The 127,742-nt window shown below is 38.2% G+C and overlaps 4 protein-coding genes across 8 annotated transcripts; 2 read left to right on the top strand and 2 right to left on the bottom strand.

The window, feature by feature from the left end:
• Nucleotides 1-9,171: 9,171 nt before the first annotated feature.
• ugcg (UDP-glucose ceramide glucosyltransferase) lies at nt 9,172-36,787 on the bottom strand. The gene is made up of 9 exons (XM_079598841.1): nt 36,526-36,787; nt 29,430-29,571; nt 18,737-18,839; nt 17,127-17,228; nt 16,778-16,890; nt 16,085-16,263; nt 15,296-15,382; nt 13,393-13,579; nt 9,172-13,021 (listed from the first exon to the last, which is right to left on the bottom strand). The coding sequence occupies exons 1-9, from the start codon at nt 36,621-36,623 to the stop codon at nt 12,851-12,853; spliced, it is 1,182 nt and encodes a 393-aa protein (XP_079454967.1). The 5' UTR covers nt 36,624-36,787; the 3' UTR covers nt 9,172-12,850.
• An 11,260-nt stretch (nt 36,788-48,047) lies between these two features.
• Nucleotides 48,048-59,666, top strand: ak3 (adenylate kinase 3). 2 transcript variants are annotated; one of them, XM_079598840.1, is made up of 6 exons: nt 48,048-48,219; nt 50,027-50,181; nt 52,731-52,850; nt 52,937-53,109; nt 56,650-56,768; nt 58,227-59,246. In XM_079598840.1, exons 2-6 carry the CDS (start codon nt 50,031-50,033, stop codon nt 58,342-58,344), a joined length of 681 nt encoding a protein of 226 aa, XP_079454966.1. In that variant the 5' UTR covers nt 48,048-48,219; nt 50,027-50,030; the 3' UTR covers nt 58,345-59,246. The 2 variants fall into 2 exon arrangements, with proteins under 2 accessions (XP_079454966.1, XP_079454965.1); XM_079598839.1 differs by lacking the exon at nt 48,048-48,219 and having other exon boundaries at nt 49,820-50,181; nt 58,227-59,666.
• Nucleotides 59,667-59,669: 3 nt separating this feature from the next.
• Nucleotides 59,670-70,427, bottom strand: cdc37l1 (cell division cycle 37-like 1). 2 transcript variants are annotated; one of them, XM_079598837.1, is made up of 8 exons: nt 70,124-70,427; nt 66,738-67,007; nt 66,136-66,232; nt 65,926-66,041; nt 65,683-65,805; nt 64,273-64,446; nt 62,858-62,929; nt 59,670-61,082 (listed from the first exon to the last, which is right to left on the bottom strand). In XM_079598837.1, exons 1-8 carry the CDS (start codon nt 70,199-70,201, stop codon nt 60,969-60,971), a joined length of 1,044 nt encoding a protein of 347 aa, XP_079454963.1. In that variant the 5' UTR covers nt 70,202-70,427; the 3' UTR covers nt 59,670-60,968. The 2 variants fall into 2 exon arrangements, with proteins under 2 accessions (XP_079454963.1, XP_079454964.1); XM_079598838.1 differs by lacking the exon at nt 62,858-62,929 and having other exon boundaries at nt 70,124-70,408.
• A 1,255-nt stretch (nt 70,428-71,682) lies between these two features.
• On the top strand, nt 71,683-121,004 carry exd3 (exonuclease 3'-5' domain containing 3). 3 transcript variants are annotated; one of them, XM_079599346.1, is made up of 20 exons: nt 71,683-71,745; nt 77,506-77,575; nt 84,905-84,969; nt 86,367-86,717; nt 87,413-87,466; nt 87,544-87,683; nt 88,610-88,716; nt 88,797-88,870; nt 90,027-90,065; nt 90,438-90,604; nt 90,804-90,954; nt 91,121-91,319; nt 91,471-91,580; nt 91,732-91,909; nt 91,982-92,145; nt 93,814-94,014; nt 94,579-94,632; nt 94,830-94,961; nt 119,394-119,460; nt 119,667-121,004. In XM_079599346.1, the coding sequence occupies exons 2-20, from the start codon at nt 77,551-77,553 to the stop codon at nt 119,993-119,995; spliced, it is 2,607 nt and encodes an 868-aa protein (XP_079455472.1). In that variant the 5' UTR covers nt 71,683-71,745; nt 77,506-77,550; the 3' UTR covers nt 119,996-121,004. The 3 variants fall into 3 exon arrangements, with proteins under 3 accessions (XP_079455472.1, XP_079455471.1, XP_079455470.1); XM_079599345.1 differs by having other exon boundaries at nt 71,735-71,822; XM_079599344.1 differs by having other exon boundaries at nt 71,742-72,026; nt 119,667-121,003.
• The last annotated feature ends 6,738 nt before the right edge of the window (nt 121,005-127,742 follow it).

Raw genomic sequence — 127,742 nt, 5'->3', positions numbered from 1 at the left:
TGCGTTACGCAACAGTAATAGTAGCAAAAGTATGCCACATTTTTGTCCCATGACTTCATTACGTTGCATGTTTTATTCAGCAAGTGGCATAATGGTTATTATATATTTTTAATCCAAATTTGAATGATTGTGAATCCCATCAGAAAGGAAGGAAAAATCACAGTGCTGATATTACGTTAGTTTATCCCTCACACTGGAAGGTGAACTTTAGCACAACATATTGTGTATGTATACTGCACATGCCGTAGGCCATCCGTCTATTCCAACCATAACGAAAATTTGCATGCTTTGCAAAGTACAGGTATACATACTGTATATTACAAAGTAAGAGTAGCATGGAAGCAAGCTATTCCAAACTTAGCCATTGCTTTACCTTGCAAAAACAGGGTTAATCCTCATACCAATGTAGCTAAGGCGGCATGTGAGCTCGAGGTCTGGATTCCTTACATTTTTTTTCTGGTAACAGGCAGGGGAAAACTTCTAGTACTATACGTCCCATGATCTCCATAAGCTCTAAGACATCATGTGAAAGTCATCCCTCTGGACTTGTAACAGCAGCGGCCAAGACCCCAAACCACATTCATTCACATTACACAAGTACTCCAAAGCATTTGTGGCATACTTTCGCATCAGTGGAAACCACACATGCATATTTACATCCATAAATGAGAGGAGTGAATGACTCTATGTGTTCTGCTACAGATTTTAGAGCTTCCTTTGAAAGCTTAGAATAGATCAAGTTTTGGCACATTAATATGCGTTTGCATAAAATATCACAAATCATTGAAGCGTCAATGGAGAGTGAAACATGCCAGAAATGCTTTTTAACACATTAATGCTATAAATCAACGCTTCTCCCTGTAACTCACAAGAAGCCCTTGAATGTGGAGTGTTTCTGCTGGAGGTGACGTTGCACTAGTGTGCCACTGATATGCCGCTGTTAATTAACTGGTCTGTATTTCAAGGGTGTGTGGGTAAGGAGAAATGGGTCTGAAATGAGACCTACCCCTGCACGCGGGGTCCAAACACTCAGTGTCTGTGAAAACTGATCCAACCTTCTGGAATGTAATTTAACCCACCGACTCAAGAGCAGCTAATGATGGGGGTTTATGCTTTGGCACACATGTCTGTCATTGAACACGAGTGAATCTTTGGTCACATTAATACTTGTGACACATACTCAATTGAAGACCTGACAATATTTCTGAATTGCTGACAGGCAGGCAAGCAGAGATTTCTTTCTGTATGACAGACAGTCATGGTAAGACAGACTGGATGGATGGATGGATCAATCGATCTTTCTTTTTGTATGATAGATAGTTAGATAGATAAGACAGACTAGACAGACGGATAGATCTAGATTTCTTTCTGTATATCCCCTTTTACCGATCCCGGGAAATTGACCATTCGCAAAGACCCGCCCCCCTTAGTTACTGTCGCTATGTCCGACAAGCTACGCCCCTCTCACGCCACACCATGTTCTCACGCAGTGAAAACTACATCGCGGAGCAGAGAGGACACTGACAACACGCAGACAGACAGAACAGACCAGCTTACTTTTCAGTTACTTTTGATATTTAACGTATTAAACAAAGTCTCACCTTTCAAATTTGGTCATTAAAAAAAAAGAAATTTAAACAATAAATACCGTTTTGTGGCTCTTTAATGTGTCTGACAGATCGCTGTAGAGCCTCAGTTAAAGCTGCTCGTGAACCGATAATCTCTTCCATCTAGTTCATTTATAGCATCAAATAAACATGAATGAACATCAGAAGGAATGTTGTTTTAACCGCGGAAAGCCGTCAGTACACTCCGCTTCTCAAGTTAAAATCATCACCTGTTAATCTACTAACTCTCCTGACTGATTTGTCGGACAAAACGGCGGATGGAGAAGTATGATTGGTCAGATCACCTGTCAATCAAGCTCCCTGCGAAGGGTCAATTGCTGGGAAATTGCCAGAACGCCTTCTGTGTGAACGCAAACACGACCTGGGATTGATGCCGGGTTGGGGACTTAGTAACATTGCCGGTATCAGTCCCGGAACGTGCGCTGTGTGAACAAAAGCCGTAATCAATGCTGTGTTGTAGTGATGAAACTGAAGCTAAGATCGTTCTCCAGCGAGTGAAACGGTACGTAATGCGCTAGTTTATGATCGAATCAGAGAAAAAAAATGCACAAGCGTGGTTTCTCGAGAGAGAAATCGCAGTTCATAAGCAAACTTAAGACGCTGCTGAGATATTATGTCACATCGATGTCACGTGTCTTTACGGGATTTTTACGGGTTGTGACTCACTGATACCGGAAAATCACTGGCAGTGTGAATGAACCAAAATCAAAGAATCCGGGTCAAACCCCGGGTCACTTTATCCGTATATTTTCCGGAATCTCTGTGTGAAAGCGGCTTATGACAGACAGACAGTAAGACAGACTGAATGGATGGACGGATGGATCAATCGATGGATCTTTCTTTTTGTATGATAGATAGTTAGATAGATAAGACAGACTAGACAGACGGATAGATAGATATTTATTTTTGTAAGATAGATAGATCTTTCTTTTTGTATGATTGATTGATTGATTGATTGATTGATTGATTGATTGATTGATTGATTACTATAGTACATTGCTACATTATAATGTGATATCATGAATAATTCAAATGTAGGGGGTTAGATGGGATAAATGTTGCAGAACTCCTCTTCCGCTCGGAGTTAGACAGTAGATCTCTTAGCCAGAGAGCAGCTGGGCTTTTCTGGATCATGTCCCTTAATCTTAAGAGTGTGTTGATTGGATGATGGGACGGGTCCAACAAAGAGAAGCATTGATGGGGAGAGGAAGCTTTCGAGCAGCGGCAGAGCTGTACTCAAGCACTTCAGTTTGACCAGCGCCTCTCTGAGCCCTGGCACCGACCCAGAGACTCGGGACACTTACAGACGCCAGTGCCTCTGCAATACTGTAACAACTCATGTATCCGTAATCACGTATACTGATAGAGAGTCTGTGATTCGTCACAAAACCGCTTTCTTTCAACAATCAGTCAAGACCGGGTGTGTTTATCTACTGTACCAATCCTAAGAGAGTTGTTCTGTCTTTACGTTTGCCAGCTCACAGTAAATTATGCAATAACCTGTTTAGTGAACAATTACACACCCTCAGCTGTATTTAGAGACAAATTACATGGACAAAGCCCTTGAGATAACGTGTAGTTTTATTTTTAGTCCTAGTTAGCAATTGGGTTAGGTGCATTCTGGAGATACACTGGAGTTTGGACCTAGTGCAAAGCATAGTGGACAGCTTTCCGCAGAATCATCTTTTGAGTTATTTATAGAAATCGTCTAGATGGTTAGTGAATAACTGAGGGTGGCCATTGTGATTGTTGGCTTTCTGTCAGTGATCTGAAGTGTTTATTCATGGGGGCAAACACAACTGCCTTGACACCACAATGAGTAAGCCTATCATTCACTGTTAATGGAGAAGATAAATATGTAGGAAAGAATGTTGTACAACTGAAACACTACACGCCTACCAGCCGACAATGGTTGAAGGAGGACTCGAGCCATTTCTGGAGACCAGATTTCACAGAAACTAAGGGCGGGACTCTTTTGGGCTTGGAAACAGCCACCCAGAACACCCTACTACCTCATAAGTGCTAAGCAACATCTTAATAATGCAATAACAGCCATTCAGAACAACAACTGCATAGCAATGGCCTACCATTCAAAACACCTTAACAACTACATAGTCCAGCAATGCAATTCAGAACAAATTGTCTGCATAGCTTGACTGGCAACCACCTAAAAAACACCCTACGAATGTGGTAACAACCAATCAGAATGAATTTTTTTTTTCTACAGTAAAACAATCAATACTGTAAATACAACTAAAATCACAGTGTTTAATTGTTTTATTTTACAGTGAATACACAAAATACTGTAAATGGAAGTACAGTACCCTTACTGTAAAACGTATTCACAGTAACTTACTGGCTAATCGTTGCCAGTAAGTTACTGTAAATTTTACAGTACATTTTTTACAGTGAATCATTCAGAACAAATTGTCTGCATAGCTTGACTGGCAACCACCTAAAACACCCTACGAATGTGGTAACAACCAATCAGAATGCCTAAAAAATGGATAGCAACACAATGTTAATCACCTACAACACAACTATCAACCTTTTAAAACAACTAAGCAATTTCCCACCAACACCTTGGCAACCACCCAAAACTCCCTACCAATTACACCATGGTAACAGTGTAACAATTATTTATCTGATGAAGAACAACATGGTTTGAAACCACATTTGGCAAGAACATGCAATAAATAAGTTTTCTATTTTGGAGCCGTGATGTGCCAACTTTAAATTTTTTTGCGATTGCGGTTTCAATAACAGATTCAAAACAAAGATTGTCTTTTTTAATGTTGCGCACTGACTAAATGATTAAGGAGAATGTGTCTGTCTCAAAACAATAAAAGCCATTCAAAATGAACTTGTTGCATAAGTTTAAATAAATCCCAAGACAAGCAACATGGCGTCGGCCCAGATCCGGCCCACGTCTGGTACACGGGATTTCACTCGTACCGGATCTGGGCCGACCGTATGTTGCTGTCTGGGTTGCTTATTAGTTCACCATTTACTGTATAACTTCCAGGCCAATAGTTTTACTAAAAATAAATGATAAACAATTAATTCTCTCTAGACCACTCAGTGTTTTATTGGACTCATTTGTGAATTGTATGTGCTTGCCTGGGGCTTTATTAGTGTTCATATTACTATTCATATTTACATTTGGTTGGGAGTTTTTCAAATCCCCTAATGCTAATTTTTACACTTCAATGTAAAATAATAAATACTAATCAACTCTCTATAAACCTTGATTTCTATTTAAATCTTTACAGCTGTAGTACAATGCCATATATAATGCACCTATTTGCATAATTTGAACAGAGAAAACTCTCTACAGACAATCTTTAAATGAGCCGTACATATTAAAATTGTGTTAGCAATGCCTACAGGGAATAGCATTGAGTTTTCAGCAAGATGGCATTTTCTTCTTGTGGCGCCAGATCTCCATTCATGCCCTGTTCCCCTAATAATGGGCTGCTATCCAACAGAGAGCTGAGATAAGCACTGACAGGCCTCCTGCAGACAAGAACACACACCAGATAATACAGCAGATAACACAAAGAGACACAACAGTAGGACATGAACTACATAAACACAGCTCTGGCCGCAGGACACGGGAATATTGTGCTTTTGGGTCAGTAAAACACACTGACACAGGACTGGGAGACCAGATGGTTGGTAATGATAGAGTTAGTAGTGCTGAGCGAGAGTAGTGCACATAATCTGGAGTGAATCACACAGCTCAGCAAACACACAGCACTGATGTACAGCGCACTGTCATGCCTGCTGTAATGCCATTATTTAAAGAGATATGCGCCGAAACTACTGGTCTGAACAGCTGACTGAAATCAAATAGTGATGGGATCAACAGGAAATGATGTAATTGAAAATACCAACCAAATTCCAAGTATTATCTACTAAAACACAACAGTTTGTACTTTCCAAACCTGCTTTCTTAGATGGTATCCGGGCAAACTATGGCACACATGGCTCAGTTCGGCAAAGGTCACATGGGCCGTATCTGGCCCACACATAGGGTTGCCGACTTATGGAAAGGAAAATAAGGGACAATCGTGGTTCTTTATAGGAAAATAAGGGACCGAATAAGGGACAGACAAAATATTTGTACAGTGCATATCATTTTAGCACCTGCAGTTAAATATGTGTACAAAAGATGTATAAAAGGTTCTCAGATAAACACATTTGGGTCATTTCATGGAAAAATCAACCAAACTACAGACACTTTCCCGGCTCAAATTTATGATTTAGTTAAAAAAATATATATTCTGAAGAAAGACAAACGTAAATAAGGAAGAAAGCCAAAATATTAGGCTATATGTGATGGATGTATATTTACTGAGTAATTTACAGTTTTGTAAAATGGGTCAAAATGACAATTTTCACCTGAGATTTGGGGTCAGATTACAGGGGGGTTATAATGACTTGATACTGCATCATTATTTTACTTTTACACAGAGATGGTTAGGTCTATTAGTTAAATCAGTTCACTTTAGCCATCTTTGTTTTATTATAGCTATGCCAACGGTGACATTTAAAAAATGGAAAAAGCACTTGGCCTACTACTTTGCCCAAAGTCATATTAAAAATATCTTAATATCATTTTAACAAAGACAACTTTGGTTTCTTAATTGTTAAGGCTGGATATGGTTAATTTTAAGTCCCAATAGGGATGTTAATGTGGCTCCATGAGTAAATTAGTAGACATTTTCAATCGTCGCACATTTTCTGAAGAACAAATAATGTTGAAACTAGAAATGTATCTTGTTTTTGTTTTTTCTATCGACACATTGAACATTATAAATAGAACATGAGTGCCATAAATAGTATTTTTTCCAAAGTTTGTGAGCCTGTAACTCTAAAAGTATTTAAGATATCTTAATATCCTTCTATATCCTCATTCTTAATAAACTTATATCTCAAATTTTTTCCAGGAAGACACATAGATGGCATAGCAGCATGCCAGTCTCCATATTTACAATTCTTTGCTGCCACTGCCTTAAATGCGCTGGAAACCAAAAGCTGAACGTTTATTTTTTTAATTCCTGCACCGGGGAACAATACAAGTCGACACCATTATGACTAAAAGTTTGCTTAGAGTATTTCCTACTAAAGCAAGGCGGTATTTGACTCTGGTAAGTGTATCCATAGCAGACTAGTGGGAGTGGCCTTGGATGACAATATGCCCAGTGCATTATGGGTGCATTTTCTGTAATCAGGTAGCAGACTTCAATAAAAAATGTTTTTGCCTTTCTACTTTATAGGCAGCCAAGTTTTATTGAAAGCCCATTTTGCCACAGTGAAGTACCCCTTCAATTCTGGTGTCACCATTACTGTGTGTGAGGGAGAAGAACCAAGTCCACCCTTGATGTACCAAATACAGCATTCTGATGAGCACTACTTTTTGTAAACTGTTTGCCATATGTGCTACAAGTAATAATTAGGAAAACACCATTTTGATTACTTTGCAGGCTTTGTTCAAAGTTTAATGAGAGTATCGCTCATCAAACCAAATCATGACATGAGTGTATTGTTACACCCCTAATGTTTATCATTGCTAATGCTAAGCTGTTCTGAGTGGGTTTTAGCACATTGCTAGCTGGTTGCTTAATCAACCCTAAAGTCTCTCTGATATTCTGGTCTCGGGTCCCTCCTTCAATCTAACTCAGGTAACAGAGGACATCTTAAAAGGAACACACCACTTTTTTTTGGAAATAGGCAAATTTTCCAACTCCCCTAGAGTTAAACAGTTTTACCGTTTTCGAACCCATTCAGCCGATCTCCGGGTCTGGCGGTAGCACTTTTAGCATAGCTTAGCATAATAATCAAGGAACTGTGCTGCCGTACCAGCAGCGCAATGATATTACAAACTTAGTGTCGGTCACGTTGGAAGTTACCGAGCGGGGGACTATTTTCAGGCGCTGCATAATATCATTGCGCTGCTGGTACGGCAGCAGTTCCTTGATTATTACGCAGGAATGAGAGGATAGTTCCTGGTCATATTGGTCTAGAAAGCTGCAACTTTTCATTTTCTGTCGGTCTTAGTACACGATGTAACTACAGAAGAGTCAAGTTTTAAATAGGAAAAATATCGAAACTCTTTGGTAATTTTGAGAGAGATGCTAACGGTCTAATCAGATTCAATGATATATGCTAAGCTATGCTAAAAGTGCTGTTCGGGTTTTTTCGACCCCAAATGACGTTTGCTGAAATAAATAAAACATTATATTTGTCCAAATGATGTGAGACTTTGCACGGTTGACAACACTTTCTACATCTACAAAAAAAAAAAAAAAAAAATTGAATAATATCTGTTTTTTATGTTAGTGTGGGGGGAAAAAGTCACACTTGTGTTGTTTCAACAAAATGTCATTTTGAAACATAATAGTTTTTTTTTTATTAATAAAATAAAATATAATATATTTATTATATATTTTTTTTCTTTAGGCTATATAAATAAATATTTTTTAAACAAAAACAGTAAAAAAAAAAAAAGTTAAATTCACTTTATAAAAGACCCACATTTCTAACGTTCATGGATATAGATAATTTGACATGGTTTATTGTAAGATTTTTGCCCATCTTTTGGAAAATGCTGTTTTAAAAGTAAAGAAATTATCACTTTAGTAGATGGCTGCAGAGCTACACCATTTATGATTTGACTAAAATACATATTTTCAATAGCTTTTAGTTGGATTCATATCTACATATTATGAAATCACAATTATAACAATAAAAATTACTTTGTCAAAGTTGAGCATTGGGGGGGGGGGGGGGAGGAGGTGGGGGGGGGGGTGTGAATGGGTGTCCCTTATTTTGCCACACTGAAGGTGGCAACCCTAACTGAATGCCTCATTTTTAAGGTCAGGAGTTTTAGGAAGCACAGCTCAGTGTCTATAAAATGAAAAAAATTTTTCAACTTCAAATGATATACCAAGAATTAGAGTCATGCCTAGATCCTGTGAGTGATATTGCATTTTACAGTTTTAAACATGTGATATGGTGCATGAATGGTGGCACACAAACTCAAACACACAGGAAGTCAGAACGAGGGCAAGGAACCAACTTGCATCTGCTTGAAAAGAACTATTGTATTTCTAATGCAGCTAAAGGCCCGTTCACAACAAGCTCTAAACACCGTTCTAAATATAAAAGAAAAGCAGAGTTCACACCCCAACTAGAATGATAACCCCACAGCAAAACAGTTTAATTTGAATCAGTTTCAGAACAAGTTTTTCCAGCTGATGAATAATAAAAACATTGGGAGCCAATCAGAATCCAGCTTGCTGTAATGAGCTCGAGTATTTAAAGCGGCAGACAACAAAACTGCAGCACGCTTAAAATAAACCGGACGCTAATATAATTACGGTTATCTTTATAGTTATGGTTCTTGCTATGAACAGGCCTTAAACTAGATTCCCCACGGCTCGGATCTGGGCCGACACTATGTTGCTGTCTGCGAAAACTCCTCTGAAGGTAAAAATGAGGATCACACAGGAATAAAAACGGAGGAAACATGCACTTTTTATATTGCTTGATAAAGCTTTAATTTATCTGTAATGACACAGTTTCCAGCTGTGGATTACGCATTCAGCATCAAGAGTACAGTACACGACATCTACAAAATAACACAAAATATTCAAAAACTGAAGTCTGTCCAGCCATACCTTTACACTGCCAGAAAAAAAAAAGAACAAACTCATAGAGAAAAACAAATGTACAACTTGATGATAAATTAAGCCTCAAGAAGCAGTGTATGCAATGGATATCAACCAAACTTCATAAATAAACTGTACATACTCTTTAAAAAAAAAAAAAAGTTAAAAGCTTCTTCCTTTGCTCTTTTGTCAACTTACAGCACGTAAAATAAAAGCGGTGGATCACAACTAGACTTTTTTTTTTGCACTCTGATTGATGACCGTAGATGGTAGACATGTAGCAGTAGTTTTGCTTGGTCGCTTTGTTCAACCATGAGTCCAGGGCTGTAGTAAAGATTGATCATGAGTGAATTGTAGTAATGTTTCTATCATACCACAGGATGAGCCACAAATTGTTTTCAAAAGGCAACCCAGTAAGTCCTGAAACATTGCCATATCGTTTCATATCCTGTAATTCCGACCCCAATACAGTTTATGTACTGTCACACTTTTTTACTTTAGTTGTGAGTAAACAGCTGCTGGTACTCAGGTTGACAAGTGCAGAACACACACACACACATTTTTTTCATGTCCACATACGGGTCACCAGTCTTCTACAAAACATGTTAATCCAAAAAACATACAACTGTACACTTATGAAAAAAAAAAAAAAAAAAAAAGTCCAGTTCCCCACAGAACTTTACGATAATACAATCCTTTCAGAATTGACATATCAAAAAAAGGCCATAAACAGCATTTTTCCGCAAACACACTCAGCATTCTCACAGCCAGAAAAAAAAAAAAAAAGTCTAAACAAGAAAATTTACAGTGCATTGTAGACTTTTCGTAAATGAGGTGAATTTACAAGTTACTTTTTTGACACAATATTTCACATACATAAAATAAGAGCCAGCAGATATGGTTTAAAGTAAAGAGCAGAAGTTGGATAGTTGCAGAAAGACAGATTTCCCCTTCCCTAAATAAAAGTTACGTTTTCTACAGTGGAATTTTAAGTGTTACTGATAGAAAACGGAAAAAAAAAATAACATGTTAAGTCACATGTTTATGCAAACGTACATTCAATTTGACCAATTCTGCAGATCAACAACTCATTGGGCCTTATTCAAGAGCAGAATTCATTTTTGTTAATCATAAAACCATTAAATTGTAGCACAGAATTTAATTCATGCAAAAATTGTTTTAACTACGATTTCAATTTAATGCGTCCAATTACACAAGAATTGTTTCGCAAAATTATTAAATGCATGGAATAGATTGTAAAACCTTTCTTGCTTAAATTAGAAATAATTCCTAAAACCGCTCGTGTAAATGGTCACCTTCAAGTGAATAATTTGTTAAACCAATTCCAATTTACAGAAGAATGGTTTCGCAAATTATTAAATTCAACGCAACAATTTACACCAGAATGGTTTAACAAATTAATTCAATGTAACAATTTAACGCTTTTTTTTTTTCAACAATTTTGCAAAACTTGTTCATGTTTCATGAATGATGCCCATTATTTGTATGAGGAACAATTCATGTGAAACGGTCGACAAAATCTGAAATGTTTATTATACCACAACTGGACAAAGAAATGGGTTTGGAAGCTTGCTTTTGTTTCACAGCCTGAATACAGTATAACAGTTTATAATGTATATAGTTATTGCTAACTGTTAATACTTTAACTGCAATGTTACGAACAAATGGCATTCATTTTGTGGCCTCATGCACAAAACACAAGTTTAAGTATATTTCCATTAGTCAGCCCAAGTGTTCAGTAGAACAAACTCAAATGCATTCAAATTAGAAATAATAAACCAACACCAAAAACTCAAACAATGGAGGGTTTGGCATTGGGCTAAAACAGTGTTAATCACTTCCTAAATGGCAGCTGATGGACAATGAAGACGCATGGCTCACGCCAACGCGCTTTCCTGAATCACATAGTACGGGTTTTATAATAACAAGAAGGGTTGGACTGTCCAGGTAAAGGAGTAGATCATCTGTTAAACAATACTGCCAGTGCTGGCATGTGCATGTCACAATCAGCGCCATGATTCATGAACACACAGCAGCGCATGAAGACGGGCAAGACGGTTAAGAAATGAGGAAAATGCAGAAAGAGCGGTTTAACAGCAAAGTGCTGGCAGTACGAAACACACAAGCAGTGCCTTAAGACACAAGGAAAAAGGCGGAGAAGAATGTCAATTGTTTCGTGAATACTGTTTGACTTGTGGAAGATAAGGGGCTTTACGTTGTTGGGGGAATTAAACAAGCCAAAAGGCACACTGTGCGACTGCTAAATTTTGAAATGTCTTAGAGCGTAAATGCAGATTTTTGCCAAAAATTTGCACGATAACTCAAAAAACAAACAGTGTATATAAACTTGAACTTTTCAAATTCTTAAAAATGACAACTGAATCTGGTTTAATTGGAAACCTGAAATGCCGTCGGATGAAATGTTCGGACAGTTTTAGGAGGTAAATCTGAGCATTTGTATCCAGTCAAACATTTGCAGGAAAATACTGACAGAGCTTCTCAAGCAAACAGCGGCACGGGGAGGAATCGTTTTTAGCAAAAACCCTGATTCTGGTGCGAGAGAGTGAATGAAGTGCGGGAAGGTAAAGTCCTTGGAGAAAGACCCATAGTGTTGGCTTTAAAGAAACCGAAAATGATAACGTTAAAAACGTTTGCTCTTCAAATGGCACTACATTTCATAAGATATGCAATTAAATCGGCAGATATCACGTTGAAGATAACTTGGGCTCAAACTAGGCCTTTATACCTCTTGTTTGAATACTGCAGGGTGGCTGCAAAGACTGTACAAGCGGTGCGTTGTTTCAGGATAGTTCGACAGTACACGAACCTCTGCCACAATTTCCTATGTATAACCTCTACAGAAGATATTGCTCTGTCCAGTAAACATAAAATGGACCTGAGTGGATCCGTTTTGAGCATTCAAAAGTCCAAAAATGTATAAAATATGGCAAGAGTGCTGTATGTTGGGAGCAACACTATGAGAAGCAAGTGATCCATTCATGCGCCAGTGCCATTTTTAAAAGGCTTCAGTCATTCTCTACCCCACTTCCGTGCCGATATAATGTTTAAAAACCGCACCGTCCATCCAAACACATGATAAAACGGATATGTCGCAATACACAGAGTTGTTCAACCACCACTAAACAAGTTGCAAGGACTTTAAAAAAAACGTTGAATTCAGATGTGATTTCATCAGGGTTCTGATGCCTGCTGAAGTGCCGCCAGACATCGTTTCCTCGTAAGTTTTCTTCTTCTTCACCTCTTCATAACTTTTGGCTCATCTAGAACGAGGTCTTAAATTGTCAAGGGACCTCACAGGAAAAACAAAAAAAAGCACCAAGGACATAAATAATCTATTCAAGCTTGCTAAAGTCACAGGATAAAAACTATCAGAAGTTGGAATAAAACCCAGAACAAAACAAAAACAAAACGAGTTTCAGTTCATTTGTCCATCTGCGCCCGCGTCTTCTCGCAGTTCTGTTTCCTTGTTCACACCAGTGCATAGTCCTTGGCACACGGTGCCGTTTAAACATCCAAGATTTCCTCTGCTGTACCTCCGCAACGCAACCGGTAGCGTCCCGCCCTCCAGCTGATGGTGGGGTCCCAAAGAGCGGAGAGGAAAATCTGAATGGTCATGGACTCCCTGATGAACCAGGCCACCGCATAGTCCAGCTTAGAGAAGGATGGAGGGCCGCCCTTTGAGGAAAGAGTGCAGAAAGACGATTACACAAAGGACTGGCAATTTAATATCAAATGGCTACGAGGAACGACTTATGATTTAGCTTGTAAGGGTTGTTAAAAATTGAAACCGTGTCGGTTTATAAACTTTCCTAGGAAAGTCGAGAAAAATCCAATGAAGAAACAATTAATGTCTCCTCAGTAATGTGACGTTTCTGAGTGGAATGAGGTTAGCGATAGGATTTAAACCCAGAGAAGAAAAAAAGGCCAGGACTTGATTTCATCCAATTGGAATTGATTGGATCATCAAACATGGTTTTATACCAGAATAGAGCCAGAGCTGAAATGCAGATTTGCTGTGTTGTTTTTTGCATAACTTCGTGTCTTACCTGGACTCCTCTGAGCTGGATGTAATCAGAAATGAACCAGGCCAGACAATGGCACAGGAAAAACACCATGATGTCCCAGCGGAACACGTGGTGCGCGGCCCAGCCGATGATGAGGCTCGCCACGAAGCACTCCGAGATGGGCTCGATGATGGTGGCCGGCAGCATGTTGATTCTGAGCTTGGCCCATCTATAAAGAGTGGACAACAATGAAATGTTTATGAGAAGCTCAGCAGGTTTTATACACCATAAAATGGGAAATGATACCATCTAAACTAAAGCCATAACAAAACATCATGAATGATACTGGATCGCATATAACAAAAAAAAATCTATAGATATGATCCTAATCAGGGCTTGACATAAACAGTCGCCATTGGATGTCAGCAGTGGTGTGTAACGCAGTCACTCCGACTAGCCACTTTGGCAGGTTGAATTTAATATATATCCTGAGGGCTTTTCACACTTGACAAAGTTAACCCTGGGTCATTCTAAACCGCAGGTAAACTGAATCCTGGGTTATCTTGCTTGGTTAACAATTAATAAGCTGAGGTTTCACATTGTACACTCCTAAACACTGGGTTAACGTTCCTATTTGCCGGGTCAGTGTCATTGATTGGATGAACGCTGCACATGACCAGTTTACATAAAAGCTCTAGAACTGCACTATCGAGTTTATACTGAATGGATACTTCGGACTATAAAGATATTGAAACTGTCTCTTCTTCACTCAAATGGTCACGTTTTCTGTCTGCATTTGACGTTTTCCCTCTCAAACGTTGAATTTACAGGTTATATTTATGTGTAATGGGTCTACTTTTAACATTCGAGCACTGCTGTACCAAACTTGTACAGTGTGAAACGATGCAATGCGGGGTTGACACTGCAAAAGCGGGCTTTCATAACCCAAGGTAAAAAGCGGTTGCTAAACCGCTTCTGAATTACAAGTGTGAAACACTCCTTTACCCAGGGTTAAGAGCTGGGTTTAGAAAGATGATAAACCAGGGTTAAGCGCAGTGTGAAAAACATCTATACATTTTTTAATTGTAAAAAGGCATCTGAAATAAAGTGCAATGTAGTGTTGTTGACAAAACATTGATTTTTCGATACTGAAATATCTGAAACGCTTCCAATAAAACATGTTCCCAGAATAGATACACGATACCAGCTGTGCTTTCTCTCTCTCATCTCTCCGACAGCGAGTTACACACAAACCCTTACTCACTCGTTTCATTTGCTCCGGGTGAATATTGTTGGTGTTACAGGGCTTGAATTTCGCTGTGGGATTGCGTGTATATAGCGCATAATTTCACTTATTCACACAGATTTTGTGCTCATACTCAAAGTGCGGCACATAAAGCTGCCTCTCAGTACTAAATTTAGTTATTTTTAGCTGTTTAAACAGTCAAGTACACACAAATAATGTCAAAATGGCAGTCTTGGCGAGTATTCACATAAACACAGTCATGTTTTAAGTGAAAGTAAACCGTTGAGAAAGAAAATTAATGTGTAACATTATAATGGATCTGTTCGTCAGGACTTAAAGTGACAGGACAGCAGCCTAATATATTTGCAGCAAAATTATGAGATAATGTTAAAAAGATCTATGGCAGTTTCCCCCTATGGTATCCATGTCAAAATTGTGGCCTGTGAAAATGTTGAGTAGCTGGCAACTTTGGAAAACCACTAGTCACGGTGGCTGGTGAGGAGAAAAGATGTCAAGCCCTGATCCTAACAATGCCGTGATATAAATAGTGATGCAGGGATCCATCAGCAACTCTATCAGAAAATTGCAAAACAACAACAAAAATAACCCAGTCTCATCACTACTCTGGAGGTGGTCCCATCAGGAAAACGGATTGGGTTCACTACCGAACATAAAAAGCTGATTGAACAACTGCCGTACCTGATCATGCGAGACTGGAATTGTGCGATGGAGTATGAGCCAGAATTCTGCATGGCTACCTGCGTTGCCATGGAAAATTTCCATCCTCTGCAAGAGAAACACCACATCAGTGAACTAGCAAATAAAGGGCATTTTTTCTGAGACTGATGGTAAAAACACACTATGAGAGATATAGTTCTGAACACGCATTACAGGAATATAGCATTCAACGCTAAACATTTTGTCATCATTTACTCGCCCTCATGTTGTTCCACACCCATATGACCTTGAGATGTTTTTCCCACACATTAAAGCATATGGAGACCAGACTCTCAAGCTATAAAAAGCCCTATTAAAGCACCATAAAATTGTGCATACAATTAATGAAAAAAGATAAAAACTGAAACCATTATAGAGTAAAAACCTAAATCTTATAACTGAATATATGGACTAAACGAGGCTTTAGTCACACAAAGCTATCGTATGGCTTCAGAAGATTTGGTATGGATGTTTTATCATACATTTATGATGTTTGACAGCCTCGACCCCATTCACTTTCATTGTATGGGAAAGAGCAGCGTGAACATTCTGCTAAACATCTTTTGCGTGTCATGGAAGAAATAAAGTCAATGTTTTGTAACTACATGAGGGTGAATTACTTAGATTTTTTATTTATTTAATTCCTTTAAAGAAAATGTAATTCTTTATCAGCATGATTCAGGAATATCTCAAAATAAATGATGGCCTGACAGAATGTGATATGGCACGCCATTATTAGCACTGTACGGATGTTTAAACGGTCTGACAAACCTGTCTGCGATGGCCTTGGCCATGAAGTAATCTTCAGCGATGTACTGAGCGAACGCTATCAGCCCGCCGGCCTGGTCCAGGACGTCCTTCCTCATGAGGCACGACATCCCGGTGACGCACTTGATCCCCGTTACATTGGCTGAGATGTAGGAACGAGGATGTGACGTTCCAAAATAAACCTGCAGGATTTCACATGGGACACACGTTTAATAGTTTATATTGCACATAATTCATCTCTAAAGATTTGAAGCATTAATAATCGCATTACGCATGTAAACACGTTTGCCAATTATTCATTTGTAGCCAATTTAACTTGATCAAATATTGACTTCAAGCCTGTTTTTTTAAATAAGCGACAGATATTTAGTAAGGAGAAATTACTTCTGAGCTTAAAAAAACATCATAAATAAAGCAATAATGAATTTAAATATTGCATGAATTTGGCAAAAGAGCTTTAAAGTCCAGAGGCACAGATGAGCTCCACCATACGGTGTCCCATTTCAAGTTTGGTGTCTCTACTAGCAACACAGCCACAACTCAGCAGTTTTATTGCAGTGTGACAGGACAGAACACAGCCCTTCCTCACACACACACACACACACACAACGGTACAATAAGCAGTGATGTCGGTTCACAAGCAGTCTAATAAAACCAAGGCAAGAATTTGGAAGGTCGGTTGTGAAGGCTTCTGACCTGCTCCAATGTGGCGGCGAATCCTTGTCTGTCTGCCACGTAAGGAAGGCCGTGAACCAGTCCCACCTTCTCCGTCATCTGATTAGCCATATCAGTGAGAGTGTCCGGCTTCACTGTGGGATATCAGTTCATGATCAGCACTGTCTCAAGGGTGCATCTCTTCAAAACATGTCCTGCTCATTTTTCACCATTATTCTTTTCAAGTAATAGTAAAGAATTGTATCGTTGTGCAATATACACCATTAAGGCCAACTTTACAAAAGACAGTTAATGTACTATTCACTGAAACACTGTGAAGAGGTTTTGTTTTTTAATAATCTGAATAATCTTAGATCATAGGCAAACTTACCTCGAATGCCACTGTCACAGATCCAGACGAGCTCGTACCTTGCTCCTTCATAAGCTGGCATGAGGTTATTTATTTTCGGGTTGATGCCAACTTTCTTTCCTCCTAAAAGAAGATAAAGAGATATAGTGTCAATAATAACGACCTCCATTAGGGCTATAGATGACTACATTTGGACGTGGCAATTTGAAAATATATTATTATTATTGTGGTTCTCATTTTTTTGTTTCTTTTTCCTGTCAGTTACAGATGTGATCTTGGTAGAAAGGCATTAATAATAATATTCTAGATACAGACATATATTAGAAAACATAAAAAAAGAAGAAAGTTGGACCAGTTAAGATTCCCAGTCCAGCTGAATATTAGATTATAGTGAAAAAAAAAAAACATTTTTGTAACATTATTCCACCGTTTTGTAACAATCCCCATCCCAGGTCAAGATAAATTATCAGTAGTGTTTTAGTATTTATAGCTTTATTTTTATATGATTTCATATATATATATATATATATATATATAAAATGTTAATTTCTCATATATATATATATATATATATATATATATATATATATATATATATATATATATATATATATATATATATAATTTTCATTTCTCATATATATATATATATATAATTTTCATTTCTCATATATATATATATTTTTTTTTCACATATATATACACATGAGAAATAAAAAAATATATAGCCTATATATATATAAAAATAAAGCTATAAATACTAAAACACCAATGATGTTTGTACTTATAGTATATTTATACAGCATTTCTATTTCTTTAAGTTTTTCAGCTAATATTTACATTTATTTCAAAAAGCAAAAATAGTTGTTAATAGTGAATTATGGTGTGAGTTATGATCATACTATTTGAATTTAATTACAATGATATATACAATTAAAATCTATGACTGGAAACCAAATTGCACATTGATAACAGTTATATTTAAAGACAATTATATAATAATAAAAGAAGAAATTAGCTTAAAAAACATGATCAAGCAATTACGTAATGAAGCACAACAGGCCTATTGTCCATCAATAAGTCCGAAAGATGTTCTTTTGTGGGTCGAACACCTGAAGGTCGTTAGGCAGCGAGGCCTCTGAGAGCATTAATGCACTTCACACCGCACGCTTTCCTGCCGTCTGATTGGCTGGTTCGGTAAACAACTTGGAGATGTTTAAACCAACACAACCTGGCAGGCGTCACATGTTTTCTAACATGGCTTCAGGTTAGTGCAAAGCAGCGGATGCCATCTCCGGGACAGCCCACGTCCCCTGACTGGCTGGAGGCAGCGGGCCGGATAACAGCACCCCGGAGAGACACCAGCTGTTCCTAATGAGCAAGAATCAATATCCACTCCAAGAGCCGCATTTGCATATACACAGCTGAGTTGCGGCGCACACGCGGGTGGCCTTCGCTCCTCTGGAGAGACTCCTCAGAGACCCTGCCTTTTCCCTGCACGCGACTGCACAAAACTGACAGACAACCCGATCCACGAGGGACGAGATGTAGCTCCGCATCAAACTGCCGGATGTGTCTCCATTACTGGCTTCATTTGACATAAAAAGAGATTATTAAAGTCAAAGACTTACCTATAAATAGCCTGGCATCAACATTCGGATATTTGCCCAGAAGCTTTTTACAAACATCGATGGCTGGATCGTCATGGTCTTGGACACAGAGCAGAATCTCATACTGGGGAGGAGAAGAAGAGAAAAAAAAACTATTTTGAGCAACTCAGTCCATTTGTCAAAGAGAACATTTTATCACATTAATGTTATTATGGCGCAATAAGACACTTAGAGGCTGGGGCGAATTGAAACGCGCAGTTCAGACACGCTGGTGGTTTTTAAGGAGCTATTAAATTCCCTACAACACAGCACAAGCACTATTGGTTTATAATGGTGTGTAAAAGATTAAAAATGGCCAAAAATGGACTGCCGATATGCCCGTCTGTCACTACAGTTGAAGTAGCTTTATCATGGGAAAACATTATTATAGTATTTCACAAAGAGGTTAGCCAGACGTTCATAATTTTGGGGTCGAGAAAAGAAATCTCTTCTATTCACCAAGGCGAAAATACAGTAAAAACTATAATATTGTAAAATATTATTATAATTTCAAAAGAACTGTTTTCTATTGTAATATGTTAAAATGTCATTTATTTCCTGTGATCAAAGCTGTATTTTCAGCATCATTACTCCAGTCTTCAGTGTCACATGATCCTTCAGAAATTTATATTTGATGATTTAATGCTCAAGAAACACTTGTTATTATTATCATCAATGTTGAAAACGGTTGTGCTGCTCCATATTTTGTGGAAACTGATACATTTTTGTAGGATTGTTTGATGAATAGAAGAGTTAAAAAGAACAGCAAATATTAATAATCATCATCATCATCAGTGACTATTGTCACCTAGATTGAATTAGCACTGGCCACAAATAGCAGATTGACAGAAGTGCTTTTAGGAAAATCAAATCGCACATGAAGATTTATCCAGAGACTTATTTAACCAAATGTATTTCAGCTTACTAATTAACTTCTTTGTGAATTAATAAACTAACGGTTTCAGTTTAACTGACACTAAATGCATGACACTGAATAGGTAAGACATTTTGGTGATGATTATTTGGCAAAATACAGTTTTTGTTTTGAATGTCAAAGAAATGTTTCAACATGACAGGTACATTTAGTTTGGTCAAAAACAGAATTAAAATGAATGTAAATAATATGCAGCAAAATAAAAATGTAATATTGTGACGTTTCCCAGATGTTAGAATTTCATAAGCAATAACTTGATTGCACCTTTTGTATGAGGAATATGCTTTTAATTTCTAAATTAATCCATTCTGATATTTTTTGGGGGCATAAACCATCCTGATATTATAAAAACAGAGAGGACTCATTAAAACCATTATTTTTTTTGAAAGGGAAACCTTAAATGGTTTGGCATACTTATAATATAATATATAAAATCAAAGTCATGTGGTGCATGAAGTAATTGCATAAAAGTCTCTTAAAATATATGATAAATTGACATTGGTATGACAAAGTTAGTTCAGGTCGTCATAAAAACATAATATGGAGCAACTTTTATATAACTCATTGGAGGAAAAAAAAGACATTGAAACATGAATTTAATTTTTTTTTCACACTCATATGCATGCGACAAGCGACATAAAATGTAGCCCATTTGTCATTGAATCATTCAGTCATGAGATTCGTTAAAAAAAATGCTGATTTATCCAGTAATGAAACAAGTGAAGCGTCTATGAGTGAGTCATTGAATTATTCATTTGAACCGATTTTTTTAATAATTCATTGAGGTCCATTAAACATTTTAAATCGACTGCAGCAACTAACATTTAGCCAGAACCTCTAGTGAATTACAAGCTATTCTGGTTTAGTTGTCTGCTCAATCATTGGAGAATGGTGAGAAAAAAAAAAAAAAAAAAAAAAATCATGATTCTCAATTTATCCAGAATCGAGCAGCTCTACGGCACAGCTTACCCCTCTGTCCCCTACGCTCACCATTCACACCGTAGTGTAAAAACCCCGAAATAATGATACACCCAAAACAGCAATAAACAAGGGCGCAAACAGTATCTGCCAAAAACATAATGAAAAAAGAAGTAGTGTAAAAGTCGAATCTGTCCCCTACAAAGCTCATACATTTCTAAGGAGCCACGAGCCAGTTCTGAAACCGCCACTCGATTTCCTATTGATCTTGCTCTCTGCGTCTGAGCGGACAACGCTGAACTTCCAGCACTCTGTTGAATGTACCAGTAAAGAGAGCCCGGCGGGCCGCAGAACAAAGGCTTTCATGAAAAGCTGTTTGAGGCTTGGAGTCGCACCAGGGCCGAAGTGAGAAAGAGCAGGCCTGCGCTCCGACAAGAGACACCAGTCGCCCTCGCAACCCGCGCAGCGACCCTGTTGCCATGGCTACGGCGGAGCAGAAAGACAAAGGGACTTTTCTGTGCGTCCAGAGATGCGGATACACGACAGTAACCCCCGAGCGCTGCGCTGAAAGAGTGGGAGGCTTTTATTCAATCATTTATAGACCCGTCCGGGAGCAGCCCCTCCAACTTAGATGCAGTGCAAGGAAATCTGATGAACTGCGCCGGGATCAGCTGACCCGCTCTGTTCTGGCTGAATGAGGGAGCTTGTCAAACTAAACAACAGGTTGCGAAACAAAGCAGAAGAAGAGAGAGAGATGGCAGAGAGTCAGAGAGATGGAAGACACGGGGAAATCCAAGTGTGCAATACATGCGTCATCCTCTTAGATCTCAGCACATGTGTCGAAAACAGCTAAGGGCTTGTGTTTAGGGATGTTACATTATTATATTAAGTATATAAATACCATTAAAGGGATAGTTCACTCAAAAATGACATTTCTGTCATGAATTGCGCAGCCTCATGTGGTTCCAAACCCGTGAGACTTTCATTCATCTTCAGAACACAAACGAAGATATTTTTGATGAAATCCGAGAGATTTCGTTCCCTCCATTGACAGAAAGGTTGTAAAGAGATAATTAAAGTAATCATGTGACTCGATTGTCAATGGAGGGAACGAAATCTCTGAGATTTCTTAAAAAAGATCTTCATTTGTGTTCTGAAGATGAATGAAAGTCTCACGGGTTTGGTACGACATGAGGGCGTGCAATTAATTACAGAAATTTATTTTGGGTGAGCTATCCCTTTAAATATAATACAAATGCAATTCATATGATTAATGACATCTTTTGTGTGATGAGCATGTTTTTAATTTCTGAATTATAATTTAGATTTTTTTGGAGGAACAATGTCAGGGTGATGGGATTTTTAATGCAATTTAAATTAGGTTATTTTAGTGGAAACAAAAGAAAGACATTAATTACACCTCTGTATGTCCATGTTTAGGCAAGACAGACTGATGGCGGCGCTCGACGTACAGTAAAAGATAAGAACGAGTGCATGCTGAACAACTACAAGAAATGTGCATATCTGACATGTTCAGAGTTCTGACAGATACAATCTCCACCACAATTCACAACATGTGCCTTGAGCATCGAATGCTGAAAACTGTGTCCTGAAAATCACTTTAATGGCTTCGAAGCTCACTGTAGAATCATAAATCTCGCAAGGCTCGTAAACAGAAATAATGACCATCGATGATCCACAGAAGGGTAAAAAAAAAAAAGTAAATTGTCGTTCTGTTGAAATGCCTGCATACAACATGCTGGACAGAAAGACACATTTTTACACTTATATGCATGGAAGGTTTCAATTCAAATGTCATGTGGTATAATTAACAATTAAGTAAAGGGACATTAATACATTTACATTTTGTTACCAAAAAAAAAAAAAATCTTGATATTTGTTCAAACGTGCATTTTAAACTAATTTTAAAGAGATCTTTCACTTTTTTTTACCTTACCTAACTTATATTACCATTTATATTAAAACACCTACATATTAAAATAGTAGTGTGTTCATTAGCAAATTAGTATCAAAATTGTTGCAGCGAATAAAACAGCTTGAACCCGTTTGGGCTCTTTTTAAATTGCCAATAAAAGAACAGAAGTCTTACAAACCTCAGTCGAAACACAGAAGTGGTCATAAAGAAAAGGAAAGGATGACCAAGTTCTCTAAATGTAATGGAGTAATTACACTAGAAAAGGCACAGGTCACCGAGGGCCATTATCCTGACCTCCACTGTCTGTTATAATCAGCCTTTAAACGCCCAGAGCCGATGTCCCTCCAGGCATTATTCATTTAGAGGTCTAGGTGTCCATTCCAGGAAACTAAATTGCCAAAAGAACACTGTTATTATTTCCTGCTCTCGGATGAAGCTGAATGCAAAACAGGGATTGGATTGGAAGGGTGGACATCAGGCAACTATATACTGTAGGTTAGGTGTGTCCTTCAGGAGAACACAGAGACCAAACAAACATACAGCCAGGCAAACCACCATGACACACAGTAACCCTGGCTTCTGCCATGCAAAATGAAAGCGTCGCTCAAACCGGCAGATAACGAAACTCACAGCAAACATCGTGTTCTTACTTTCACTGACAGTCATATTGTAAGAGAAGCATGTTCCTGAATTCAGAAAAGTAAAGCATTTACAACGCATTTTGAGCAGCTCTATGAGCATTAGCATGGGGATGGCTTGCGTTTGTTTGCTTAAGAACAAGTACGTGTGCTAAAGTAGACTGTGTTCATCAGCACACATCGCATGACCAAGTTTTCAGAAACAATTTGATCAGAGATTAACCGAACAACTGGCGCTCCATGGACAAATTAGCAGGAACACATGATGAACTGACTGTTTAAAGAAAGTTGCACATTGACCATTGTTTGTTACTTAGTTGTAAGTGTGAGTCCATTAAGTGATCGCTCTGAAGAGAGAGAGAGATTTTAAATTTGATACATTTTAACAGCTGAACATCTGGTCCTCATGACATCCAGATCCAGATCTCCTTCCACTGGGTTGTGCGAGTCATTTACCACATTCATGGGAGCCTGGGCTGATCGGCACATTTACTAATAACACAACTGATTTTTCTCAAACTTTCACACTCATTCAGAAGTTGATTTTGACTGACCCGAAGATGCAATTTGTGGACTCCTGCAGTAACTGGTGAAAAATTGGCTAAACTCAACTGGATTTAAAAATGTCTAACTCAACTGAAAGTAATAGACTCATATTGGTAGCTGAAAGTATAATAAATCATAATCAAAATCTACCGTTTTGGCGCTCTTTAATGTGGTGAGTGACAGGTCGCTGTTGCTACCAGATCATCTCTTCCGCTTTACTACTTAAGGCACGAAATAAACGAATGAACATCAGAAGGTATGTTAGAAGGTACAGAAATCCAAAAATATCCATAGCGACTGGCATGCACACGTTTCAGAAAAACATTACAGAAGTGCATCGAAGTTTATATATAGATTCTCTATACGTTGCTTGCCATGCGTTGAAAATGCCAATAGTAGTCAAATCCAATAAATCATTACCAAAATAAGGCATGGACTGCATTTCTTCTACTTGTTTAAAAAAAAAAAAAAAAAACATTTAACAAGTTATTAACAACATTATCGTTATCCTACTTAATTTTCCCATATGTACACCGGTCATAACATATCGTTCAGTGGTGTATGAGATGAGGGAGGTGCCGGATCCGGATCAGCACAAATTATGCATGGGAATCGCAAAATTGCAATAAATTATTATTAATAATGATCTTTTCATACCTTACATGCCAAAACACAGATTAAATGAGAAAGATTGAACAATTACTCAAACAAAAATTATTTTTTAATTTTAAATGAAATGTTTCTAGACATTGCCTGGTACATGATGGTTTTTTTTTAATGCACAAGTTAAATCAGGTTATCTTAGAAGGAACAAAAGACATTAATTATACCTCTGTATGCCCGTGTTTAGCCAAGACAGACTGATGGCGGCGCTCGACGTACAGTAAAAGATAAGAACGAGTGCATGCTGAAAAACTCTGCAACAAAAAAAGAAAACAACTGCTCAAGAAATCCGCATATCTGACATGTTCAGAGTTCTGACAGATACAATCTCCACCACAATTCACAACATGTGCCTTGAGCATCGAAATGCTAAAAACTGTCCTGAATATTACTTTAAGGGCTTTGTAGTAGCCTGGATGCCAGCCGAATTTAGCCCCGCCCACAACATTTGAGGTCGGGAAGTTCAGTCTGGACTTGATCCGCTGTGGAGCAACTATGCTCGAACCAGAGCTGTTCGGACCAATCAAATTGTCAGGGCGGGCTTTATATGATGATGGACAGATGATCAACAGTAACGTAATCCAAAGAGCGCTTGGGTTGAATTCGCTTACAACAAAGATGGCTGCCTCTGGAGAACTGAGATGAGTATATTCCGCCATCGCGTCTGTTATAGAAGATATCGACAGCGCATTACTTTTAAAAGAGGAACAGAGAACCGCGATCAAGGCATTCAACATGCGTCACTTACTCCGCTGCTCTGATTGGTTGTAGGTCTATCCAATTGAGCGCAGAGGCATGGTTCGGTTGAAACGCGGCCCATAATCCAAGCCCAATGGAGCAGTATCAGACTGACTGGTATCTGAGTATGACGACGTCAGGCTAGCTTTGAAGCTCACTGTAGAATCACAAATCTTGCAAGGCTCGTAAACAAAAGATGATCATCCATGATTCACAGAAGGGTAAAGCAAATGTAAACTGTCGTTCTGTGAAAAGCCTGCATTCCGAGGAATTAAGCCAAGAACGAACATGTTGGGAAGAAAGAGACTTACTGGCAATCTCTGTTTAAGGCCATTCCCCTTTTTTCCCCTTTTTTTTCTCAATGCACTTGAAATTGAGTCTTAGAATGATTTAATTGGACATGAAGCTTTTTTTTTTTTTTTTTTTGAATACTGGCTGAAAATGTTAACTCGTCCAGTAATTGCACAAGGCAAGAGCTTCATGCCATTTGCTAAAGAGGGAAGCTATTTAATGTCTCAGAAGAGAAATTAAAGATGCATTTGCACTGGTTTTGATTCAATTAGGCCTGAATTAAAGAACTGGAGAAATCTTCTGTCTTTATATGGACTCATCCAGTAACGTTGATGCCGAATTGGCTTGTGTGGCCTTGAAGAGATACTTCACTTTACAAGTAGATGCACCAATATTATCACACTATAAAAAACTACTTCAATTATTGAGGCCAGCAAACCTTTAGTATTTTTAATACCGATAATGAAATTTTTCATGTTAAAACCTATCCTGGAAATATATCATAGTTTGCATAAATAACTTAAAACTAAATATAAAACACTAAAATCTACTGTTTAAAATGCTACTAATTAATTTAGGCATCACAACATTATAATGTAAGGTACAGTATGAAAAATAACACTGTTCTGTTATCTTTAGCAAATGATTGAACATCTATGTTTTACAGATCACTTCTGCCATAATCTAAGATAGGAGAAATCAGCAAGCGCATAATGTGACGCCAATAAACTCATGCATAAATATCAGCTGATAATATATATGGTACCAATTAATATGCTTCCATAACAATAAGGAAAAAAAGTTTCAAACAGCAGGATTAATCGTCGAGTGACTTGTCAGGAACACAATGAACACAGATAAGGGAGAAGTTCACAACATTGCTCGTCCAATCAGATCAATGGACTGAAACTAAGACAAGGAAACCGCTTGTTTTGGAATGCGTTTAAGAGGAAACTAGAGAGATTTTCAAGATGTTTTGAACATTTAGATGACTACTTGATATCCTTTGTTCACGGTAAGTGCTTTATAAGTATTTTCACCTCATGTTGTTCACTTGAAAAAACACAAGGAATGCACTTCTCCAACCCAACAAGCGGCAGCAGGAGGACTCGGCATCTGCGCTGCTCAAACAGCTGTGTGATGGGAAATAGAGCAGAATACCCCCATCTGCAGAGTCTGAGCGCACCACTGCAGAAATAACACACCCCGGCATCTCCGTTCATACTCGTCGCCCCCCAAATCCCTCGAGTGGAGCGCACGGAGAGCAGCGAAGCTTTATCCTCCTCCATTAACACTAGAGTCGGCATTAAACTTTAATCAGCAGAACGCACTAAACAAACAGTCTCGGTCTTCACTCACATGACTCGATCGCTATGCTTCCATTCAAAATTGCCAATTTAACACTTGCGAATTAAGCATCATTTCCATCCCATGTGTTCAAAACGTCATGGGAAATTGGAGCAAAAGATCTAATAAAAATGGAAGTTTCTGCATTCAGGAAAGTCACTAGGGCTCCATTTTCCCTCCATCATAATTGAGTCACATGGCGCGCAGACGAAACTCAATAAACGCTGTCATGTTCTGGTGTTCCGATGCTGGTGTTTGGGAACACAATCACGCGAGGCGCTTCTGTGAGGGAATTAAACCAAATCGTTCTGATGAGAGACTTAGGCATTTCAGAGCGACCAAACCAACATTTGAGATGCTGCGATGCGATTGGCTCGCTGGGTTATCGCAGTTACCCGATAACATCCACTGTTGAGGCAAAATCCGTTTTTTCGATAAATGTGTTTGCATTGTAGTTTATGCGCATTTTTTCTTAGTAGTAAAAGATTTGACTACTATATCAAACCCTGCTCTCATCAAAAGTGATTGACGGGACTGGAGTTTCTGGTCAGGGCTGGTCCATTATACACCAGATCAATTTCATTTTTAATTTAGAAGCACTGACAGATGGCTTACAACAGAGCACGATCGTCCAACGGGGAATCGGTTGTTTCTCGGAGCCGCCCCGCCTGGAAAAGCTCCTCATTAGAAAAGCATCAGTGATTTATCCTAAGCTTCGTGCTCAAGTCAGGATGCAGAAGAGAAACACTGTAATTAGATGGTGCGCGCCGCGGTGCTCAGCAACAAAAGATATGCATTATCAGGGGACGCACCCTGCACGCTTCCATCAGGTCTGCGGTTACCTCTTCATTACTGAAGCACACAGTCACCGCCTTCAGCCAAACCAGAGTCAACTTCCTAGATGGGGAACCTCACGAAATCTAACAAGAATACAACCGGAGCATATATCCGGACCAAAAAGTAATGTCAGAATTATTTCTAAAGGATCATGTGACTGAAGACTGGAGTAATGATGCTGAAAATTCAGCTTTGATCACAGGAATAAATTAGTTTAAAATAGAAATAATGTTTTAAATTGTAACAATATTTTACTGTTTTTTTTACGGCAATAATGCTAAAAGTAAGCTTTAGTTTCTTTATGCAAAATACAATGTCTTATTTTTGCATAACTATGGAGTAAAAAATGTGACCTGGACATGTTTTTGTGAGATTCATTAAAGTTTATATTTGCCTCTGAAGTGATTTTTGGGATGAGCTTCGGATACATAAATTTGCCAGGAAAAATCAATTCAAAAGTGCCTTAAGAATGCAAGACAGGAATATGGTGTAAACGGAGAACATAAACTTTATCTACATAAATGCAAAGCAGAGGGAATTTAGTTGAGTAGTGTTTCAACTTCGTATCATCTCCTACTTTCTATGTAGGTGGCTTGGGGTGTAATTCAAGCTTCTTGTTCAAAAACATACACTTTCTGACTGTGGCCACAAGAAAAAGAAAGTATTATAGCAGGATAACAACATTGTTGTTTACGTTAAGATAATGAGAATTTAAAGAATTTTTTCCATCTGGTTTTGTTTTGCGATAACGTATGACTGAGTGTACATTATCCCATTCGTGGGAATAAACAACTGTATTTATCTACATACATTTGCACTAAAACATTTGAGAGATGAAGCCGAACAAATCACAGCCCTGAATTCATTCATTGAAAAAGAGTCTGAACTCAGAAATGAGCTTGTAGCGCGTTTGATTCAACAATGGAAAGACTTACAAATTTGAACTACTCGGATTGTGTTTCGTTAATTAAGTGACAGGAAGTGTTTGCAACATTCTTAAAAAGGTCTCAACGTCATGAGTGGTTTTCACAGGATGTGTGCAAGAACAAATGTGTAAAAATATATGAAAGACAGAAATAGTATAAATGTGACCGATCAACAAGCAACATCAAGGAGTTGTTGAAAATGAGTCACTTGACATCTTTTAACACAATCTAAAGCAATCTAAAGTATGAGATATTTGCTTAAATTAAATAATTAATCTTTAAAAGGTATGAACATCTATTCTTTCATTGTCTTTTGGTTTTAAAACTCTATTCAATTTGGAATCGGATCATCCGATCATGACTACACGAAAACAATAATGCCTAATCCTCAACAAGTCACGCAATTTTAGGCATCATCGTCTATAGCAAATATATACAGAATCTGCATGATCATATGTAATGATCTGGACATGTAAAATAACACGATCGCCAAACATTAAACAGCATATAAATCAAATCTGTCTTGATGTTACCGAATGAACGAGCTATAGGACTGCAAAAACACGCTTTTTGTTGAAATGTTGCTTTTTTAAATGAAACTAGAACTCAAGAGTTAATAAAAAAAGAATGAATGAAGCAAAAAAGGGGATGGTCTATCTTTCTTTTGATATTTTGCATGCTCAGATGCTCAACATCAAGTATACTGATGAAGGTTTTGTGAAAAATCAAAAATGCTGCCGGTGGCTGGAAACTCTTAAGAAAAGCACTGGCGGGGAGATTGAGGGTTTTTTCCAAACACATAACAGCAAACGCATATATAATAATAACTTGAACTTGACTGTCAGCAACTCGAAACAGCAGCGCGAACAACATCAAGGTCAAAGAGCTTAGAGGATGGTACCTTGGGATAGTCCAGCTCAAAAAAGGTCTCGAGATTGTTTATTAGATTGGGGTCCACCCCCTTCAGGGGCTTCAGCAGCGAGACGCCGGCCAGTTTGCTGTACGGCACCTTGTCTGGGGTCTTCTTGTTGAGATGCAGACGGCTGAGAAGAGAGAGAGAAAGAAATACAAGTCAGCTTTTAATAATAACATTGTGTGCATTTCATAAATCCATCAGGTGTTCAAAGATGTTATGCTCCTTCCTTTACGGATGGTGAATTTCATGCGGAGGATTTCTGGGATCCCAGGGAAGCTGGTGTGTGAACAACATCAGCAGTAGAAAATACTTCTTAGCATTTATTCTTTCTTTATTATTATTTTCCCAAGTGGTAAAGCAACTGGTGACATTAAATTGTTTATTGATTTTTTTATTTATTGGGTGCATCAACAAATGAGAATATTTGGTGCATCTCTAGAAAAGGACCCAAAGACCGTATCAATTACAGGGAAATCAACTTATTTCACGCATTGTTTGGATAATTTTTGGAGAAAAAAGAGAGAGAGAGAGAGAGAGAGAGAGAGAGATAGATATATATATATATACAAAAAATTTAATTTTAGTCTTAATTCAATTGTATTGGTTCCTACGGATTCATATGCAATTATGATCAAAATCAACCTTTGTAATAATTTACAGAGAAACAACTTTTGGCTGTGAAATAATAAGGGAAATAAACAGGTGACTGTTGTACATATTGATTCTGGTTACTCGGCTGCAGCACATGCACACATGAACGCATTAGGAACGGTGTATTATTTCAACCTGATCTATTGTTTGTTTGCAGTTTGACAGGCAGCTGAAAGTTCATCTATGTACCAAAGCTAATCCAACTGGTTTAGTTTCCAAGTTACTGCGGATATTTGTTTGTTTAACACAATTGTCATACTTTGAGAAGAAGAAGAAAAAAAAGCACCCACACAGCGCTCAAGATCTGGGGTCAAGTGGCCATCTTCCATTATAATTATTTAGTCTAGAAGTTCACTGAACACAGATATGACTTCATGAACACATCCCTGGCCCAGTTTCAGGAAGCAAATCACACAAAGCTTTCCTGGAAGACCGTTTTCTTTCTAGAACTGTTCATGTTCTGGTCTTGCTTTGATGGAACAATTCGCAGGTAATGTTGAGTTAACAGTGTCAGTGTATATAGAGGCGTTTCAATGTTGGGCAATTTGAATAGCCATCCCGGCTCCCTCTGCCTCTCATCCATTTGTGCACTTCCTATCTGCTCCCGTCTGAAGGGTGTGGAGTCTTTCCTGACACGCTTGCCAGCCGCTCCACAGAACCAGCGGACAAGCTTCCAAGACCGACACAGCCATTAAAAGCTGGAAGAAAGGTTTAGCTGTCTGAGCGCGTTTGCTTCTGAGAGATAAGTTTGTCTATCTTGACTGCCAAAACATCACTGTTGGCACTTTCTTGTGAATGTCAAACAACATGTCAAGCTCCATCTAATAGAAAGACGGAGCGATAGGGAAAAAGAAAAGATAATGGGAGATAAACCACCATATTATATATATATAGGCCAGGCTTTTTAATCAGCATATTTGAAAATATCTCCATCAACTGATGACTAATTGATTAACAAGTGGAAATCCCAGTTGACTCAATACATTTTGACTGGAAGTATAAAATTCTATTATACATAGATGTAAATTATAGAGACCGATAATCGGTTTAACCGATATTGGTTACATCCATTCAATTTTCTTCTTAATCGGTTATCGGTTTATACCAGTCGCTTAATGGTAAAGTAGCAAACAGTGAGAAATAAACAGCATTCCTTCCTTTAAATCTGTTTGCCATCAATAAAAAAGGCAAAAACATTACTAGCACTTTCTTGATGACCTACAAAATCATGTGATACACATTAGTAAAAGAAAGGCATCTTATTCATGCATGTGTAATGCGTTTACTCAGCTCCGCACACGAGGGGATTTCTAAAAGCTCTGGGAGCAGCTCTTCCTCATAGTTGATGTGAGAGACTGGAGGTGTTGGCCTCTCTTACGCTCTATTAAATATGGGGGGGGGGGAACACCACCTCATCTCACTGCCTCAGACCATTAGTGGAATGGGAATGCAACACAGTCCAGTGGGCAGGCCCAGTGCGCCAAACCTCCAGTAAAAAGACCAGGTTCTTAAAATAACGATGACGAAATTAATTACCATTAGGAATTCATCTCCTTTGATTACTCATGGTACACGCATGCCCCAAAGGCTGAAACTCGCCTTTATCAAGTTTGTGTTGAGGCGAAAGGCTTCCCCGAGCGTGCAGATTTTCACAACTGATTTGACACATTGAAAGCTATCACTGCACTATTGACAGAAGACAATGGACCTTATTGCCAGCAAAATGTCATCCTATTCCTAATTCCTATTCCCACATCCTAAATTTCACCGCATCTTTACTTCAAGAGATAAAAATGAACTCAGATTCAGATGAGTGAAAATCTGGAACTGAAAAACCACAACACACGGTATATACCGCGGTACTCATGACGTACCGAACCCGCCCCGCCCCGCCCCAGCCTATTGTTGAGGTTATCTCACATTACGGTATTGTTTGTCACACAACTAACTTTTCTTCCTTGACATTTGATTAAATAGTAATGAGGGGTGTACTGTAAAGGTACATATATTTCCCCCGCAAAAATTCAGAACGAGTCTTGTGTACAAGACGAATACAGCGCTGTAAAAACTGAATTAAAATGACTGAAAAGCATTATGTCCATTGTCGCTCAATCACGGTTTCAACGGGGGAAGGGCATCAGTAGAACAGCTGGTTAACAATATCCCACGTAGCATTACATTTACCTCAGGAAATTCATTCAGTGTCCACAGCTTTTAGTCAGCTAGAGAAATTAACTCTTTCGCTAATTATGTGCACTATATTAGCCCATTCATTCATTATATTTTACTTAACCTGTTAGTGATGTCTTGATTATTTAATGTACGTTTAAAATATCTGTCATGAAAATGAGACACTAATATGATTGTAATTCAACAACGAATTGGCAGTAAAAACTTTATTTATTTATTTATATAATTAGAAGTTAAAGGTAGGGTTAGGTAAGAATTGTCTAAAAAACTTTTTTTCAAATTGGCTTAAACTGTCTTTATATACCAATACATAATTAAAATGTAAGTACTTTGAAAAAGAGAGTATAAAAATTGAGTGACTCTAGTGTATTTAATCTTCAAAAAACACAGCTCATTAATTCCTACCGGGACGAAACAAGTGATTGGCTTGCGCGACTGTTACTCTCCGTTGCCATGACTACCGCTGCTATTACTGGCTCTGCCCACGTGCGCGCAGTCGCGCACCCGTTTTTAGGTGGGACTGAATGGAATTAATGAGCTGTGTTTATTGAAGATTAAATACACTAGAGTCACTCAGTTTTTTATACTCTCTATTTCAGAGTACTTGCATTTTAATTATGTATTGGTATATAAAGACAGTTTAAGCAAATTTGAAATTTTTCAAATATCTAAAAATAAATAGCAACTACATTTAGGCTAATAGTTTAGGCTAGTTCATATCATTAGCAGTTTTTTTTATCCTTAAACTTAATTATAACTTAATTGATGCAAAGACAGAGACATAATTTGATTCTGTGCACCGTTATACCCCTGCTAGGAAGCTATCAGTAATTCCTCTCTGTGGCAACCCTATGAGCACATGACATGCACAACTTTCCTACTTTATGCAAAGAGGAAAGGATTACATAAAACAAAGATTTTACTAAACAGATGCTATCACACTGGGCCAAACGTCACATGCCACATGAGAAGCGCTGGAGCTGAGGAATCAGGAAATGCATCACATGAAGGAGGAGGACGCCACTTGGGCGGATCCCCACACCTGACCTGACGACTGAAACTCAGTGTCCTCAGCTCTCACACACACTCGGTTACATCACTGAACCTGTATTTCTTCACGCTAACGTCTCTCTGGTGCTGCCTTGAAGAATTACTCAACCAGATAAACAATATAAAAGAATGTTAAGGCGTTTTCTCTCTGCACCCCATTTCATCTCTGTGTACTTTCCATGTATACATTTTTTTTTAAAGGGTTGTAAATACATTCCTTGTGATCCGATTCATTCAAATATCTATGAATCCAACTATATAAAGGAAAATACTAAAACTACTGACCACTTATTAAAATAAATCATATTTAGGGATGGGTACTGAAACCGGTATTAAAAAAGCCACACATGGATATATAATTATGAAAAACGGCAGTAATATCAATAAGCGTCAATGATGCATTCGGTTTTGCTTTTGGTAGTGGAGAAATTAAAGTCCTTTCTTCCCTATTGTGCCGTATATCCGTCCGAGTGAAACGGCTTCCGGAATGAGAAAAACAAATGTGGGGCGGGACTTGATGTTGTCCATGGGGAGTTGATTGAATGGTTGTGGTTTGCTATTGGTGGATCTCATGTGAGTGACAGGTTTCCCCGCCCTCATCGTCAGAGAAGTGATGTCGCCGCATGAAGTTATTTTGATCACAAGGTACATGAATTTAAATAAATAAAAAGATGTGCATGGATAAATCATTTATAAAAAACACCGCAATATTCCATACAAAATGTGTTATTTTAAGGTGACTTCAAAAAAATTTTTTTTTGCTATTTATTATTACTACAAAAACATCATCTCGCTAATGTTACCTCACCAACCGTTTCTAATTTGCGGTAACATTAAGACATTTGTCGATGGCGCACTTTCACGATTTGCTATGCAGAAGAGAGATCTCTCTGGCACAGAGTCTGTATCTATCACACACACACACACACACACACTTATCCGGTAAGAGACAAAGAAAAAGAGAACTACATGCATGACAAAAGTGTGATTACACTTCACTAGAGTCGATTCAGACAAAGCTCTGCCACAAATGCAACAAGACTATTGCTTGCAAGAGAAGAAACATACACAATCTGACCAAACATCTCTCTGCGTAGTTCACCTCTGGTTGCCCGATGAGTGCATGAGGCATGTATGCATGCAGTCTTCCCAGATAACAGTGGCATATAATCATCACTAATCAAGGTTTCTCACGGCATAGAAACAATGTTGATCTCTGACATTGAGCAAAAAAATTGACAATGCATCATATAAGCCATGTTGAATCAACGCAGTTCTTACCAGTTAAAAATAAAAAAAATTAAGTTGGTTGAAACATCACAATTTCAACTTGTTTTTGAAATCTCTTAAAAAAAAATGTGTGAGGATAACCGTGATAGAAACAACAGATCAAATTCTCTACCGGTTTACAATTTTCTACCGTTTAATCGAGTCTACTGGTATATCGCCCACTTAATGACACCCATCAGTGCCCGAGCGGCAACAAGTGAGCTACTTTCTATCACAAAGAAAGAAGTTGACCCGAGGTTACAACCTGATCATGGAATTCAGTCCTTTCATTCTGGTCTCACAACAGATCAATGTGAATGACCTCATGAATGACTCGTGGTGGCGGACTCATGACCAGCTGTGTGGCATTATGTGCTCAAAGAAAGACCACAAATTCCAGCAACTTCAAAAAGTGCTCTTCATCCCAAAGCTTTAATGAAAAAACACACACTCATTTAAGAGTGTGATGTCTTACAAACCTGCATAGGATGGTTGAGATCTAGGTCAACTCTTAGGAACACAAAACCCCTCAGCTTGTTCAAAGGTAAAACATGAACCGCAACTCAAAAGCTCACGAGAAGAGCGGTCAAACTGCTACAGTCTCCCTGAAACAATATCTCCTAACACATGAACAAAAGAAGCCGGCGTCTCGAGACTCGTTTGAATGAGTCGAACAACCCGTGATGAACTTCTGCCGAACCCTGGCCATTTTTGCATTGGCAGGTGAATATGAACACATCATTTGGGAGTTTGCAAATGTCCAAAACATATCCTGTAAGACAGACACGGCCCTAGAAGAGCCTCTCTAACCAGTCTGACACAGATCAGAATAGAAAAAAAGTCAAGTTTTTTCCCCACACACAGTCTAGTTTCCGAAAACCATGTGTATTCTGTCTCAGAATCGGGGCAAAGCCTACTCACATGACACTGTTGCAGGTGGAGGAAACTCCCGACCCGAAGTTCCTTAGTTACCAAAGTTCAGTTCATTACAGCCTTAGTAGTTAGGCCTATCATATGATAAACACTATCAGTCAGACACACTCGACTTAATTTATTTCTCATAAATGCTCAATGTTTGAATTTGAAATGTGTGTCAAGCATTTTAAAAAAAAAACTGCTCTTCTGACTGGTATGTGTGTACATGGGATGGGTAACGTTACACACATAAGTTACATACCAGTGTATACGACCATATGATACTAGATAGCCTAATTATTAGGAGACAATACGTTATGAATAATTAACAACATTGGTGAACTTTACGGGAAACTGAGGATTTTAACAATGGAAAGCAAACATGTTGGTGAGCACAAGCTTTCAAACCATGACATACCTAAACACAACCATTGAATATGTAAATATTTTCTATTTAAACCATAAAAGCCGGTTGTCTGGTGAGGCTAACTGAGGTAGCTTTAACTCCCACCACTGAGAATTAATAAAAGACCTTTGAGAAATGAACCCCACAAGTGATTTAAAACCCTTTCGACTTCACAAATTAACGAATAAAATAACACGGACAGTGCGCAGTAGCTATGCTAACGACCATCGCTAGCGACAAGAAACGAGATTACTGAAGGACAAGCCAGAGGCTAACGTGATTGACATATTATTCATACGAGTTCTTCTCCCGCCAGCTAACGTTATTCAGAGTCAATATGAACATTTTGATAGATATACACATGTTTTCAAGCGGAAATAACAGCGAGGCGCCGAAGAGGAAACCCGTGTTCCTGTGTTAGCCAGACACACATACTACACCCCATCTGCAACGCGCCGCGTCAGTCTACAACGCTCCCGTTACAATCAACGAATCTGCCTACACTGCATGCTTGCGATCAGCGTCGTTGAATATAACGGAAGCGTTCTGAGCGTCGCGTTTCGTGGTCTATTTTAAATCAATGATGCCGCATTCACTTACACGTAGATGATTGAGACGAGGTGCATGAGCCAGAGGACGATAAACAAGAGAAATCCGAAGATGGAGAACCCCTGCAAAGCTAGATCGAGCAGGGCCATGGCTGTCCTGTGTCCGGGTGCGCTGACACCTCAGTGTTCGGCCCTTATGCTGGAAGCTCTCTCTCACACACACACTCTTACACACATTCAGATGACTGGGTTGAGTGGGCGGGTCTGCAGGGAATCGGCGCATAGCAGAGGTGGGTGGAGCATGATGATGACGCAGACAAATGGGTGCAGACTTTTTTCAATGGATAAGTAGCTAATGCTACTGTGTGAGGAGAGGTTGGACGTGGGAATACTATCCCAAATGTAATGTCCCACTTCAGACCCCTCAGTGAGCTCCAGGATCACACGTTGACCACATGATGTCGCCACGAAACTAGAGCATTATGGTGTTGTTATGGAAAGTTACTTTTAAAAGTAACGCATTACAATGTTGCCTTACTCCCTAAACATCTAACGTTAACTAATTGCGTTACTTTATGAAAACCGTTACGTTATTTTTACGTTACGTTACTTTTTCTCATCTGGGCTGGGCTTTCTTGTTTGTTTTTTAATAACAAAAAAGTTATTCTATTTTTGGCACATGTAAAGGCCCTTTCACACCATAAGTGAAATGAATAAGGCTGGAGGAAATCTGTAAAGTAGAGGGCACCACTCAGACAAGAAAGTTTAGCACTCTTCAACAATAAAAACAAAAAATGAAGCATAAATGTGTTGTTTATTTAAAGTAATTTTTGCTTATCAGTATGGATGAATCGTATCATCAAATGTCAGCAGCATTTCCTGTAGCTCAGTGGTAAGAGCATTGTGTTAACAACGCAAGGTTCTGGGTTCGATCCCAGGGGATTGCACATACCTATGTATAAATGTATAAGATAATGCAATGTAAGGCCATGTCCACACGGACACGGGTATTTTTATAACCGGAGTTTTTCCTCTTGCGTTTTTGAAAAAATCTCTGTCTACATGAAAACGCAAAAACACGCTATCAAGCGCCGTCAAGAGCATTCCACACCAGCAGGCGGCGATATAACCCTAACCGTAAAGCCACGTTGGCCAATCAGAAGCCGTCAGCGGCGCACAATCTGACGTCAAACACAGCGGATAACGGCGCACACTTTGACGTCGCAAGGCAAAAACTCCGGTTTTACTGTCTACACGACAACACTGCAACCGGCGTTTCTGAAAATCCTCACCCTGGCAGGGGTTTTCAAAAATGTTCGGTTTCAATGACCTGATACTGCGTTTCCGTGTGGACGAACGGGCGAACCGCGTACAAAAAGTCACGGTTATAAAAATACCCGTGTTCGTGTGGACAAGGCCTAAGTCGCTTTGGATAAAAGCGTCTGCCAAATGCGTAAATGTAAATATTTGTGTTATTTAAGATAATAAGTGCTGGTCCTACTCAACCCGTTTCACGCTGAATTTGAACTGTAAAGACCGCAACTAGTTTCCGTCGCTAGAGCGCCTCCTGAGATCAGGGGAGTGAGGTTTACGATCAGGACTTTAACTTACTATCTGTCCCTCGAACTAGACTTTAAAATAGGGGTGATCGCGCTTTTGCAGTCATTGGACCTAAGCTATCGAATAGCCTACCGGCTTACATCAGATCATTTGCCCAAACTTTGTCAATTTTTAAATCTACTTTGAAAACGCATTTTTTTTCTCAATAACCTTTAATATATCCTGATGTGTGTGTTTTATGTTTTTATTGTTTGTCTTTTTGGCCTTGTTAAGCACTTTGGTCAACGCCAGTTGTTTTTAAATCTGCTATACAAATAAAATTGTATTGTATAAATTGTATTGTTTACACGCACAGCTATACGGGCCTACGGCAGTTACACAGGTTTGCATAATATTCAATATTCAGAGTTTGCATTTCACTGTTTTAATTCATTTTGAGGAATTAAAAGCGCCTCTGCACTTACTCTTGATTTCTCTCAACATGGGGACAGGAGAGCTGTTAGTCAATAAATGGAAAAGTAACTCAGATATGTTGTTGTACATTTCAAAGTAATGCGGTACTTTACTAGTTTCTTGGGAAAAGTAATCTGATTACGTAACTCACATTACTTGAAATGAGTTACTATCCCCAACACTGGTCAATTATGCCAAAAAAAAAGAAGTTTTTATGAGGTTGGGGTTCACAGGTCGAATGTCCGACTTTGAGTGGCGTTCCAGACGTTACATCCGAATAAGAGGTGGGAAAAATCCGAATTTGTGCATATTTGAAATATAGCATATTTGTGACACCATCACATCGTGCTTGGATTCTGCCTAATGTTTTATGTCCAATAATATAACTTGTGTATATATTTTCTGTCAGACATGAAATGAGTATTTCATGAAAAATCTTTTTTTTATATACGTGTAAGTTGAATAAAGTTTATTATTGTGTTTGAATATGTATAATAAATGTACAAGCAGTCTCTATAAACATTATCTGGAGTTCGGAAGCTGGATGAACTAAAGCTCTGTGACAGAGAGTAATTAAGGGATAATCACATGAGAAGAATGGAAATCGAAGTGGTCAAACAAAATTCTTTAAATATAAGACAAAGGAGAAGACGATAAGTGACTGGCTCGAGGCAACACTGTGTTCATGCGCAGCTTGCTCATTCACGGCTATAGCTGTGTCCCAATTCAGAGGCTGCATCCTTCGAAGGCCATAAAGGTCGGACTGAGCGTTGTTAAATCAATTCTGTGAAAACATTGAAATATATTTTTTATTCCCATCCATATTCCATATTTTTTCCACCATGTCCCTTTATAGGGGTAGGCAAAATGCAGCATGACTTTTGAACCTTTATCCAGTAATCAGATTTCTGTTCTGGTTTGCAAGTTAGTGCACATTAAATTCGCTAATACCTATATTTGCATATTTAAACATAATATTTCAGAAATGATTCACCTTGCTTAAATTGAACACGTCAAAGTTTTTTTTTTTTTTGCGTTGACTTAAAAAGGACTTGTTGATTTCTGACTAAAAAACAAAAAGCTGACATTTGAATGATCAATTATAAACAGTAATTAGTGGGAATTAAAGGCGCTGGTGGCGATTTATTTCTTTTAATAATAACGCATGAAATCGTCCTAGACTCTGGCAGTAAAAATGAGCCAGAGGAGCCACTCATGCTTTGTGTCTCGATCATTGTTCAGATTGGCTCTTAAAAACCCCTGTGATCTCTTGTGTGTGGACTTCAGAGAGCTTATATCAGCATTTACGCATGCGGATGGATTATGGATTGGGCCAATGTGGCCTCCAGCTGAAAGGCCCTCGGTGGGACCAGCCACTGTCAATGTCTTTCCAACACCTTAGCGCAGCTTTAATGTTGTGTACTAGTCATGTATACTACATAGATGTCTTTTTAGAAAAGTGTATTCATTTCTGCAACTTTATGACTTTATTTATCATACTTGTGGTAGGCTATTTGAATACAATTTGAACAATGTTTAACATTAAGTAACCAGGGTTAAAAAAGCTTCCACTGGATTTCTTTTTATCTTAGATTTATATTATAATTTTAATTTTAGGTAATACATTTGGTTTGAAACTTACTTTGCGAACATTAAAAAAGTATGTTCTATATAGTGTGAATGTGTGTAGCATGAATGAAATTCGTAGATGTACTACATCCACAAACCATGCTGTCACTGTCATGTGACCTACAGCATCAGTGTTGCTTCCCAGCCACAAATCCTCTCCGCTGGATTACGAACTGTCCATCATATGCACACTTCAGAATCTCTCCAGAAGTAGCAGGACATCATCAGGAACAATTCAACTTACTGTTTTTAATATATATATATAAATTCAGACATACTCTGTTAGCATATAGTATTCATTATTGGACGCAGCGCTAATTTCTAGATGTTTAGGGAGATTTTCAGGGATGCTTGACTTGTAATCAGGAATGTGATGGGAAATCTGTCAACATGGCTCATACAAATGTCACGCAGGCGCCATTCCTCAAATTACACTTCAGGTTATCTAAAAACAAAAAGAACAACACGTAATGCAATGATGAGATAAGACAAAGACTAACTGAAAATGATGACTAATACACCGAGAATCACTAAGGAAGAACGTGATAATTACGGTAACTAGACATGTGGGCAAATCAAACACTTTGGCAACAGATGACGGAGATAAAGGAAACTGAACTGGGAACAGAGCTAAACTAACAGGCTAACAACTCAAACCCGCAACAACAAATGAGCAGATACAATAAAATACTGCTATGGGGCTGTTTGCGCAACACCGTTTTCAACAAAAAATGGGAATTTTGTAACGCATTTTGGCCGTTCATTTACATGACAGCAGCGCTTTGGGGCCTGAAAATGCAAACTTTTGAAAACGGGTTTCAAAGTGCAAGTTTTTGAAACCGATATTGTTACCTGTGTAATATAAACTACAAAAACGGGAATTTGTAAAAAAAATATTTAAAAAAAACAGTGACGTCATGCGCATGTGTATTATGTATTCAGACCATGTTTCTTTACATAGTGACATCACCAACTACTGGCCTGGCAGCATAATACAGCGTCTCTAGTTTTGTGTGTGTGTGGATACGTGTGAACAGGGATCATTCGGACAACATTGTCGTCTATACGCAAAAAAACCACGCAGTTTTTTAGTACATCGTTGACGTGTAAGCGTGATCTAAATGACTTTGATAGTCGTCAATGGACAATTTAGCAGACACTAAACGACACAGAGATATAGTGGCATTGGTATTCAAATGAATTATAGAAATTGATGAATTACAGGTTCTTTAAGCCGTTGACGGATCCGTGAAGAACATCCATGGAAACTTTTCAACGCACAAAAGGTTCTTTATAGTGAAGAAAATGTCTTTTAGATTACATAAGACAAGATAAAGAACGCTGAAATATTATCAGTTATAATATAAATAGTGAGTTCTTTATATTAATTTAGAGACTGAATACCCCTGTTGTATAATAGCCTTATGTAAGCTGAATAAAAATAAAAATTTGTGATGGTAAACACATCAGATAATAATGCTATCTGTAAGCGGATTGTGTGGAATGGCTACCGGTAAATGATGATCTATAAGAAGTCCGGCACCGCAGAGGACTTGTATGTAGTTGACTGATGTAATGTGCCAAGCTCTCACGGTCCTCTGCGATTGCTCTATTCAGTAAACAGAGCGCCTCGGGTATGAATGATTCTCTGTGCTGTCGGTGGAGCATCTTGGTACTGACGCATGAGAAGGAGCAGCTGGATGCGCTGGAGGAGGACATGTGAGCTGTCCCACACAAGATCCCGGGCCCTTCTTGTAGGATGAGATGAGACATTGTAGGGCCACTTCTATTCGATTTCAGAGCAGATGTTTAAAGTTTTGAAGGCGGTTTCTGTTCTTGGGTTGTTGTGAGAGACAAGCGGGCAATGGAGAAACAAAGAATCCTTATAATAGAGGAGCTGTGGGAAGTACGTAGGATTCTTATTTTGGGATCCAAACAAGTTCAGTTTTCTCAGGAAGCATTGTTGCTGGCATGCTTTTTGAATTGTGGATTATAGATAAAGGCTTATACGATTTTACACACAGGTTTGATAAGAAACCGTATATCAGGACTATTCAAATCCAGCCCATTTGGATATTTCAATGGGGTTGCCCATTTCTCCTATAGCTTTAAAAGAAAAATAAATAACCAGTGGCAACTAACTAGTTGCTACTACATGCTATCAGATGTGACTAGTTCACAAAAAGTGTTATGCAACACGATTGTATTGAATGAGCACAGTGTGAATAGACAAATAGAGCCTATATCGCAGTTCTTGGATCAGTCTGGCTCACTCTGGAAATGTTTTTATAACAAAAAATATAAGATATAACTGATGGCTTATTTAATTATTACACTTCATAATACAACATGTTTCATTGTTAGACCAGTAGGCAGGTGTCCTGATATATTCACTTAACTTTATTCTGCGTTTAGACGAGCGTTATGGGGCGGAAATCTGCGTGTGTATGGTGACGCAAAAGTGTGTGAAATTGGATGTAGTGTGCACTCCAGGCAGCTAGGTGGCAATGTGGAGCACTGAAAGTGAAAGAGACGCTGACACTGTTTTTCATGTTTAATACGGTAAAGCTGCTGCTTTAACCCTCGGTGCTCTTCGCGTGTCACTCAAAAATGACAGATTTTTTGTTTTTGTTTTTGTCAATGAAATTAATGCTATATTTTAGTTTGATAATGTTTTGTTATTATCCTGTACTGGTGCATGCCTGTGACGTAAACGCATACATTGGTATTCCTTCATGGTCTAGAAGACTTTTGCGTTTTTACCGTTTTTACCCTTTAGACGGGAACGCGATGGTGGAGCGTTTTTAAGATTTCCACTCTGGAGGGTGGTTTCACTTTTTTGCGTTTTTAAGCCCCAAAACCGGCGTCGCCGTGTAAACGAAAGGCACATCCGATAAAACATTTTTACGTTTTCACCCGCGAGCGTTCTTGTGTAAACAGGGCCTTATACGACATGGTTTTCAACTAAAAACGTAACAAACTTTATACATTCTGGCCGTTCATTTACACGACAACCACGTTTTGGATGCTTGAAAATGCAAACTTTTAAAAACCGGGTTTCAAAGTGCAAGCTTTTGAAAGCGGTCCCTGTGTGTAAACAACAAAAACGTGAATCTCTGAAGACGATGACGTCATGCACATATTACATGTTCAGTCTCCACTGTTTCATCGCCATCTCCTGGCCTGGCAGCAGAATACAGCGGTTTTTAGTAGTTTAGTAGTTTTCAACGTACGTGGAAAACTCAAAGGAAAAACTCTGTTTTAAGCATATTATTGTCGTGTAAACGTACAGTCAGTCTTTATCAGTCGTAGAGTATGTTTTATTGTGTTTCTTGTCCATGTTTAGATTATCTCGTTTTATTACCTCTTCCCTGCATCGGCTGTTACAGCAACACTATTTACAATGGACAATATAACTTTTTTACTTTTTATAAAATTCACTAATGTGACCGAACCTTAAAGCAATGTTTTGCAAGTGCCCATCACTAATGAACTGTCATTTAACGCATTGTCATGCTTCAAATCCTGATATTTGGAACAACCGGAGTAGCCTATTGCTTGTGTTATATAGATTAATGTTCATTTTCCACCTGTGAACTCCTATAAACTTAAACCCCGTAAATTGCTTTATTGATGGACATAGGCTATAAAGAACAATTTGATCAGTTCATGAAGTTCATCAAAGCAACGCACAAGTCAAACAATACAATAGATAGTGACGTCATTGCAACACAAAATATTAGTGCTGAGTAATACCATGCTTCTTTTTCTTCTTCTTCTGAGTAATAGGCAAGATGTCCGTGTATCTTTGCTGACAGATAGGTAAGATAATCCTCTGGAATCTGCTTGAATATTATTTCCGCCGAAACTTCAGACTTGAATGTTTCTCTTTGATTTCCACGTTAAACAGAACAAGAAGGACAAGGAATTATTTTCCGTGAAGCTATATATCCGACATCGGAGGAACATTTTTTTCATTCTCAATTGTCGTGTCTATTTCCATATTCGTTCCTCTCTTCATTCTTTCTTCCTGCTCACCTTCTTTCAAGATCAGGTGGAGTTGATGGCCTAATAAGGGCTGAGTATGAATTAGTTTCATTAGGCTGAGTCAGTGGAAACCTGCTGTCATGGACACTTGTAAAAGGATAAGGGTTGTGAGTGTGATGACAGCATTAGGACAGGAGAGCTTGGCAAGTGTTAAAAACAATGCACGGGATATAGCAACGTCATTGTGAAATAGCAAACAATCAACACACATCGCAGCCAGGTTTCAATCTTCAGATGATGTCATCTCTAAATAACTAGGCTAAAAAAATACACAATATAAAGTAGGCTACTAATATAAAATTATGACTAAACAGAAGATTGCTTAACAACCTTTTATAAGTCAGGAATTATTCGAAGTCTTCTTAATGAAATAACCAGTTGAGGTAGGCCTGAGTGTGAATCTGGATCATGTGATTAGTCATGTTTTGAGGGATGAAGAACATCCGCCTTCTGTTCATTATGAGTTACGTTCACCATATTGACCATATGAATTATGGACGTGACGGTAAATAATAGCTAATTAATCATGCTTATCTTTTCCAAGTTGAGTGCTCAGCTCAAAGTAGATAAGAGTTCGCTACCTTGTGAATTAACTGTGGAGGTGCAGTGCAAATTGATAGGCTATAAATGTGTGAAAATGTTATAGCTAATGAATATACTATATAACTAGGCTACATTACAACACATGCTCTGTGTAACTTCATGTCGCCTTGCACCTTCCGCCTCGTGGCCAGGTCGCGGTTGCAAATTAACTAGTTCTCAACCGAAAAATAAAGGTAAAAAAAAACCGCGAGTACACAAACCCATATCAAAAAAAAAAAAAAAAAAAAAAACTATTCTCTACATAGGCTAATATCTATTATTTAAAATGATATCGCAGGCCACTATACATAGTTATAGTCTAAGTAGGCTACATTCGAAAAATGGCATATTCAAATATGAATGTAAAATTTTATATTTTATAAGACAAGACCTAACCCATATTATTTGGTTGTCAGCTCAATCATTTTAAGTCTCTTAAGTTCAAATAACCATTTGAGGTAGGCCTTGGTAGCCTTGTGTAAGCTTTAACTGAATGTGTTGATTCTAAATGTCTTATTAAGTCACATAATCCTTATAAAAAGACACACCTTGTTATGAGGGACGAAGAACATCCGCCTTCTGTTCCTTAGTCTTAATATGAGTTACGTCAACCATTAGCCTTATGAATTATGACCGATCATCCTGGACTGCTTACGGTAAATAAATCTTTTGTCCAAGTTGAGTGCTCAGCTTAGATTAGAGGACGCCACCTTGTGGATAAACTGTGGGGGTGCAGTGTAAATTGATATATTAATTTGCTAATAGATATACATTTAAGCACACAAAAACGTGTATCTTTTTTGTTATTTATTTTAAATTGTGTATATATAATGCATGCATGATAATATTTGCATCATATATTATAAAATATTAGTGTAAAATTAAGTTATATTATTTAACATCAGCTTACATCAAAACAATAATTTGAAATGTTAGAATTAAAAGTTAGTAATTATATTAGGCCCGGTGTTGTGTCGAATTTTGACCCCCGCCAAATTATTACCCACTATTGGTAGGTTTAGGACTAGTTGTGGGAGAGGGGTTAGGATTGGGCAATCAGCTACTGACTTCAACGAGGGGGGTAATTTGGCAGGGGGTCGAAATTCGGCACAACACCGCATTCAATTAGGACATTTAAGTAGCTTTTATAAACATGTCTTCGAAAATTACTGGTCTGCATCTTGAGACAAAACAATGGCACTGACATATTTGAAGATTTGTCAGTGCAAGTTGCTTTCAATTAAAACAGGGCATTTAGTCTTCTAATTCAAATAACCCCTTGAGGTTGGCCCCATTTTAAAGAATAGCCTACTTTATAGCTCGAATACAGGCCTACACTTTTGGTTTATGAAGACAGAAACAAAGCTGATGTTAAAATAAACAGACAAACGCACGAAGAAGGAGAATATTAAACACAAACTGTCCACAGGAGAATAAGGCAAACACAACCACTTTACATCAATGAGACAGGACAAAGAACTAAACAGAACAGGGTGTATCAGACTAAAGGAGGGAACTAATGAGTTAATCAATCAACAACAAGAGGCCAACTGAATGAAAAAGGCACAGGCATGGAAATAAGGCCAACTAATGACAACTAAAAACACAATAAACAGAACATAATCATAACAGTCAAGTCACCTTTATTTATATAGTGCTTTATACAATACAAAGCATGCAGCTTTTCATTGATAAACAGGAAAATAATGATTTAATGATGCAAACTGAATTGAATTCTACTCTGGACCGGGGCAAGACACTCTCCAGACACCCAATGACGGCATATCCCACCAGTTACAGTAAGTCCGGCGGTGTCTGGGAGGTCAATCTGCTGCCACCGAAATAAACTGAGCTCTTAAATCTATTTTGTTGTTGTGGTAAACTGAACATAAATGTGACACAGACCTCAGTCTCCTGCCTTTATGCTTCATTAAACAAGACTTAAACAAAAACTGTTTACAGATATAAAAAAGGGAAGATACCTGACTGTTAAAAGGGGCAATTATTTTTAAGTTTTACATGACAGCCATGATACAACTTGCTATGTTAGCTTGACACAATTGCTTTGACAAATGCTAGCTAAGCATTTTAGATAGCCAAGAAAACACTGATTCAAATTATATGACTACAATGCTTCACGCAAACAGTTTAGAAAGTATGACACAAAATCTGATCATAAAAAAAAAAAATAGGCTACTTATATAAGCCAAGGTGCTAGATAGCACGTGGAAAAGATGGATGAAACTCATGAACTACTGGAGCGCAGTGTTTACGGTCCTCTAAAACGGGCTGTGAACAGTTTCTGCGACTCTTGGATGAAGACGAGCCAGTTAGGTTTCACAATGTCAATTTAGGACATTCCTGTCATTGTTAGGTTGGCCCTCCCTTTGGCAGCAACACCAGTAAATCTGCAGTCAGGTTTCAGGTGCTCTGGTATTTGGCCATTTAATCGGGAGCTCTTCCAAGATGTTGACTATATGCACCATCTTTCTTTGGTGACAGACTCTCCTCCATCTGTCGTAGCTCAAACACTGCACATGGGCCACCTTGCTATATTTCTCACCTCAGACCCTACGACCTCAACAAAAAGCAGGACCAAGAAAAGTCTTGGATAAGGGAAGAGAAAGCGGACTCCGTGACCATATATGACCACAAGGGAGCACCGTTTCCACAGTATCTCAAACCGGGAACAACGATTATTTCATATGATATAAAAACCTTAAATCTCGACTCACAGTGTGAAATCACACCTCATTTTTGTTGCATCTATTTACTTAATACACAAAAGCTGCACATCATTGTCCTATCCTAATCCTACGTCTTTTAACACTATGGTGATCGTTAGCATTTCCAAATCCTGTCTTTGTCTCATTGTGTTGAAGGAACTATTGTTCTAGAGGTCTTTATGAGAGAACAATTAACCATTCTTATCTACTTTATCTTGCCGAAAGAAGCCCTCCTGTCAATCATTTGTCAGCTGATAAATGATGATTCAGTCAGTCAGTGGTGGGGATAAATGGGCTCTCTTGTGATTGTGTTAAACCAGCATGAAAAATGTCAATCAAATCCCTCAGATGAAACTCCACACTACATTCTGGTGATGATTTAATCAAGCAGAGAAAACATTGCCAACTCTAAAGCCCATCAGAGCAGACCCAGGGGCGTGTCTAGAGGGGGGGCACGGGGTGGCACCGGCCCCCCCTGGAATATGATTGGCCCCCCCTGGTGCCCCCCCCTCCAATCTCATTGGGTTAGATTTGCTGTCAACCAACCTGAAAAAGCCCACCGCACCATTGGACCAGAGCGCTGTCAATCACTGTTTGATTTGAGACTAGCGCGAACGCGAAGAAGAAGTGATCACAGTTGTGCGTTTTTAAATCAGGAGGAAAGAGACACCACCGTCAATCACTGCTTGATTTGAGACTCGCGCGAAGAGGAAGCACAGTTGCGCGTTTTTAAAACAGGAGGAAAGTATGTAAGTTACACACTAAATATATTTTGAAATATCGAAGCTACAAGCCCAGTGTGAATTCCCGCACGACGCTGCAGTTAACAGTCATAAAGTGCGAGATAAGATTTAAATAGCTAAACTAAACAGCTATTTTAGATATAGGCCTAGAAGTTTTAAACGAACAATAGAAACAATCAGTATGCAAAGTATCCAAAGCTCAGCTTTGGGAAAGGAAATATAGCTACAGGTCAGCACTGTGCCCAGGATGAGACCTGGATAACATTTTACAATGTATTTCTATTTAACACCGATATACTGTATGTGTTTTCCTGCTAATTACAGTGGATATAAGTGCGATTAAATAACACAATCACCTATTAAACATATTTCCATTATTACTGTATAAATATAGGCTAGGCTATATTTGTGTACCTCGAATGTGTATAAGTATTGGAATAACAAAGACGGAATGGAATTGGAAAGCTGTAGTTATCCAATGTTTTTGCCTTAAAACACCTTAAAATACACATGTGTAGATCAAGAAAGACAAAAATTCCACAATATTCCAAAGACCATTTGTGCAAACAAATTTCAGTACCCGCTCCCTCATTAACTTTGGGCTCAGTCACTGTTATAAATATGAAGGGAGGGGTCCCCGGCTCCAAAAAGTTTGACAACCCCTAATCCATGCAAAAAAAGACAAATGTAATACCATCTATATTTTGGTGATCGTGCTTAATATTTTCTAAACCAGTATTTATTTTCAGTTGAATTTTCTGATTGGCCCCCCCTGACTGGTTCTTGGTCCCCCCTGTGCCCCCCCATTTAAAATATCCTGGAATCGCCCCTGAGCAGACCTACTCTGACTAACATGTTGCATAATCACATTGCATAATAATTGAGCAGCATGCTGTTTGTTTGTTTGTTTGTTTGTTTGTTTTGTGCATATTAGGTTACGTTTCAATTAATACAATAAAGTAATAATGCCATTAAAGAGCTAATCCACTAAATAATTACACATTAAAAATTGCTCAGCATTTTCTCATGTGCTGTAATATGCAGTGTTAATTCATTTAGCCTATATAGTTGTTATTATTAGGCTAATATTTTCTATTTAGATTTTTGTTTCATATGGTCCATTTTAATTTAATTTTCATTTAGTCATTTTGTTGTGCTTTTGTCATTTTACTAGTTTATGTTCTATTTAAATATTAGCCTACGATGTTTAATTTATTTGCATATCAGGTTTTTTAATAGTTTTAGTTATCAATATTGGTAATAAGAACAAATAAAATATTATTTATTTTCTAAAACGTTCAGGGTTTTCAACCAGGGGTCCATGGACCCATAAAGGCCCCAAAATTATATATTAAAGATATCTTAAATTTTAACTATTAACTATTGACACTGTATTAAGCATTGTGTAATGTAGCGGCGTTAATGTGTCCAATAAGTTATAGCTAAACTGTTACTCAGTGAATCAGATTTTCTTCATATTTGGAGTCTTTGCGTCTAGGTAGCCTACGGGTTCCTGAGACCTCTCAAAGAGATGTACCAAATATCCATCATGTTGTAGTGTGCACTTCACACGCCCACTTGAGACAAAGCCAGCACTTCCTGTAATGTGAGCGCGCCCGCGAGAGATGCGCGTGCATTAGCAAAGGACGGGCTTAATCTGGGAATAAAACTGGAGTAGCGTATTTGTCGTTTCGATCGCTTATAGGACCGCGCACACCCCTAGAATCACTTTCATATTGATTTCATAGGACTGCAGTGGTCGGAGAGATGCTGTGAATAGGAGATATTTCTTTAATTTCATATTCTCGAATAGTTGCATGATGGGTCTGCAGACGGTGTTCCGCACGGTGATCATGGGGGCCCCGGGCTCCGGGAAGGGGACCGTTTCTGCTCGGATAGCGCAGAGTTTCGGGCTCAAGCATCTCTCCAGTGGGGACCTGCTGCGGGCCAATATCGAGGCGAAGACAGGTACGAGAGCTTCAGCACTGGGCTCAATACTATTTCACTGTTTATTTATTTACATAATGTAACAGAATATGAACGGTTGCATCTTTTTTTCCCCGTTCGCTACGAGCGTAGTTTAACTTCCTACGCAGGTTTGATAAAATGGCTGCAAAACTTCAGGAGCTCGGTTTTATGTTGAGCAGGATCAGAGGTTTCTTATCACCAGAACAGAGTCTAAACTTTGGTTGTGTCTCAAAAACGCAGTGTCAGTTTTACACTTTTCGAGTGAGCTCGCGCGTGTGATGTCCAAAAATAACAGCACTTATCACTAAAGACACAGCTTTTCTCATATTTTTTGTTTTGAAATGCACGGAAGAGTTAACTCTGAGACAGTTCGCTGATATATTGTCTAGTGTGACACTTTCTTCCAGTGCTGGTGACTGCTGTTGAGGTAAACACTGTCTGGGAAAACCATTTAAGTCTGTCTGCTGTTTACCTCAGGCTTTTACGTCTGTGGCATCACTCTTTTTATGTGTAGACTTTAAGTGTATTTTTACATATTTGTGCTTTAATAGGGCTTTTGTTTAACTTTTGAGGGTGATGTCTTTCACTAAAGAATGTGCCCTGCATACTAAACATGTCTAAGAAAGAGACTTTGGCTGTAAATCACACCCAAGCCTGAAGCCCAAGCCTTGGCTTTGCATGTTAAAAAAAGCAGAAATTTGCACCGAAACTCAGAAATGTGTAAGATTGTACTTTATACTGCACAGTGTTGGCAAAGTTACTTTACAGAAAAGTAACAAAGTTTACAGAAAGTAATGCATCACCTGGGCTCGCTAATTTGTTTGTTTTTTAATAACAGAAAAAGAAACACAAATATGATGTAGGCCTAATATAAAAGTAATTTTTGCTTCTTATTATCATGGTTGAATTGGATCATCAAAGGTCAGCATTGGTTAATAAAGTGAGATTAAATACATAAAGTATACTTGTGTTATTTAACATATTTAATAGCAGGTTTGTGTAATATTCTGAGTTTGCATTTCACTGTTTTTAATCATTTTGAGGAGTACTGAATCTATTTTTGTTCAAGTGAGATGAGTAAATGCACACATTTAGTCTAGACTAGAGCTACAATAAGCATCATGTTCACACACTGCGCGCACACACACACACAACACCTCTGCGCTTACAATTTCTCTCAACATGGAGACAGGAGAGCTGTCAGTCAATACATGGGAAAAAGTAACTCAGATATTTGTATTGTAAATTTAAAAGTAATGCGTTACTTTACTAGTTACTTGAAAAAGTAATCTGATTACATAACTTGTTACCCCAACACTGATAGAGCAGGTTTATTGTCGGTGTTCTTTAACTCAAACGATTTGTGAATTACACGTTACATGTACACACATCCCAAATGAATTCCAGATGCTCTGTGTGTCTCTGGGAAGCAGAATATCCTTCCATGTTGTGTGACAGTGTTATGCTGCAGAACTGATCAGTTATCTGGTGTACATGATCCACAGTGAGACTAAACCATTATTATTATTATAAACCAGATTCAACATGAAACAAATGGCCGTCGAATGAACCCTATGCATAACACAACATTTAGCCAGATATAGAGAAATATTTCAATTAATATTTGAGTTTCATGTATTTACAGATCAATGTAGGACCTTAAAAGGAGAGTTCCCAAAAATGATAATTCTCTCATTATACATCATCACCCTCATGTCTTCCCAAAGAACGTAGATAACCGAACATTTACCATTGCCTTTCATCATATGGACAAAAAAACACATTTCTCAAAATATCTTCTTATAGAAACAACAAGAGGGTGAGAAAATGATGACAGAATGTTGATCATATTTCAAGAGTTGACAGCATGCGCTTCTAAAAGCATATGCTTTTTTCTTAATAATATGCATATTTTGTTAATTAATTGTCTGTGTTTTGAAAAATGCTTTTGTACAGTGCAGGACTATTTAAGTGAACAGTGAATAAGCTAAAACATATTTGAAATTATGGAAATTTCACAGTTATGGTTGTGGTTGCAATCCAACACAAATGACTAAGAAATTAAATCTAAATATTATTTAATTGACAAACCGAAATACACGGGAGAATCTCGTACGCGCCTAGCACACTTACTAATGACGATCACCGACAAAGAACTGAACAAAACAGGGTGTTATTCATTTATTACTAATGGTGTTATTAGAGTATTATTACTTTTGAACGATTATTACAGAGTTATTGAAATGTGTAGAGACACTTAAAGTTCATGTATTGGTCACACATCTTTTCCAATTGAATAGGTAATAGGAGCGTGGTAAAAATCATTGAGACTGAAGTAACATTAATGATCAACCTCACAGCCTTGCATCACACTAGAAACCATGAATATGAGTAATGACAGACGCGTCATATTACTATAAATTATTTTATTGGTAAAATTAGAATCGACATAAATACAATATAAAAAATGAACTCCTGACTATATTTATTTGTGGATTCCCTCTGTATTTATGAAATAACTATATTCCGTCTCTTATGCACCTGGGCAGATTTGGGTCTCCTGATGAAGTCGTGTATCGATCAGGGTCAGCTGGTTCCTGATGATGTCATCTCGCGTCTCATCCTGTCCAGTCTGAGGGGAATCGAGCAGACCAGCTGGCTACTGGACGGTACCACTCCCACCGCGGCACACATGCTCTTCTATTGATCTTATACGTGTGATCTTTATTCACTCTGTGCCTTCGTGTCCCGGCAGGGTTTCCTCGCACCGGGGCTCAGGCCGAGGCCCTGGACGCCGTGTGTGATGTGGACTCGGTTATAAACCTGGACGTGCCTTTCCAGACCATCAGAGAGCGCCTGACGTCCCGCTGGGTGCACCTTCCCAGCGGCAGGGTCTATAATATAGACTTCAACCCGCCCAAGAAGCCGGTGAGTTGAGATATTTACAATCCTGTGTAACATTACTTCAGGGAACTGTTGATAATTAAACTAAAGAAACAGGAAGTTGACCACCTTTGCTCATATGAAAACTCCACAGTGTTCTGTACACTTGGAAAAGGGGTGGTTGATTATGATTTCACTTTTCTAACTTTAGTTAAACAACATCTGTAAAGTTACAACGCTCAAAGCAAAGGGAGATATTTGCTTTTAAAGAAATTCCTTTTTAAAGCTACACTGTGTAATTTTTTAAGTTAATTCTTAGCAAAAACCACTTTGTTCTTTCAAAATGACATGTGCTCATTATTGTATAATTACTTCTACCAACTAATCAAGTATTCTCGTAAGTGTAGAATCTGCCATTTATAATACATACGGGTGAGTCGCTCGAATGGCGGAAGCCATGTTGCGCCTCCATCTTGAAAATACATTAGCCAAAGAGGGACATTCCTGGAAATTCAAGCTTACAACGGCCTCGGAATGGGAGGGGCTAGAAAATAATATTCAGTTGGTAGTCAAATACACTTTCACCGCTAGATGGGAGAAAATCCTACACAGTGTAGCTTTAAGGACTACAACAAACGGCTGATAGGGACTACACAACATTCCTGCCGGGTTAGTGACATCACCAACCCTAAAATTTACATAAATCCCGCCTCCGGAACACGATTTATAGATTATCATGACAAAATATGCTAATCAATGACTAGAAGATAACTACACATCATCTACATGAATTCACCAACTAACCATTCAGAAATGTCCTGTTCTTCTACATGTTGTCACTTCTTCTTGAGTCCCTCCCTCTTCGTCTGACTCCAGTTTGAACATAAAAGGCTAAAAGTGTTTGAAATGTTCAGTGCATGTCTGTGTGAGGTAAAAGGACACAAGCTGTTGTAGCTCCGCCCCCTGGGCCGGGAGCAGCAGCTCATTTGCATTTAAAGGGACAGACACAAAACATTTTTGCTCACCCTCAAAAAGTGACAACTTTAACATGCTATATAAAAATATCTGTGGGGTATTTTGTGCTAAAACTTCACATACACACTCAGGGGACATCAAAGACTTATTTTACATCTTGTGAAAAGGGCATGATACCACCCCTTTAAGTTAACTTGTTGTTGAGCATTGTAACGTTTGAAGCGGATGTCAAAACAAATGTCAGTAGACCGATTTTAAAACGAGCGGTTCATTCATAAATCCGTAAGATCTTTCCTTCATGCTGTGGAAATACAAACCGGAAGACAGAACAGAAAAAGGGGCGGGGCCACATAAGGTCTATACTGCAAAAAGGCTGTGAAAATACATTTGATCAGTATTGCTGCCATGGTCAATAGAAATGCGAGAAAACATACTTAAAATGCTGTTTAATCCCCGTTTTCTACAGGTAATAACAGTGCAACGTTAATGACGTCAGGTAAATGGTGCTGAGTTGTGTATTTATTAGCCAAATTTGATTGAAGGAGGTGTGTTTGCACTAAAAAGACTAACATTGACCTTGGCCTGGTTAAACTGCAGGTACCGGTAGTTATTGAACATTTGTTTTGTGCTGAAATGCTGTTCGCAAGAGTGAGGTGCAAGTGAATTCACACAGAATGCTTATAACAACCCTTAACATACTTTTAAAAAGAGTATTGTTACTTTGAAAGAATATACTTACAGTAAGTGCGAACTGAATGTACACTTAATTGCATGATAACTGCAATTAAATGAAAGTTATATAGTTTAAATGTATAATATATTAAATGCAATTAGCTGAACTTAGAGTGCTTTTTTAAGTGTACTTAATTATGACCTAAGTACATTTTACATGTAATTTCATAATTCTATTGTCTTTGGAATATGGTTTTGAAGTGAACTGCTGAATGTGCTGACAAGCATTTATGGTAAACTAAAATATACTTTGATGTCATTTCTATTGAAACTTATATATTCGTAATTACACTTTTGTAACGAACTGGCAAATGAAATTAGTACATTTAAAATATATGAACTGTAAATGCAGTGTTGAGCAAAGTTACTTTTAAAAGTAATGCATTACAATATTGAGTTACTAATTGTAAATTAGTAAAAAAAAAACTAATTGTAACACTAACTGTGTTACTTTTTACGGAAAGTAATGTGTTATATTAGCCGTCAGTCAATACATGGGAAAACTAAGTAACTTGCGTTACTTATTTTAAAAGGAACTCTGATATTGTTGTAAATTTAAAAGTAATGCGTTACTTTACTAGTTACTTGAAAAAGTAATCTTATTACATAATTTGCATTACCTGTACATTTAAACACTGTTTAAATGTAATATCAAAAACATTACAGTTAAAATGATAATCAAACACTACACGTGCTTGAGCATGTTAGTCAACACATCAAAATAAGTGTACTTACAACATATGATTTTTAAAACAATGATTAAAATATACTTTAAAGTAAAACGTTTAATCTGACATGATTGCAAAGTGCACTTTTTAAAAGTGTGTCAAGAAACAGTCATGAATGTGTACCCTCTATCACTACACTTCAGTGGCCTTTTATTGCATAAATGTTATATTATCTGCAAGTACAGTTTTTAAAAATGTATATATACTTAAAAATATAGATCTGAACTACACTAATACTACAAGTGTATATTCAGTACAATTAAGCACACTTTCTTTTCACAAGGTTTAATACATGTGTGGTGTGTGTATATATAGATACATTTTCTATATAATATACAATATAAATTAATTTTACAATTAAATTTATGTAATTTTACATATAAACACTCTTAACAAACAGTTTTTCATTTTTTTTCATTTTTCAAAAATGGAATCATGTTAAAAACAGTAAAAAGTTAAAAATGTAAATGTGTGTGTGTTAAACTTGTTCTTGTGGTAAAAGTAGGTCATGGTATTTCACAACTTGGCTCTCAAGACAGATAAGAACGCTTCTGTTTACTAAGGAACTTTGCTCTCATCCCTGCAATAAATCTGGAGCGCGCTGAGGAAGTCACGGACTTCCTGTAAATAAATGAAACTGTCCGAGAAAAGAGCAATCGCAAGGACTGAAAATGGGCTTAAATGTTGCTTGGACAGTTGCTGCTGTACATTAAAATAAAAATAAAAAGTTCTAAGGGCAGGGAGTTTTAGAAAAGTGAAACTGAACAAATAATGAGTAATATGCCGTTCATATGCAAGAGCTTCTAAAAGATTTTCCACCACAAATCCTTTGAGGTCGCAAAGAAAACGGTTATATTTTGGTCATCTTTGCAGTCGTTTCAAACAAGACAGTGATTCAGTGTGTTTTGAACTAATACAGAACAAGCCAAGTGTGAAACAGTGTTTGTCAGTGTTGCTCAAACACAGTTATGTCCACACAAAACTGTGTGTCTGAAGGTCACGTCGATTCACAACGCCTGCCAAGGCTTGTTGACTGTTTCAATACACGAGCTCTTGAGCAAAGGCACTGGTAATTTGGTGTTTATAGCAGGTTTTAAAGTCGGTATTTGTGGTGTGCCTGTAGAGCGTAATCATTGGTCTATTTGCACAGGGTCTAGATGATGTCACAGGAGAACCGCTGGTCCAGAGAGACGACGACAGTCCCGAAACGGTGTCCAGAAGACTGAAGGACTATGAGAGACAGACACAGCCGGTTCTAGAGTACTACAGGTACTGCACAGAAAGCTGTTTTCTTTATGATTGATGCTGAATGAAACAACGCAGTAACACACACCGCTGAAATTATTTAGGGAATATTTAAAGGAATAGTTCATCCAAATTCTGTCACTCTTTACTCACATGTGCTTCTGAGATCTGTATGAATTTATTTCTTAAATGGAACCAAAAAGAAGATGTTTAGCAGAATGTTCATGCTGCTCTTTTCCATGCAATGAGAGTAATATAAAATAAAGTAATATTAAAGTAGTCTTGTACATATATTTCACATATGTAAAATCTATATGTAAAATCTTCAGAGGCCATATGAGAACGGATCAAAATTGAAGTCATTTGCAGGAAATCTTCCTCAAATCTCACTTGCGTACTTGTACATTTAAATCGAAGCATGTTGCACCCGCTTTGATGTTATCAGGGTTCATAAAACATTTTTGTCAGCCAAACCCCATAAAAGTTCAATATTAACTACTTGAAATACTTGAGAATTTAAGTTAATATTTTGATAAATGAACAACACATTTGCGTGTCCACAGTTCTCTGATGTTGGTTAATGGTCACATGACATGCAAGTAAATAGATATATAGAATATAGAGTAGAATATTAATTCGTTTTATTTTGACTTCATAGCCAACTTTAAAAATGGACTCAAGCCTCTTTTTAGTTGTGAAAGTGTCTCAGTCCATATTACCTGTACATTATTTACAATGGTGTTTTAGGAATCTAATCAAATTATAGAATAATTATGAATATTATTAGTTTAAATATACTGTTTCAAAGTAATTGTTCATGCTTCCTTAAACCTTTAAGTTTAGTCAACTTAAATATTTGAGTTGTCTCAAAAAAATTGTGATTGCTAATTGCAACAATCATTTTTAACAATGTATTGTTATTATTATGTTTAATAATTTAATAAAAATTAAGAATATATTTATATATGACATTTATGTAAAAAAAATTTTTTTGTTAATAATAATTTATTTTACACCACAAGTTACAATGCTAATATTTATGCCCTAAATGAAAGCCTCAAGCTTTAAATATTACATAAACTGTAATCTTCTGCCCTAGTTTCCATACAAAAATGTTGGAAACTATGAGAATGTGTAAATAAAGTAAACCTAGCGCAGTTTGCGTTCCCGAGATGCTGAATACAGTGCGTATCGCAGTTATCATGCAGCTCCTATTATTTTATTGTACATTCAATATAATCAATTATTAGCGTTTCATCAACTCAAGAAACCCCTGCCGTTCGGCAAACCCTGGATTACATCAACGGTCCTACATGTTACATCCAAAACCTGTCATTGGTTCTCCAGTGTCTGGTCAAAGGAGGAACATCATTTTTGGATGATAATGAATGAGGATGATCTATATTCCTTTAAGCTGGACTGAGGGTGAAACATCTCATGAATAATAATGTTTACACCATTACGTGTGATATACTTTAACAGGAGTAAAGGAGTGTTGGAGACATTCTCAGGAACTGAAACCAACAAGATATGGCCTCACGTTCATGCCTTCCTGACCAGGAAAATCCCAGGAATCCAGCAGGCTATGGGAAAAGCGTGATTCTTTTACAACATCTGAAGGACACTGTGTGAAGCAGCACAACGCACCTCTGTGGCCTTAAGCGCTCTACTGTATTTACACGCTGAAGCCTTTAGTGTCACTGAAGGATCATGGTCAAACTAGTCTTCTGAACACTAGCGCTGCCATCTTAAGCAAACAAACTAGCTTCCAGTGTTATAGGCATGCTAATAGTTGAAGTGCTCGACCCGTGAGAATGTTTTTCTTTTAACTGAAGTTGCTGCAAAACGCTAAACATTCCCGTTTATTATCCATGACAGCGTTTTAATGTTATTGAAATCGCATACTAGAGAAGTTCTCAGTTCTCATTTATTAAGTTCTCAGATGAATGCAGTGCAAAAAAATATGATTCAAACCTGTACCGCCCATTGTGTGTGAACCACTGTAGCCTTAATGAGCAAAAACAATCTAATTATGAGATGATTACGTAGCAAAGTTTATTAATGCTAACAGAGTTAATATTTTTTATCATGTACAAAATGTTATTTTTAATAAAAAAAATGTTTTGTACAATACAGTAATTTATAAAGGGAAAGAAATTCTCTGTGATCAAAAGTCCTTTTGTATTGATAAAACACTGTGTGTGTGGTTATGGAGTCCTAGGCCACAAATGAAATGCAAATTATTAATTCACTTGTTTATGGATTTGTTGGCAGTTTGAGCATCACTGTATAAATTGCTGTGACTGAAAATAATTCAGTTGAATATTCCTGCTGTGGAATAATGGATAAATGATTAAATGTAATGTACTGAATGTCATTTTAGAAAGCGGACCTGTGAAACGACTGCAATAAACAGTGAAGCTCGGCTCTTTTTAGTTTGGTTTGGTAGTGAAGCTCTAGATTTTTATGTAAATCACACCGTTTACATTATATATTTTGCACCAAAAGATTGACTGAGTAAGCTTAAGAGAGATAATAACAGTAAAAAGGAAAGTATACATCTTTCTTATCAATGTCGCCAGTAATAATCCAGTATTTTCTCAATCACTATCTCCCACGTTTGTTCATACAAAACCATATATATATATTAACTTAAGATCGTTAATTTTTATGACCGATGCCTTATGTTCCTTTTGTTGAGTGGACGTGCCAAGAGAAGCACGTAGTGTATATTTGATCTTACTTTCATTGTACAGCCCACTAACCTCACGGTCAATATAAAATAAAATAAAGCCCCTCCCCCATAAACAACGTTTTAAGCCAGAGTTTATTGCGCGCATGTAATCAGAGGAGAAACCTCTCACAGAGAGTTAGAAACATTGTTGTTATTTTAACAATAGTGAAATAAAACATTAAGTCAGCAATACTGTGGGTCTAAAGATTTAATTCAGTTTGTTTGATCCGATCGTAAAAGACTTGCACAATGTCACCACATTTATTATAACACAAATCCTAGGTTTGCTGTAAATGTTGTGTGCAGTACAAGCAATGCAAACTGGCCGGATGTGATGCGCAAACAGCTTCGGCTGGGTTTCAATGCAACTATATCAATGAAGAAGTTTCCTAAATCATCTCAAAATCTTATTCTGAAGGACAATTCACCCAAAAGAAGTACATTGTCATCGTTTTACACAACCCTCATGTTGTTTCAAACACGTACGACTTACTCTCTTCTGTGTAGAACACAAACATATTATATTATACATATTTAGAAGAATGTTTTTTTGGTTTTAACCATATATTGAAAGTCAATGGGGTCCAAAACAACATTGTTTGGACCCCATTGACCTTCATTGCATGAATAGTTTTTATTTTATTTTAATATATATCTTTTATATTCCACAGAAGAAAATAAATCATACAGGTTAGGATAGGAATGACATGAGGGTGAGGAAATAAAGACAGAATTTAAAACCTCAGACGAAATATCGCTTAGACGTTTGCCATTTTTTGCTTTTGATATCAAATCAAACTTTACATTTTGACAACAGTAAATGTGAATCTCTTTCATTAAAACTGTAGGTAACCGCATTACGTTGCTGGTTTTCATGCCGTACAGTTGGACCTGCAAATGAGTTTTTGCAAAGGTCTCCCTCCCAGCGTGACGGTAAAGTGGGTGTTCCTGCCCCGCCTCGGTGTCGTTTCTCTATCGCTATCTGCCGCCGTCATGCACACGACACATGAAACACTTCCCAGATAGGAGCTAGAGTTCAATGTGCAGCGGACTTTAGAGATTACAATCCGTAATGGGGATGTGAAACAAAAAGTTCAAACACAAAGAAACAGGGCTTCTCAAATATCACTGATCTTGTTGACTTAAAACCAATTTGCGACAAAAAAAAGGTTCGAACTACGCAGATACATTTGAGGTTTTCCTTTGCACTCCTGCTCGTACCACTTTCCAAAACTGTCATTTCTCAAACTGCTAAAACAGATTGACGAAAAGTGAGCAACAGAAATGTAACAAAATCTGCACAAAAATATAAGTGCCTCAAAAATACAGTTTCCTGTCTTTTTTTTAAAATACTTTCTCTATTGAACAAATATAAAGTGCAGCACACATTCAGGCACGGATACAAAAGAAAAGTCTCTGAGCACAGCAGCCCTTGTTCTTCCCGTCCTCCGACCCGAAGCCGTTTTCCCACGGAAGGTTTGCCTTCACTGCTAGGTCTCCATCATTCTCCACTCGTCCGCTTCTGAACTCTCCTCTTTGGAGGCTCGTGGTATATTCGTCCAAACTCCTGCGTCCAGGCAGCGCTTCACGTGGTATTCTGCCACCTGTGGCGAGAGAGAAAGAGGATATCAATGAACGGCCGAAGACTGTAACTTGCAGCACAGAGATCAGTGTGCTGTACGCTTGAAGAGATAGTTCACCCAAAAATGTACTCATGTTGTTCCAAACCTGTATGAGTTTCTTTATTCTTCTGCTAAACAAAATACATTTTGAAGAATTTGGGTCACCAGACATTTGATGGACCACATTGACTTTCATATTATTTGCTGAAGAAAGAAATTAATATGGTTGGGAACAACTTGAATAGTGACAGAATTAAACAGTTTTGGTGAACTATCCCTGTAACCCTTATAATGCATTTAAAAAAAACTGCTGCAAATGGACCTGGTGGAACGTAAGCTTATAAAAACGTATTTTTAAACTTAAAGGATATTGTATCTGACCAGTAACTTCTCTTTAATGAGTGAATGTGCACATTTTCTGAATGTTACCATGTTTTTACCATGCTATTGCTATATTTAACCCCTTTTTATTCATAAAACATTGAGAAATTCTTTGAAATTAAAATTTTGACAAGAACTATAGCAAAAACCAGTGTGCCGCAAGAAAATATATATTTTATCAATATTTATGTATATTTCAATAATTATTTATATAATTATATGAAATGTATAAGAACATATTATATGAGAATTACCCGTATGAAAAAATTATAAACTAACTCACGACTGCTCTATTCTTTTTCTAACAAAACGACATCAATGTTACTCTGAAATGTTTTCAAACTATATATACCACTTTTAAATGGCATAAACTTTTATTTTCAGATGAAAGAAAAAAGGGGAAAGTCTTCAGTGTCACATGATCCTTCAGACATCGTTCTAATATGCGGATTTGCTGCTCAAGATACATTTATTATTATTATTATCAATGTTTTTGTGGAAACCATGAAACATTTGTTAAGGATTATAGAAAGTTTAAAAGAACAGCATTTATTTGAAAAATAAATCTTAAATGAAATGTAAGAAAGTGAGACAAGCTGTTTTGGAACGAAATGAGGGTGAATAAATGACGTAATTGTAATATTTGTGTGATCTCTTCAACTGCAGCGTTTTAATCTGCTCATCCATGTTGATGCAGATCTGCAGGGCAGGAAGAGGGTTTATAGGTCAGCCCGCGTTCTTCTGATGAAGGAAACACTGCAGATTAAAGCGGTTATGCAACTCTTCCCGTGTCCTTTGACTCTCATTGACTTAGCAAGCATGTCTGTGTGATGTTCAGACTGAGCATGTGCGCTGAAAGTGGAGGAAGTGTTCAAGAACCTGAAATATGTGCGGAACCGACCCTGACCCACGCCAAAATGTTTTGGGTTACGCTCCGGATAATGCGGCACCATGACATTTGTGGGATTAGGAGGAACCAAGAATCAGTTATTATTCACAATCAGCGGCATCACAATACCACTACTAGAGCCACAAATCTCTTCTCCAAAACTACTAAAATCATAAATCAGGGAACTGGAATCAATCATCAAGACGAATCATCGAATTTTGAAGAGTGTTTGACACGTTATGATGTTCACACCAAACACGATATCTATAACTATATTCGCTTCCTCACCAACACATGATATCGTTCTGATTATTAAGCACAGGCTCCAGTTTTGTTGTCTGTCACTTTAAATGCTGGATGGATTCTGATTGGCTGTCAGTGTTTTTATTGTTCTTCAGCATTTGAAAGTGATTCCAACAATATCGTTCCTCTGTGCCGTTTTATCGTTATAGTTGTGTTGTGAACGGGCCTTATGCTGCGGCGTTACCTGTGGGTTCATGTTGCTCAGCACATTCTGGAGAATCTGCATATCTTGCATCTGGATGCATGTTTTCAGCTCCTGCAAATTCAACATTTGACTCGTTTTATAGTTTGCTACTAGCGACTCTACTATTTAAAAGTTGGGAAAGAAATTAATTTAATTCATTAAATTGATCAAAAGTGACAGTAAAGACTTGCATTGTTACAAAAAATTGCTTTTTTAACCTTCTATAAGCCTGAAATATAAATGTATTTCCACAAAAATATGAAGCAGCACAGCTGTTTTCAACATTGAGGATAATAATACATGTTTCTGGAGCATGTAATCATCATATAAGAATGATTTCTGAAGGATCATGTGACTGAAGACTGGAGTAATGATGCTGAAATTTCAGCTTTGATCACTCACAGGAATAAATCACATTTTAACATAATATTTCAATAGAACATTTTTTAATTGTAATAATATTTCACAAGATTAGTCTTTACTGTATTTTTGATCAACATTGAAAATATGTTCACAACAGTTTATGTTGTCAAGATGTGTCCTAACCAGCTGCGAATTAAGTGTGACGATACATTTTGTCATCGGTCTATTTTCAATGCATTCACGCCCACAGTGAAATCTCACAGGTTCAAAATGGTTCTCTACATAACTATATCAACCATGAAGTCTATATAATATATTAGTTTCACCTTTTAAGTTGAATTACTGAAATAAATGAACTTTTGCACCATATTCTAATTTTTCGAGTTTCACCTGTGACACGACGCTACATCAGATGTGTAGCCTACAATAACAATTGCAGTAAAAACAACATTACGATGTGCAGAAATCAATTTCAAAAGTACATCAAGTTTAATTTATCGAAACAGAAGTCATGTTTAATGTGATGTAATGTTTCATCCTTACATCTACTATAATACAATATTGCTATTCCCGAGATTCTTCACGTCAGTGAATAAATAAATACACAGATCCGCAATAAACGTGTGTGTGCTGTAACGGTCTGGCGGTCCAACTTTTGTCAAGCGTGTCAGAGAGGTTTGTGTTCTAATCCGCCCTCGTATAGTTTATTCATTTGTTTGAAGACGTGCATCAGTGATTGTATATCAAGAGCAGGGACACATTTTGTTTTGCGATTTCACGGAACGAACAGAGAGTCTTGCGCTTGTCTGTGTGAAGTTGCACGAGCGCCAAGAGAGAACTGATAACAGCGCCAACGAGGACTCGCCATGATTTCAAAATCAACACATTCCAGCGCCAGATCGCCTTTTATTTAACACAAACGAACAAAATTAATATTCTGCTAGTCAACTGGAGATGTTTCATTTGTAGACGGTAGATCCGTGCCTCGAGATGTTTCAAAAAGTGGTGGGGACAATGTCCCACCTGCAAATTACGTGTATGATCATTCCTACCGGTGGCAAAGACTCCAGAACCTCCTTGGGGTCGAGGCGACAGCCTGGCGGGGTATTTTGGTGCACTGCATCGTTTGGGGTTCCTCCGTTTGATTTCATGGTACACTCTTTCACTCTCTGCTTGAAGGCTTTGAGTTCTGTGTGGAAGACGTCCAAGTATCCCTCCTGCCCTGCCTTTAAAAAAAAGAAAAAAGAAAAGAGCAATGCAAGATTAAAATTGATTCAAAGTGCATTCAAAGTTTTCACTTTCAGTGAAAAAAATTATGCGAGTTCAATCACATGACATGGATGCATGTGTGGATATGAACTTCATCTGTCCTCTATTGCTGTGTCCTGGCCTCGGGCTGTCAGTTATGTCATGTCTCTCTATAGTGGTCACTGACATTATTGCATAACACTCAGGCCCTGTTTACACCTGGTATTAAGATGCGTTTTGGTCGATCGGATCACAAGTGGCCGAGGCTAAATACGGGTGTAAAACGTTTTGAGCTTGTCCACTTTTGACCACTTCCAGAGGTAGTCGAAAACGCATTCGACCGGATTGCTTTCGTAGTGTGAACGCTCATGTGGTTGAATGTGTTTGAACAGACACAAAAGACCGTCTTCTCTCCGTCTACTGACCTGACGCGTAAACATTATGGGAAGCGCTCTAGCCAGACGGGATTTAAACTTGTCGGCTGGAGACACAAGTTTGGTCTGAAGATGAAAAACGTACCAAGCACAATGTTCTCTCACCATTCCTGATTTCTAACACACACTAAATGTCAGAGCAGAAACTAAAGCTGATGTTCTCTGTGTGGTTTTCTGTCATCTCCGGTCGCATTCATATGTAAATTGTGTGAGCTTATTTCATTATTACCTGCCCGTAGACCTTCCCCTGGAAGAAATCAGGACAGAAGTGGTCGAAAGTGGACAAAAGAGACGGATTAAAACACCAGGTGTAAACAGGAATGTGTCTCCCTCGTCTACTTGTGATCCGATCGATTATTCACTTCACTGAAATTATTTTAAAATGTAATTTATTCCTTTGATTAAGGCTGAATTTTCAGCATCATTACTCCAAATCTTCATATTATTATGATTTCTGAAGGATCATGTGACACTGAAGACTGGAGTAATGATGCTGAAAATTCAGCTTTGATCACAGGAATAAATGACAGTTTACAACTTTTACACTCTAAAAATATTTCACATTATTGCAGTTTTTAAAGTATTTTTGATCAAATAAATGTAGCCTTGGAGAGCATAAGAGACAAAAACATTAAGAAATCTTAATTATTCCCCATCCCACGTCCTTGAGGACTTTATTATTGCACCTCTCTGGTTGAATAACTCGTGTACAGTAAGAGATGTGTAATGATGTCTTGTGTAAAACCGGTTGAGAGTGATCAGTGCAGATGTGAGTCTCACTTTGGCTTTCTGAAAGAACTGCCGGAAGCAGCCTCGTGGGTCTTGCTGTGTGTTGCGGGCCATTTCCAGAATAAACTGCATGACGACGGCCTGATGAGCCACCTGCTCCATTAAGGCCTCTTTCTGCAGAATCAGTATCAGAGGCAGGTCATGTGATGCGAGGACACAGTGCACAGATTACATACTGCAAACTACAGAAACGGAACAGGTAGAATATCATTTTGCAAATGAAAGCGGACTCACTTGCTCTGCCTGCAGACGGAAGCACCACAGGATCAGGTAATTGGCCGTTTCTTCACAGATGAGATGGTGGTACTCTGCTAGAAAGCGCTGACTGTCATCCCACCTCCTCAACATACCTGTCCAATCAGAAGAAGCGTCAACCTCCAATAAGATCAGCAGTCTCCATTAATAAGCATTCAAATCAAACACAACCCCATAAGTATAACTTACCAAAATGTTTCAAGAGTTCTTCATTGCGCTGGTTGAAGCCCAAGTTCTTATCATGATCAGATTCATTAGGCCAAGACTGTGACATGTTTATGATACTCTAGGAAAAAAACGAGAAAAGGGGCATCAGACACACTAACACTTAATGTGTTCAATTCAGATTTTGTGCAAGCACACAAAACAAATGGGTAATAACATCCATTTTTTTATCAAATGGATCATTAATTATATTCCTCCTATTACATTCGGTCAGTTTTTGAGGTACATACAATGTTTGGTAAAGCTTTACAATAAGGTTTTATTTGTTAACATTAGTTACTGCATTAATTAACATGAAATAACATATTTTTTAACAAATATTTTTTACAGCGTTTATTAACCTTCGTTAAGGTTAGTTAAAAATAAATTGCACGTTCATGTTAGTTCACAGTACATTAACTAGTGTTAACAGATACAACTTTGGGGGACGACGACGACTGCCTTGGGTTTTATTTTTAGACTAAAAAGTTAAGTGCTGAGATGCCCTGTAGTGTATCGTACAATGCAGATATAAGCATGACATGAACACTGAATGACTTTTCTAGAGTGCTGATATCATAAGATACCTTGTCAAACACATCTCGGCTGGCCTCAGGACACAGAGTGGGGCTTCTTCCCAGCATCCTCTCCTTATGTCTCCACTCCTGTTCGGTCTGTGAGAGCTCAGCGGAGGAGGCCAGGGCTCGTGCGCGCTCCTGCTCCACAGACTCAGAGCTGTGGAGCTCCAGACCGCAGAGCTGGTCCTGTGCTTCTGCCAGCTGCCACTGGGACGCGATGGAGGCCTCCAGACAGCGCTGCTGACTCTGGCACAGAGACGCCATGCTCTCCGCACTGGGCTGTGACGGGACACAGAGACAGCGCACACTAATCATTACAGTCGGCATGGAAAACTCAGATATTCATAAAGAACATTGCTCTGTGTTTGCAACAGATCCAGTCCTCAGTGACAGCGACATTACAAAGCTAGCAGCACTGAACTTTTGACCATCAGGGTTGCCATTCTTTTTGGACACAAAAACACAACAAAAAAATTCCAGAAAAGTTTAACATATCTATACACTACCATTTAGAAGTTTGGGGTCAGTAGTATTTTAAATAAATTAATAATCATCCACCACACATTAAATTGATCAAAAGGAACAGTAAACACATTTATATTATTGCAAAAGAGTTCCATTTCAAAAATATTGTTCTTTTGAACTTTCTATTAGTCAAAAAAATCCTTAAAAAAAAAAAAAAAACTGCATCTGGTTTTCCATAAAAATATGAACCAGCATTTTTTTTCAGCTTTCAAAATTCAGCTTTGATCACAGGAATGAATTACATTTTATAATAATTGAAAAAACAGCTATTTTACAACAATAGGCTATTTCAATATTTGTTTTACTGTATTTATTTGATCAAATAAACACAGCCTTTGGTATATGTAAGAGGTTTCTTATACAATATATAATTTTCTATAAAGACTGCAGGGTCAGATTTATATGTATATATGGCCAGCAACAATCTTTCGAATTATTAGAATAAAAAAAAAAACACTTAGTATAAAAATGTCTTCAGTAAGAAGCTCAACAAAAAGAGTGATGTTAGTACATTTGTTTGCAAGGAAGTTTTACAATACGTACCCGTAAAGAGCAATATTTAGCCAAAAACAATATAATTATTTTACACATTTACATAACTTTTTCAAGCCTGAATACTGTTATTTTTAAAGGGGTCGTGGACTGCATGGTCCACTTATAATCTTATCAAGATTTTTACATAAAAAAAACATCCTAATTTAGAAATAATAAGCTATTTTCTATCCGGTTTATGACTCTTTCAAACTCTCAGTTTTGATGGGCATGTTCGCATACAAGACTTGAACGCCCTGCTATGATTGAGTAACAGTTTTGCATATTAATATAATTTTCAATGTCCCGCCATTACACGTGTGATAGTCTTGTGTTGAAAAATCTTGTTACTTAGTTGAAACTTTTGCCAACAATGTGAAACATTTATGCATTTTACATATGCTTTATATGTCCTGGTTGTGGCAAATAAAGTTTAAGTACTTACAACAGTTACAATTGACGAAAGATAACTGGCTGTGTTTCGTGTAAACAAATTATAAATGAATGTACAATTGTTTGTCACAATGCTTTGCTGTTCTTATAGACTATTCAGTTCCACCTTTGCAATAAAGTGAAAAACACACATTGTCCTTTGCAGTGTCGTGTTTAAAATAAAATTAAATGTGTTGTAATGTCGTGCTGATGACAAAACAAGATGTCGCTCACTGAAGCTTTTATTCACGATTACAGCGATCGGCTTCGATCAAAACAATAACAAAAGCAGCGTTCTTCCATATCCCATAATCCAACACATTAACCATAAACAAAATCACAACTATTCAGGTTGACTGCGACCCTACAGTATAAATATTCAGCACATATCAGACGATCTGTATCAGACAAAGCAATACTGACACAAGATAAAAACATTGTTACTCACTCACACTTGTGTGTTGCGACATTATTACTGTCGGATCCAGTGTAGTCGTCACTGCATCGTCTTTTATTTTCAGTCTCAGCGAAAAGCCCGCTTTTGTCTCGTTTAAAAGCGAATCCGCAGTAAAATGAAGCACGCAAACAAACAGCATCTTACTGACACGATCTGACTTTCTTAATGTTAGGATCACAAGGATGGCAATGCAAAGACTGTGCCTTTCCACATCTTGTAATCCTCAGAAGATCCTCTATCATTTTGGTGCTGGAGTAATCAATCCTGTGTTTGTTTTGTATTTACTACTACATGACATGTGTGAATCGGTGGGCGGGGCTAAAGAGGCAATGATGTAGAAGTAGGCGTTGACCTTCTGTGGAGGCGGTCTTTCGTCTCACTATGATGTAATAATGTGACAAAATCTGAAACGAGTCGTTTTCTGAGCTTAGTTTTAATAAAAGCTGCTTTAGGATTAATGAAGTTTTGAGTTCCGAAACTTACATGATATTTGTATAGCACAATGACCTCTTACATGTTGAAAGATCAAATAAAATTAGATCTCTCAATTCACGACCCCTTTAAATTCAGATATATCATGAGGTAGGACGTAAAGTTATATATTTTTTTCCCCAATGCATTTGTCAAACTGTAAAAACAACAGCATAACACTGTACCTCCTTCTAAAATCCTCCAAAGTGAATTTAACGAGCTTTTTTATCTCCTAAAAAATTATTTGCATTATTGAATTTGATTTAAAAAACAGGCCCAAGCTGTTTTTATGTGATCTCTATGTTATGCACTGGCAATGTAGTTACTATAGAGATAAATAACACAACTGTGAGTCATCAAAGTAGGAGTGGAAATGTAATGTATCTAATAATAAAGCACTCATCATCCTCAGATCAGAACAAGCTTGTCAACACGAGACCGAAAACACAGGCTCGTGATCTCATGTCAAAGATCCTCACATTTAAATGAACAAATAAACCTATCGGAGATGCCCATCTAGACCGTTGTGATTGCGATGCCCAAAAATGCTTAAGGTGACCAGATTTCTGAAATAGAAACCGGGTACATTTTCTATTCCAGTGATCATCGAAATATCACTGAAATCTCATTTGTTATTACTGCTTTATGTTGGTCGTGCTTTTTTTGCCATGTATTTGCGGGTGTATTATTAGACATTTCCGGGGACAGCTCCAGTCGGGGACAGAGCAACAAAACCCGGGACTGTCCCCGGAAAACGGGGACGTATTGAGACACAGCCTTTCCCTTCTCATCCTGCGGAAACTTTTACTGCAGTCTCTAACGTTAGTAATCCAGCTAACGCGAACTAACGACGACTTCACTGCACATTTCCGCACGGTTTCAAGTGTAAACACACAGAGACAGCAACCTCGTGTTGATTTAAAGCACAATGAAAAGGCCTCGGGTAGTAAGTGAGGCACTGGTGAACTTTCTCGGGTACCTCGTGTGGGTGTGTGCGGGGCATGTTTTCCTTTCGGTCCTGTTCAGAGTGGAACACGCCGCCTCCAAACCACTCCATACCGCCGCTTAACTCTGTCCTGGAGCCGCGGGACGTGCTCTGCTGCTTATAATGCTTATTATCCGAAAAGCACACGCAATTCGGTGGGATGTAAGCGAGCAGAGAGAGTTATTTTCAGGCTATAACATAAGCAGTCCTCTCTGTACCTCTTTTTAGCTCGCTATGACAACTTCCGTGAGCTGACGCGATCATCGTCACGTGACTTGCTCTAATCACATGATACAGCCCAGAAAATAATATTTTCAAAGAATATTATTAACACGTTTTTTATTGTTTTATTATTTTTTATTTATTTATGATGTATTTATTTATTTATAGATGTTATTTGTTTATTTGTTTATGTTATACATGCATATGAGTCTAAAAATGGTCTCACAAAAACGACTCCAGACGCCTAAATAGCGTTTTATAAGTATATGTTTATATTTAAATCTAGTTCCTACATTATTTTTCTATACATTGGCTCACTGGGTACTCTAACCTGCAATATGAACTTTAACTTGCACATCGGGCTTCAGCACATACACACAAATGGTGGATATAGGCAAAGTCCTTTTAGACAATAAACATTCCAACATTTAGCTATAAATGCAATTAAAAAAATAAGTGGACAACATTTTCTTTCTCAGTCATACAGAAATCACATTTAACATTGCATCAGTACGAACCCTAAAGAGTTTTAATAGGGTTCACCAGATGAAGTATTTTAAAATGTGTGCTTCTCACCTTATTTGTTATGCAATATTTTTTTTAGGCAGCAATGCATATTTCCAGTCAATGCACTCAAGTGTATGCCAGTATGTTTGAGAAGATATTGGGCTATATTCTCTTAGTAACTTCCTAATAAAGTATTATTCCATCTTCTATCAGTATAGTAACTCCTTTAATTGCAACATCAAATCTGAGACTCACAGTCTCCTTATTCACATTTTCTTTAAACAGACATTTTAAAGCGGATGGTATCAAACACTATATATTCTTTAGGGATTATTTGAATATGCATTTGAAGAAATTCTAGGTATGCAGGTGCCCGTTTTTATTAAATAACTGTTTAACAAATATGCCATTATCAACCCATTTTTGAAAAAAAAAAGAAAAAAGAAAAAGAAAAAAAGTATTCTGTTTAAACGTTATATACTTGTTATTCCAAATTATACATTTGTTTGGAGAAAAATTATGTTTATAGATAAGCATCCAGAGAAGCATCTGTGAAAATGACTCAATCTAACTTGAATCTTACTGATTTCAAAGTTGCATTGCAACAGAAAAGCAACACATATCTTTTCAAAAATTAGATTAGGAATTAAAAGTTTATACTATTTATATATTTTTTTCGTTTGTGTAATTTTATTTTTCTACTTATAGGATTTTATATATTTTCTCCAACAACTTATATGCGGATAGAAACAAATTCATGAGTAAAAACGGGTAATAAGTAATTAATTATTAATAATAAATCAGCTCCATGGTGCGTTCCATTTCCGCCAGTAGTGGGCGCTCGTGCAACGTAAGCAATGACGCACATCCGAGTCCACAAAACAGAGGTAAGTTTGATGGGCATCCAAACTTGGAGAGGAACGCAGCCTTTATTTGTCCTTCAAAACAACTATGACCGTCGCAGGTATTATTTTAGGTCGCATAATTATGGCACTCTGACACTTGTTTTGCACCAAGTATTTCCAGCAAACTCGCGAGACTATTCACGTGTGTCACATCATCAAATGTCTATAATAAACATTCCCCGCATTTAATGGTTCCGCACGGATATATGGAAAGATTTATCCAACATACAGTTTCCTCTGTGGTTGACATCAACATTATTTAAGTAAGTTGAATATTCACAATTAACCCTTGACTCAGTCAAAACACGTATATATATTCTTCTCGTTTTGAACGCCAGCAGTTGTCAAGTTTGTTAATGCCTCGTGGAAAAGTACACTCATGTTTTCATGCTAGCACGTTGACATTAGCCACTTCAGTTCTGAAATTCATATTTTGTGATGCTGTTGAGTTACAACGTCAACACATGTCTTTTTGAGTCTACTAACTGTTCTCGTAATATATAAAAATGATATACATTCATACGTATTTTTAAAGACGTGTTGGGACACTTTTTAAAGTTTATGTGATTGAAAGAGGCTTCAGATTCAATTATTTTCAAGTTATTTTTTATTATTATTCTTCAATTCTTCTCTGGCTGGTCTTTGTCCTATATATTTTAGATATATATCTGGCGTAAAACATCATACAAGATTTGTATTTATCGTAAATGTGTGCTGATGCTATCCTGTTTAATGGAAGTGATATTGATAAAGGCGTTTGTAATAATTCACAGTTGGTTTAAAGAATCAAACACATCGCAATATGCAGAGGTGGAAAGTAACGGATTACATTTACTCGCGTTACTGTAATTGAGTAGTTTTTTTGTGTACTTCTACTTTTTTAAGTAGTTTTTTAAATCTGTAATTTTACTTTTACTTAAGTACGTTTTGTTTGAAGTATTGTAATTCGCTCCATTTTAAAATCATATCCGTTACTGAGTAAAAAATAAATAAAATAATAATTTTCAAGGAAAAAAATAATAATAATCGCGCTCCGGAAACTACTGCATTGATTGAAGGGCGGGAGAACCGTCTATCTATGGGAAGAACAAACGCGCATAAAAGGTGATGCATGCAGACCCAGCTGAAAGTGAAACGCCGTCGAATTCTTATGAAGCGAACCATATGGCCAGTATGTGAATAGGCTACTTTAGATGTAGGAAAAACGCGTGGTTGTCCTCGAGGATAGATAGCCTATCCAATGTGCAAAAAGTGTGGACGCAATGTGGCTGCAAAAGGATGAAACATAGAACACCATCCATCCGTGCAGATAAGGGTATGTCCCGTTTGCAGAGTGAATCCCGGAATCCAGTCATAGTAGTAGGCTATATTAATAAATTGAAAGTAGAGCTGTGCAATAAATCCAATCGCGACATGGTCTCTGAATATTAAAGCGCAAAAAGACTGCTATGTAAATATGCTTGTTCTGCGTGCCTCTGTGTGAATGAGCTGCGTCGCGCCTACTACATACTCAAGTATGCCTGATGCTCATTGTGTTTTCAGCCTCTCACAAACAATATGAGGACATGAATACATGAACATTTAGAGAGCTGCTCTGAGAGAACGCCTAATGAGCATTTTCATCATTTTGTTTGAGAAAAACCATTGTCAAATACACTCTGAAACAGGTCTTCACTAGAACCCGTCAAAATAAAAGTTTAGTGTAACTAGGAGAAATTATGATAGAAATAGCATATATTACTATCGTATGCCTATAGAACATAATTCTCAAAATAATAACAACAATAATTTGAATTTAAAAAGATTTAACATTATTTAAGGAATATCTTTTTTTGGGTCCATGGTTTAATTTAATAAATCTGTTCTGCAGAACTTTCCCAAAAAATAAAAGGATACAGTTTACATTTATTGGTATTAAATCATAAAAAGAAACATTCATTTTCTGAATAAAATACATTTCATAGGAGTATTCTTAAACATTTTAATAAATTATTAATGTTAAAAAATAGTTTATCTAATGGTCATTGGTCAGTTATTGAATTTAGTTGATTAGACATGTTTTATTGAAATTTTAATAAACAAAACAAACACATAATTTTAAGTTTGTTATAATAAAAGCATTGTTAAACCAAAAAAACTGTTTTCATTCATTTAACTGTCATTTTTTAACTGATGATAATAATAATAATAATAATAACAATAAATTTATTATAACCGTTTATTTATTTATTAATTGATTAAAGGGGGGTTAATAAAGGCCTTCTGAAGTGAAGCGATGAGTTTGTGTCAGAAAAATATCCATATTTAAAACTTTACAAAGTAAAATAACTAGCTTCCGGCCACACGAAGGGCACCTATTATGCAAAATTCACTTTAACATGATGTTTGAACATAAATGTGTGTTGGATTTATTTTACATCTTGTGAAAAGGGGCATAATAGGTGCCCTTTAAGTCTAAAGCTACGCCATTACGCACTACGCTACTTCGACGTCATAAGTTGTGCTTTAGACGCAAGTAGACTGCGTTTGGCCGGAAGCTAGAATTTTACTTTGTAACATGTTAAATATGGATTTTTTTTCTTAAACTCATTGCTTTGCTTTAGAAGGCCTTTATTAACCCCCCAGAGCCGTATGGAGCACTTTTATGATGAATAGAGGCACTTTAATGGACTTTTTAAATATAACTCTGAAAGAAGAATGTCATATACACCTATAGGATGACTTGAGGGTGAGTAAATCATGGGCTTATTTTCATTTTTGGGTGAACTATCCCTTTAATAGTAATATTTTCTGAGACATTGCCATACTGTGCAAATCTCATACCGTTACGACCCTACACGGGAGAGCCCCCCACCCCACCCCGCTGTTAAAAAAGTAACTAAGTAACTTTTACTCTGAGTAAATTTTAAATTAGCTACTTTTTACTTTTACTTGAGTAGATTTTTAGACCGGTACTTTTACTTGTACTTAAGTAAAATTTCATTGAAGTAGTAGTACTTTTACTTGAGTACAATATTTTATTACTCTTTCCACCTCTGGCAATATGGCACAATAATGTCATGCAAGTTGTAAAAACTACAACACATCTGGTAAAAAAAAAAAAAAAAAAAAGCATCTTTATGTAAAGAGAAGTCATTGTCAGAGAATGAGCCATAGTGACCGCCGCGGAGCGTGAAATCGCGGCGGTTTGATCGGTGTATTGAGCGCGTCCTGATGCGGCTGGTCGCGTGGCTCTATTGTTCGCGTCACTCACGCGTTTATTTGAACAATAACAGAGCAAACTCCCATAACGCCAATCATATGACGCGTCACCATAGAGACTTCACACCACAGACATATGCTTCATAAACCACTGATCTATTGTACAGATTAATGCTTCCACGCGACACGCGCACGTGAAAAACATGTCATCTGGAAAGAATTGCTCGCATGTGAATAATAGTGAACGAATCTTTAAAGGAATAAACAGGACGTTATATTAACTAAATTAATAAAATATGTTTATACTTATTACATTATATTTTAAAATGTTTTGTTATATTTATATGTATAATATTTATATATAATATTTGGCATGCATGACATTTTCATTACAATCAAGCACATTCTTCACAATTTTGTATTACTGTAAGTGAAACACACAAACATTTTATTTACATTTACATTTATGTATACCATTTAAATGTACATACCATTTATGTTACTTGCATTTAAAATTATTCTTATTTTTTGTTTTTTTTTTACTAGAGAGAGTCTACAAATGTGTGTACATTGGAAAATTATGATTTATTGTCATGAAAATAATCCAGCTCTTGTTTCTAGTGTTTAATGTGATCGGTTATTGATTTCAAATTACATTACAAATATTGTAGTTCGTAAAATAATGAACTACATTATAAATGTAAGGTAATATAAGCAGTCTATCTTTTTAATTACTTTTAGATTACTTTTGACCTAACAATATTACTTATAATATTGTACCATATTTATATAAAAATACAGAGAGAAAGAAAAGATATTCTTTATCAACAACATTAGGTGCATTAAATATCACATTGCGTCAGGGTTTCCCAGACTGGGGTTCGTGAGATTAATGAAAAGCTATTAAGTAATTAAATCATAAAAATTTAAATAAATAGTTATAAAAAAATAGTTTTAAAATAAAAACAATCAAAATAAAACGCATAATAAAAAATAAAAAAAATTTTACCTGCATGTCATGTGACCATTAGAGACACATCAGAGAACCGTGAATTATCTATTTATTATTATTATTGACTTATTAACTTTAACTCTCAGGGGATTTCAAGTAAATATATTAGGACAAAGCGGTTCAGCTGACAAAAACAGTCTAAACATCTAAAGAGCTTCTGAACGTATATACGCTGTAGACTTTTATAGAAAGGGAAAAGGGTATTAGACAGGGAGAATCAACGAAATATGAATAATTTACTGCCACTTTAACAATAATATGTAATCAATAGAAAGTAACTAGTCTGATTACGAGTATCTTAAAAGATAATATAATCCAATTACAATACTTAATTTATAGAGTCTGATTAAGTAACCCATATACATGTAATCAGTTACTCAGATGCATGTTCTTGTATAATATGACTTGCTGTTTTTGTTTGTTTTGTTTTTATTGTATTTATATGATATTTGTAGTTTTTTAATTGACTTTTTGCAATATACATAGGCTAGCTTTGAATGCTGACATGGCATTACATAAAATGATCTGAATCTCAGAGATGTAAAACCAAATAGACTGTATTTTAAAGATGAAAAATGAAGGTGAAGCTGGTTCTTACCCATCCAAATTACACAGACTTCAGGATAGAGTAACTTTCTAGTGGTATTCATAAATATGCTTTAGACGAAGAATATAAGCAACACCTGCTGCAACCGTTCAATAAGCAGGCGAATGCAGAGGAGGATTTGATATGGCGTGAGTCAGTGTGTCCACTAGATGTCAGTGAAGACCAGAGGTGTGTGTGTGTGTGTGTTGGCGTCGGGACCGTGAGTGCCAGGAGCTTCCCCTGAGACTGCTGAGAGAAACAGTCCAGACTCCAGACCAAAAAACCCAAACATCCTCAGCCTGTAAAGCACGTCGCCTGGCCAGCTGGCAGACTGCCTTCTCTAGGGCTGCTGTTCCCACAGGGAGGGAGAGCAAACGTGTGTGTGTGTGTGTGTGTGTGTGAGACACTCATGTGGGTCCTGACACCTAAGCACTTGTTCACATGTTGCTCAACACGAGTCAATAACTGTTACGTTAACAAACTAGGGGGGAAAAACCCCTGTTGGACGTTTCCCCGTGTTATCTGAAGGTAAATCTCACCCCTGAAGCATCGCAAATACAATAGGGAGGGAGTGATATATAACACTTTTTTTTGTGTGTGTGTGTGTGTGTTGTTGACTTGAGAGAAACTGCATGAGAATGTATGAGAACAATATTAAGACCAGCTGCCAAACTGCACGTTTTAGGGAGAAAAATCATTAGTTTGAAGTCATCTAGCAAATCCTGCAATAACTGAGACAAAACTAGGCATTCTGAAGTCTTTTTTTTCAGTTATAAACCGGTGATGAGTGTTAATAAAGTCCACCAGGCAGAAGAGTTATGCAATGTTAGACATGTTAGAGTCTCCTATAAGCACGTTCAAGCCTGTTGACCAGATCTGTGTTGGGAATCGCTTTTTTCTATGCACTTTACAGTCATAACAATCTCTCTTTTCTTCCGCACAGGGTGTGTAAGCGCTGAGTTCAGACAGCGCCACCAGGTGTACGAGAATGAGCCTGGCAGGAACGTCAACAGGTGAGCGTCGGTCGACCCGTCTTCTAATTAGCATCGTGTGCTAAAGCTAGCATGAATATTACTGATCATTCCTAGGGATAGTTATAACAAACTTCTCACTGTATGTAGTTAGGTCGATATGAAAACAAATAGGCATAAAAAATAAATCTGTATTGTATATTGGTTTAGAGGCCGCTACTTGAGTTTTTTACACTACCGTTCAAAAGTTTGGGTTAGTTTTGATAGAAATTAATCCTGCCGTTCAACAAGGATTTAATAAATTGATCAAAAGTGGAGAGATTTCTAATGTTAAAAAATTATATTTCAAATAAATTAAACTCTTTATTCATTAAATAATCATGAAAGCAGCACAGCTGTTTTCAACATTGATGATAATAATAAATATATATAAATAAATATAGCTGCAAGCAGCGATTACGGGCCCAAGCCGGTGGCACCGCCACCCCTGTGCCTTTAGTTGCACTAAAGGCACAGAGGTGGCGGTGCCACCGGCTTGGGCCCTCCATCGCTGCTTGCAGCTATATTTATTTATATATATATATATATATATATAAACCGCCACCCCGGTGCCTTTAGGGTTCCTGTGCATGACGGGCAATAACGTAACTACGCTTTGACTGTCGAGAAGAAGTCTGCTTTAGAGCTTGTATCAGTGTGGGTTCTGCAAAAGTGCGCATCGAGGGCACATATCAACCACAAAGTATGCGTGAACACCCTTCTGAAACCTAAAATGAAAAATTAGACACCCTACAGTCTCATGGACTTAACGGACACATGAAATCAGCAGCCATTGTAAGTACACAACACCGAAAATTCCTATGAAGTGTGGTATATATATTCATTGAAATTACTGTACTTTAAAACACTTGTTTAAAAGAAAAAAAACACATGTATACATAGTATAAAACACTAGATGGCACAATATACCTATTTTTAATAGAGTCTTTCTGCCCCCCTCCCCACACACACAGCTTGTCCGGCTCGATGTGCACAATATACATACCAAGTTTTGTGACTGTAGGTAAAACGAACCCCCCCACTTTTGTCAAAAGTAACACACTTCCTGCTGCCAGTTGGTGGCGCTATAACTTTGACTCACATTAGTTATATCCATGTGATCGGCCTCTTACAACAAACACGCTACTGAAGTTTCATCAAGATCAATTAATGTATGAAGATGTTATAACACATCGTGTTTCTCTTTTCTCACCATAATTTCGTTTCCTCGCCACGGCCAAACCGTTCGAGATATCAAAAATCCGTCCACAATTTTGTATCCTCAATGTCTTGACTTCATGCTGACCGAGTTTGGTGGCGATAGGATCATTTTTCTTGGAGGAGTATATAAAATTCCAAGGATGGCCGCGGGTTCTGACATTTGTGCAAAGTTTCAAGAGTTTTTGAGCACGTTAAGGCCCCCAAAAGTGCCCAAAAGGTAGTAAAATAATAATAATAATAATAAAGAAGAAGAATAATAATAATCCTTAGAAAAACAATAGGGCCTTCGCCTTTTCAAGGCTTGGGCCCTAATAAATGTTTCTTCATCGTATCAGAATGATTTCTGAAGGATCATGTGACACTGAAGACTGGAGTAATGAAGCTGAAAATTCAGCTTTGATCACAGGAATAAATTACATTTTAACATATATTAAAATAGAAAACAGTTATTTTAAATTGTAATGATATTTCACAATATTACTGTTTTTACTGCATTTAAATAAATGCAGACTTATTTCCTAAACAAAAACAAAGCTTTTTTAAACCGTAGTGAAATTATACTGTACATTATATATTGTCGTGATGCTCACTTGTGTATTGAGTTTTTAGGTGTTGTTATTTTATTTACCGGAATTTGGACAAAATAGTATAGAATTTTAAAATTGGCCAGTTAGCAGTTGTTGGCCATAACATGAAAATAATTATCGATTATATAGGTAATATAAGTATTATATAATATATTTTCTGTGCATCCTCAAAACTTAAATGGACCCTTTTTTTGCTTTCTTAATATATGTTCCTTTGTCTTATGCGAACAATTCTTTGGTGCATGTCATTTCAAATGAGAACATTTTTAATTAAAATGTAATAATTTGCTCCATCTCTGAAACAACTTTCCTGCTCGGCTGACATCAAACCCTCGTATTTTTCATCCGCTCATCGAATCCAGTCCGCCTAGCAACCATGCTGAATACCAGGGGCGATTCTAGGATTTTTTCAACTGGGGGGCACAAGAGGGGCCACAATTATGACAGAGGGGCCATTCTTATGTTGTGTATTTATGTAGAACTGTAGATATACAAATCATTTCAAGTTCAGTAAGCTTTAAAATCAGCAATAAACAGTGATACCCTATTATCTTTTAATAGCAGTTATTCACTGCTCTAAATCAAAACAATAAAATACAATTTATATTAACTTTTCACTTTACAAAAGTGAAAGAAAAACTGTAATAAATAAAATAATCCAATGTATTAGTGTACAACTCACAAATAATAATAGAATAGCCTTATTTATATAAATGCATAATTATATGAATCATTCATATAATAAACACAATTAATGAATTCATATAACTGTAATAAAATTTTATATAATAAATCTTTTTTTCCCACATCCCATTCAATTAGCATATCAGCAGTTGCAGTAAATTTGCATTGATGAATAGACCAAATCTACTTATGTCGAGGAAGGCTAATTAGTCTTGAGCATATTGATTGTAAAATATCATATATCAATAGGCTACTTTGTTAGATAGCTACTTTTTCAAAAAGGTAGCTTTAGTTTAACGTAAAATATGTGAATTCTAGAAAGTTTAGAATGGCTTAATTAATCCAGTGTTATTTTAGTATTAATTATTTATTTAGCTATTTAACCCTTATGTGCTGTTGGGGCTGTTTTCAGTCACGAACATAACGAAAGGATGATAATTTGAACAATGCACAAGGGTTAATCATGCATTTTTATTTATTTATGATTTTTTTTTTTTTTAGAATGTTTCTGGATGTCATCAAAGGACGTTTTGTCACTTCTGTGAAAACACAGTACACACTACACACCAAATTTGAGACTCATTTCATTAACTTTGTTTGACACACGATTCGCCTGATTGTGCCACACAGCATAGCAAAACAAAACTACAATATCTTGTTGTACAACAAGAAAAGTAAACATCAAGATATAGAAATTACATACAACTCTATTTTAGCCTCACAACTGTAATACTGACCAAACAAATAAACAAAAACAACAACAACAAAACCACTGTCCTACAGACTAAATACAGTGGATGTAGTTCATGTATAATGTGGCTTATAATAGGTTTATGTTTCTGGTGTTTACCCAACAAACAATATTCGTAGATTCTCCTCTAACGTTACCCATGTTGTTCCGCGTCATGACTCATGCGGTCACCCGCGGTTACGAGTCATCCAAAAATATTTTTAATGATATTCGGGTCGCAGTCGGTCGGGTCGTTTGAAATAAAGATGCCAATTAAACATTTGTCATTTATATAGGCTAGTAGGCCTAGACACAATGTGCTATGAAATACATAGGTCTACTGCACTTTATTGGCTGAATAACTGCGCGAGGATGACGCACGAGCTCAGTCTGCAGAGATGAAAGAGGGAAATCCTTATTTACCTTTTGAATGTTGAGCGCGTTATTAACTTTTGAATAAAAGCTGACGCGGGACAAAATGCCCGATTTCCCAACACGTTGAACTGAGCAATGCCATTGTGCCATTTTAGGCTACTTTTAAACGCATATAGCTCAGTAATGTCAGTTTTATGTATTTGCTGAGAGGGGGGCGGGGGGATTTTTGTTGGGAAAGTCGGGGGAGAGACGCAGACTGGATAAACACATGCAGCATCTTAATTGTTAATAAAATGAAACGAAATAAATGAATAAATCAAGCCTTTATTACAAAACACTAGGCTAGCCTATATCATACAGCATTCAGTAAAATGCGCACCCCTAGTTCCTCCGTCTATGGCCTAATGACGCTACGATGAGCATTTACTAGCTACTTTTAAAAAACGCGGGTCAGGAAGCGAGTTGGGTACAATATTTTCTTTCTTTTTTTTTGCGGTCCGAGTTGCGGGCGGGTTAGTTGAAAACGTTGGTCGGGTGCGGGTTGTTTATACATTGACCCGCGCATCACTGGTGGGGGCACACTGGGGGGCCAATCAGTTTTCAGGAGGGGCCAGTGCCCCCATGGCCCCTCCCCTGTCTACGCCACTGCTGAATACCCTAGCAACGACCTTAGGAAAGGTCTTAAGCCTGTGACACACCGACTGCGTCTCGGCCAAAAAGCTGAACACCACAAGGACTAAAACCGACTGTCAACCAGCTTGTGTGTTCTGCGCCTGCGTGTAAGTAAATATCTGTCTATATCAGCAGGTATCAGTAGTCTATGTTCGTCATTCAAAAAGAGAAACCTAAACTAGGACTCCAGATATACAAACCGTAAATAAAGCAGAGCTTGCTCACCATTTTCAATATTAATCATGCTGACTTTCTTCATTCCAGTCGGCTCATGTTATTATGAAAATATTTGTGTAATCGAATGCTCAGGTAAAATGACGTTTTAGAAAAGCCTTCTGTCTTGACTTCTATGCTTGCTTTCATCACTATTGCTTTTATTCTCGTGCACCGACTCCTTTGCTAAACTGAACAGCCAATCAGAGTCCTCTCTCTCGCCGACGGCCCGGCGCTGATTCGAACGGTGCAGAACACACACACACACACACACACAAGATGCTCAAAAACGGCCCGACTGTCGGCTTGGTGTGTCCCGGCCTTTACTGGGAAAGTCAGGTCAACTTCAACATCGTGCCGGCGAGTTTTGCACATCCCAAAAAAGTGATAATCTAATCGATAAAGAGCTTGCAGTGTAGTTCACTCCACAAGTGGAAGTCATAGATGATATTGACTTCTGCAAGTAAATACCTGTCTCTTTCAATAACATTCTCACTTTTCAAACTTCCCATTGACTAGCTGCATAGTCTACATTCCTTAATGTCCTTCCGGCCCACTTTCCCCCCATGCGCGTGTGTGTGTGTGTGTGTGTGTGTGTGTGTGTTAATGCCTGTAAAAGAACGAGGTTAGGGTGGAGTAGAGACACCAGAGGATATCATGTGTTTGTCTGTCATCACACTGACATGCGTGCGTCACACCAATCACGGAAGCTTTACTTATGGGAAAAGTCTATACTAAGTAATGTTTAAGACAGCCCATGAAGCATTGCGGGCAAATAGGATGATCTCCGTGCAGGACTGTGTGTGTGTGTGTGTGGACGGAGAAAAGCCCTTTGCACCACTTTCCCAGGCTGTCGGTCAGGAAGGTTGGGTTTTTTACACCGTGACCACCGTGTTGCCCTTTCCGGGGGAAATCCGAGACAAACACGGAGAAGGGGGGCCGGTCGGGGGGGACAGGAAAACCGGCCCTGGGAAGAAGGAGAGCCGAGGAGAAGAAAGGTGTTGGCCACACAGCATGAGAGAGGCAGTTGCTTTCAGGCCTTCTCAAAGGGACCATATACCTCCCCTCCGTTACCCCATTGTCACCGGCCGCTCCTGTCCCGCTCCCCCTTCCTCCTCAAGACCGGCTCATCTTCTCACAGTTTTGTGGCACTGGAATCACTGCCCCGAAATACAAAGCCCCAACACCTCTCACACAACAATAGACTCCTCCTTTCTCTCCCTGTTACGCGTATTAAATGTTAATTTTCTGACCCTTTTTCGCTCAATTCATTTCAAATGCGGTGTGAAGTATCCACATGTAACAATAGCTGACTGGGAAAAGGGAGTCAAGGAGTGCATTACAAAGGAAGTAAAATAGTTAAGCCTGTATCCTGGATTTAAGGGGGGAAAAGTTAGGAAAGTCTTACGGCGGTGGGAAAAGTGTACATGAAAACACAACTCTGTTTACTTTCTTTAATAAGCATGGAGTTCGCATTCTTGTCTTTCATTTTCAGCATTTTCAGGCTTTTTCGAACTCTCCCTTTCAACCCCCATGTCATAAAGACACCACTTTTTTGTTTTAATGTAACCTTCTCCCTTTAAATACTTTGGTCAGTTGAAGAATAATTTATGCAATTTATATCATTTATTTCAAAGATTTAAAAGAGCAGTTTCATGTTTATCCTTGTGTTGTTCAACTGGTCGAGGTTGATACGGGATTTATAAAGTAATAAGAAATGTAATACTTCTTAAAGTGAATAATTAATACCGTAATCTAATTACTAGTAGCTAGTACCGGTATTTAATTTTTTAGAGTACTTGCCCAACACTGGTGCACATATGGGAAAAACAAGTTCGAGTCCGGCCGGCTACATTACCTGTTGTTCGCAGTCTTCCAGGCTGGACAGTTGCGAGTATTTCACTCGCATTTCAAAATAAGAGTCCCGGTTTATTTCAGACTTCTTTATAATTAAAAGTCCAGCATTATGTAGAATTTTATTCTGCTTATTAATTTTATTTAGGTTTACAAGACACTGTATGGGATTTGAATCAATGTTTAGAATATACATGATTATTCCATATTTTTAATTCCATAATTTAAAGCTGAAAATATTAAAAAAGTCCTACTTTTTGTATTAAAAAATTAAATAATTTTGCTTGTAAATATCTGCTTGTATTCCTTAATTAAGAAAAGACAATTATTTTATACATTTTCATTGCCCCAGTAAAGATCTTTATCCGCTCCTAAATGTTTTTGGGAAAAGTAAGCGTCAAGCCCCAATTACTTTTTTATGGCTGACTTTACTGATTTGTCTTTTTAACTCTCCCCTCAAAATGACTTTGATCCACTTTTTATGATCCAATCAGGTCTTACTTTTTGAATGTTTAGAAATTAACATTACAGAAAGACATTTTGCAATTATGAAAGCAGATAATTTGGGATTTAAACTAAAGTGAAGCATTTAATTTGACAAACAGATTTGCAGAAATAATGTCTGTTTTCAAACATGGCCTCGTCTACCATTAGTCAACAAACAGGTTTTCCCGCCTTTTTGACCGACTCACACCATTGGTTACACCAAGTGTTAGTATTTATAAATTAAAATATGTTTTGATGAAAGATTTATTATAATGAAGTCAGTTTATGTTGGAAAAGGAATGACAACACTTTAGTAAAATCACCAGAGCAATGGCAATACGCGCTGTGGTGCCCATATGGGAAAAACATGTTCGAGTCCAGCCTGCAACATCTCCTGTCACTCTCTGCTTTAACGGTTTAATAAAAAGTGTCAAAGTGCAATGCAGTTGCATGAGCGCTTGTGAGGTGGAGTGTATGAGTGTGTGACCCGGCTGTGTGTGTTTGGCCCAGGTGTTGACCCGGCGGCCCTGCAGGAGCAGCTCTGGGGCCTGTGGAACAGGAAAGAGCTGGAGGAGGTAAGGCACAGATGTAATTACACTCGAGATGGTGGCGATAAGATCACTTGAGAGAAGGGATGTGCATGAGGGGCCTATAGGGAACCACTAGCAAAATTCCTCCATTTCTCCCCTCAGTATTTAGGAGATACTCCATTACTTTTCAAAATAACTATAGTGTGTGATACAGATATTCCTCCAGCCATTATGAGCTTATGCTCGTTAGCCTAATAGCTGGTTTGATTTAGACTTAAAATGGAAATATTTGGCTCTGTAGCTCTGTACAAGTTGTTAATAATTAATTTGCATTTATGGTATGATAACCATTACCACAGAAAATCCTTTCAACTCGTCCCTCAGTTTATAGGATTTTTGGTCCCACTTTATATTAAGTGGCTTTATGTACTTACATTGAAATTTGATACAATGGACTTATTGTGTACATGCATGTTTTTACATTGTACTTATATTTGTAAAATACCAGCATGTAATTACAACAGTAATTAATGTATTTACATTTTGTAATTACACAGTTGACCCTTCCCATAAACTTAACCATACCACCACACCTGTCCCTAACCTTACCCGTATCACATCTCAATAGCAGCAAAACTGTTTTACAATACAACATGAACACAATAAGTACATTGTACTTATTGTGTTCATGTAAGTACATACTTAAAGCCACTTAATATAAAGTGGGACCGGATTTTCTTCTGCGAGCTAGAAAGAAAGAAAGAGAGTTGTAATTTTCTGTGGTAAAACACATTATATCACAGATACTTTTGATAGTGTTTACCTTGTACTGAACATTTTCTTGTGTAGTTTTCACTTGGCTAATCAGATTATCTCCTACATTTATGATAATCATTCATTCGGTTTCCCTTTTTGTATAAGAAACTGTAATGCATTTCCAGAGCTTTACTAAATGATGTATATACTTTGGTATTCAATTAGTTTGGGCTCGCTGTTAAATATTTTCATATTATGATAACAACACAATTGTAACTCAAGGAACAAATCAACTCATTGTGCAACATTGACCAGATTTAGATTTGTATTTTGGTTGAGAAACAAATATAGAATACACAATATTAAGTAATACATATGAGTATTTTTTTTTTACATTAGAATTTTTTTTTTATTCATAATTGATTATTAATTTACTTAATCAATCCATATCATTATTTAAATTTTTTTCATTTTATTAAATTTTTTATTTGATCTTGGTTTGATATTGGATTCAAATTTTTATTTAATTTTTTATATGATTTTAATGTTTTTTTATTTGATTTTATATTTAGTTTAATTAAATGTATTTATTTGATTGGATTTTTAAGTTATTCTTCTTATTTTATTATTATTTCCTGTCCTGTTGCGTCCCGTTTGCCTGAAAAGCTGCCCTGTTCCTCCCTCAGCTGCGGCAGTTTCTGGCGTGCGGGTTCTCGCAGATGCAGGATCCGCTGTCTGGCCTGCTGGACCTGCTGGAGGGCTGCGTCCCCGTCCAGAAGGGCAAGACCACCTCTCCGAGTCAGTTCATTCTCTCAGAGTTCATGCGCTGGAGGACCAGTAATCCCCAGGCCAGTCTGGACGTCCTGAGGGAAGAAGAGCGACTGCGTCTGCAGCAGCAAGCGCTGGGTCTCCTCACGGACTCTCACCCCGGGTTCATGGACCCCCTGCTGGAGGTGTACCAGCTGCGCTCGCTGAGGAGGCCTCTGCTGCTGGAGCACGTGCTCCTCCTGCAGCGGGACCGGCGCTGCTTCAAAGAGGTCTCAACATCCGCATACCAGACCAGGGTTGCTAGGGGTAGAATCGTGCATGGCCCAGGCCAGTTATGGGAGAAATTGATTTGTGGTATATTTTATTATGGGCAAAATATTATACAAATATAATTATGATTTTGGGAGTGCAATGTGGCCTGGATGATTTAAAAATGTCAAATGGTTTACAAAATGTGGTTTTTTTTTGTGACTTTTGAAGTGATCAGCATTGTATGATCAGAATCTCAGCTTCTGAGGTCACATTCATATTTAGATTTCATATTTTCGTGTGAATTTTAAATAATTGTGTAAACTCAGAGTTTATTAAATTGAGTGCAAATGAGATGTGCATCTCATTTGCTATCATTAAATGGGGGGATTAAAAAAAGGAAAGTATATTTTGTTAATATTTTTTTTAGTCATTTAATAATATTATTTTGTGTCAATTAAATCAACAATAATTTTACAATTATTACAAAAGTCTACAATTTGGACTTTAACTTACTCAAGAAATATTAGGCACCAAAAGATAATGTCAATAGAAAACTGTTTTCTATTTCTGTTATTTTTTTAAGCAAGCATTATAAATGTTATATAATCAACCCATTTGATCACTAATAATCAAAGATGTTTTTTATTTGGCAATACCAATATAACGAGCAGCATAAGCTGCTGTAATGACAGGAGATCTTGTATTTTCACAGGCGTTGGTGTTCAGTGTTAAAGTGGAGCTCCAGAAAGATCTGGACATGGAGAAGGTCAGTTTAGCCACATGGATGAATATAGCTGGATGTGTCCTCTCTCGTGTTTGCACTGTCGCTGTGTGTGCCGGCAGATGTGTGTGCCGGTGATTCTCCTGGACAAGCTGTCTCTGGCGGAGCTGTACGTGCGGGATCACCCGGAGCTGCAGCGGCGGCTGCTCACACTGCTGGACTCCTGGTGCGACCCCAGCTTCAGCGTCCAGGCTCTGCTCAGGTGAGGACTCGGCACAGGGGTCCACATACTCACTATCATTCAGAGGGTGGAAATATTCCTCCTTACACTATTGTGCATTATGTCTCAATACAGAATTAGGAATTTATGAGGAAAATGTGCTTAATTGCCATGTAAATAATGTCACAAAACAAAAAAAGTCCTTAATTAGGTCCTTTTTTACATTGTTTACATGTCTGGTTTTACTATATCTTTTTTTTACTATAACAATTATAAATATGTTTTGCGTATAATAATAATTATTATTATTTATTCATCTATTTATTAATAGTCTAATCTATCATTTTATAATACTCATTTATCCATCATTTATCATTCTTCCATTTTTGATGATAATATATATTGATAATATAAACATGATAATAATAATTATAATAATCGCCTATTCTCTCTTTTTATAATTCTCATTTATCCATCATTATTAAGTACCGTAATTCATCTTTTAAAGTTCAGATGCCTGATTTAACTTGTACAAAATTATGTAAAATTAATCCATTTAAATGTAATTGTTTTAATTTATTGCTATGTATTAGTAATTATTATTATATTAACAATATTTCTCTCATTTTATAACATCGCTATTAATGCATCCATCTTTTTTATGTTTAGATGCCTAATTTCACTTGTACAAAATGGTAAAATTAATAAATATTAATATCATTTTTTACATTAATTACTAATATATATTACTTATTATACGAATAATAATAGTTTAGTTTGTTCTGTCATATTATAATACTCATTTATCCATCATATATCATTCATCCTTCTTTTGATGCCTGATTTTTTTTTTCTTCTGTGAAATGAAATGGTAATTAATAATAATAATAATACTAATGTCGATGATGATTTAGTATATGTGGGTGCCGCTCTGATCTGAGTGGTTGTGACGTGTTGTGTGTTTTCAGTCAGTACCCGCTCCTGGTTCTCTCCAAACATCAGACGGACCAGATCCAGCCCAAGCTGCTCAGCAAGCATGTGTTCAGACTCATGGAGAAGTTCTGCATCGACCCAGGTGTGTGTGTGAGAGCCGCTTTGACACTCATCATCTTCATGAACGCGTGTGTATTTGATGCTTAGGTTTGGTTTCTACAGGTCTGTGCTCTAATTCTGTCTACAAGAGGAAGCTGGACTCACTGAGGTTTCTCATGTACAAAACCTTTGGTGAGGTGAGAAAGTTCCCCATTTTCACAGCTTTTTTTTGCATCACATTGGTCAAAAACATATAAGTTCCTAGAAATCAAATTTTGTATTTATGTTGGTTTCATATGGTTTTGAAAAAACGTTTCCGTGACTCTAAATATGTCATCTGGTGTAACCATCAAGTAAGGAAATATTTATTTTACACATGGAATTATTAGTTCATAAATGTCATTGTGTTTTTTTGTTGATATTTATTGAGTCGCACAGCATGACATCCTGAACTAACCTTGTCTGGTCTTAAATCAAGTTATCTTGTCAAATTATGTTTTACGAGGCTTGCTGATTTTGACGCTCAATCAAGAGTGTCTACAGAGGACATGACTATGATATCATGTCCTGCTTTATGGTTTTTGTGCTGCTGCTCCACATGATGTTGATTTAGCATACAGGTTTTTCAAATATCAACAATATTTAAAATAATATTATTAAATGATATACTTGAGTTATAATGCCTTAATTAATGTTAAATATTAAAAAATATTATTATAATATTAATAAGTAAAATATTTATAATAAATATTTTATATAATTTATTATATACAATTTGATATTATATATATAAAATGTAAAGTTTATTCATATTTAATAAATAGTTTACTTATATTAATATTTAATAATATATAAAAAAATAACATTCATTTATTAATAATTAGTAAAGCAGTTTTGTTAAAATATAAATTCCTTTTTTCTAAGAAATAACAATAAAAGATAATCCCAAACATTTTTATACGGTTTTCTTTTTGTGAATTGAAATTTTTACGAGGCATTTTTCTTCATTATGACATGACAGCTGTAATTTCCCGATAAAATGCATTTTAATACAGAAATTTAAATCTTGAAATATATATAATTTTATGTGTAATGAGTTGAATTTTTTAAAAATATATTTTTAAATAAATTAGTATTAGTCATCGTAATTGACCAATCAAATGTAATGTTTTCTAACTAACCAATCAAATCCTGATGAATAAGATGAAGTCCCGCCCTTCATTTACCGCTGAATATTTTGTGCAGTCAGAAATGCATCACATCACAGAGGCTAAATATGAATACTGTATGTTGTTTTGCAAATACTGTATGTGATGTATTGCAGTGATGTGTCTGCTTTATTGTATTTGACAGAAAGGTATGTCTGAAGAGAACTGGAGAGACCATGTTCAGGTAATACTTATTCTGGTTTGATTCAGAACTTCAACATTTTAACTGGTGTGTGTGTGTGTGTGTGCTTGTTTATGTAATTTATGAGAACACAAATTTGTATAATGATATGTCAATTACACTGGTATTACAACTTAAATGTGGTTTATGAGGACATTTCATGAGTCCTCGTAATTCAAATAGCTTAAAAAACATTAAAAAAAAATATTATTAAAAATGTAAATGCAGAATGTTTCCTGTGATGGGTTGGTTTGGGGATAGGGTCAGTGTAAGGGGATATAATATATAGTTTGTGCAGTATAAAAACCATTACGCCTATGGAGAGTCCTCATAATGTAGTTGCACCAACGTGTGTGTGTGTGTGTGTGTTCTCAGGCCATGATTGAAGGTAATCTAGAGCTCCAGGTTCAGTTGGTGCAGCTGTTGGTTAAACACTGTAGCCTCCAGACTGCTGCCCAGTGGGCTGCACATTACAGCGTACCCAGAAACAGGCTTCCAATAGGAGTCTGGGACAAAATTCAGAGCCTTTCCCCCAAGGAGCTGTAAGTATTAAATAAAATACACACAAACCTAAAAAAAAAAAACATACTCCCATAAATGATTTTTGTACCAATAATAGTATTTTTTGTAACCCTCACACAAACCTGCTGACACAAGTTTTTGACATGTTCCACTATTTGTGAAGATACTTTGGCTTCCACACACACAACCATCACCCTCACAAGTATAATCCTGTCACAGAGAGATGTGTGCTGTAAGCGGCCCACCGGAGTCCTGGACACCCCTTCAGTCTGATCAGAAAAAATACTACCAGTTGCCTCTAGCCAGAGAAAACGTCCACTTTGTAGAGACATTAGATAAAGTTGAGCGGTGCAGAGAAGCTGTTTTAAAGGTAACACTTTGCTACCTTACTTTTATGTAAATTATGATTTGACTTACCTATGCGTACTGATGTGGTTCATACTGTAACATCAACTTTAATTATTTCTGAAGAACAAGGAAGATTCTGTTTTCCATTATAAGTCTCATTTAAAACTGTTTTCCTTGCTCTTCTTCAGCCTGGCTGTGTGGTGGGAATTGACATGGAGTGGCGAGCGTGTTTTGGCTCGGTGTCGCCTCAGCGCGTGGCTCTGATCCAGCTGGCCCTACAGGATCAGGTGTTTCTGCTGGACCTTTGTGCTCATGCCATTAGCCACCACAGCATCACAGTGGACTTCATCAGGGCTCTGCTGTCAGACCAGAGCATCATCAAACTAGGTAGGAGACCTCAAGACAAATGAAGTCACAGACTTTTTGAAATTCTTCATATTGCCGATGTTCGTAAACTGTGGGTGGCCTATCAGGAAAGATATGGACATTCTGCCTTGAGCTTTGAATAGCATTTCTAGCTTGTGTATGTGTTTACTAGGTTATGGGATGTCTGGAGACTTGCGGAGTCTGGTCAGCACGTGGCCTGAGCTCAGGGAAGAGCCAATGAAAATGGAAGGAGTTCTGGACCTGCTCCACGTCCATCAGGAGGTACTACTAAAAACGACCCGCAGCTTAACTATTTCTGATTGGATTGATTAGCTGAAAAATTCAACGAATGCATCATATTCAAGTTCACATGTTGCTATTTTGAAGTCTGTTGCTATTTTATTCTTTTTACAAATGACCCCTGTCCCGACAGCTTCAGCGGTGCCGGTTAGGAAACAAAGTGTGTCGGTCAGTGGAAGTTTGTGAGGGACCGGCAGAGAAGGGCCTGAGTCTGCTAGTACAGCAGGTGTTGGGAAAACCACTGAACAAAACCGAGCAACTGTCCAACTGGGAACGCCGGCCACTCCGGACCAGCCAACTCCGCTATGCTGGTAACACAAAATTCATGTGGTAGCATTACGTTTTTGAACCCTCTCCCATTCTCTTTCTGTGTCTATTTTCAGCCGCTGATGCGTTCTGCCTGCTGAACGTCTACCTTGTCCTCTCCCGGGACCCGAAGGCATATGGTTTGCCAGAGGACCTCTGCTCCATTCCCTCAGCCCAACTGGCCAAGAGCCGGGAGGGGAAGAAATCCAAAGAGAAGAACAAGCAGTCTAAAAGAAGAGAGGTTAGTTCACTGGTCTGCCATGAGCCTGTAGTACAGAAAATTACTCTGTTGTCATAGTTACTGTCATAAAATTCAATATATAAATAGCTGATGAGAACATGTGGGGTTTTTATGATGCAGAAATGGAGAACAACAAAAAATGTGGCCTTTTTTGAGGGGGTTTGCCTATCATTAGTCACATTGTTAATTATTTTTTAAAATCTGTCATTTTAAGCCACTGCATATTTTATGTATAGTTTACCATTTTCTTTAAAGGTGCCATGTGTAAAAATTGAGGTAAAAATATCCAAAAAATTTGCTACACGCATCAAAAGAATGAGAAGAAATAAGGGCTATGATGTCATTAAAAAAATGTCAAGTTATAGTGCTGCAGAGATATCAACCTTAATTAGCATTAGCATTACTAGCCACGGCCCGACAGGTGTCGTAATACCAGTTTCGGCCATGGGAGGCGGTATGCGGGCAACATAACCACCAGCCAACCTGCAATACACGACACGAATAACTCGCACGGCTTGTGGGCGTACTTGAACCTGATGTCTATCGTGTGGAAACAGCCCACTACTTCATTTCAATTCAGTGAAGAGAGCGGAAGGATGGCTGAAGCCTTTGGCAAGAGACCCCTACAACCACCGCGCTCTGAAGCCCAAATCAAATCAGATAAGAAAAGGACCGCTCGTCACGGTCCGGGCTCGAAAGCGCGGGGGACGGCGAGCGAACTGCAGCGCATAGCCCTGTTTTACAACGTTCAGCACCCATTCTGACACGACCGGGATCGCTCCCCATGCTTTCGCACGCATAGCTAGGGGCAGAATGGTCTCCGTGTTCTGACCGCCGCACTGCGCGGGTTCGAGAAACTGAAACGGAGGTATCAACACGGCGCGCGCGCCCTCGTTGTCTGAAGAGTGCTGCTCGCTGACGACAGCAGCCGCTGTTTCACATTCAATGACTCGGTCGCTAAGGACGGAGAACAACTTGTGGCGCGAACAGGTCATTTGTAGCCTACTGTATCTTTCAACAGTGTTCGTGTTTTTTTTACTATAGTAGAGATGATCGGTTCACGTGCGCTGTCTGATGTTTACTGCATCACTCGACATGGAGAGGTTGGGTAAAGTAATAATTACAAGAGCTTCACGGTTATCAGATACAAGCATTCAACGGCCCTATATATATATATATATATAGGTTATTTGTGTTTGCGCACGTGATATCAGGAAGCAATGCAATAACGTTACCTGTAGCCTAATACACACATGATGGCGATGCGCAAATCGAGTGTGTGTGTGTCACAAATCATTATTGTTTCTTCAACTTATTAAAATATCTTACTTTACTGCAACTATCTGTTTCTGCTTCTTTATCATATTTATAGTGTGTGATTGATAAAATACCATATCCTACATCACATATTTTGATATGTGAGGTATACTGCCCCCATCTGGTATGGAATGTGGAGTATGACTTGATTTTTTTTGACAGACATTTACACATGGCACCTTTAAAGACCCCAAAAAAGTGACAAGCCATCTAATATGTCCTGCCCACCCTTTTCTTCAATCTTTTGATCCAATATAGTGCAATATAGTTTAGAATAGAACACTTTAGAATAGAGAAATGTCAAATAATGTCGTCTTCACCAATGATGTTGGAGTGTGATCCAATCTTTAGACTCGGCAAAGGGCAAACGAGCCCCAGCCTGTGGAGAAGGACTGTTTTAAGGTTTCGGAGTACCAAGGGCCCACCATCACGCCGCCAGAGCTACGAGTGGTCTGTGATAACATGCTGCAGGGTCTGGGACGTTTTTTGCGATGTCTGGGGGTGGACGTCAAGATGCTGGAAAACACAGATGACCATAAAGTAGCAGCGGAGGTGAAACAATTAAGTCACCTTTTGTTGATATGAGACGTAATTGCATTAGTTAAATGTAAGTTTTTTAACTGGTAGGACATCATATAATGGTCCTGTTTCAGGTCATATTTAGAAAGAACAAGTGACTCAAAATCTGAATGGACCTCCATGGCATGTGGTGTCCCTCAGGGCTCGATCCCTGGACCTTTGCTTTTTAACCTATATATGCCCAGAGAGGGCAGAATAATGTAAAGTAACAGAAATGCCTACCAAAGTTAAGCACCCAGATTTATCTACGGTTATCATCAGTTGACTACAGCATCATAGATTCTGCTACAATTAAATAGACAAAACGGAGGTTGATGTATTTGGCCATAAAGAACATGTTAAGGCAAATTCCTCCTGAGGTTTAAAGACTTAGTGTCCTCTAATATATTAATCTCAGTTTTAGTAGTCATGTCAAAGCATAACTGAATCACCCTTCTATTATCTCGAAAAAAGTAATACTGTATTTTATTTGTTAATATTTATATATTTTTAAAGTAATGTATTTTCTGTCATGTTATACTATATTCTCTCCTCCAGCTGGCCCGTGCTGAAGGTCGTGTCATCCTCACCGCAGGTCAACCCTACCAAACAGTAAGTGTGTGTTTGAGGTATTGAGAAACAGGCAAGCTTTGTGGGCTTTCTTGCATCCTACTGCCTACATAGGTAGTGTGCCTATGATACTTTAAAATACTGCCTCCATAGGAACCTCGCTAGGTTTTAGTACAAAGCCCCACTCTGCTTAACAAAACTTGAATTTAATTTGTGTGTGAATGTGTGTCTGTGAATAGCTACGGTCACAGGTCGGAGAGGGCCGCTGCCTGATTTTGGACTGCTCAGAAAAGGCACGTGACCAGGCCGTGCACGTTCTCAGACATTTCCACGTCCGCCTAACCCCTGCAGACATCTTCAGTCGATGCCAGGTCAGTTGTGCATGCCTATAAACAAGCTTGTATGCGTGTGTCTCTTACATTTGTTATCACTAAAACAAGAAACCTCTTCCTCTTTAAAAGGAACGCTTACATTTTTTTAATCAACATTTATCAACTATTAAAAGGGAAGATAAAAGGAGATTCACTGATGCATCGCAATCATTCTTTATCAATCTCTTGATCGTGGCATATACCACAAAAAAGTGCACTGACCGACCGTGCAAACAAACACTAGGAGCCTTTAGAAAAGTTGACAAAATGGAGGAACAAGGTTTGTTTATAAAGATCTTAGAGGAAATAATCAACCAGCATTTTGCGTTATGAATTCTATTTCATTATATCAGTCGTATTGTAATTTCATTCAATCTTTAGGTTGAGATACCTAAATATTCTCAGTGAAATTGCTCCCTGTCTTGAGGAATGTTTGTCTTATCTGCAGACACAAGAGTTGTGAGACCAGAAGGAAGCTAAAGAGATAGAGGGCTTCTCTGGTGACACTTCTCCTGTTAATCATTGGCTTGAGATGTCACTGTGTTTTTCAGTAGAATAAGTGCAGGAGGAGGAACTTTCTTCTGGCATTTCCTCTCACATAAGTGATGATCGGAATTCAGACAATGGGTATGGATAAGGAAATAAGCAATTACCGGAGGGATACAGAGGACAAACTGAAGGAAAGAGTTAAGACAAAAAAGGTACATAGTTATCATTAGAGATGCACTAATATGGTTGTTTGGTCGTTAGTTTGTTGCTAGAGTATTCTTGGTGGTTGCTGGCTAATTCCTTACTAGTTCAACTCAAAAGATTTTCTATGATAGGCTAAATTCATAAGTGAGATCATCACTACACACCTCTCTACTGAAAACCACATGGCATGTGGTGTCCCTCAGGGCTCGATCATTGGACCTTTGCTGTTTAACCACTATATGCCCAAACAAGGCCAAAAAATGCAAAATTACAGAAGAGTGTACCATAGGTAGGCAGTCAGATCTAACTAGTGCTATTGTTGCTAGGGTGTTCTTGGTGGTTCCTGCTAATTGCTTACTTGTTCAAGTCAAAGAGTTTCTGTGACCGGCTTAAATTATAATTGAGATTGCTTAGAAACATCACAATACAACCCCTTTATGAAAAAAAACACATTATTCAAGGTATAGATCATACCCATAGCCAAACAGGACTGGTTATGTGTCTAAATGTAATAATTGTGGTTAGAGGTTTAATAGAAATGAGCAGTAGTAAAAAGTGATTCTTTCATATTATCAAAACATAATATTGGCGAATACTGATAAGATGATCAAGGGATGAATAAATGGAAACTGGGAGATGATGAGAATAGAGTGAGAACACTGCAAGAGAGGACAGGCTGAACGATGTAGTGAGAGATAACACAGAGAAAAACAAAGGGAGAGACAGACTAGGGTGTGAGACAAATGGAGAGATGGAGGCAGATATGTGCCTGACTCATTCCTGCTGTAATACCTGATCTCCATTAGAGCTGCACCTCCGGCTCCACCACAGGTCTACAGTTGTTTATTACCTGTGATTTTAGGATTCAAGAGTTCAAACTTGGAGCATCAAAACTCATTGAACTGTTTGACATCAGTGGCATAAATGTATTGCAACAAGTTTAAAATATGCAAAAGTGTGAATGAGAATTGAATGCTTATTTCAATAAATAGCTACTTGGATTTTAATCTGATTCTCATGTAAAGCCATCATATTGTTTTAAAAGACTTTAAAACAATTATGGACTTATTTTATAACCAATTAACACATTTTATGATACTTTTACCTGACATTTATTCATTGTTTGAGCTTGATGTTGTTTGTCCCCGTGCACTTAATAGTCACATGGGGTTGGAAAAACATGAGGACAAATAAATGAGGACAGAATTTTAATTCTCAGTGAACTTTTTTAATAATACTTAGTACAGCCTATTATTGTTTATGTCATAGCCGTTAAGCTGTTGACGCGACATACTAAAAAAACTCTGTGACTGCGCAATTCTGCATGTATCATTTGCCACACACCTTATAACAGTCAAAAGAGTTTCTACCACACCAAGTTCACACCTATAGCCAGTGAGGACAGGAGGAAGCGGTTGAATTCCAGACGTGGGTCGTCTGAGCTCCACATGGGTGGTGGTTTCCCCAAATGTGTCAATTTTGTGGCCACCAACCTTTCCTGATCGGGTGGCCGCCGGCTCCCATCCGGAACAGTCACATTCCACCATTTGTTGCCCGAGGTTTCATCCACCTCTGCATGTTTGCTGAACAAATTGTACCAACATATTGTGCTAGAAAACCAAACTGTGGCATTTTTAAGTTCTGAATGAGATGGAAACATTGAAATAAACACTGTATGATTGTGGTTGGGGGGGTATAAAGAATGCAGTTTTGGAGTTGCACCCCAGGGCTGGTATGTGGAAGCCCACCCATGCTAAGTTAACCCTTTTGTTATCTGATGGTAAAGTCCTTTGATTAACAGTGGCTGGGTGACTTGCCCCCGGCTCTGAGAGACATTCCTAAAGCCCCCTGTGTGGCCCATTGATACTCATTGCCAATCATTAACCTCTACCCTGCCATAATCCTTTCTCTTTCTCTTCCTCTCAATCTCTCTCTCTCTGTGTTTTCTCTCTCACTGCTTTATCAGTTTATCAGCCTCTTCCTGTGAATTCCTCTCTGTCCACACCAGGTTTAAGTTAGGATCAGGGCTAAGCTGAGTTCAAAAGTGTGTCACCACACTAAATGGATTAGAGATCCGACTAGATGTTTTTTTATTTTTGTCAGTAGCATATTCACCAAAATTACTGTAAACACTTTTAAAGCAGACTTATAGTACCAGTCAATAGTTTGGATACTTTATGAAATCTAAGCCCTTTTCACCCAGTAAAAAAAATCATAATTTATTTGACATAATTTTATTTGACATCCATTGAATTGATCAAAAGTGACGTATACATTTGTGATGTTACAAAAGATTTCTATTTAAAATAATAAATAATGCTGTTCTTTTGAACTTTCTATTCATTAAAGAATACATCAATAATAAGAAATATTTCTTGAGTATCAAATCATCATTGTAGAATAAGGATCATGTGACACTGAACTAAAGTAATGATGCTGAAAATTTAGCCCATCCATCCATCCATCCATCCATCCATCCATCCATCCATCCATCCATCCATCCATCCATCCATCCATCCATCCATCCATCCATCCATCCATCCATCCATCCATCCATCCATCCATCCATCCATCCATCCATCCATCCATCCATCCATCATGTCACTAGCTGAGAAGAAATGCATAATCATGTTTCGCTTGGTCCTCTCAAAGTCGCGTTGGATTTTCTACTTAGCGTAAAAGTTGAGAGGTCCATGTTTATAGAGTTGGTTCGTGGAGTAAATAAATAGGCTACAATCTGTGTGAACAACACTATTTTTTTTAATGGCGGTTGCTGGTGTTTAGGGTACGTTCGGTCAATCAGCGTACACTTGCGTCACTGGTAATTCCTATTGTGCTGGGTTAGACCCTACTCTGAAGTAGGAGCTAATTTAGTTCCCCAAAAGGCGCTCCTAGAACTAAAATCGTTCCCAGTTCCTGCGGTGCAAAGATGCCAAAAAGTGGGTACTTCCGCCATTAGTTCTAGGGACTATGAAAAGGCCCTAATGTCATGACATTATGGATAGTTGCTCACTGACAATAGTCAATAAAGCCCACCCGCAAGACTTTATGGTATTCTGGTCCCTCAATATGTTCTTAGTCCCTCCTTTATTATAAATCTGTTCACCTAGTTTATCTTCTGTTAGCAACGCTAGCCATGTTAGTGACACCCGTTTGAAACAAGGCTTCATTCAATATTGCACTCACAACAAGACCGATTCGCATACCCTCAGGTAGTGATACGGACGCAGTGAGGTATTGCAGTAATACGAGGGATTAAAATAATCTATTAAACAACCTAAGCGGTCCAAAAACAATTAAAACAATTCATACTTACAAGTCACACAGGGCGCAGCCATCTTGGAATTCTTGCTCGGTGTCCTCACGGTTGTCCGACTTCCGAGGAAATCCGAGGAAAGGGGGCGTGTTGGTGCGTGTTGCTAGGCAACGTCTGTCTTCCTAGTCGGAACTCCGACACGGATAAATAATTGAATGCACCATTAGTCCCGCCCCTCCTCCACTGTGATTGGACGGTTGGGTAAAAAGTGACAGTGATGAGCGCTGCGTTTTACCCAAAGTTGAACATTCTTCAACTCTCGCCGAACTGTAAAAAAACGCAGAGCGCTTCAGCGTGAAAAAACCGCTCAGCACCTCGTTACGCTCATGCCGTTTTAAAAACGCGGCGCTCCCATTGAAAAAAATACACCAGCCGTGTGAAAAAAGACTTTGGTGGACACACAACCTAAGTATGAGCAACAGTAACAGTGATTGCTTGCTTCAGCAAGAACCACTTATTTTGGTCACATGGATATGATTCCTTGAAACCGACACCATATTCTTCATATCTCGCACCACTCCTCTGTCTGGTATCCAGTAATACAGTACAATTCCTCACACATTACCATGTTACTCGTATCATTCCCTCTCATACCATTCCATAACTGTCGCATTGATTTAGACTGGCAGGGCCAATACTTGATCTCTCGATCTTTCTGCGTTTACTCGTTGATCTTCGTACAGCAGCATCAGATGACTCCCGACCCTTTTTTTAGATGCGAGACTAGCAGGTTCTTCGTATCGCAGACGCTGCCATGGCATTCACACAGGAGTTCCCACGGTGCCGTGGAGGGGAGGTTTGGGGGGCCCCGGCTGTGGGGTGTGAACAGGAACCGAAACGACGTGAGAAGATGGAATGAGAGAGAGGAAGAGAAAGAGTGAGAGGGTGTTTGAAAGAAGGATTTCTGCCTCTTTGATCTAACGAAGGCTGAGAAAAAGGGAAGAATGTGAAAAGACAGGACAACTGAGGTTCTACTGCAGCAGAGCAAGTGTGTGAAACACTCTTGGCTGATTGATCATATTTCAGTTCCTTTTTTCTCTTGGCACGTTTCATACCATTGTTATTTGCTATCTAAACCATAAGAAGCACAGTCGGTGACTGTCTCTCGGGGGATTTCAAAGTTTCAAAGCTGCTCTTTTCCATATGATGAAAGTGAATAGGACTGTGGCTGTGGTGCAAGATTTGAGTTAATTAATTTTTATCATTATGAAAAAAGATTGAACAAATTGATGAAAATCCAGCCATACTATCATTTTGCTTTAGAAGACTTATAGAAATTTAGCGCTGGGTCAAATAGACAACTTTATAATGCTTTTAGTTTGCACATTTTTCTCCTTTTTAGAGCTTGACCTGGTTCCCATCCACTTTCACTGTATGGAAAAAGCAGCAGTTTCACTGGTGAGAGTGAAGACGGCGCAAGTCAAAACCTATATATATATATTGGACAGATTTCAATCAAATATGTGTCAGGCAGATCTTTTTTTATTTAGAAATATTGGCATCTCTGATGTCATAAACCTGTACAGTGGCCTCAAAACGTATATCCTAAGACACTTAAAGGAACATGGCGACTTTTTGGGACTTTAGCTTATTCGCCGTATCCCCCAGAGTTAGATAAGTCCATACATACCCTTCTCATCTCCGTGCGTGCCGTAACTCTGTCTGACGCACCCACCGCTAGCCTAGCTTAGCACAAAGACTGGAGTTAAATGGCTCCAGCTAGCATACTGTTCCCAATAAGTGACAAAACAATGCCAACATGCTACAACAAGCACTGCTACTTGGGCGGAGTGATTAGCGCAACACTGAGCGAACTCTCTGCTCCTCACCACGGGGCTTCTCAGGCGCTGCGAGCAAATCACTTCACAGAAGTAGCAGTGCTTCGCCTTCGGAGAATATAGTTCCCAGTATGTATACGGTTAGAAGATGGCTGTGTCTCATGTGACCTTGTTATCTGTACACGCTGTGACTATACAAATCACAACATGTAAATAGGAAAATGTTGGTTATTTAGTCACTTATTGGGAGCAGTATGCCGTTTACCTCCAGTCTTTGTGCTAAGCTAGGCTAGCGGTGGGTGCGTCAGACAGAGTTACGGCACACACGGAGATGAGAAGGGTGTGTATGGACTTATCTAACTCTGGGGGACACGGTGGATAGGCGAAAGTCCCAAAAAGTCGGTGTGTTCCTTTAAATATAATTACAAAAGTATATTGAGCACAAAATCAGCATAGTAGAATGATTTATGAAGGATCATGTGACATTGAAGCAGGGTTATTATCGTCAAATAAAACTAAAACCATATTTTACTTTCCCAAAGCTATTTACAATTTTTTGGCACCAATGTGTTTTTGTGTTTTTGGACCTTGGGCGCACATTTATATAGGGGGAAAAAAGATTTGTAAAAAAAGTTTGTTCTGAGAAATGACTCCCCTCCAACTGACCTGATCATATAGAGACACTTTGTTTTCACCATCCAGTAAGTTTAACCCTGCTTTTTGTTATGGCTGAATATCTTTACTCAGAAATATGGAACATTACAGAAGTAAAAGTAAAATGAGTTGCAAATATTGTTTAATTTTTATATTAATGGAAGGAAAAACCCAAGCTAGGTCAGCGAGTTCAAAAACAGGCATGTTGTCTTCCCGCTCTGCCCCAACCCCTGCCTGTAGGGCTAGAAGGAAAGGGAAGAGAGAGGAGACGAGAGCAGGGAGACATTCCTCAAACATGCCAAGACATTCCGAGGGAAACCATCCCAAATATTTCCCACTGCGATCCACACTGTGTGTATGTGTGTGTGTGCGTGTGTGCGAATGACTCCTGTTTCTGGGGCCAATCTGACACACTGACTGACAAGCTGTCTGCACCGGAGCAGAGTACGGACCACAGGGTGTGTGTGTGTGTGTGTGTGTGTGGGAAAGTGTGAGTGAGAAAGTCAATGTGACAATAATTGAATCTGTGCTTGTCGGTGAGACTGAAAGACGAGGAAGGGTCAAGAGGTCACATAAAGCACATCTTTTGAAAGGCACAGGAATCTTCTTTGATTTTCTTTCTTTTTCTTGAACTTCCCTCATAAAGAGCAAGATCCTGGCTACTCGTATGTAGATATATTTTTGACTATTGGCATAAGGGTCTGTTCAAGAGGGGGATCTTGGACGTTATAAGCTGTACAGTTTGTTTTGTTTTACATGCAGTTTAGGGGGAGGGTTTATCTGAAATCGATTATACCACAATAATCTGTTGTCAAAAAATGTCTAAGAATAGCATGAAAATCTCAATTCTGCTCATGGATTACTCTTTCAGGGGACCCAATAAGCCAGGGCAGCAAAATTTCAGAGAAAAAAGCAATCTATAGGACTTTTAGTTTTGTCAAGATTAATTCTTAACAGATATATATATATATATAAATTATTAGTGCTTAATTTTTCATTCTGCTTTCGAAAGGCTGGTTGTAAATCATGACCTGCTTGTTGGTAGAAAAATAATGTAAATTATAAAGTAAATGTTTTCCAAAAATGTTTTTGTACAGTGATCATATAAAACATAATTTATAGAATTTATTATTATGTTTTTAATATGATTTATTATACATAACATTATTTTATTATTATTAATAATAATTAATTTAATAATCATACATTTTAATATTAGTTTACCTCATGTTCGCTTTACAATATCACACTTAGTTTCTCAAACAAAATAAATGGGTCTTTTATACATAAAATTACAATCAGATCCAATATATCAAAGAGGTAAAAAAAAGAGAGAAAGTAATAACTAGTTCTTTCTCTAAAGTGCAACCTATAGCCGACCCATTAGTTCTGGAAGTTGCATAAAGCCATCCAGCATGATTGGATCTGGCTCTTTCAGCAAACTCTTACCAGTTTTGTTCATTTACCGTCATTAAGCTTACTGTGGGCGGACTGAGGGCGTTCTGCCGATGTTGAGTCTAGGTCAGGAGAGGTGCGTGTGATGTTTTTTTTGTCAGTGGAAATGAGCTCAATGATGCTTGTCAAGTTTCTCACACCTTTTCCCACCAGTAAACAGTTGCAGAACATTGTGGTTTGGCTAACCTCTTCCCACTTTCACACCCCTGATGTGTCATTTTGCCGGAAAGAGTTGCAAACTTGCACTTCTGTCTGTGTGTCCGGTGCAAGGGGTCGATCTGTGCGGACAGGGTCAGGCTATGCGACTTCGAGTCGTCTGTGTGTGTGTGTGTGTGCTTGTATTCGAGATGTATAATAGGAGCGTATTTCCTGTTGGCACCCCCGGTGGCTCTCACTCTCTGGGTCTGCGATTCGCTGCGGTGAGGAATCTGTAGCACCCGGCAGCTGGAATGTCCTGTTTGCCTAGATGTGTTTGTGCTTTCTGCACGCTGTGTTTTGATTGGCCCGACTGGCATTGGTGTGTATGTGTGTGTCAGTAACGCAATGCGGATCCTTGCTGTTTGATGTGAGCCATTGTGTCAGAGCCAAGCTGCTTCCTGCTACTGCAGAGGGAAAGACAGTGAGGGACCCTTACTTGGACTTTTCCTAAATATACCTTTAAATAGTGCGTAATTTCCGTATTTTCCACGGATCTCGCGCTGCGAGCACACACACAGCTGCCTCTGTCCATGTTGCAGGGTATTAAAGAAATAATCTGTGTTATTTTCAACTTAATGTTTATGGACAACATCTGTAGTATGTTGTCCGTTAGCACAGATGATAATTGTGTCTCCTTCCCTAATGTGTATGAATTACCACCACTAGAGCCGTACGCTTTAGACAGTTAGCATTGTGTTCTTTAAATCGACATGCATGCAGTTAATCTTGTTGTGAACTAAATCAATAATTTATCAAAATGTCATAACTCGATCCTCTGTTGAAGCATCAGACTTATCTCTGGTGACATGCAGGACTTCTCCAATCATTTAGGCTGTTTTCACACTTGGCATGTTTGGTGCGATTGCTCTGTTAGTGCGGTTAATTTGAATAAGTGTGAACGCTGCCGTCTGAACCCCGGTGCACCAAACAAGAGGACCGAGACACTGAAAAGATCTCGCTTCGCTTACAAGCAAACTCTGGTACGGTTAGATTGAAATATGAACGCAATACGGACCAAAGACATGTAAACTAACCAAAAACAGGACATGATGTCACAAGATGAGACCCTAAAAAGGACCGAAAGCTCAAGAATGCCTGTTTTTTTCTCTTCACAGTCGTGATGTTGCTCACCACAGTTCAGTTCAGGCGTCAGCACCGCGTCTCCTCACAGCAGATCTTCATTTGTGTGATCATTTACTCACCCTAAAGTTGTTCCAAACCTGCATGAGTTTCTTTTTTCTGCTTAACACAAAAGATATTTAAGAAGAATATTTGTAACCAGACAGTTGCCATTAGCTGTTTCCATCCATATAAAAAATTTGCGCATAAGTTAAAGGAACACGCCGACTTTTTGGGACTTTAGCTTATTCACCGTATCCCCCAGAGTTAGATAAGTCCATACGTACCCTTCTCATCTCCGTGCGTGCCGTAACTCTGTCTGACGCACCCACCGCCCAAGTAGCAGTGCTTCTTGTAGCATGTTGGTGTTATTTTGTCACTTATTGGGAGCATTATGCTAGCTGGAGCTGTTTACCTCCAGTCTTTGTGCTAAGCTAGGCTAGCGGTGGGTGCGTCAGACAGAGTTACGGCACGCACGGAGATGAGAAGGGTATGGACTTATCTAACTCTGGGGGATACGGTGAATAATCTAAAGTCCCAAAAAGTCTGCGTGTTCCTTTAAGTTCGCTAATTTGGGTGGAAACATAGGTATTGATTCCATAATTTTTTTTTCCTACTATGGAAGTCAATGACTACCATCAACTGTCTGGTTACAAACATCTTCCTTTGTGTTCAGCAGAATAAAGAAACTCATGCCGGTTTGGAACGACTTGATGGCAAGTAAATGATGACAGAATTTTATTTTTATGTGAACTATCCCTTTAACATATGAGCTTTTTAAGTCTCTGATTTGGCCATACACCCGGTCCGTAAACTTATATTGAAAATATCTCAGAAGTTCATTTTAACACACCAGTAAAACCACAAAAACTCATAGCTTTCCAGTAAATGAACTCGGTGGCCGTTAGAGTGCGTGTTCAGTCACGCCAAATGTTCCCTCCACAACCAGAAAGCCAGTTTTTATCATCCGCCATGCGAAAAATCTCAAGTCTGATCGATTAGAAAAGTAATAGCATACCTCTCCCCAACAAGCTACATGCCCTGAGGTGTCATTCGTGCCTGCGAATGCCATGGGACGAGTTATGCATAACTCTGTAAGTATGAACAATAATAAAAGTGATGCTTGCTTTAGCAAAATGAGAGCTGATGAATGTCTGTGAGAAGAAAAACACAAAGGAGAAAGATACAGTGTGAACATAAGAAGAGGGAGAATTCTTCCCAAGTAAGGGAAAGGGAGGGTAAATGATTGACGGATCTTTTCAGAAAGAGATAGGAATGGAATGAGAGAGGGAAAGAGAGAGCGAGAGATGAAATGAGCTCTTCCTCTCGCTGCTTTCTGCTTGAGAGCATTCCTGTGCAGCGATGATGTCATGAGAACTGGCCCGGGGCAGACAGGCCCGCTAATGTTGTTCAGAGAGGAGGGGCCGCACTCTTTCACCTCACCGAGAGACAGAACCATATATCACTTCCATACAGCACGCAAATATGTGTGTCGGAAGAGAAGCTCAGACACAAACACAGTCAGTGTGTGTGTGCGCTTTTGTGTAATTACCCTTCAGGAAGTCTCCAAATTTTCTGAAAAACTCGTGGTCCGTCATGGTTATTTGATGCTCTAAATATCCGACACCGTTTTCCTGAAGTTTGACATTCTTTAAGCAAGAAACATCGTTTAAAATATAGGTCACATCAGCTTAGTCAATAGCAGTGTAAAAGAATGCTGTGTTTTAATGGATACAGACCGGCCGGGAGAGTAAAGTGAGACAGCGCTTTAACTTCCTCCTGTAATTTACCGTCCCTAAAGCGGTTGTATTATTTTGCCTCGAATCAAAATAATCTATATTTACTTTCAAACCTGTTTGCTGTTTCCCTGGAATGCAAATGGATACGGATAGTGTTTTGAGGCAACTCGTTTCCAATACAACGGGAAGCAAATAAAAGTAGTCCACACAACTTGTGTGTGAAGTTGCACAATATGTATTTTTTGTGGCAAAAGACTGAAATTGTTGCTATTGTTTATGACTATGAAAATGTCTTTGTACTCGCTTAAACTATAGTTGCGTGTTTTGCTTAACCTTTTCACACAAGTGCTCGTCAACACGGCCGTCTATTGTTGTTGCATCTCCTGTAGTTTGTTGCTTGTTTTTTGTTGTTTGTTGCATATCTGGAAGTATGCGTACAGTATTCATGACATGTACTATGTTAATGATTTATTTCATGAAAATCATAAATCGGCTGGACAAAAAAAACCCATTTTTTTTATGAATTGCTTTTTTTTTTTAATGTGTTCGATTCAATATCGATTCTCAAAAGCCACGAATCAATAATTTTTTTCGTATTTATTTCCACAAACTTTGAACATATCTGATTGTCGTTAATCTTATTCCTAGGCTACAAGATTTCATCTTCTTATTTATCTTAACCTTGCGCGATGTTACGGCGGTGAGCCTGTCATTCATTTAGTGCTGAACATTAACTGTCAGTGTCCCAATTGGGCCAGTTCTGCATGGTCACGAAAGTTTATAATTTGCGTGCAGACTCTTTGTTTCAATTGCGAATCGAGTTTTTTTTTTTTTCACTTTTTTGTAGTTGCTCCCACTCTAAGCATCACATCAATCACATATGAGGATACAGGACAGTTATGCTGGCATAAGATCCAGCTGCTTTTCAGGTATTAGGTACAATTATGCTATCAGATGGTAATACTATACACTGTAATAAAATTTATTTTATTATTTGTAATCACAACTTTTTATCTTTTGTCAAATCAACTTCGATAATTAATGTAGTTCAGATAACATAATATTTTGAGTTTCTATTGATTAAACCAATCTCCTTCATTGCATTAACTCAATTGTTTAATTTCAATGAAGTCAATTTTTAAGGCAACCAGGTAACTTACTTTTTTAAGTTAAACCAACAATAATTTTTACAGTGTAGGATTTTAGTATTGAATTGAATGATTACCGCATTCATGTAAATGGTACTCTAAAGAATTTTTAAGAATACCATAGGCTTACAAAAAAGTCACTCTTTCCTTCTCCACTCTTTTTTTCCTGTCTCTTGCGACCCCCTAATAGTCGGATGTGTGAAAGTGTGCTTTGATGGGCATTTTTATGAGCTGTACTCAAGGAGGGTTGCTCAATGCGCTCATTCTTATGAATGGAGTGTGTGCGTGTAGGAGGAAGGCATCATGTGTGTGTCCATGATTTACTGTGAATGGGAGACCGACTGTGTCACCATGTGTGTATATCTGTCAGCTTTTCCATTCCCAGAATTTATCTACAAATTTCCATGTTTTCACCGACTGTTTTATGTTTGAGTTAATCTATCATTCAAGTCCATTTTTATCTCCATTCGTCTTTCATGAACCTACACGGCATGCCTCTAAAGTGCAGGGCTACGTGCTGGGCTCCCTGTAGCTCTGCAGAATGGCCTGCGTTTGCCAATGTAAATGCTAACTTACTTTGCTTTGGCTGAGCAGCTAAATGTGACTTAGTTGGTCATCTAAATTATGCCGTGTTTATCTCCCCGGTTCTCTTACTTTGAAAAAGTAGCTTTTTCTCTAATTTTACCTTAGCAACAAAGTAATTTGTAAAGCACAGCCTCGAAGTGTCCTAAAAAGTATGTCATGTTGAATGGCACTGAATGTTTGATTGGTATTGAATTAGATGGCAAAATATAAAACCAAAAGACATTTATTTTAAACAAAGATTGCAGAAAGCGCACTTTTTAAGCAAAAATATGCTTATTTAGCCATATTTTATGTAATAGAGCAGCTTGAACAACATCATTTTTCACTGAAAACATTTACATTATGGTAATTGCCATTTATTCTGCAGAAAAATAAAAAAAATTCAAGCAAAACCTAAAAAATAACATTTTATCAGTTGTTAAACATTTGTGGTTACCCTTCTTAGGACACCTGTGTGAACTTGGTGAGAACTGATGTCATACATCCACTAAAAATCACCTTATTAGCAGTTTGGCCAAGTTCACTTTCCCCAATACATTTGTCATTTGTCTTAGGAACAATAGTTTACTCAAATTGGGCCTTTTGTTAATGCCTCCCACATGAAATCATACATGCACTAAGTTTGAAACAAGAATTTGATGGATGTGCTTCTAACGACTGCTGCTGATGGACTGAAGAGCGGTTTCTAAGGTTAATAGGGTTGTCCTATCTGTTGTAGCTCATAGTGGTTTGTCTAGTGTCAATGGACATGTTGTTGGACTTGATGGATTATTTTTGCATGGCTGGTCTTTGCACTTTGCACAGTGTAGATGCCTCTCTGAAATGGGCCCCCCAGTGAAGCCTGTCACTTCAGCTTGTGAGCTATAACAGCTCAGGAACCCCACTGTTAATGAGTATTTGTTTCTGTGTGTGTTAATGAGGGATGGACTGGCGACCCCGTGGTGTGCCTGTGTGTGGTTAGTGAGTGAAAGTGCTAAACCTAGTCCTAAACATAAGACATTTAATCAGTTTTTTACTTTACTGCGCTCGTTGCTTGCTCCCCGCCCCGAGTCGGGCTTGGGAATGGGGGTCAACAGAGGCTGGCAGTGCTTCCTCTGTGTCTGATCCGGCTGATGTTATCGAGGGTTGGAAGTCTGTTTGCTTTGGGACTACTGGGCAGTTAGGGGTGGGAAGGGTCGAAGAGCAGCCCCCCGTGGGACAGGCGAGGTATACGGACATGGGGGTCAGCCTCTCTGGCTTGGGAAAGGGCTGGGAGAGCCTAGACCACTGAACGACGTCAAATAAAATTGGAATGGAAAAATAGCCAAATTCAGACAAGAAAAGATGCACACTCGCCCCTTTTCTCTTCCCCTCCCTGTCTTCGGTTTTCTCACAGGAACTACGCTAGTGCATCCGTGATGCTTGCGCATGAGGAAAAGGAGGAGGTGCCAAGGTTAACCTCATCCGCTTCACCTTTTAATGGATAAAAGGGATTCCCCAGTGATATCATCTGAACTTGCAATATTAGCCGGTTTGTTGGCAAGGCAAAGCATGCTGGGATATGTTCATTACCTGCCCGGGCTCTTATAGGCCTTTCTTCTCAATAGCCTGCCACGTTTGATCTCTAGATTTCTGCTCTCTTTTGAGTAACTTTGAAGATCTCCATTACAAAGAGAGGGGACACCGGTGGCCCCAAAGCCACAGTGTAAAAGCAGTGGCCCAAAGAGCCTGAAATCAAAGAGACAAACTCAGCCGCTGAAGGAAAACTTTCCCGCGCCCGCCTTACCTTCCCCTGCCAGATCCTGATTGGTCAGGTTGCGTACCTGTCTCTGTCCGTCTGTTTAAACCCTCCCTCTGGGAGGTATTTCTCATTTTCTTTCTCACCGTTTTTTTCCCTCAGTCTTTTCTTTGCTGTCTATTTTGGTGAGCCAGGCCGGTCCAGCCGGTTCCCACAGAGTGGTTCCCATGGTTATCGGCGAGGAGATAGCGTCAAGGATGGAGGATGATTGGGATAGGGGGTGGGGTGTTTGACGGAGACCGGGAAAGACAGCTCTGCACTGAGAGATAGCAGCTCTGTTACATGGAGGGGGGCCGGGGAAGCTAGTGGGGTTACGGGGGTCCGGCTCTCAGAGATTTCAGGGGGCAAACGGAGCTGGAGCCGGCGGGGGTGATGGTGGACTGAGGTGGGGCGGAGCAACAGGCTTGCAGGGGCACTGTGAGAGGGACAGATTCAGTTCCCACACTCATAATGACTGTGTCACAGGAGACTGAAAAGGGACAGCCTCTGGCCCTGGGGAATTTAGCAGGACCGACCAGAACGCGAGGGAAGGAGGGGTGGCGAGGGCTGCCGATGGGGTCTGTGACACAGGAACTCTCTCAGGCCTTTTTAGGCTTCACCTCATCGCTTTCACACCCGAGATGAACCCCAAGCCCAACCTCAAGCCCTCCTCTACCTCAACGTTTCCACTTCATCTCCCCTCCCCTCGGTGTCTTTCCCCCCAGGCTTTTGTTCACCATGTTGTCCCGTTTCCTGTCTACACCCTTGTTCTTGTTTCTCTCTCACACTTCTTTTTGTCCACCCCTGCTGCCATCTCAAAGCCTTTAGTTTTTGTCCTTTCCTTGGAGAAGGGGTGCTTTGAAGTTGCCTTTCTCCTCTCGGGCTCTCATGTCTTATCCAGCATCATTAGCACTTGACCTCTCTCCCCTCACGCCCTTTCATTTCACTTTATCTCCCCCATGCTGTGTGTGTGCGTGCACGATTATCTTAGTCAGAAAATCAAGCTCATTGGTCCTCATTTGCACTCTTATTTCACGGCACAATGAGCCTTTCATGTTTGCTAAACTGTTTTTCAGAGTTTGATGCTGTCTGCAGATTTGTGACACTGGTATAAGTGTTGTCAATGTAGACCTTTTTTGCACATGGCCGACACAGTTGGTAAATCTATGCTAGGTCAACAAAAGTAGGTAGGGATTTTTGAGAAGTATGTGTCCTAAGTGCCGAGGGGCAATGGGAAAGATGCTTACTTGCAAGGATGGTTTTCAATATTGGGTTCTGACCCACCCTGTGGTCTGGAAACCGTTTTTGTCAGCCTGCCGGGTCTGAAATCTGTGGTGCCCAGTGGAGTGGGCCGGGCACCAGTCATCCCACAACTTTCCCAGGCTCATCCCCCCCCCTTAAGGGCTGCCATAGTCAATATTTACAGTTGGGGATGAATCATGAAGACTTCACAATAGCATTCCGAACATGCTTAAGTGTGTCGGTTAAAGAGAGCAAGCGAGGGAAGAAAGAGAGGTGTGAAACGCACCACGAGGCTTGCGCAACAGAAAGTTGTGGCGCTCCCATGACAAGACACCGGGAGACAGGACGGGACAAATACCGCAGCGAGTTACTGTGGGTGTGGTGGGAAGACTTTGCGACACGACTACCTTGGCCTCAGTTTCTCTCTCCCTTCTTGCTTTCTCTTTCCCTGTATGATATTTATGCATGTAAGTAGAGAGAGAGAGAGAGAGAGAGAGAGATAATGTATTTTTTTAAAGCTACTATATTATTTTAAAAAATTAAAAACTAAAAAAAGCTAAAAAACATTCAAACCCCCCAGACTAAAAAAAAAAATTCAATATAATTTGAGAAGAATAATTCTTCATCTATAACAATACACAATACATCATCATAATTCCATATATCTTTAAAACCCTCAATGTTCTTCATTAACTTGTAGAACAAAAACTCGTGTCTTATTCTTGCTTTCACTAAACTCCTAAAAGTGCCTTCCGCTTCTATCTTTTTCCTCCTTGTCAAAATAATTGCTTGGGCAACAATGAAAATCAATAAATGCCCCTTTCTTCTATTTTCTTTAGGCAGCTATATTTACCTATAGGGTATTTACCGCTTTGGGATGCACAATATATTGGTATCTTATTGATTATCACCAATAATAGCGATTTATCATATTGGTACATTTTGGATATTTAATTGCCCATGCTTATATCCCATTGTTCATATTTATATTTAGAGTACCTTTGCGATCATCCAACATTGATTTGCAGTAAATTAAAAACTAATAAATTAATGTTTAACGTTGTCAAATGTAATCTTTAACAAAGCATAAAATTATTATAAATTTTTCATACTGGATATTGTAATGTAATGCCTAAAATCACTTGAAGAATTAAACAATTTTTTGATTAGTTTTTTGTGTTTTATTTTTTCATTTATTTTTGCCAAAAAGTATAAATAATAATTGGATTATCTGAGTTGACCAGAATTTTAATATCGGTGTATCCCTAATATCAAAGCATGGAAGATGCAATGCAGGGTGTTTCAAATCTTAATTTTTTTTCTATTTAATCTGGATTTAAACCAATTTACTGAAATTGATAGTTCAAAAGAACTGATTTCTAACGGGCACTTTATGGAACCTAATGGCCAAATAATATAATTTAATTAAAATCAAAATCACTCCAATGATCACTAGCAAAATATATTTCACCCGGCCCTAACTATCATTTATTTACATCTAGTTGAGGACAAAAAAAACCTCCCCAGCGACATCCTCAAGGGTATTTACTGCTGGAAGTATGTAAGAGTCATTGATCTGACCGCCTGAGACGAAAGAATGAGAGGAGAGAAAAAGAAAGAGCTGTGAGCCATTCTTGGTTTCAGGGCTCGTAGTGGGGCTATTATCCCCTATTTGGGCAGTGCTAAAGAGCTCAGCTCTGAGAGAGGGGCAAGTATCAATAGGGTGGGTGGAAAGGCTAGCTTCACAGAGGCCAAGCTACCACACAAACCCCCCAGTGCCCCCCTGAGCCCTGCAGCTAAAGCCCACACAAAGAGTCTCCTCACTGGCCATTATTCCCCGACTCCCGTGGTTCTCCGCAGAGCTCCAGTCCCAAACCAACCCCCCTCGTCCAGAGCTGCCAAGAAACTTTTCTGGGTATGAGCTGTTCCAAGACCAACAGGGGAGAGTTTTCTGAACACATGTATGTTATTAGAAAACGAGAGAAGTGTCAGAACCGTTTGCTTGTCGACTGCATCCTGTCCAACTGTCTGGTCAGGTTCAGCTCTCCGGGCAATGAACGGGCCATTAGCACTGACAACAACACTAATCTAAAACACCTCCAGGCGGGGTCACGGGAGAAAGAGAGGTCAGCCCTGATGAGCTTTCTACTAATGCCTCAAGTAAACGAGCAGTCTCGTGTCTTGTTACGTCCAAGAGACTTTCCTCCAGTATTGAGGAAGCTGCTTCCTGAGCAACAAGCTGCTCATAATTTCATTTATAATTTAAAGTCGTTGAACTTAAAGGATTAGTTCACACCAGAATTAAAATTTCCTGATAATTGACTCACCCGCACGTCATCCAAGATGTTAATGTCTGTCTCTCTTCAGTCGAAAAGAAATGATGGTTTTTGAGGAAAACATTCCAGGATTTTTCTCCATATAGTGACTTCAATGGGGTCCAACGGGTTGAAGGTCCAAATTGCAGTTTCAATTTAGCTTTAAAGGCTCTACAACACGATCCCAGCCGACGAATAAGAGTCTTATCTATAGCGAACGATCGCTTATTTAAATAAATATACATTAAAAAAAGTTATTTATATAAATAAAAAAAGGTAAACCGACGATTTTGAAGTAGGAGGAGAAAATGTTATGTTTTTTGAACTTCCGCGTGACCTTTCCAAAGTGACTAGGTATTGCGTGAAGCATACAAGCATACTTTTACTGTGATGCCCATCCACGACTTCACACAATACCTAGTATTGTATAGTAGGCGGAAATTCAAAAAACATCTAACTTTCTCCTCCAACTTCAAAATCGTCCAACATCGTCGTTTTACCCTTTTTTTTGTTGTTGTTGTAAATGGCATTTGACTTGGTCTTTGCACGTTCGCTTTGTAAACACTGGGTCGGTACTTCCATTTTGATAATGTAGTTAGCTATACAAGGTGGCAACAAAAAGCAAACAAACTAAATTAAAGCTATTTATGACTGTCAGAGTTTAATGTGTTAGCGTTCTGTCATTATATAACAAGCAGACCGATTATATATGTTCAGACAGCATAAATGCACAGGAAATACAAACAAGGGAATTCAATAATTCGGTGTCATTATATAGATATGAGTGTAATGCACACAAATTGCAGAGCCTAATAATAGTTTTCCTTCCTAAAAAAGGAACTGAATGTGTCGCTAAATCCCTTTTAATAGAAAAACCTGAAAATATTTGAATCAATAGATAAACAAAAATATTAATTTGTAAATAGTAAATACTTATTTTGCAGTAATTATGTATACAAAATTTGATTTGAAGTAATACATCTATTATATTATCTGTCCTGTGTCAGTTATTATTATTTTATTTTTGTTTTACATTGGTATTTTTTCTTTTAGTATTAAGTCAGTAGTATTTATTCTCTTTTATTGTATGGTTTTGTATAGTTTATTTTAGCATTGTGTAATTTAATGTAATGAAAAGATATATAATATATATATTTTATAATTTGTATAATATATATATAAATTATATTTTAAATTAAACTATAATAATATTGGTTCAATTGGAGTGATTTATATATGCATTCTCTGTTAGAAAAAAAAATTGCCTAATACCAACCCCAATTTATGTTCCCACAAAATGTTATCTACATTTCTCAAGACGGTAGTGATCTTGTTATTGGCCGCCCAAGCTTGCAACACATGTGTCAAGCGCTGAGGTTTGCTGTGCCGACAGGGCAGGAATCTGAACCGCACTCCTGTTCCCACGCTTACCTGCCTCTGCTTCAGTTTGAATCATAGCAGTCTCCTCTCATTGGTCAGACACTCGGTCACGTGACCCAGCCACAGCACAAACCCGCCGCCTGTGTGCAGTCCAGGATTTTCCCATGGGAGCGGCGGTGAGAGAGAGAGAGAGTCGAAATGAGTATTTTCCCTCCACTCCCCTCCCCCACCTCTCGTCTATGGGAGCTCTCTATCTCTCGTCTCTGGCTTTTCTCGGGCACGTCTCACTAATTGGAAATGTTTTTAGCTCATATAGAGGTGACGTTTGAACACACACTCAACACTGTGCTTTTGTGCTGTACAAACAGTAACCTGTCAAATCTTGTGCCGTCTTTACCTTTGGTACAACAACACAACGTGACTAACCTTACTACAAACTACATTTTCTCAAGAAATTATGAAGGCAAATGCCAAAAGTCGCTGTCATATGCTTGGATGTTGTATGTAGTTGCCATGACTTGTGCTGTTTTGAGTGGTTTTTAGCTCTTCTTTTAGGGGGGTTAAGGTGTTTGCTTACTGGTCCGAGTCAAAAGGGGCCTTTTGCAAGTGTTTAATGTTTAGTCCCTAAATATGGCTCATGTTGTCCCTGCTAAAATTAAGTTTTATGGGATTTTTTTGCACGTTTAATTCTTGACCAGAGAACATCAAAGCTTGAATGCTTTATAAAGTAATGTCTCTTCTCTTCTAGACTTGCAGTTGGAGGAATTTATGATAAATTCATAAATTATTTGTGATTTTAAAATTTTTGTGCAATTTTGCCACTACTGATTTGTTGTGTACAACATGGGATAACATCCATGAATGTCATTCACAAACGTTACAACATTAGTGGGAACGCCCGCTAGTGATCTCACCGTCAGCCATTGGCGACATGCAGCGACAAAGTCTCTGGCGATGTGAACGCAGCTTTAATCTCTTCTCAACAAATTTCCATACCACAAACGGTGCGGGACGAGTTTGACCGTTAAATACTCCAGAGTTTCCAAAGCGTGTCCTAACTAGGTGTGATAGATTCTATCTCTTTATCTGAGTTGTTGTCCTAATCGGAGACAAATGAAGAGCGCCACTGTTGCCCTCAGTGAAATCTCACTGGTTTAAAAATCCCACTCCACTTCTGCATCGCACCAGTATAATATGGCGACGCACACACATCTTCAGAGGAATTCTTCAGAATTGTCCAACCTGAAGTGTGATTTTAGGGTGTTTTCACACTTAGCATGTTTGGTGCGATTGCTCTGTTAGTGCGGTTGATTTGAGTGAGTGTGAGCGCTGCCGTCTGAACCCAGTGCACCAAACAAGAGGACCGAGACGCTGAAAAGATCTCGCTCCGCTTACAAGCAAACTCTGGTGCGGATCGGATAAAATATGAACGCAACATGGACCAAAGACATGTAAACTAACCAAAACCGAAAGATGAGACCCTAAAAAGGACAGAAAGCTCACGCATATCATTGTTTTCCCGTCATAGTCGTGATGTTGCCCATCACAGTTCAGTTCAGGCATCAGAACCGCGTCTCCTCACAGCAGATCTTCATTTGTGTGACGGAGGAATCCTGAAACTGTTTTGACTCCTTTACACATTTTATAAGCTCTTCACGAGATCTCAGCTGCTCAAAATACCGTCATATGTAGCTACGCACGTACAGCGAGAGCATTTATCCCAGAACACAGCGTTGTTTTGGATGTTCGGTAAGTTCAGACTCAAAATATACCTAATAAAAGCTTACCAATCGGGTTGTGAACATTATCGCTTAGCGTTCACATTGGCATTTTAACACCGAACCTAAAGATACTGAACCTAAACGCATAGAGATATGTCATATCTCTATGCCTTTAGGTTCAGTATCTTTAGGTTCGGTGTTGCCAATGTGAACGCTAAGCGGACCAAAACTAAATTTTTTTTTTTTTGGTCCGGACCAAGTGTGAACACACACGAGACACAATGTTGGAATTGAAATGCACAAGTGACTGACAATCACGAATACAACAATAGCTGGACCTGGGACGGCAGCTAGCCCTGGCTCCCACACACATGGCGTTGACATATTTGCCGTAGGGTTTGGTCTAGTCACGCCTCGCTTTCTCCTCCTCGCTTGTTTATGTATGAGGCAAAACTTGCGCGTGTGGTTTTGGAGGCAAACACAGATGGAGAAAGAGCACGACGGTGCAGGCATGAGTATGAAGAGTTGGCGGAGCAGGTTTTGACTTGCTTTTGCATGGGAAACTCAGGAGCTGGGTAAATAGTTGGCGGTGTGTTTTTGGCCACTCAGCCACTGCGGTGTGTGGGAAGAGATCGCTCAAGGTGGAACGGAGAGAGCGTGAGAGTGAGCAGCCAGGGGTTGCAAAGGGCACCTGTGCAGGTCACACACACACACCTTGCTTTTTCACAGCACCTTGTGTGTGTGTGTGCGTGAAAACATATATACTTCAAACTGAATTCTGAATGGATCCAGTACTTAAAGTCTGTCTGAAAACATTCAGTTTGCAGAATTCAGTTTATGAACTGATATAATTTACTCTACTAGTCAAACTTTTTGGATAATTACTTTTTTTTTTTTTTTTTTTCTGGCTGCATTTATTTAAATAAAAAAATACAGTAAAACTGTAATAATGTGCAATATTACGATTCTAATATATGTAATTTATTCCTGTTATCAAAGCTGGATTTTCAGCATCATTACTCCAGTCTTCAGTGTCACATGATCATTCAGAAATCTGTATAATATGAGGATTTGAATTATAATTTAGTGCTAAATTGTTAATAATATAATATAATAATAGTTCTTATTATTATCAATCAGTTTTAATTTTGTAATATTTTTGTGGAAACCATGATTTCAAAATTTAAGTAAATTCAAAAGAACAGCATTTATATGAAATAGAAATCTTTTGTAACATTATTAATATCTTTATTTTAGCTTTTTATTAATTTAATACGCCCTTTATTTTTTCAAATCTCAATTATCGAAAACTTTTGAATGATTATGTATCATGACTTCCAAAAAACTATAACTGTTTTGAACTTCATTATCATCATCAAATCATCATTTTAGAGTGATTTGTGAAGGATCATGTGACACTGAAGACTGGAGTAATGATTAATAAATTACATTTGAACATATATTACAATAGAAAACTTATTTAAAATTGTAATAATATTTCAGTATTAATGTTTTTACTGTATTTTTGATCTTTTGATCTGTACTTATTTGATCAAAATAAAATGCAGATAAACACATGCTTAGGATACTTCTTTCAACAACAATTATTCCAAACCTTTGGCCGCTAGTGTACATTTACATAATTAACTTTTTTTTAGCCTCATGTTGGTTAAAACCCTGTATTCCCTCTTCAAAAGGGGAAATTTAGTGTTCGTGAATCGTGATAAGAAATGTTCACTTCTCTATATTTCAAGTCGTCTTAAGTCACATGGAAGTTGTAAACTTGAATTTTTGGTGGGTTTTTTGGGCCTTGTTGGAACTTGACTGCCATGTACTATGAACTGATATTGTATAAAAGAAAAGACTGCCTGAAAGAATTCTCCTTTTGTGTGGCGGAAATAATAACCGCAGTGGATTTGAAACCACATGAGTGTGAGAAAATAATGAAAGTGTTCAAACTTTTTTCACTGTTCCTTTAAACTGAGAAGTCTCATTTCTGTTTAATTTCTGAGAACAGAATTCCAGTCCCATGTGTTCACGGACCGAGTTGTCACTGTCCTGTTAAGGTGTCCCATTTAGCATGTCTCGGTCTGGGCGGCGTTGCAGAGGTGGAGACGGCGTTTAGTGACGAGGCTTTTAGCGCCCGTGTGTCGTTTGAAAGGGTGGGAATCGGCTTCTCGCCGAGGATGAGACAGAAGCCACACTGAGGTGTGAAATCAAGAGAGGCGACGCAAACTTCTAACCTCACACCTAGCCTGCGTCACTGGAGACGAGTGTGTGTGTGTCTGTGTGTACGCGAGAGAGTTACCACTGTTTAAAATATATCTGAGTTCACAACCTACTATCTATCAATGTGTGTGTATATACATCGTTAAAATGTTTGGGGTCAGTAGGATTTTTTTTTTTTTTTTTTGAAAGAATAAATACTTTTATTCAGCAAGGAAGCATTACATTGATCAAAAGTGACAGTAAAGACATTTACATATGACAGTTACTTTGTAAAAAAAAAAAAAATCAAATAAATGCGGTTCTTTTTTAACTTTCTATTCATCAAAGAATCCTTTAAAAAATGTATCACTGTTTTTAGAAAAATATTAATCAGCATAACTGTTTTCAACATTGATAATAATAATGTTTCTTGAGCATCAAATCATCATATTATACTGATTTCTGAAAGATCATGTGACTGAAGACTGGAGGAATGATGCTGAAAACTCAGCTTTACCATTACAGGAATAAATTGTAGTTTTCTATTGTAATATATGTTAAACTGTAATTAAAAATTGTACAATTATTTCTCATTATTACAGTTTTGACTGTATTTTTTATTAAATAAATGCAGTCTTGTTGAGCAGAGGAGACTTGTTTCAAAAACATTAAAACTATATTACTGACCCCAAATTATTGACCGGTAGTGTGTATGGTATAAATGCTGTGAGTTTTGTGGACAAATCTAAATTGTAAATATATAGTTATTTTTGTAAAATGTATATACATGTACATTTCTTTATGAAGTTAACATTTGATGTATTATTTTGATTTATTTTTAATGGATCACATCACATTCTTTAAATACTAGAATGCACTGCACTTTTAATTAATATAAGAGAGCACAATATGAGTATTTCATATTAGTTATTTCATAGTTTTGATATCTTTACTCTTATTCTAAAATGAGGAAAATAATAATAAAATTTAATGATTAAGCATAAACCGTATAAAAGCTGTCAACATAAGCGATTTTATTGATTTAACATCTTGTTGGTGAATTGATTTGCATGACGTCATAATGTTGTATTACACATTGCTGTGTTTTCTGTGACCCGTTTCAAGGCCTGCAACTGTAACGAGTACTTCAAGCTGTCCAGAGAGGATATGACCCGCATGATGAAAGACCGAGGTTGGCGCTTGTTTCCCATCTGTTGGCCATATCAGAACAGCACATATATTTGAATATACATCTTAAAATGTGTTTATAGAGTTAATCCAGACTCTTTTCCACCATTATTACATTTCCAGTGAATTGGCATTTGATTTGATCAGAATTTCCCCCCAGATTTGTGTCGCACGCTTTGATCTTTATTGTTTTTTTCTTTCTCTTCAAAGGTCTTCTTCAGGACATCGTGTCTAAGCGGGATGACTGCGAGCCACAGGATGAAACACCAGAAGATTACAATAGCTGGAGGCCCCCAGAGGGCCCCGAGTTCACCCCTCATTGCCGCTGGGCCCCACGCACGGCCCTGGACCCCCAGACCTTCAGGTTCCCCAGCGGGGCCGAGGTTCAGCTGGAGACGGTCCCCCCAGGCCTCCTTCCCCGGATCCCCGTGTACTTCATCTGCACCGGCTGTGGAAAGGTGTTCTGGGAGGGGACGCACTACGACCGGGTGCTGTCCCAGTTCCAGAAGGTCCTGCACGTCAGCGAACACCTCGCGTGAGACCGACCGCGAGAGAGTCCAGGCGTAATGAACCCTCGCTGTTGCTTTGCAGGGTTTTTTTTCTTTTTTTTTCCAGATTTTAAAAATTATTTTTACGTTTTTACGAGGTATTTTTTTATTTGCTACACTGTGTCGTGGTACATGTGCAAAAGCATCGATTAAACGTTTCGTATAATTTTGTTTTACAGTGCAAATCACAAAATGAAACCTTCCATGTAATGCCAAAATACAAGTGTGAAGGGTTTTTAATTTCACTTTATAAAAAGATTCATCACAAATTGTGATGAATTCACAATTTTCGTTGAATTCACTCATAAAATGACACAATTTTATTATTTTTTTTGCACAAAATCTTGTTTTTCTCTTTTTAAAAAAAAAATTTTTTTTAGATCTAAATTTGTTTTACACAATATAATTCACTTAATGCCATAAATTGTTTACAAACCTAAGTTGTTTATAAAATGTGTTTTGAAAAGATTCATCGCATCGGGTTTGCACAAAATCTTGTTCAGCCATTTTTTTTCTGATTGTTAAGCTCAATGTAAACACTTAGCATGTTCTCTCTCTTGCAGTTATCTCTGAACAAAAAAAAGTATGTTTGCTTTTTGTTCATCTTTTTTTTTATATATATATATCAGACGCTGTTTATGTTTAGTCTTTAAGTCATATCTCCATTTGTAAATCTGTCAAAATGCCCGGGTTCCCCAAAGACAGCGCTGCTGAAGTCATGCCAGACGCTGTTTTCCTTCCTAGTTTTGCGAGTTCATAACAGGATGGGCCGCATTGCAGTCGGTCCTTCAGTTCAAGTTCAATAAAGTCGCACTCAAACAGTGCTGCCTATATCTGTGTCCTCTCTTAAATGTGCGCTCCCTGAATGTAAGCATCAAAGTGTTGACTGTAACCGTAGCTCTGCGTGTTTGCATTAGCTGGAGATAATCTTGTCTGCTTGCAGTAGGAGCTCTACCTAGCCCTGTTCAGGCCGCCCCGGCTCTTCTGCACTTCTGTTATTCGATACTGGCCCTTTCTTTGCTGGGAAGAAAAGCTCGCCTCTTTCCCACGCTCCTTGAGCACGTGGTACTGGGGCTGAATTGGACTCTGAAGGCCCTCCCTCTATTGAGACGTCATGCTAACCCCACAGGTTCCCCGGCCGGTGACTCAGGGGCCTCTTCCCCCTCCTCTCCACTGTCTGGCTCCGGCCGGCGGATCTCTGAACGCCTCTGTTCACACTGTGCTGGACTGGACTGACTCGACTGGCACTTGCTGAGGAGTGAAATGCAAAGCAAAATGACCACTTTATAATATTATTTCTCCCAATGAGTCAGTACACATACTACAGTAAAACCAAATTTAATTTTGAGTTTATTATGATTTTACTACAAAACCAGTTAAGCTGTAGGTGATGTATTTTATTTTGCCGTCACTGGTTTTACTGCAAATTCTGTTAGATTGTTGATTTAACTACAATATTATTCAGTTAAACCATAGTTATTGTCGTAAAATCACTGTATTATTTTAGTTACATTGGTTTTACTGCAAATTCTGTTGCAAAATCAGGTTATTTTTGTTGTTACTGGTTTTACTACAAAAGTCATAGTTAAACCATGGTTATTGTAGTGAAATCATGGTAATCTTTTAGTTACAATCAATGCTTTTACGGCAAATTCTGTAGTAAAACCAGGTTATTTTGGTTTAACTACAAAATTCATGGTTTATTGCAGTAAAATAATGGTTAATCTTGTAGTTTTACTACAAAATACATAGTTAAACCATGGTTATTATATAGTAAAATCATTGCAATATTTTAATTGCAATGGTTTTACTGCAAAGTCTGTAGTAAAATCAGGGTTAGTTTTGTAGTTACTATATAAATTTTGTTGCAAAACCATAGTACCTACAAAATTAACCATGGCTTTACTACAGTAGCATTGTTTAACTGTTATTTTAGCAGTAAAACATAACTACCAAAACAGTATTAATAACTATGAATTTTGTAGCAAAACCAGTTATTAAAACTATGCTGTTTTGGTAGTTATTTGGTTTTACTGCTAAAATCACAGTTAAACAATGCTACTGTAGTAAAGCCATGGTTCATTTTGTAGGTATTATGGTTTTACTACAAAACTGCATGTGTTCAAGTCAATAAAAAGTCTCAGTAGGATGTTAAAATTGTTAACATTTAAAAATCTGAACAAAGAGCTCATATATTGATTAAAAGGAAGGGGAAAGCCCAATGTATCGTATACTGAAAACTGACAAATTAGATGTTAACAATATCATACTTTTTTTTTTTTTTTTGTGATCATAACATTTATTTGCACACAAACATTCATACATTCAAACAGCCATGAGCGTTCTTCTAACTTAAAGAAACACCAAATATTTTCACTTTATCCTGCGAGGAACTGAATGTGAATCTGAACTTTGTGTTTTGAGATTTGAACAAAACGGGGTTAATCTGAAAGGCATTCAGAGATTTAGATGCCACAGAGATCGACTTTCCAGCTTTTATGACGCGTATTAATCTTTAATAAGGCATCTTTGCAGTTTGCACCCGTTGACACTGGGGGAGTTTTTAGCTGGCTCTCACTGGGTTATGTTTCTGATAAATGTGACCCGGTGGCACAGGCCCAGGTGGAATGACACACTTCCTGTTAAGTTACTGTACATCTGACACTGAGCAAATGTCTCGCAGGCTTTTCTCCGTCAGCGCCCCATTACCGCGTGTTGCTTTCATGTCGACTTCAACTGCGTTACTTAAAATTCGCATTCAGGTTTGATTTGTGTGTGTAGGAATACAACTTTTAAAAAAATGTCATTGACCCTCTGAGGTATATGACCCTAAAAAGTATTCAGACAGTTAAAGTCTCAAATTTTACTGTATTTTCACTGTAAATTTTCAAAGATGGGTCTATTCGAGTTTTTATTTGTTGTTCTACATAATTTTTTTAAATTATTTTAAATAATAATTAATAATTTAATAATAATTTATTAATAATTTTAGTTTAATTTAACTTGCGGTTTCTTTGTAATAATGTGTGAAATTTTCTAGCAATTTCTGAGCACATTTTTTTTTTCTCCAAATAAATCTAAAGACTTTTTCTCTCAAATAATTTAACTTTTTCTGAGACAGTTTTGCACAGATATTTAATGAACTGGAGATTTGTATAGATGTGAAGTCAGTTTCTTCTCAAGTTCACATAGGCGTCATTGACACTTTTAGTGAGAGCGAGCATCTAAATCTCTGAATGTTATAGTCACACGATAAAAACAGCACATAAATGATATTTATGATAATTATATAGATCTAATTTGCTGCTGAAGCCAGTTTTCAGGACATAATGCATTTGCTTTTCCTAAATTCCACTTTAGTTTTGATGTTGTTATTCATCGCTGTGACATTCGTACATTTTTAACATGCCTCAAATGTCGAAGCTTTTTGGGGGCCACTGTATGAAAATCAAACTACAAGTAGCAGAAAGTGTGCAAATTCCCGGGTCCAGAGATAACCGGGCGCATGGAGAGGCCCTTAGTTTTCTCAGCAAATATTTTCCAAAAGGCCAGCGCACGGACACATCTTTCTGATTAGCCAACAGATGTGCTGAGATATTTTAGCCCTGGCAGCAGGTCTTAAAGAACACTTCTGTTTCACACATGGCCAAATACCTCACAAGTGCACATCGCTTCATTCTTTCAAATCTTGGGAAAGAAAACTTCCCAAAGCTTTATTCTTTAGCCAGTTGAAATATAAATTGTGAGCGTACTGAAATCTGGTATATTTCTCAGAACAGAATGCCTGAAACTCGGTATGCACACATGAGAGATTAAAGGATTTATGATGGAGGGGAAAAGACATGTTAAGATATGGCTACTACAAATAATTAATAATGTGCACAAGTTATTACTTCCACATGTTAAACCAGAGAGTCTGTGTATGTGTGAAGTCTGGGTTCACACGGTTTATTTTTGAGTTTTGAGTTTCATGTCCAAAAAGAATGTTAACATGAGAAGTCTATATCCGACTCATAACCAATGGATTAGTGAACTTTTACCCGTAGTTTTACATTTTTGGACAACTGGGAGTTAGCATGAAAAAGACTTAAATACAAGATTAAATCAAATTGTATAATACTGAGTGTTGCATTGAACATGCATATTCCAAACTATGAGGCATACATTAAAAGCCATTAAATAATGAACAATAGTGTTAAATATACAGCGGTGGCCTTTGCAATTCTGAGGCCAGTTTCAAAGAAAAGGAAGAAAAGACAAAACCATTGCAATTCGACTGCAATAATCTTTAGCTCTTAGTCTATTTATAAACATGTTATACTACTAGGCCGGGAGCCAGGTCCACTCCTCAGGATGTTTTTTGCTACCTTTTTTTCACTATTATTTCCTATTATCTTATACCTTGGGCCATCACAAGTTGATAATGACCACCCCCAACTCGGCCCCGTTTGGTCTCAGGGGCCCAAAAACTCCCTTTTTGGGAAAAGCTTTTGACGGAATTATGTAATTGTGAATATTAAGGTACTGCAGCTACATAAATGGTCATATAACCCTAAAATTTTGCATGGTGTATCCTGACACATAGGGGAAACTAGCAGAAAAAGATTCTGGGGATTTCTGCCTTTTTGCTGTCAAATATCACCATCAACATGCCCCAAAAGACCAAAAAATGTCTGTCCGCCTGACAAATTGTCATCAAAAGTGATCATTTTCAAGCATTTTATTATACATATCACTGCCTCAAATGCACATGAAAAACTTCCCAAGTTTATAAGCTTCAATTTAAGACCAAGATGACCTTTCTGCCTAGTGGATTACAGCTGGTATAACCAAAGTTCTCCCCTGTACCCCAAATCGGAGGAACAGAACTTTCAAGCATTACCATTCCAGATATGGGATTAACCCCTTATATTGGCATCAGCCATTACATATTTAAAACAGTAATATTCTATACTAAACCTAAACTAATCTTGACAAACTATATATCATTTGAAAACTTACAATCTCTAGTTTACATATTTGGTGACTGATTTTCAAAATAAATTACAGTGGAGCCGTAATTTATCAATTTGCAACAATAATATTTTCATACTCCTAAGGCGTGTTCAGACCTTTATTTTGAAATAGTGATGAACATGAAAAATCATAAAAGAATGGTAGAAACCTCAGTTTTTTTCATCCAAGAGTTCAAAAGATAGCATCAAATTAATTATTTTAGAAAAAAAGGTCTGAAAATGTTTTAAATATAAAGAAAAAAATAATAGATTCGCCATTTGTGATGTGACAGCGAGCTATAATGCACATACGTGTTCTTTTTGTGTTTCTTAGAGGTAGAATTAATTCTAGAATTCTTAGAATTAATTTCAAAATCTGCCAAACTTCCAATACTACTTCTGAATGGGATGTCTACTTCATAAATTGTATGAAAATTTTACAAATAATGGTTCAGATCACTCAAACAACATATGGAAATGGAGGCGCCCTTATATGGGCAGTAATGTCAACTAGTTAAAAAGTTTGGTACTGCGCCCAAACTAAATCTCACTGAAAGCTTATTTTTTGAGATATCAACCTAAAATTTGAAACACAACTTGTTCAGATTTCTGGCTTTGATTTATTTGCATTTTTAGAGTCCACCAGGTTTTGAAAATATATATTTTATATAAAATATGAATAGGCCTAATAAAAAAAAATAAAAAATCGTATAATTGAGAAAATCGCCTTTACAGTTGTGCATTTATGTTCGTGATTGTGCTTCACTCACAAAAATAAATGTTTTATATATTTAAGGTAGGAAATTAACTAAATATCTTAATGGAACATGATATTTACTTCATATCCTAATGATTTTTGGCATTAAAAAAAAAATCGATAATTTTGAACCATACAATGTATTGTTGGCTTTTGCCACAGAATATACCCGTGCGACTTGTGACTGGTTTTGTGATCCAGGATCACATTTATTAAAGTCCACAAAGTCCTCGCAACACAAGGAATAAAGATGACTATTGTACATTCTGTTATCAAAAAGCTAACCTTCAATAGAGTAAACGTTAGTAACCTTCTGTACAGGTAAACATTCTTTACAGCCAAATGGTGAAACTAAAATACAGCTCAAACATAAAATAGAAAACATTTCTTTGGTTCTTAGACCTTTTTGCTGCTTATCCATGATGTCGCCCTCAGACCATAGTGGTTCTAGCTTGCCTGTCTGTGTGTTTATGTGAAATCCATGGTTGGCTTTTTGATAACAGACTGCATACCAAAGCCATCTTTATTCCTTGTTTTGTGAGGACTTTGTGGACTTTAATAAATCTCACATTTGGCCCCTCCTTGAACTACCACCTTACCGTGGTGGAGGGGTTTGAGTACCCGAATGATCCTAGGAGCTATGTTGTCCGGGGCTATATGCCCCTGGTAGGGTCTGCCAAGGCAAACAGATGACGGGACAGACTAAGAGCAGTTCAAAAACCCTTTATGCTAGAATAAAAAACGCCCTGAATGGAGCAGCCGGGGCCCTACCCTGGAGCCAGGCCCGGGGCTCATATGCCTCCCCCCATGGGGCCCAACGGGGTTCAGCCCGAATGAGCAACGTGGGGCTGCCCTCCCGTGGGCTCACCACCACCGGTGCAAAGTGGATCAGGCGGCAGTCGAAGGCGGGGGCCTCGACAACCCGATCCCTGGACACGGAAACTAGCTTTAGGGACGTGGAACGTCACCTCACTGAAGGAGCCTGAGATTGTGCGTGAGGTTGAGAGGTTCCAACTAGAGATAGTCGGGATCACCTCCACGCACGGCTTGGGCTCTGGAACCACGCCCCTTGAGAGAGCATGGACTCTTTACCACTCTGGAGTTGCCCATGGTGAGAGGCGGCGGGCTGGTGTGGGTTTGCTTATAGCCCCCTAGCTCAGCCGCCATGTGTTGGAGTTCACCCTGCTAAATGAGAGGGTATAGTTCTCTCACTTTCGTTTGTGCCTACGAGCCGAACGGCAGTGCAGAGTACCCGACCTTCTTGGGGTCTCTGGGAGGGGTGCTGGAAAGTGCTCCAACTGGGGACTCCGTCGTTCTACTGGGGGACTTCAACGCCCACGTGGGCAGCGACAGTGACACCTGGAGGGGGGTGATTGGGAGGAAAGGCTCCCCTGATCTGAACCAGAGCAGTGTTCTGTTATTGGACTTCTGTGCTAGTTACAGCTTGTCCATAACGAACACCATGTTCATCGGTGCACGTGGCACCAGGACACCCTAGGCCGGAGGTCGATGATCGACTTTGTGGTCGTTTCATCTGGCCTCCGGCCGTATGTCTTGGGTGAAGAGAGGGGCGGAGCTGTCAACTGATCACCCCCTGTTGGTGAGTTGGATCTGATGGCAGGGGAGGAAGCTGGTTAGACTCGGCAGACCCAAACGTACTGTGTGGGTCTGTTGGGAACGAGTCCCCTGTCAGAGAGATCTTCAACTTCCACCTCTGCCGGAATTTCGACCGGATCCCGAGGGTGTCTGGAGATATTGAGTCCGAGTGGACCATGTTCTCCACCTCCATTGTCGAAGTGGCCGCTCGGAGCTGTGGCCGTAAGGTCTGCGGTGCCTGTCGAGGCGGCAATCCCCGAACCCGGTGGTGGACACCGGAAGTAAGGGATGCCATCAAGCTGAAGGAGTCCTATTGGGCCTGGCTGGCTTGTGGGACACTTGAGGCAGCTGAATGGTACTGGCAGGCCAAGCGGACTGCAGTCCGGGTGGT

The sequence above is a fragment of the Phoxinus phoxinus genome (genome assembly GCF_949152265.1).
Source record: "Phoxinus phoxinus genome assembly, chromosome: 23".
Taxonomy (NCBI): domain Eukaryota; kingdom Metazoa; phylum Chordata; class Actinopteri; order Cypriniformes; family Leuciscidae; genus Phoxinus; species Phoxinus phoxinus.
The sequence above is the reverse complement of the archived record's forward strand: the minus strand, read 5'-3'. Positions and strand labels throughout refer to the sequence as shown.

Bases quoted from the DNA above. Each gene is read 5' to 3' on its own strand.
- cdc37l1 (XM_079598837.1), bottom strand. From the start codon at position 70,201: ATGGAGTGGTTTGGAGGCGGCGTGTTCCACTCTGAACAGGACCGAAAG. The intron at 66,233-66,737 runs GTATCTTATGAT...TTTTTTTCCTAG, and splicing joins GCCGAGATGTGTTTGACAAG to AGTATCATAAACATGTCACA. The intron at 61,083-62,857 runs GTAACGCCGCAG...CTCTCGCCACAG, and splicing joins TGAGCAACATGAACCCACAG to GTGGCAGAATACCACGTGAA.
- ak3 (XM_079598839.1), top strand. From the start codon at position 50,031: ATGATGGGTCTGCAGACGGTGTTCCGCACGGTGATCATGGGGGCCCCG. The intron at 50,182-52,730 runs GTACGAGAGCTT...GCACCTGGGCAG, and splicing joins CAATATCGAGGCGAAGACAG to ATTTGGGTCTCCTGATGAAG. The intron at 53,110-56,649 runs GTGAGTTGAGAT...CTATTTGCACAG, and splicing joins TCAACCCGCCCAAGAAGCCG to GGTCTAGATGATGTCACAGG.
- ugcg (XM_079598841.1), bottom strand. From the start codon at position 36,623: ATGGCCCTGCTCGATCTAGCTTTGCAGGGGTTCTCCATCTTCGGATTT. The intron at 29,572-36,525 runs GTAAGTGAATGC...CTCTCTTCTCAG, and splicing joins CTCGTCTCAATCATCTACGT to CCGTCTGCATCTCAACAAGA. The intron at 16,891-17,126 runs GTAAGTTTGCCT...GATATCCCACAG, and splicing joins CTGTGACAGTGGCATTCGAG to TGAAGCCGGACACTCTCACT.
- exd3 (XM_079599346.1), top strand. From the start codon at position 77,551: ATGAGCCTGGCAGGAACGTCAACAG. The intron at 90,955-91,120 runs GTAACACTTTGC...GCTCTTCTTCAG, and splicing joins GCAGAGAAGCTGTTTTAAAG to CCTGGCTGTGTGGTGGGAAT. The intron at 91,320-91,470 runs GTAGGAGACCTC...TGTGTTTACTAG, and splicing joins CCAGAGCATCATCAAACTAG to GTTATGGGATGTCTGGAGAC.